The 118,509-nt window shown below is 49.7% G+C and overlaps 2 protein-coding genes across 3 annotated transcripts; both read left to right on the forward strand.

The window, feature by feature from the left end:
* Window positions 1-22,662: 22,662 nt before the first annotated feature.
* Window positions 22,663-82,218, forward strand: RASSF1 (Ras association domain family member 1). 2 transcript variants are annotated; one of them, XM_040358752.1, is made up of 6 exons: window positions 22,663-23,128; window positions 45,816-45,940; window positions 70,127-70,237; window positions 73,212-73,506; window positions 77,821-77,936; window positions 81,498-82,218. In XM_040358752.1, exons 1-6 carry the CDS (start codon window positions 22,807-22,809, stop codon window positions 81,642-81,644), a joined length of 1,116 nt encoding a protein of 371 aa, XP_040214686.1. In that variant the 5' UTR covers window positions 22,663-22,806; the 3' UTR covers window positions 81,645-82,218. The 2 variants fall into 2 exon arrangements, with proteins under 2 accessions (XP_040214686.1, XP_040214685.1); XM_040358751.1 differs by lacking the exons at window positions 22,663-23,128; window positions 45,816-45,940 and adding an exon at window positions 59,039-59,415.
* A 5,188-nt stretch (window positions 82,219-87,406) lies between these two features.
* TUSC2 (tumor suppressor 2, mitochondrial calcium regulator) lies at window positions 87,407-111,316 on the forward strand. Its single transcript, XM_040358753.1, has 3 exons — window positions 87,407-87,678; window positions 96,580-96,700; window positions 110,455-111,316. Exons 1-3 carry the CDS (start codon window positions 87,536-87,538, stop codon window positions 110,518-110,520), a joined length of 330 nt encoding a protein of 109 aa, XP_040214687.1. The 5' UTR covers window positions 87,407-87,535; the 3' UTR covers window positions 110,521-111,316.
* Window positions 111,317-118,509: the final 7,193 nt, after the last annotated feature.

Below are 118,509 nucleotides of genomic sequence, written 5' to 3' on the forward strand. Positions count from 1 at the left end.
TTAACGTGTTAAAATGATTTTTAAATTTAAATGTTTAATTTTTATAAATCTGCAGCTTTTACTAATACATATGTGTGGTGAGCCTGTCATAATAGTGCCCCATTGTTGGTATCATTGGGGGGGAATTGGGCTCCATCATTGGTGTCATTAGGGCCACATTGTTGGCACCAATGGTAGAAATTGCGCCCCATCGTTGGTATCATTGGGAGGAATAAAGCCCCCCACTGTTTGTGTCAGTGGGAGAAATGGTGCCCCGTTGTTGATGTCAGTTGGCAGGATAGTGTCTCACATCAATGGGAGGGATATGCTTCAAGGGCCAGATATAGGCAAGCGAAGGGCCAGATCCGGCCCCCGGGCCGCAGTTTGGAGACCACTGCTATATAGTATAAGGGCCAGTGGCGGCTGGTGCTCAAAATTTTTGGGGGGGCGCAAACAAGCTGAAAAAAAAAACATCAATTGCAGCCACTGTGCCATCAAACGCAGTCACTGTACCCATCAATTGCTGCCAGTTTAACCCCATCAAATGCTGCCAGTGTGCCGATCAATTGTCGCTACTGTGCCCCATCAAATGCTGCCAGTGTGCCCATCAATTGGCGCTACTGTGCCCAATCAGATGCTGCCAGTGTGCCGATCAATTTCGGCTACTGTGCCCCATCAAATGCTGCCAGTGTGCCCATCAATTGGCGCTACTGTGCCCCATCAGATGCTGCCAGTGTGCCCATCAATTGCCGCTACTGTGCCCAATCAGATGCTGCCAGTGTGCCCATCAATTGGGGCTACTGTGCCCAATCAGATGCTGCCAGTGTGTCGATCAATTTCCACTACTGTGCCCCATCAAATGCTGCCAGTGTGCCCATCAATTGGCGCTACTGTGCCCCATCAGATGCTGCCAGTGTGCCCATCAATTGCCGCTACTGTGCCCAATCAGATGCTGCCAGTGTGCCCATCAATTGCTGCTACTGTGCCCAATCAAATGCTGCCTGCACTTACCTGTCTGGCAGAGGGTCAGCGGCCGGTCTTCTGCACGTCCTCCATGTCTTCTTCCGCCCTCTCCCAGGTGTCCAATCACAGCGCCTGACGTTTCAGCCAATCAGGTGGCCGGCAACAGACCCGGCAACCTGAATGGCTGAGAGGCGGATTCAGCGTTACCAAAGCGAATTCCTTCGCTTTGCCAACACACAGCTGAGTGATCAGCGAACACCCAGCATGGCGCCAGCTGTTCACATTTTGTGGCGCCTATTAGAGCCTACGGCTCCAATCAGGCGCTTCCAAAAAAACACCCCCCGCCGCTGTAATTCAGGTGCCCCGCGGCGACCATAGATAGATTCATGCAATGCATGAATCTATCTATGATGGTAGAGCGGTGCCAGGAGAGAGGGGGCGGTGCCCATGCGCCCTTTATGGATGCACCGCCACTGATAAGGGCTAAGAAGGGTGCAGAGGCAAAACAAAAAGGTCCGACCCGATTCTAGATCGATCGACTTTACATTGGTGGTCCACGGGTTATATGCCCAGCATACTAGACTGGTCCTCCCCACAGAGGTCCTCACCCCGGCCATGGACATTGTTGTCACCTCGTTGTTGGTTTGTGGCTTTGTATCTACAGACATGGGACACCTTTGTCTACCCGACAACCCGAGGGGAAGGTCGGTGCTGCTGAGCAGCAGAGGTGGATTCTGGGAATGTTTTATTCACTATGATAAATGAGGCTCAGCGTCTGTAACCTGCGAAGGTGGCGTGGTAATCGCTATATGTGGTTTCCTGCAACCGACAGTTATTCGCAGAGCGGGAGGATGTGGCGGCCGCAGTGACGCTCACAGAGATAGCAGCCGGGGGGATCGCACATGACTCACACAAGCTGCACTCCGTATCGCAGTGATCTGCCACCTCTGGATGAGCAATATAACAATTGCAGGTGACTGTGGTGCAAAACACAGCAGGCCCGGACTGGCCATAGGGCATACCAGGCAAATGCCCGGTGGGCCACAGTGGCCCGTGGGCCGCAGGTCATGTCTCTATAATGTAGGGGGGTCTGTATTGTAGAGGGGGTCTGTAATGTAGGGGGGTCTGTAATGTAGGGAGGGGGTCTGTACTGCAGGGAGGGGGGTCTGCACTGTAGGGAGGGGGTCTGTACCGTAGGGAGGGGGTCTGTACTGTAGGGAGGTCTGTGTAACATTTATGGGGGTCCAGAACTTTTAGGGGGGTGTCTGTGTAACAAACTGTGGGGTGCTGTGTAATGTAAAAGGGTCCAGAGGTGCGGTGCTATGTAATGTAAAAGGGTCCAGAGGTGCAGGGTGATGTGTAATGTAAAAGGGTCCAGAGGTGCAGGGTGCTGTGTAATGTAAAAGGGTCCAGAGGTACAAGGTGCTATGTAATGTAAAGGGGTCCAGAGGTGCAGGGTGCTGTGTAATGTAAAAGGGCCCAAAGGTGCAGGGTGCTGTGTAATGTAAAAGGGCCCAGAGGTGCAGGGTGCTGTGTAATGTAAAAGGGCCCAGAGGTGCAGGGTGCTGTGTAATGTAAAAGGGCCCAGAGGTGCAGGGTGCTGTGTAATGTAAAAGGGCCCAGAGGTGCAGGGTGCTGTGTAATGTACAGGGGTCCCGAGGTGCAGGGTGCTGTGTAATGTAAATGGGTGGCCATTTCAATTGGTCACCAATGGAAGGGGGTTGTTTTTTTCCACTGACCACCAATACAAGAGACTGTCCCTTTACCTTGACCTCCCATGTAAGCGGGTTGCTCTTTTCCATTGACCACTAATGCATGCGGTGGCCTTTTCCACCAATGTATGATTGCATTACAATTTTTACTATTGGCTTTTCTGGTCATTTCACTTATATCTACAATTTACTAATCACACTAATTTACTGAGATAAAATTATAATGTTTTTTTTTATTTTTTATATATGGGGCTCCTGGAGACCTGGGGCCAGATTCACAAAGGACTTACGACGGCGTATCTCCATGTACACCGTCGTAAGTCCGAATGTGCGCCGTCGTATCTTTGCGACTGATTCATAGAATCAGATATGCCTCACTGTTGCCAAGATACGAGCGGCGTAAGTCTCCTACGCCGTCGTATCTTGGGGTGCATATTTACGCTGGCCGCTAGGGGCGCTTCCGTATATTTCCGTGTCCAATATACAAATGAGCTAGATACGCCGATTCAGAAATGTACTTGCGCCCGTCGGATTTAGCTACGTCATTTACGTAAGGCGTCGGTCCGGCGTAACTTTACCCCTCATAAAGCAGGGGTAAGTCATGTTAGGTATGGACGTCGGAAACGTCGGAACAGCGTCGTATTTTACGTCGTTTGCGTAAGTCGTACGTGAATGGGGCTGGGCGTAGGTTACGTTCACGTCGACTAAGCATTGAGCCGGCGTAACTTAGGGAGAAAATTTGACGTGATACTGAGCATGCGCGTGCATGCGCCGTTCGTTAGGCGCGTCATTTACGTGGGGTCGCGATTCATTTCCATACAACACGCCCCCTACCAGCCTACTTTGAATTACGCGGACTTACGCCGGCCAATTTACGCTTTGTGAATACTGCACTTGCCTGTCTAAGTTGCAGCGGCGTAGCGTAAATAGGATACGCTACGCCCGCACAAAGATGCGCCCAGATACGTGAATCTGGCCCCTGAAGATTATATAAAGGGTTAGTCTCGGTGGGAAGGTTGGGAAAGGCCGATCGACGTTGTCTACTCTCAGACAAGCGCTGTTTGGGTTATGAATGGTTTTTGAATTAGCGCAGTTTCTGGTGGACTGACCCCTCTTATCCGGGTCACCTGGCAGAGTAGCCGAGACAGGATCATTTACTGAGATGAGAAGTGAGATATATAGAAGAATAGCGAGTGGGCAGATTATATTCTCCGGCCTCCATTGTCTCCAACATACCAGGCTGGAAAGTCAGCTCAGCTGGCAGGTGATTGGAAGGGATGTCGGCCCCATAACATTATAAGTGTCCGGAAACTGAATTCAAAGAGGAGGAAACGGGGAGGTGGAAATCCCAGAGGGACCAGACGGGGGCCAGGGGGCACCCGAGCAACATTTCCTGAAGATCACATAGGCAGCATCTGATGGGTGGCATCTCAAGGGAGGCCATTGGAGGTCAGATCTAAAGATGTGTGGGGGGGGGGCTTTTTCTGTAGATTCACACCCAACCCACAATTTGCTTTTGAAACTGGCTTGTACCCCCCCCCCCCCACAAACACGGAATTATTACCTCCCAGCCAACCCGAAAGCCCTTTTTATTGATGACATGTTACAACAGAACTGCCATGTAACCAGAGACTGCTATGTTACCCCACTCTCTCTCTCTCTCTCTCTCACCCCCTCTCTCTCACCCCCTCTCTCTTTCTCTAAATCCCCCCTCATTCCTCTCTCCCACTCTCGCTCACCCCCTCTCTCCCTTCTCCCTCTCTTTTCCTTCTCCCTCTCTGCCCCCCTCCCTCTCTCTCTCTTTTTCCCTCTCTCACACCCTCTCTTTCTCACCCCCTCTCTCCCTTCTCCATCTCTATCCCCTCTCTCTCACCCCCTCTCTTTCTAAATCCCATTCTCTCTGTCGACCCCCCTCTCAACCCCCTCTCGCCTCTCCTCCCTTCTCTCTCACCCCCTCGTTCTCTCCTCTCTCTCGCCCCTCTTTCTCTTTCCCCTCTCTCGCCCCCTCTTTCTCTCCCACCTCTCTCCCTTCTCCCTCTTTCTCATCCCCTCTCTCCCTCCTTCTTACCCCCCTCTCCCTCTCTTTCTCACCCCCTCTTTCTCTCCCCCTTCTCTCTCATCCCCCTCTCACCCCCTTTCTCCCTTAACCCCCTCACCCCCTCTCATATGTTGTGAGAAGGATTTCTCATTCCCTTGGGGGATCTCCTAACTACGGCCCTCCAGCTGTTGGGGAACTACATGTCCCATGAGGCATCGTTAACCTTTGACACTCACAGACATGATTGGGCACAATGGGAATTGTAGTTCCTGAACAACTGGAGAGCCGAAGTTTGGAGACCCCCGCCGGGCGGCCTTAGACTATGGCACTGTAATAGAGATTCTCATGTTACATCAGAAGTCTGCCATGTTACCCGAGACTGCTATGTCACATCCTCTGAGACAGCTGTCACATGACCTGAGACTGCTACTCTGTAGTAGAGACTCTCCTGTTACATCAAAGAGCTGCCTTGTTACCTGAGATCCTGCTTTGTGTCAGAGACTGCTACAGTTCTACCTCACTGAGCACTGAGCCCCCCCGCACTCTCTGCACTACATTGCTGGTATCTGACCCCCTGCCGTCCAGTTTGTCTCTCATTTGTGCCCTGTGTGTGTCGGCAAGGCTGCTTAGTGCCCCTATTAGAAACCCATGTGACAGGGTGACAACGCAGGAGCACAATCAGGGCACAGGGACAGAGTGTTGTCACCCTATAACAGGAAAGAAGTGTCTGAATAGGAACTCCCATGTCAGGATCACCGGGGGGGGGGTGAAAGCTGCAAATTTAGAAAGATTCGGAATAACTTTGGATGCGCCCCTTGCACTAGCGCCATCCAGTGTACCCTCCATCTCTCTCTCACCCCCTTTCTCTCACCCCCTCTCTCTCTCTCACCCTCTCTCTTTCTCTAAAAATCCCCCTTCTTTCCTCTCGCCCACTCTCTCTCACCCCCCCCTCTCTCCCTTCTCCCTCTCTTTTCCTTCTCCCTATCTGCCCCTCCTCTCCCCCCCTCTCTCTCCCTCTCTCTTACCTCCTCTCTTTATAAATCCCCTTCTCTCTATTACCCCCTCTCAACTCCCTCTCTCTCACCCCGTTGTTCTCTCCCCCTCTCTCTCACCCCCTCTCTCCCTTCTCCCTCTCTCTCATCCCCCCTGCCTTCTCCCTCCCTCTCATCCCCTCTCTCCCTCTCTTTCTCACCCCATCTCTCCCTCTCTCTTACCTCCTCTCTTTATAAATCCCCTTCTCTCTGTTACCCCCCTCTCAACTCCCTCTCCCTCTCACCCCTTCGTTCTCTCCCCCTCTCTCTCACCCCCTCTCTCCCTTCTCCCTCTCTCTCATCCCCTCTTTCCCTTCTCTCTCCCTCCCTCTCACCCTTCTCCCTCTCTCTAACCCTCTCCCTTCTCCCTTTCTCACCCCCCCTCTCTCCCTTCTCCCTCTCTCTTACCTCCTCTCTTTCTAAATCCCCTTCTCTCTGTCACCCTCTCTCAACTCCCTCTCTCTCACCCCATCGTTCTCTCCCCCTATTTCTCACCCCTCTCTCCCTTCTCCCTCCTTCTCACCCCCCCTCTCATCCCTTTGCCTTATCCCTCCCTCTCTCCCTCTCTTTCTCACCCCCTTTCTCTCACCCCCCTCTTCCCCCCTCTCTCACCCCCTTTCTCCCTCCATTTCACCCCCTCTCCCTTCTCCCTCTCTCTCACCCCCTCTCTCTCACCCCCTCTTTCCCTTCTCTCTCCCTCCCTCTCACCCCCTCTCATCCACTCTCTCCCTTCTCCCTCTCTCTCTCTCACCCTCCCCTCTCTTTCTCACCCACCCTTTCTTCCTCTCACCCCCCTCCCTATGACCTGCTCTGCCACAAGATGTAAAATGTATTAAAACATTAAAACATTTTTATTTGTTTTCTATTCATAAAGATTGTATTAAAGGTTTCAACAAACAGTACAGAAATCTCAACAGAAAAATAGCTGCGGCCCCCGACTGGAGTACAAGCTCGTGTACATACAAAAGACACATGGGTAGATTCAGGTAGGGGCGCTCTAATTTGCGGCGGCGTAGCCTAGCGTGTTTACACTACGCCGCCTTAAGTAAGAGAGGCAAGTACATGATTCTCAAGGCACTTACCTTCTTACTTAGGGCGCCGTAGTGTAAACGCGCCGGGCGTAAGGGCGCCTAATTCAAATGGGTGGGAGGGGGGCGTGTTTAATGGCAATGAGGCTTGACCTCACGTTTTTGACGTTTCTTGGCTACTGCGCATGCGCCGGGCGCCTACATTTCCCAGTGCGCATTGCGGCTAAGTACGCCGTACAGGCCTATTGATTTTGACGTGGATGTAAACGACGTAAATTCCGATTCGCGGACGACTTACGCAAACGACGTAAAAATTTCGAATTTTGCGGCGGGAACGGCCGCCATACTTGACATTACTATTCCACTAGAGCCTAGCTCTAACTTTACATGGCCTATCTCTTACGTAAACTGCGTAAAAGTACTGCGTTGGCCGGGCGTACGTTCGTGAATCGGCGTATCCCCTCATTTACATATTCTACGCCAACCGCAATGGAAGCGCCACCTAGTGGCCATCCAAAATATTGCAATCTAAGATAGGACGGCACAAGCCATGGTATCTTAGATATGTTTAAGCGTATCTCTGTTTGAGCATACGCTTAAACATAAGTCGGCGTAGATTCTGAGTTAGGTCGGCTTATCTACTGATAAGCCGGCCTAACTCTTTGTGAATCTACCTAATAATCCCTAATTTAGGCTTAAATTTTTTTTGAATACATTTCAAAATGTTTGTTTACATTTTTTTTAAAGAGAGTATGTATGCGTGTATATCCAGTATATATATATATATATATATATATATATATATATATATATATATATATATATATATATATATATACCCACACATACCGACACGTATGAAAGTTTGCGTTTTGGCGTACACACCCTAATGCAATAGTCTGCGCACACCAATGTTCACATGTTAAAGCTTCTATGAGATTTCTGTAATTCGTTTTAAATTAATTTATATATATATTTTAATTTTTTTTATGGTTGAACTGGATGGACTTGTGTCTTTTTTCAACCTGACTAACTATGTAACTATGTAACTATGAATGGAGCGGCAAGTCGAAGGAATGCGATTTAGAAGTCAGGAACACAACGTGTCTCTTTTCAGAGCGCTGTCCTCAGGCAGCGAGGTGTGTAATGAGTCCGGGGGTGAACCCGGGCCACGAGCTCTGCGGCTGGACAATCAGGTTGGAGGAAATTTTTGGCATAAAAGAAATATTTTCATGATCCTCTGGTGTGTAATCTGAATCTCAGGGCTCCTTCCCGCGTAGATTTTACCTTCCTGGGAAGAAGAGATGATAGAAAACACATTTTATCTCCTCGGCGGCTCCCTCCCTCTTTATCTGGACGCTGAGCCTGCTGACGTCGCCGCCGTTCTCCTCATTTTCCATCTCACCAAGCACTTTCCCCAACACAACTTTGGTCAGATCACCCCTGGCGGGCGCGTCCCCCCCCCCCCCGGCCCAGTTTTGGTTTTCCTTTGTCCTGACTTGGCAAATGAGATTCCGAGAGTTGTCGTCACTCCATCCTCCTGGAGAACGCGCAGCTGTTGGGATTCCACGCCGCCGGGATCCCCGTTCTGGGCCAAAAATCCTAAAAAGTCAGTCAAAGCAAGTCTTACACTTCTCCCTCCTGCTTCTTCTGGATTTGATACTTTGTCACAAGCTGAGGGCTAGAACTTAGGGCTAGATTCACGTAGAATGGCGTTTCTTTGTGCGGGCGTAACGTATCCTATTTACGTTACGCCTCCGCAACTTTTACAGGCAAGTGCCGTATTCTCAAAAAAAAGTTGCGGCGGCGTAGCGTAAATAGGCCGGCGTAAGCCCGCCTAATTCAAATTGTGAAGAGGTGGGCGTGTGTTATGTAAAACAGGCTTGACCCGACGTGATTGACGTTTTTCCCGAACGGCGCATGCGCCGTCCGTGGAATTTCCCAGTGTGCATTGCTCCAAAGTACGCCGCAAGGACGTCATTGGTTTCGACGTGAACGTAAATGACGTCCAGCCCCATTCACGGACGACTTACGCAAACGATGTAACTTTTTCAAATTTCGACGCCGGAACGACGGCCATACTTAACATTTGTACGCCGCACTTACGCCACCTTATAGCAGGGGTAACTATACGCTGGGAAAAGCCCAACGTAAATGGCATATCCGTACTGCGTCGGCCGGGCGTACGTTTGTGAATTTGCGTATCTAGCTGATTTACATATTTTTACGCGTAAATCAGCGTACGCGCCCCTAGCGGCCAGCATAAATATGCAGTTACGATCCGACGGCGTAAGAGACTTACGCCTGTCGGATCTAATAGAAATCTATGCGTAACTGATTCTAAGAATCAGGCGCATAGATACGACCGGCCGGACGCAGAGATACGACGGCGTATCTGGAGATACACCGTCGTATCCCCTCTAAGAATCTGGCCCTAAATATTCTGATCAATTACAACCATATGTTGCAAATTTATATTTTCTGGATAAATAAAGAATACAGTGGAACCTCGGTTTATGAGTAATGCGGTTAACAAGCAACTTTTTTTTTTTTTTCATTAATCCTGCGAGTGTTGCCTTGCAAAACAAGCAGAATTCAAGCTAATGGGATGTGCAGTACCGCATTTGGCCAGAGGTGGGGGGGGGGGGGGCGCCGGTGACACTCGGAACTGTTTGTGTACTGTACATGCATAACCATCATTGAGTAAATCACATGTTGAATTAAACTTCCAATGGAGTAAGTCATCTGTACTGATTTCCTCTACGCGTTTCGTGAGACATGGACTCGCTTCCTCAGGAGAGGTACACATGGATATTTAAAGAGAAAGACAATGTAATCCATAATTACTACCATAAAAAAAGCAAACATCAGAAAGCATCATATCAATCCACCAGCATTATAGAAATGATGCAGAGACATGGTAGTGAAAGCAAAGTGCAAAGCACTTGAACCATGTGAACCCGTGGGTGATTCCGCCCAGGCCGAATTGCCGATCCATACTTAGAAGATCTGCCAATCTCATACAACTTGTTTAACGACTGTACATGTGTGAAGTTTTACTAAATCAATCAAACCGAGAAAGTAATCTGTACTGATTCTCTCTACGCGTTTCGTGAGACATGGACTCGCTTCATCAGGAGAGGTACACATGGATATCTAAAGATAAAGACAACGGGCCAGATTCAGAAAACACTTACGCTGGCGTATCTACAGATACGCAGCGTAAGTGTAGAGATGCGCCGTCGTATCTATGCGCCTTATTCACAATACTAGATACGCCTGAAATATGGCTTCTTCCGACCGACGTAAGTCTTAGTACGCCGTCGTAACTTGGGTGCATATTTACGCTGACCGCAAGGGGCGCTTCCGGCGATTTACGCGTCGAATATACAAAAGACCTATATACGCCGATTCACGAACGTACTTGCGCCCGTCGTATTAAGCTACGCCGTTTACGTAAGGCTTACGTCCGGCGTAAGTTTACCCCTCATAAAGCAGGAGTAAGTCATGTTAAGGTATGGACGTCGGAACAGCCGTCGATGTTTACGTCGTTTACGTTTTTTTATATCAATGCACCAGTGTTGGTTTGAGTGCCTCCCGTTCCCTTCCCCCTCCCCCTTCCTTTTTTTTTTCTCAATAACATCTTTATAGATCCATGTGTCCCCTTCCTGAGGAAGCGAGTCCATATCTTGCGAAACCCGTAGAGAGAATCGGTACAGATTACTTACTCCATTGAAAGTTTAATTCAACATATAGAGTGAGGAGGATCCGAGTGATTCTAAGACGATACGCACCTCATCCCAATGGCAATTGGTAAAAATAGAGGAGGAAGGTGGGATTGTAGCGCTGCTAAGGACAGTATAGTCAAGATGAACAATTTTTATATAAAAAATATAGGCCCGGATTCACGTAGAATCGCGTATTTCTTTGTGCGGGCGTAACGTATCCTATTTACGTTACGCCTCCGCAACTTTTGCAGGCAAGTGCCGTATTCTCAAACCAAAGTTGCGGCGGCGTAGCGCAAATAGGCCGGCGTAAGCCCGCCTAATTCAAATGTGGTAGATGTGGGCGTGTGTTATGTAAATTTTATGTGACCCCACGTAAATGACGCTTTTTACGAAACGGCGCATGCGCCGTCCGTGAAAGTATCCCAGTGCGCATGCTCCAAATTAACCCGCAAGAAGGCAATGCTTTCGACGTGAACGTAAATGACGCCCAGCCCTATTCGCGAACGACTTACGCAAACGACGTCAAATTTTCAAAAGTCGACGCGGGAACGACGTCCATACTTAACATTGGTACGCCTCATTTAGCAGGGGTAACTTTACGCCGGGAAAAGCCTAACGTAAACGGCGTATCTGTACTGCGTCGGCCGGGCGTACGTTTGTGAATTCGCGTATCTAGCTGATTTACATATTTCTAGGCGTAAATCAGCGTACACGCCCCTAGCGGCCAGCGTAAATATGCAGTTAAGATACGACGGCGTAAGAGACTTACGCCGTTTGGATCTAATACAAATCTATGCGTAACTGATTCTAAGAATCAGGCGCCAAGATACGACGGCTCGGACTCAGAGTTACGACGGCGTAACTCGTTTGAGAATCCGGGCCATAATTTTTATTACGATGACATACACATATAGGCCCGGATTCACATACCATTTACGGCGGCGTATCTACAGATACCCCGCCGTAATTTAAAAACTGCGCCGTCGTATCCTTACGCCGATTCTCAAAGGCAGATACGCTTAAAAAATAGGCTTCCTCCGCCGACGTAACTTGCATACGCCGGCGTATAATTGTGTGCAATTTTACGCTGGCCGCTAGGGGCGCTTCCGTAGATTTCCGCGTAGAATATGCAAATGACCTAGATAGGCCGATTCAGAAACGTACGTGCGCCCGGCGCATTTTTTTACGCCGTTTACGTAAGCCTTTTTCCGGCGTAAGGTTACCCCTGCTCTATGAGGCGTACGCAATGTTAAGTATGGACGTCGGGCCAGCGTTGAATTTTCCGTCGATTACGTCGTTTGCGTAAGTCGCGAATAGGGCTGTGCGTAAGTTCTGTGAGAGGTCGGGGACAGAAGAAGGAGGACGGCAGAGACATCGGGGACAGAAGAAGGAGGACGGCAGAGAAGTCGGGGACAGAAGGAGGAGGACGGCGGAGAAGTCGGGGACAGAAGAAGGAGGACGGCAGAGAAGTCGGGGACAGAAGAAGGAGGACGGCAGAGAAGTCGGGGACAGAAGAAGGAGGACGGCGGAGAAGTCGAGGACAGAAGAAGGAGGACGGCGGAGAAGTCGGGGACAGAAGAAGAAAGACGGCAGAGAAGTCGAGGACAGAAGAAGGAGGACGGCAGAGAAGTCGGGGACAGAAGAAGGAGGACGGCAGAGAAGTCGGGGACAGAAGAAGGAGGACGGCGGAGAAGTCGAGGACAGAAGAAGGAGGACGGCGGAGAAGTCGAGGACAGAAGAAGGAGGACGGCGGAGAAGTCGAGGACAGAAGAAGAAGGACGGCGGAGAAGTCGGGGACAGAAGAAGGAGGACGGCGGAGAAGTCGAGGACAGAAGAAGGAGGACGGCGGAGAAGTCGGGGACAGAAGAAGGAGGACGGCAGAGAAGTCGGGGACAGAAGAAGGAGGACGGCAGAGAAGTCGAGGACAGAAGAAGGAGGACGGCAGAGAAGTCGGGGACAGAAGAAGGAGGACGGCAGAGAAGTGGAGGACAGAAGAAGGAGGACGGCAGAGAAGTCGAGGACAGAAGAAGGAGGACGGCAGAGAAGTCGGGGACAGAAGAAGGAGGACAGCAGAAAAGTGGAGGACAGAAGAAGGAGGACGGCAGAGAAGTCGGGGACAGAAGAAGGAGGACGGCAGAGAAGTCGAGGACAGAAGAAGGAGGACGGCAGAGAAGTCGGGGACAGAAGAAGGAGGACGGCGGAGAAGTAGGGGACAGAAGAAGGAGGACGGCGGAGAAGTCGAGGACAGAAGAAGGAGGACAGCAGAGAAGTCGGGGACAGAAGAAGGAGGACGGCGGAGAAGTCGGGGACAGAAGAAGGAGGACGGCGGAGAAGTCGGGGACAGAAGAAGGAGGACGGCAGAGAAGTCGGGGACAGAAGAAGGAGGACGGCGGAGAAGTCGGGGACAGAAGAAGGAGGACGGCGGAGAAGTCGAGGACAGAAGAAGGAGGACGGCGGAGAAGTCGGGGACAGAAGAAGGAGGACAGCAGAGAAGTCGAGGACAGAAGAAGGAGGACGGCGGAGAAGTCGAGGACAGAAGAAGGAGGACGGCGGAGAAGTCGGGGACAGAAGAAGGAGGACGGCGGAGAAGTCGAGGACAGAAGAAGGAGGACGGCGGAGAAGTCGGGGACAGAAGAAGGAGGACGGCGGAGAAGTCGGGGACAGAAGAAGGAGGACGGCGGAGAAGTCGGGGACAGAAGAAGGAGGACGGCGGAGAAGTCGGGGACAGAAGAAGGAGGACGGCGGAGAAGTCGAGGACAGAAGAAGGAGGACGGCGGAGAAGTCGGGGACAGAAGAAGGAGGACGGCGGAGAAGTCGGGGACAGAAGAAGGAGGACGGCGGAGAAGTCGAGGACAGAAGAAGGAGGACAGCAGAGAAGTCGAGGACAGAAGAAGGAGGACGGCGGAGAAGTCGGGGACAGAAGAAGGAGGACGGCGGAGAAGTCGGGGACAGAAGAAGGAGGTAGGCAGAGAAGTCGGGGACAGAAGAAGGAGGACGGCGGAGAAGTCGGGGACAGAAGAAGGAGGACGGCAGAGAAGTCGGGGACAGAAGAAGGAGGACGGCAGAGAAGTCGGGGACAGAAGAAGGAGGACGGCAGAGAAGTCGGGGACAGAAGAAGGAGGACGGCAGAGAAGTCGGGGACAGAAGAAGGAGGACGGCGGAGAAGTCGAGGACAGAAGAAGGAGGACGGCGGAGAAGTCGGGGACAGAAGAAGGAGGACGGCGGAGAAGTCGAGGACAGAAGAAGGAGGACGGCGGAGAAGTCGGGGACAGAAGAAGGAGGACGGCGGAGAAGTCGGGGACAGAAGAAGGAGGACGGCGGAGAAGTCGGGGACAGAAGAAGGAGGACGGCAGAGAAGTGGAGGACAGAAGAAGGAGGACGGCAGAGAAGTCGGGGACAGAAGAAATAGGATGGCAGAGAAGTCGAGGACAGAAGAAGGAGGACGGCAGAGAAGTCGGGGACAGAAGAAGGAGGACGGCGGAGAAGTCGGGGACAGAAGAAGGAGGACGGCAGAGAAGTGGAGGACAGAAGAAGGAGGACGGCAGAGAAGTCGGGGACAGAAGAAGGAGGACAGCAGAAAAGTGGAGGACAGAAGAAGGAGGACGGCAGAGAAGTCGGGGACAGAAGAAGGAGGACGGCAGAGAAGTCGAGGACAGAAGAAGGAGGACGGCGGAGAAGTCGGGGACAGAAGAAGGAGGACGGCGGAGAAGTCGGGGACAGAAGAAGGAGGACGGCGGAGAAGTAGGGGACAGAAGAAGGAGGACGGCGGAGAAGTCGAGGACAGAAGAAGGAGGACGGCGGAGAAGTCGGGGACAGAAGAAGGAGGACGGCGGAGAAGTCGAGGACAGAAGAAGGAGGACGGCGGAGAAGTCGGGGACAGAAGAAGGAGGACGGCGGAGAAGTCGGGGACAGAAGAAGGAGGACGGCAGAGAAGTCGGGGACAGAAGAAGGAGGACGGCGGAGAAGTCGGGGACAGAAGAAGGAGGACGGCGGAGAAGTCGGGGACAGAAGAAGGAGGACGGCGGAGAAGTCGGGGACAGAAGAAGGAGGACGGCGGAGAAGTCGAGGACAGAAGAAGGAGGACGGCGGAGAAGTCGGGGACAGAAGAAGGAGGACGGCGGAGAAGTCGGGGACAGAAGAAGGAGGACGGCGGAGAAGTCGGGGACAGAAGAAGGAGGACGGCAGAGAAGTCGGGGACAGAAGAAGGAGGACGGCAGAGAAGTCGGGGAGAGAAAAGGGAGGATGGCAGAGAAGTCGGGGACAGAAGGAGGAGGACGTCGGAGAAATCGAGGACAGAAGAAGGAGGACGGCAGAGAAGTCGGGGACAGAAGAAGGAGGACAGCAGAGAAGTCGGGGACAGAAGAAGGAGGACGGCGGAGAAGTCGGGGACAGAAGAAGGAGGACGGCGGAGAAGTCGGGGACAGAAGAAGGAGGACGGCAGAGAAGTCGGGGACAGAAGAAGGAGGACGGCAGAGAAGTCGGGGAGAGAAAAGGGAGGATGGCAGAGAAGTCGGGGACAGAAGAAGGAGGACGGCAGAGAAGTCGGGGACAGAAGAAGGAGGACGGCAGAGAAGTCGGGGACAGAAGAAGGAGGACGGCAGAGAAGTCGGGGACAGAAGAAAGAGGACGGCGGAGAAGTCGGGGACAGAAGAAAGAGGACGGCGGAGAAGTCGGGGACAGAAGAAGGAGGATGGCAGAGAAGTCGGGGACAGAAGAAGGAGTACGGCGGAGAAGTCGGAGACAGAAGAAAGAGGACGGCAGAGAAGTCGGGGACAGAAGAAGGAGGACGGCAGAGAAGTCGGGGACAGAAGAAGGAGGACGGCAGAGAAGTCGGGGACAGAAGAAGGAGGACGGCAGAGAAGTCGGGGACAGAAGAAGGAGGACGGCAGAGAAGTCGGGGACAGAAGAAGGAGGACGGCGGAGAAGTCGAGGACAGAAGAAGAAGGACGGCAGAGAAGTCGGGGACAGAAGAAGGAGGACGGCAGGGAAGTCGAGGACAGAAGAAGAAGGACGGCAGAGAAGTCGGGGACAGAAGAAGGAGGACGGCAGAGAAGTGGAGGACAGAAGAAGGAGGACGGCGGAGAAGTGGAGGACAGAAGAAGGAGGACGGCAGAGAAGTGGAGGACAGAAGAAGGAGGACGGCGGAGAAGTCGAGGACAGAAGAAGGAGGACGGCAGAGAAGTCGGGGACAGAAGAAGGAGGACGGCAGAGAAGTCGAGGACAGAAGAAGGAGGACGGCAGAGAAGTCGGGGACAGAAGAAGGAGGACGGCAGAGAAGTCGAGGACAGAAGAAGGAGGACGGCAGAGAAGTCGAGGACAGAAGAAGGAGGACGGCAGAGAAGTCGAGGACAGAAGAAGGAGGACGGCAGAGAAGTCGGGGACAGAAGAAGGAGGACGGCAGAGAAGTCGGGGACAGAAGAAGGAGGACGGCGGAGAAGTCGGGGACAGAAGAAGGAGGACGGCGGAGAAGTCGGGGACAGAAGGAGGACGGCGGAGAAGTCGGGGACAGAAGAAGGAGGACGGCAGAGAAGTCGGGGACAGAAGAAGGAGGACGGCGGAGAAGTCGAGGACAGAAGAAGGAGGACGGCAGAGAAGTCGGGGACAGAAGAAGGAGGACGGCAGAGAAGTCGAGGACAGAAGAAGGAGGACGGCAGAGAAGTCGGGGACAGAAGAAGGAGGACGGCAGAGAAGTCGGGGACAGAAGAAGAAGGATGGCAGAGAAGTTGAGGACAGAAGAAGGAGGACGGCAGAGAAGTCGGGGACAGAAGAAGAAGGATGGCAGAGAAGTCGAGGACAGAAGAAAGAGGACGGCAGAGAAGTCGGGACAGAAGAAGGAGGACGGCAGAGAAGTCGGGGACAGAAGAAGGAGGACGGCGGAGAAGTCGAGGACAGAAGAAGGAGGACGGCAGAGAAGTCGAGGACAGAAGAAGGAGGACGGCAGAGAAGTCGGGGACAGAAGAAGGAGGACGGCGGAGAAGTCGGGGACAGAAGAAGAAGGACGGCAGAGAAGTCGGGGACAGAAGAAGGAGGACGGCGGAGAAGTCGGGGACAGAAGAAGAAGGACGGCAGAGAAGTCGAGGACAGAAGAAGGAGGACGGCGGAGAAGTCGAGGACAGAAGAAGGAGGACGGCAGAGAAGTCGGGGACAGAAGAAGGAGGACGGCAGAGAAGTCGGGGACAGAAGAAGGAGGACGGCAGAGAAGTCGGGGACAGAAGAAGAAGGATGGCAGAGAAGTTGAGGACAGAAGAAGGAGGACGGCAGAGAAGTCGGGACAGAAGAAGGAGGACAGCAGAGAAGTCGGGGACAGAAGAAGGAGGACGGCGGAGAAGTCGAGGACAGAAGAAGGAGGACGGCAGAGAAGTCGAGGACAGAAGAAGGAGGACGGCAGAGAAGTTGAGGACAGAAGATAGAGGACGGCGGAGAAGTCGAGGACAGAAGAAGGAGGACGGCGGAGAAGTCGAGGACAGAAGAAGGAGGACGGCAGAGAAGTTGAGGACAGAAGATAGAGGACGGCGGAGAAGTCGAGGACAGAAGAAGGAGGACGGCGGAGAAGTCGAGGACAGAAGAAGGAGGACGGCGGAGAAGTCGAGGACAGAAGAAGGAGGACGGCAGAGAAGTCGGGGACAGAAGAAGAAGGATGGCAGAGAAGTCGAGGACAGAAGAAGGAGGACGGCGGAGAAGTCGGGGACAGAAGAAGGAGGACGGCGGAGAAGTGGAGGACAGAAGAAGGAGGACGGCGGAGAAGTCGAGGACAGAAGAAGGAGGACGGCGGAGAAGTCGGGGACAGAAGAAGGAGGACGGCAGAGAAGTCGAGGACAGAAGAAGGAGGACGGCAGAGAAGTCAAGGACAGAAGAAGGAGGACGGCAGAGAAGTCGAGGACAGAAGAAGGAGGAGGACGGCAGAGAAGTCGAGGACAGAAGAAGGAGGACGGCAGAGAAGTCGGGGACAGAAGAAGGAGGACGGCGGAGAAGTCGAGGACAGAAGAAGGAGGACGGCAGAGAAGTCGGGGAGAGAAGAAGGAGGACGGCGGAGAAGTCGAGGACAGAAGAAGGAGGACGGCAGAGAAGTCGAGGACAGAAGAAGGAGGACGGCAGAGAAGTCGGGACAGAAGAAGGAGGACGGCAGAGAAGTCGGGGACAGAAGAAGGAGGACGGCAGAGAAGTCGGGGACAGAAGAAGGAGGACGGCAGAGAAGTCGGGGACAGAAGAAGAAGGAGGACGGCAGAGAAGTGGAGGACAGAAGAAGGAGGACGGCGGAGAAGTTGAGGACAGAAGAAGGAGGACGGCGGAGAAGTGGAGGACAGAAGAAGGAGGACGGCGGAGAAGTCGGGGACAGAAGAAGGAGGACGGCGGAGAAGTGGAGGACAGAAGAAGGAGGACGGCGGAGAAGTCGGGGACAGAAGAAGGAGGACGGCGGAGAAGTGGAGGACAGAAGAAGGAGGACGGCGGAGAAGTCGGGGACAGAAGAAGGAGGACGGCAGAGAAGTCGGGGACAGAAGAAGGAGGACGGCGGAGAAGTGGAGGACAGAAGGAGGACGGCGGAGAAGTCGGGGACAGAAGAAGGAGGACGGCAAAGAAGTCGAGGACAGAAGAAGGAGGACGGCGGAGAAGTGGAGGACAGAAGAAAGAGGACGGCAGAGAAGTCAGGGACAGAAGAAGGAGGACGGCGGAGAAGTTGAGGACAGAAGAAGGAGGATGGCAGAGAAGTCGGGGACAGAAGAAAGAGGACGGCAGAGAAGTCGGGGACAGAAGAAGGAGGACGGCAGAGAAGTCGAGGACAGAAGAAGGAGGACGGCGGAGAAGTCGGGGACAGAAGAAGGAGGACGGCAAAGAAGTCGAGGACAGAAGAAGGAGGACGGCGGAGAAGTCGAGGACAGAAGATAGAGGACGGCGGAGAAGTCGGGGACAGAAGAAGAAGGATGGCAGAGAAGTCGAGGACAGAAGAAGGAGGACGGCGGAGAAGTCGGGGACAGAAGAAAGAGGACGGCGGAGAAGTCGGGGACAGAAGAAGGAGGACGGCGGAGAAGTCGAGGACAGAAGAAGGAGGACGGCGGAGAAGTCGGGGACAGAAGGAGGAGGACGGCGGAGAAGTCGAGGACAGAAGAAGGAGGACGGCGGAGAAGTCGAGGACAGAAGAAGGAGGACGGCAGAGAAGTCGAGGACAGAAGAAGGAGGACGGCAGAGAAGTCGGGGACAGAAGGAGGAGGACGGCAGAGAAGTCGGGGACAGAAGAAGGAGGACGGCAGAGAAGTCGAGGACAGAAGAAGGAGGACGGCGGAGAAGTCGGGGACAGAAGAAGGAGGACGGCAGAGAAGTCGGGGACAGAAGAAGGAGGACGGCAGAGAAGTCGAGGACAGAAGAAGGAGGACGGCGGAGAAGTGGAGGACAGAAGAAGGAGGACGGCGGAGAAGTCGAGGACAGAAGAAGGAGGACGGCGGAGAAGTCGGGACAGAAGAAGGAGGACGGCAGAGAAGTCGGGGACAGAAGAAGGAGGACGGCGGAGAAGTCGAGGACAGAAGAAGGAGGACGGCAGAGAAGTGGAGGACAGAAGAAGGAGGACGGCGGAGAAGTCGAGGACAGAAGAAGGGGGACGGCAGAGAAGTCGAGGACAGAAGAAGGAGGACGGCGGAGAAGTGGAGGACAGAAGAAGGAGGACGGCGGAGAAGTCGGGGACAGAAGAAGGAGGACGGCGGAGAAGTCGAGGACAGAAGAAGGAGGACGGCAGAGAAGTGGAGGACAGAAGAAGGAGGACGGCGGAGAAGTGGAGGACAGAAGAAGGAGGACGGCGGAGAAGTCGGGGACAGAAGAAGGAGGACGGCGGAGAAGTGGAGGACAGAAGAAGGAGGACGGCGGAGAAGTCGGGGACAGAAGAAGGAGGACGGCGGAGAAGTGGAGGACAGAAGAAGGAGGACGGCGGAGAAGTCGGGGACAGAAGAAGGAGGACGGCAGAGAAGTCGGGGACAGAAGAAGGAGGACGGCGGAGAAGTGGAGGACAGAAGGAGGACGGCGGAGAAGTCGGGGACAGAAGAAAGAGGACGGCAGAGAAGTCAGGGACAGAAGAAGGAGGACGGCGGAGAAGTCGGGGACAGAAGAAAGAGGACGGCAGAGAAGTCGGGGACAGAAGAAGGAGGACGGCGGAGAAGTCGGGGACAGAAGAAGGAGGACGGCAGAGAAGTCGAGGACAGAAGAAGGAGGACGGCGGAGAAGTCGGGGACAGAAGAAGGAGGACGGCAGAGAAGTCGAGGACAGAAGAAGGAGGACGGCGGAGAAGTCGAGGACAGAAGAAGGAGGACGGCGGAGAAGTCGGGGACAGAAGAAGGAGGACGGCAGAGAAGTGGAGGACAGAAGAAGGAGGACGGCGGAGAAGTCGGGGACAGAAGAAAGAGGACGGCGGAGAAGTCGAGGACAGAAGAAGGAGGACGGCAGAGAAGTCGAGGACAGAAGAAGGAGGACGGCAGAGAAGTCGAGGACAGAAGAAGGAGGACGGCAGAAAAGTGGAGGACAGAAGAAGGAGGACGGCAGAGAAGTCGGGGACAGAAGAAGGAGGACGGCAGAGAAGTCGAGGACAGAAGAAGGAGGACGGCAGAGAAGTCGGGGACAGAAGAAGGAGGACGGCGGAGAAGTCGAGGACAGAAGAAGGAGGACGGCGGAGAAGTCGGGGACAGAAGGAGGAGGACGGCAGAGAAGTCGGGGACAGAAGAAGGAGAACGGCAGAGAAGTCGAGGACAGAAGAAGGAGGACGGCAGAGAAGTCGGGGACAGAAGAAGGAGGACAGCAGAGAAGTGGAGGACAGAAGAAGGAGGACGGCAGAGAAGTCGGGGACAGAAGAAGGAGGACGGCGGAGAAGTCGGGGACAGAAGAAGGAGGACGGCAGAGAAGTCGAGGACAGAAGAAGGAGGACGGCGGAGAAGTCGGGGACAGAAGAAGGAGGACGGCAGAGAAGTCGGGGACAGAAGAAGGAGGACGGCAGAGAAGTCGAGGACGGAAGGAGGACGGCAGAGAAGTCGAGGACAGGAGAAGGAGGACGGCAGAGATGTCGAGGACAGGAGAAGGAGGACGGCAGAGAAGTCGAGGACAGAAGAAGGAGGACGGCGGAGAAGTCGAGGACAGAAGAAGGAAGACGGCGGAGAAGTCGAGGACAGAAGAAGAAGGAGGACGGCAGAGAAGTCGAGGACAGAAGAAAGAGGACGGCAGAGAAGTCGAGGACAGAAGAAGGAGGACGGCAGAGAAGTCGAGGACAGAAGAAGGAGGACGGCAGGGAAGTCGGGGACAGAAGAAGGAGGACGGCGGAGAAGTCGAGGACAGAAGAAGGAGGACAGTGGAGAAGTTGAGGACAGGAGAAGGAGGATGGCGGAGAAGTCGAGGACAGAAGAAGGAGGACGGTGGAGAAGTTGAGGACAGGAGAAGGAGGACGGCGGAGAAGTCGAGGACAGAAGAAGGAGGACGGCAGAGAAGTCGGGGACAGAAGAAGGAGGACGGCAGAGAAGTCGAGGACAGAAGAAGGAGGACGGCGGAGAAGTTGAGGACAGAAGGAGGAGGACGGCAGAGACGTCGAGGACAGAAGAAGGAGGACGGCGGAGAAGTCGGGGACAGAAGAAGGAGGACGGCAGAGAAGTCGGGGACAGAAGAAGGAGGACGGCGGAGAAGTCGAGGACAGAAGGAGGAGGACGGCGGAGAAGTTGAGGACAGAAGGAGGAGGACGGCAGAGAAGTCGGGGACAGAAGAAGGAGGACGGCAGAGAAGTCGGGGACAGAAGAAGGAGGACGGCGGAGAAGTCGAGGACAGAAGAAGGAGGACGGCAGAGAAGTGGAGGACAGAAGAAGGAGGACGGCGGAGAAGTCGAGGACGGCAGAGAAGTCGAGGACAGAAGAAGGAGGACGGCGGAGAAGTCGAGGACAGAAGAAGGAGGACGGCAGAGAAGTCGGGGACAGAAGAAGGAGGACGGCGGAGAAGTCGACGACAGAAGAAGGAGGACGGCGGAGAAGTCGAGGACAGAAGAAGGAGGACGGCGGAGAAGTCGAGGACAGAAGAAGGAGGACGGCGGAGAAGTCGAGGACAGAAGAAGGAGAACGGCAGTGAAGTTGGGGACAGAAGAAGGAGGATGGCAGAGACGTCGGGGACAGAAGAAGGAGGACGGCAGAGAAGTTGGGGACAGAAGAAGGAGGACGGCGGAGAAGTCGGGGACAGAAGAGGGAGGATGGCAGAGAAGTTGAGGACAGAAGAAGGAGGATGGCGGAGAAGTCGGGGACAGAAGAAGGAGGACAGCAGAGAAGTCGGGGACAGAAGAAGGAGGACAGCAGAGAAGTCGGGGACAGAAGAAGGAGGACGGCGGAGAAGTGGAGGACAGAAGAAGGAGGACGGCGGAGAAGTGGAGGACAGAAGAGGGAGGATGGCAGAGAAGTGGAGGACAGAAGAAGGAGGACGGCGGAGAAGTCGGGGACAGAAGAAGGAGGACAGCAGAGAAGTCGGGGACAGAAGAAGGAGGACGGCGGAGAAGTGGAGGACAGAAGAAGGAGGACGGCAGAGAAGTCGGGGACAGAAGAAGGAGGACGGCGGAGAAGTGGAGGACAGAAGAAGGAGGACGGCGGAGAAGTCGGGGACAGAAGAAGGAGGACGGCGGAGAAGTCGAGGACAGAAGAAGGAGGACGGCGGAGACGTCGAGGACAGAAGAAGGAGGACGACGGCGGAGAAGTCGGGGACAGAAGAAGGAGGACGGCGGAGAAGTCGAGGACAGAAGAAGGAGGACGGCAGAGAAGTCGGGGACAGAAGAAGGAGGACGGCAGAGAAGTCGGGGACAGAAGAAGGAGGACGGCAGAGAAGTCGGGGACAGAAGAAGGAGGACGGCGGAGAAGTCAAGGACAGAAGAAGGAGGACGGCAGAGACGTCGGGGACAGAAGAAGGACGGCGGAGAAGTGGAGGACAGAAGAAGGAAGACGGCGGAGAAGTGGAGGACAGAAGAAGGAGGACGGCGAATTCTTGCTGTCAGTTTTCTCGTGTGTCAGCGGCCGGGATACACCCACCGATGAAAAGGCCACAAGAAGCCGGCGCACACAAAGGGGCAGTCACCGCCGGACGGGCTCACAGAAAGTTTCCTGGTGACAACCGAAGAAGAGAGAAAGAAGAGAAGAGGAGTGACGGAAGACGAGAGGGAGGAAGGAAGCCAAAATCTGAAAAAGAAGGAGGGGGGAGGACAGTCATTTGCAGCACGAGAGAGGAAAGAGCGGCACAGAAGAGGCTGCGGAGGACAAGAGTTCAGAGGTCAGCAATTCCCCGTCCCGCCGCCGCCGCCGTGACCACATCGCCCCCCCCTCCCCCTCTGCCCCTGGGATGTGGTCACAAGGCTCTCCCTTTGAAATGATTGAACTGAAAACTTTGGACCCCTGCGACGGACTGGACCTGACCCGCAGCCCCAAAGCGGGTCACCGGCTGGAGAGGACCAACGCGGTGCGGATCCCCCCCGGCAGAGCCCCCGCCATCCTGCAGAGGAGTCTACGGAGGAGAGGGGGCGCCGGGCCGGGGGACAGCCTCCCCGCGGGGAAGGTGGGCGAGGGGCACTACTTCCAGCCCACCTCCCACACGCAGTACACCTGGTGCGACCTGTGCGGAGAATTCATCTGGGGCATCTACCGCAAGAGCCTGCGCTGCACCTGTGAGTACCAACCCGCCGGACGCTTCACGTAGGACTAACGTGTTTTAAGTCACACGGGTCCGGCTGCGATTTGCGGTCCGGGGTCCGCTGGGGGGGGGGCTAATTTAATGCAGATAAGGCACCAAGTGGGTTTAATTACCACCTTAATCAGCCACAGAACCCGTGTAACTCATACGTGTTCGGGTTTAAAGGGGTGAGGTGGCAACCCTACGCTGCCCCAGACATGTGTGGGCCGGCTCCATTGAAAGCAACGCCCGGTTCACATGTTTGGCGATTCTGATGCGGTTAAAAATACGCATCCGATTCCTATATAGGTTGAACCGAGTCTAAGGAAGGCTTATAACTTTTTAATTTTAGCATCTGTGCCCCCCTTAGGGGGATTTTCCGTCACTTCCTGTCCCATAGCCAATCAGTTCATGTCCTGACAAGATGCACACTCAGGGCTGTCTTAATGAGAGGGCACACCTGGGCACTGCCCAGGGGCCCCAGCTGCATGGGGAGCCCCTGCACATTTCCCAAAGCAGCTGGTCCTTGAGCCCACACTGTCCTGAAATTGGGGGCCCCCATGATGGCACTGAGAGTGATAGATACACAGGGGAGGCAGTCTGCCTCCTACCTACATAATGTCTGTTTATCTGCACTGTCATCATTGTAGGGGCCCCAGAGCATTACTTTGCCCAGGGGCCCATGATGCTATTAAACTAGCCCTGGGCACGCTGATAGGAGGAGTGAACAGAAGTGGCAAAGAGATGACCTCATCACTGTGCTGCTTCTCCTTTCACTGTCCAATCACAAGGCTGGGGGCTCGTCCGGGACAACCTGGCCTCGTAGGAAATGGGTTGAATAATGCTGGTGGCCATCAGACTGAGGACATCTAGTGGCAGAAAAATAAGTACTGCAGGGGAATTCTCTTGTTGCAAATGCTGTTTTTTTAATTTTTTATTTGATCTTTTAATGAGCTATTCATTTTTATCTTGTAATTTTTGCTTTAAGTTTTGGGGGCAATAAGGTTATCCCACTCCGTAGGGCAACTTCATGTGTAATCCATTGGTGAGGTTGTTACTTGTTAGGAATGGTGATTGGCTGAGCCGGATAACTGCATGTAATGATTCGCTATAACTTTTCATTTTAGCATCTGTGTCCCCTTAGGGTGAATTTTCTGTCACTTCCGTCCAATATCCAAAACAGGAAGTGGGAGGAAATCCCTCTAACATGAGTTGTCCCCAGAACTAGTTGTCCCCAGGACTTATCATCACCGGTGGCTTCCCCTACTCGGGGGCAGCCTACGGTTTTCCTGCTCTTCACCAGTCACCACGGCGAAAACGACGGCGGCGGCGGCTTCCGTTTCCTCCCTCGTTCTCGGCAGCCAATCAGTCTTCTCTTTTCAGGCCAATCCGAAAACGGGTCTCACATCCGCTTCCGATTGGCCGGATTGAGGATCAGTGTTTCAACAGCGAATGTTCATTGACTGTTGTAACACCCCGTGGGGGGGGGGGACCAGTTCACACCATAGAAACACAATCCGGATGCGTTCCAGATGCTTTTTCGCATGTGCATTTTTGAAGCGTTTTTGATGCAGTCCAGTGCGTTTTTGATGCGTTTTTGATGCAGTCCAGTGCGTTTTTGGTAAGTTTTTGATGCAGTCCAGTGCATTTTTGATGCGTTTTTGATGCAGTCCAGTGCGTTTTTTACCCCTCTTTTTCCTTAGTCTTAAGGGCCAGTTCACACCATAGACTCACCAGTCAGGATGCGTTTCAGGTGCTTTTTTGCATGTGCGTTTTTGAAGCGTTTTTGATGCGTTCCAGTGCGTTTTTGGCAAGTTTTTTTTATGCAGTCCAGTGCTTTTTTCCACCCACTTTTTTCTTAACCTTATGGGGCAGTTCACACCATAGAAACGCTTTTTTGCATGCAAGGTTTTTGAAGCGTTCCCGTGCATTTTTGGTAAGTTTTTGATGCAGTCCAGTGCGTTTTTGATGCGTTTTTGATGCAGTCCAGTGCGTTTTTGGCAAGTTTTTGATGCAGTCCAGTGCCTTTTTGATGCGTTTTTGATGCGTTTTTTACCCCTCTTTTTTCTTAAACTTATGGGCCAGTTCACACCATAGAAAAGTAAACCTGAAGCGTTCCAGGTGCTTTTTTGCATGAGCATTTTTTATGCGTTTTTGGTACATGTTTAATGCAGTGCGGTGCATTTTTTCACCCCTCTTTTTTTATTAACCTTAGAGAAGGAAAAGTGTGTTCCGGTGCGTTTTTGGTGCGTTTAGGAGCTTTCCGGTGCGTTCCGGTGCGTTTTTTGATGGGTTTTACAGCGTTCCAGTGCAGATAAAATGCAGCATGTTCTACTTTTTTTTTCTGGCACTGAAACTGCAGGCACTGGTGTGAACTCTGCCATTGAAAACCATATAACCAAGTTTCCATGCGTTCTTGATGCAGAAAAAAAACGCACTGGACTGCATGTGGTGTGAACTGGCCCTAAATAAGGACATGTGCATTCCAGTGCATTTTTAGGGCATTTAGGTGCGTTCCAGTGCATTTTGGGGCGTTTAGGTGCATTACAGTGCATTTTTTGGGGCATTTAGGTGCATTCCAGTGCATTTTTGATGCGTTTTACAGCGTTCCAGTACAGTCCAGTGCAGGAAAAATGCAGCATGTTCTACTCTTTTTTTTATTTTTTTTCTGGAACTGGAACGCACTGGAACTGGAACACACTGGGACTGCAGGCACTGGTGTGAACTCTGCCATTGAAAACCATATAACCTACTTCTCATGCGTTTTTGATGCAGAAAAAAAACGCACTGGCCTGCATGTGGTGTGAACTGGCCCTTTAAAGAATATGACTGTAATTTATCGCATCTCTGTGAGCTCTTGACTTGGCAACAAATGTCTTCAATTCTGCGATTTGGGATTGCCGCCGATCCTGCCCTCGATCCCGAATCACTGCAAAACGTGCAATGCGCGGGGGGGCAGCTCATAAAATGAATGCGACGCGCGTGAAATCGCATGCTCATCCGAAATCACTACGCCAAAGTGTGAACGCAGCCTGGAGGAGTGGGGTGAGGAAGTGACAGCCTTGCATTTGAGGGCGCCAGGAGCTGCCTGTGAATCGCACAGGAGCGCTGTACCGCTCCCGTTTGCTCCCCGTGCAGTTCTGCGTAGTGTGCGATTTCATCCCCATTCGCTTCGAACGGGCTGAAATCGCACCGCACCAAAAGTAGTGCCTGCGCTACTTTTTTTTTAAACGTGTGGCAACTGCATTGCAATGCGATCCAGTGCAGGCAGACGCAATGCGTTTATGACGTGCGTTTGGGGGGGTGGTCAACTTGAACTGCGGCAGATAGCAATCGAATTGTAATGCGGGAAGCTGCGCGGGAACGCAAGTCTCTCTCACACGTGCGAACGGGCCCTAAATGCAGGGCTGGAGTGCGAGAGGAAGAAGCAACACAAAGAGCCAATCAGTTCATGTCCTTACAAGAGGCACGCTGATAGGAGGAGTAAACAGAGTGACAAGGAGATGAGCTCATCGCTGTGCTGCTTCTCCTTTCACTGTCCAGTCACAGGCTGGGGGCTCGTCCGGGACAACCTGGCCTCAGTGGGTTGAGTAATGCTGGTGGCCATCAGACTGAGGACATCTAGTGGCAGGAAATAAATACTGCAGGGAAATTCTCTTTTATTTTATCTTTTAATGAGCCGTTGATTTGTATCTTGTCATTTTTGCTTTAAGTTTTGGGGATCCTCCCATCCCCCGTAGGGTAACATAACGCGTAATCCACTGATGAGGTTGTTGGAGATGGTGATTGGCTGAGCCGCATGACGTTCTCCCATTCTACTCTATGTGATGATTCTCTATAATGTTCTGTATGACAGTCAGCTGAATACCACGAGCAGAACATGCATGGGTGTCATGTGACCAGCAGAGGGCAATCCGGGGCTTCACTACCGATACAATGCCCAACCAATCACAGCAGGCGGTGCGGTGTCAGGTGACTGCAGGGTACCCCACCCAGTGCCTTACAATTCTCATATATGTTTCTAGATTGTTACTTTACCATCAGAAAAAGGACGGGGACGCGCCTGATTTAAATTGTAGACGCCCCCTAGCCGCGGAATTTCAATTCCGCCGGGGGATTTACGATACGCCGCCGCAAGTTTTGAGGTAAGTGCTTTCTGAATACAGCACTAGCCTCTCAAACTTGCGCCGGCGGATCGTAAATCAGATCTAAAGATCCGCTAACCTATCTGAATCTATCCCAGTATCCCACAAAAGTAAGTACACCCCTCCCATTTGTGTAATTCTTTTCTTCTTTTCATCTTTTCATGTGACAACACTGAAGAAATTACACTTTGTATCTACAATGTTGTGTAGTGAGTGTACAGCTTGTATAACGGGGTAAATCTGCCGTCCCCTCAAAATAACTCAACACACAGCCATTAATGTCTAAACTGCTGGCAACAAAAGTGAGTACACCCCTAAATGAAAATCTCCAAATTGGCCAATTTCCCCCCCAAAATGGCGTTTGAATAACTGCTGCACAAATACCGTGTGACATAAAATCAGTGCAGCATATCAGTGGCCATCAGTGCCGCCTATCAGTACACCTTATCAGTGCAGCTTTTCAGTGCTGCCTCATCAGTGCCCATCAGTGCAGCCTCATCAATGCCCATCAGTGCAGCCTCATCGGTGCCCATCAGTGTAGCCTCATCCGTGCCCATCAGTGTAGCATTGTCAGTGTCCATTAGTGAAGCTTATCAGTGTCTGTTATTTTTTATTTACATTTTTATTATTATTTATTGCAATACATTTTTTTTATCAGCCCTGTTGGGGGGCTTTAGTGAGATATCAGGGGTCTTAATCAGTGCAACCTCATCAGTGCAGCCTCATCGGTGCCCATCAGTGTAGCCTCATCAGTGCCCATCAGTGCAGCCTCATTAGTGCCCATCAGTGCAGCCTCATCAGTGCCACCTTATCAGTGCAGCCTCATCAGTGTCCATTAGTGAAGCTTATCAGTGTCTGTTTTTTTTATTTTTATTATTTTTTACAATTTTTTATTATTTATCTTAACAGACCCCTGATATGTCCCCCTTGAGAGAGAGTAAGAGACTGAGGATAGAAATTCCCCAGTCCCTTTCATAAACAGAGAAATTGTAATCACAGGAGGTTACAATGTTTCAGTTATGTGAATGGACACAGTCAGTGATCACTCACTCTGTTTTTACAAAAAGGAAGGAGGAGGACATGGAGAGGGACAGCAGAACGGAGGGGAACACGGAGGAAGACTGGAGGGGGACAGCAGCAGAACAGAGGGGGACACAGAGGAAGAACGTGTAACTCCCCCACACACCGATCACCGCTGACTATCCAGGTATGGGGTGAAGCATTGGGAGCATACCCCCTGAGTACTCGGGCAAATGCTCGGTATCGGGAGTCGGGACAACCCTAAAAGTATCCATGGATAACAATTGGGGTGCAGAGAGGAATCACCTTTGTCTGATTGGCCGAGGTCAGAAATGTTTCCAGCGACGCATTTTTAAAAAATGACCGTTGGCAGCCAAAGGCCAATAAGATTCAACCGCAAAGCAGTGACAGATTCTGATTGGCTGTCAGGATTTAGCACAGACGACACTGTGAAGAGGACATGCGGCGCGATGACTCTCAGCGGGAAGATGTGATCATCGCATTATAAAATCCTGTCTATAGGAAATAAACTCACCACACGTTGCGCAATGCAGCGCCATACATCCGTTCCCATCGCCCATCACCCTTTCACAGCTGTGAAGATAACATTGATATAAAAAATATGGAATGTCACATGTCTATAAATCATCAGTCCGTGTTTATTTACCACCCCCCTCCCCCCGTCTCAGTGCTGCGGATCTCCTGCAGCCTCTGTCAGCCACTTCCCGCCTATAAGCCCTTCGCTCCACCTTCAGCTGCTCATCATCGCTGCGGACCGACGTCCTGAGGGTGACGATCGCGGACCGTGGCTGAGCAATGTGTCGGGACAGAGCGTTGTCACCCTATAAACACAAAGCACTGTTATACAGGGACCTGGCCCCGCCCATTTTTAGACACTTAAAAAAAACAAAAATCTGTATTTTATGCCAGGAAATTATTTAGAACAAACCTTCTATATATTGTAAAGGCTGGAAGAATGGACAGCCGCACTTCCAAAAAAAACCCCTTAGGTTGTCTTTATTTAAAAAAAAAAAATGGCAAATGCACTACAAAGTACAGCAAAACAGGTAGCCTACGCGTTTCACACAGTGCTTAAAGCGGGAGTTCACCCATTTGTAAAAAAAAAAAATTTCTCCCCTTAGCTTCCTGCTCGTTCGGTCTAGGGGAATCGGCTATTTGTATTAAAATATGAGCAGTACTTACCCGTTTTCGAGATGCATCTTCTTCCGTCGCTTCCGGGTATGGGTCTTCGGGAGCGGGCGTTCCTTCTTGATTGACAGGCTTCCGACGGTCGCATCCATCGCGTCACTAGTAGCCGAAAGAAGCCGAACGTCGGTGCGGCTCTATACTGCGCCTGCGCACCGACGTTCAGCTTCTTTCCGAAAATCGTGACGCGATGGATGCGACTGTCGGAAGCCTCTCGGAAGCCTGTCAATCAAGAAGGAACGCCCATTCCCGCAGCCCATACCCGGAAGCGACGGAGAGGATGCGTCTCGTAAACGGGTAAGTACGGATCATATTTTAAAATAAATAGCCGATTCCCCTAGAGAAAACGAGCATCCATCTAAGGGGGAAAAGTGCCCTCTAAGGGTGAACCCCCGCTTTAATCATGGCTATATATATATTTTTTTAGCAGAGACCCTAGAGAATAAAATGGCGATCGTTGCAATATTTTTATGTCACACAGTCACATTATTTATTTATTTGTTTATTATTCATGTCACATTAGCGCAGCGGTTTTTACCTCACTTGTGTGGTGCGAACACCGTTTACATATAACGTACGTATGTGTTCGCGTCTGCGCCGCGCAGTGAGTGAGTGAGTCAGTAACTTGTATAGCGCTACAAATGCAAATTAAATCGCATTTGTGCTTTAATTTTTATTATTATTTTATTTTTTTTTAAATTTAAATTTTTTACATTTTATTTATTTATTTATTTTCTATTTTTTTTTATTATTAATTTTACACTGTCTCTTTAATTTTATTTATTTTTTTATACTGTCCCTTTATTTTTTTCTATTTTTTTCCCCACTGTCTCTTTATGTTTTTCTATTATTATTATTATTTTTTACACTGTCTCTTTATTTATTTTTTTTATTAATAGAGAGATCTGGTGTCTATAACCCCCCAAATCTCTCCTCTACCTTTGAAAGCAAAAGATCAAAAAGAAAAAAAAGAAAAGGAAACTTGACTCCAATGATGGGACACTATTCCTCCCACTGACACCAATGATGGGACACTATTCCTCCCACTGATACCAATGATGGGACACTATTCCTCACTGACACCAATGATGGGACACTATTCCTCCCACTGACACCAATGAAGGGACACTATTCCTCCCACTGACACCAATGATGGGACACTATTCCTCCCACTGACACCAATGATGGGACACTATTCCTCCCACTGATACCAATGATGGGACACTACTCCCCCCACTGACACCAATGATGGGACACTATTCCTCCCACTGACACCAATGATGGGACACTATTCCTCCCACTGACACCAATGAAGGGACACTATTCCTCCCACTGACACCGATGATGGGACACTATTCCTCCCACTGACACCAATGATGGGACACTATTCCTCCTACTGACACCAATGATGGGACACTATTCCTCCTACTGACACCAATGAATGAATGAATGAATGAAAAACGTATAAAGCGCGGCGCATGCGAACTGAATCGCTTCTGGGCGCTAGTTGTTCGTGTCTCATGACATCAGAAGAGCAGAGTTTTGATCTGTCTTCTGAAAGTCAGGTGGTTTTCCTCCAACCGAATGCTGGTTGGTAAAGCGTTCCATAGTCTCGGACCCTGAAAAGCAAACCTTCTTTCTCCTTTGGACTTGTATTTGGTTTTTGGTACCCTGACCAGATTTTGGTCGGTGGATCGCAAAACGCGATTCGAATTGTGAGGTTCTATCTTGTCGCAAAGATATTGCGGAGCCTTCCCATGGATGCACTTATGCGTCAGGCAGAGTGCTTTAAATGCAATTCTGTCTTTTACTGGCAGCCAGTGAAGGGTTCTCAGTGAAGGTGAGATTGATTCCCATGTCCTTTTCCCAGTCACCAGTCTGGCGGCCGTATTCTGTACGACTTGCAGACGGGAGATTTGGTACTTTGGGAGTCCGAGGTACAGGGCGTTAGCATAGTCCAGTCTGGAATTTACGATTGTTCCCACCACGACTGCTACGTCTTCTTTGGGGATAAATGGGAAAAGTCTGCGTAGTAGGCGCAACAGATGGTGCGCTCCGCTGACTACTGACCCTATTTGTGCGTCCATTGTCATGTAGGTGTCGAAGATGACCCCGAGACTTTTGACTTTGGAGCTAGGGGAGATGATTTGGCCCAGAATGGGCGGGGGTGTCCAGGTTGTTGCCAGTTGACTCTTTCGGCTGGCCTGAAACATAAGGAGTTCTGTTTTGGAACTGTTGAGTTTAAGATAACTCTATCGAAGAGAGACATTTCTCTAATCTGAGATGATGATCCTTTTTGTTGCAGATGCGAAAATACAATTGCGTATCGTCTGCATAAGAGTGATAAAGTAGCTCTTGGCTACTGATAATATCAAAGAGAGGGCGAATGATGGGGCACTATTCCTCCCACTGACACCAATGATGGGACACTATTCCCCCCACTGACACCAATGATGGGACACTATTCCTCCCACTGACACCAATGATGGGGCACTTTTCCTCCCACTGACACCAATGATGGGACACTTATCCTCCCACTGACACCAATGATGGGACACTATTCCCCCCACTGATACCAATGATGGGACACTATTTCTCCCACTGACACCAATGATGGGACACTATTCCTCCCACTGACACCAATGATGGGACACTATTCCTCCCACTGATACCAATGATGGGACACTATTCCTCACACTGATACCAATGATGGGGCACTATTCCCCCCACTGACACCAATGATGGGGCACTATTCCCTCCACTGATACCAATGATGGGACACTATTCCTCCCACTGACACCAATGAAGGGACACTATTCCTCACACTGATACCAATGATGGGGCACTATTCCCCCCACTGACACCAATGATGGGGCACTATTCCCTCCACTGACACCAATGATGGGACACTATTCCCCCCACTGATACCAATGATGGGACACTATTCCTCCCACTGACACCAATGATGGGACACTATTTGCCCCACTGACACCAATGATGGGGCTCTATTCCTCCTCTTTCTGACTACAGGTGCATTTTATACCTCCACAGGCCTTAGTCCGGCCCCCCTGAAGTCTGAAGTAAACTGGCCCCTTGTTTTTAAAGTCTTTGGAAAAACCTGATATAAGGGACACAAAACTAATTTTTCAGGCGAGATGCTGCCACCTAATGGCTGATAATTAGTATTACAAATATCAAAGCTGCAGAGAATAATAACGTGTGTTCAGTCAGTTGACGTATTAAATTATTATTATTATTATTATTATTATTATTATTATTATGTTGTTTGCATGAAAGTAAATATTTTAATGCATACAGGAAAAAAATATATATATGTATACAATAGATAAAGAAGCATTAGAAATCATTCTGGGGTGTATTATCCTGGGATCATCAATCTCATGTAATAGAGGGAACTCCAGTCCTGCAGACTATCGCACATTTTGGTTACATTTCAGAACGGAACGCCTCCCATTTGTAGACATAATATTTATGTTTAGGAACACGGTGTTTACCTGAATTCTTTTATTTTGATGAATTCTTAATGTGTCCTTCCAACTTCTACAAGTCCACCGCCCCATATTTCCAATACTACACTTCATATACATATTTGTAAATACTTTCTATAGGGGGTATCATCCACTTCAATGTCGGCACTTCCCCTCCCTGATGAGGCAGCACTGATAGGAGACACTGATATGATTGAGTGAATGTTGGGTGACAGTTGAGTGAATCTTGGGTGACAGTTGAGGGAATCTTGGGTGACAGTTGAGTGAATCTTGGGTGGCAGTTGAGTGAATCTTGGGTGGCAGTTGAGTGAATCTTGGGTGACAGTTGAGTGAATCTTGGGTGGCAGTTGAGGGAATCTTGGGTGGCAGTTGACTGAATCTTGGGTGACAGTTGAGTGAAATGTTGGGTGGCAGTTGAGTGAATCTTGGGTGACAGTTGAGTAAATCTTGGGTGGCAGTTGAGTGAATCTTGGGTGACAGTTGAGTGAATCTTGAGTGTCAGTTGAGTGAATCTTGAGTGTCAGTTGAGTGAATCTTGGGTGACAGTTGAGTGAATCTTGTGTGACAGTTGAGTGAATCTTGGGTGGCAGTTGAGTGAATCTTGGGTGACAGTTGAGTGAATCTTGGGTGACAGTTGAGTGAATCTTGGGTGACAGTTGAGTGAATCTTGGGTGACAGTTGAGTGAATCTTGGGTGACAGTTGAGTGAATCTTGGGTGACAGTTGAGTGAAATGTTGGGTGACAGTTGAGTGAATCTTGGGTGACAGTTGAGTGAATCTTGAGTGTCAGTTGAGTGAATCTTGGGTGACAGTTGAGTGAATCTTGGGTGGCAGTTGAGTGAATCTTGGGTGACAGTTGAGTGAATCTTGGGTGGCAGTTGAGTGAATCTTGGGTGACATTTGAGTGAATCTTGGGTGACAGCTGAGTGAATCTTGGGTGGCAATTTTGTGAATCTTGGGTGGCAGTTGAGTGAATCTTGGGTGACAGTTGAGTGAATCTTGGGTGACAGTTGAGTGAATCATGGGTGACAGTTGAGTGAATCTTGGGTGGCAGTTGAGTGAATCATGGGTGACAGTTGAGTGAATCTTGGGTGGCAGTTGAGTGAATCTTGGGTGACAGTTGAGGGAATCTTGGGTGACAGTTGAGTGAATCTTGGGTGGCAGTTGAGTGAATCTTGGGTGGCAGTTGAGTGAATCTTGGGTGACAGTTGAGTGAATCTTGGGTGGCAGTTGAGGGAATCTTGGGTGGCAGTTGACTGAATCTTGGGTGACAGTTGAGTGAAATGTTGGGTGGCAGTTGAGTGAATCTTGGGTGACAGTTGAGTAAATCTTGGGTGGCAGTTGAGTGAATCTTGGGTGACAGTTGAGTGAATCTTGAGTGTCAGTTGAGTGAATCTTGAGTGTCAGTTGAGTGAATCTTGGGTGACAGTTGAGTGAATCTTGTGTGACAGTTGAGTGAATCTTGGGTGGCAGTTGAGTGAATCTTGGGTGACAGTTGAGTGAATCTTGGGTGACAGTTGAGTGAATCTTGGGTGACAGTTGAGTGAATCTTGGGTGACAGTTGAGTGAATCTTGGGTGACAGTTGAGTGAATCTTGGGTGACAGTTGAGTGAAATGTTGGGTGACAGTTGAGTGAATCTTGGGTGACAGTTGAGTGAATCTTGAGTGTCAGTTGAGTGAATCTTGGGTGACAGTTGAGTGAATCTTGGGTGGCAGTTGAGTGAATCTTGGGTGACAGTTGAGTGAATCTTGGGTGGCAGTTGAGTGAATCTTGGGTGACATTTGAGTGAATCTTGGGTGACAGCTGAGTGAATCTTGGGTGGCAATTTTGTGAATCTTGGGTGGCAGTTGAGTGAATCTTGGGTGACAGTTGAGTGAATCTTGGGTGACAGTTGAGTGAATCATGGGTGACAGTTGAGTGAATCTTGGGTGGCAGTTGAGTGAATCTTGGGTGACAGTTGAGTGAATCTTGGGTGGCAGTTGAGTGAATCTTGGGTGACAGTTGAGGGAATCTTGGGTGACAGTTGAGTGAATCTTGGGTGGCAGTTGAGTGAATCTTGGGTGGCAGTTGAGTGAATCTCGGGTGGCAGTTGAGTGAATCTTGGGTGGCAGTTGAGTGAATCTTGGGTGGCAGTTGAGTGAATCTTGGGTGACAGTTGAGTGAAATGTTGGGTGACAGTTGAGTGAATCTTGGGTGGCAGTTGAGTGAATCTTGGGTGACAGTTGAGTGAATCTTGGGTGACAGTTGAGTGAATCCTGGGTGGCAGTTGAGTGAATCTTGAGTGTCAGTTGAGTGAATCTTGGGTGACAGTTGAGTGAATCTTGTGTGACAGTTGAGTGAATCTTGGGTGGCAGTTGAGTGAATCTTGGGTGACAGTTGAGTGAATCTTGGGTGACAGTTGAGTGAATCTTGGGTGGCAGTTGAGGGAATCTTGGGTGGCAGTTGACTGAATCTTGGGTGACAGTTGAGTGAAATGTTGGGTGGCAGTTGAGTGAATCTTGGGTGACAGTTGAGTAAATCTTGGGTGGCAGTTGAGTGAATCTTGGGTGACAGTTGAGTGAATCTTGAGTGTCAGTTGAGTGAATCTTGAGTGTCAGTTGAGTGAATCTTGGGTGACAGTTGAGTGAATCTTGTGTGACAGTTGAGTGAATCTTGGGTGGCAGTTGAGTGAATCTTGGGTGACAGTTGAGTGAATCTTGGGTGACAGTTGAGTGAATCTTGGGTGACAGTTGAGTGAATCTTGGGTGACAGTTGAGTGAATCTTGGGTGACAGTTGAGTGAATCTTGGGTGACAGTTGAGTGAAATGTTGGGTGACAGTTGAGTGAATCTTGGGTGACAGTTGAGTGAATCTTGAGTGTCAGTTGAGTGAATCTTGGGTGACAGTTGAGTGAATCTTGGGTGGCAGTTGAGTGAATCTTGGGTGACAGTTGAGTGAATCTTGGGTGGCAGTTGAGTGAATCTTGGGTGACAGTTGAGTGAATCTTGGGTGACAGCTGAGTGAATCTTGGGTGGCAATTTTGTGAATCTTGGGTGGCAGTTGAGTGAATCTTGGGTGACAGTTGAGTGAATCTTGGGTGACAGTTGAGTGAATCATGGGTGACAGTTGAGTGAATCTTGGGTGGCAGTTGAGTGAATCATGGGTGACAGTTGAGTGAATCTTGGGTGGCAGTTGAGTGAATCTTGGGTGACAGTTGAGGGAATCTTGGGTGACAGTTGAGTGAATCTTGGGTGGCAGTTGAGTGAATCTTGGGTGGCAGTTGAGTGAATCTCGGGTGGCAGTTGAGTGAATCTTGGGTGGCAGTTGAGTGAATCTTGGGTGGCAGTTGAGTGAATCTTGGGTGACAGTTGAGTGAAATGTTGGGTGACAGTTGAGTGAATCTTGGGTGGCAGTTGAGTGAATCTTGGGTGACAGTTGAGTGAATCTTGGGTGACAGTTGAGTGAATCCTGGGTGGCAGTTGAGTGAATCTTGGGTGAAAACATTGATAATTAGACCCCTAAAGGAGTTGTAAAGTAAAAAAATGTTTCACCTTAATGCAATCTATGCATTAAGGTGAAAAAACATCGGATGATGCCCCCTCCCCCCCCAGCCCCCGTTATACCTACCTGACCCCTTGAAAGTCCCTCGCTTGGTCCCAAGATCCTCTTCGCCGCTCAGCCCGGCCGCTGATTGGCTAGAGCGGATAGATTAAGAGCAGCGCAGCCATCGGCTGGCGCTGCTGTCAATCACATCCAGTGACGCGGCGCGCCGAGGGGCGGGGCCGAGTGATACGGTGAGCGGCTATGGCCGCTCGCTGTATCACTGGAGCGCGCCCGCAATTGCTCACCACCATGTGAGCGCTCGCATGACTGTGGTCAGCACTTGCGGGGAGGACCAGAGACAGCCGCCGAGGGACCCCAGAAGAGGAGGATCGGGGCCACTCTGTGCAAAACGTACTGCGCAGTGGAGGTAAGTATCACATGTTTGTTATTTTAAAGGAAAAAATAAAAATTCCTTTACTAACCCTTTCCCATTCCCTGAGTACAAATACAGAGACCACCAGGTGGCGCCATGTTGGGATCGCCGCGCCCGCTCTGCGTGTTCACCATGGGGGGGGGGGGGGCGGTGTGCGGGTTCCAGGTCTCCAGCAGCTGCATCTGTATCAGGGATTAGTCAGGGTGACTTACCCTTCTGTACATTCCTGTGCGCTGCATCACATCCGTCCGTCCAGAACCCCCACCGAAGATTTCCACCCGATCCGCTCAGCAATCATTCCCAGTGACTACAATCCGCCCCCCCCCCCCATGTGTAATGAGCAGAGCGGGGGGGGGCCCTTCCTGAGTCTGAGGAAGACATTCATTTAAAGTGGAACTCCAGACAAAACTTTTTTAAAGCGGAGTTCCACCCTATTTTACAAATTCTTTGCATTCGTTTTTACACTGCCCCTTTAAATACATTTGGGATGTTTTATTTTTGTCTTTTAAAAACTCACGTTTTTATCTGTGAGTCTCTTATTCCCCCGCCGCATCCAGCGCTGCTATGCCTCCTGGGATATGTGTCTCTTCAATCCCAGGAGGCTGGGCTGAACATCGCAGCCGTGGATGAACATCTCGGGGGGCGGGAGGGAGGGAGGGCAGTGCCGCCCATAGAGGTGGTGTCCTTCCTCTTCTCCCTCTCCAACTCCTCCCCCGTCCTAGCTCCTCCACTCGTCCTAGCTCCGCCCCCGTCCTAGCTCCTCCACCCGTCCGTCACCGCCGCCCCTGTCCTCCTCCCTCCACCACCCGCCCACCTGCCATCTGTCTCCGATGCACGGAGATACAGATCATCAGGCAGAGAGAGCGAGTCTCACTCTGTCTGATAGATCTGTATGTGAGAGCACCGAGCATAGTACAGCCCCGCCTCCCTGTACAGCCCCGCCTCCCTGTACAGCCCCGCCTCCCTGTACAGCCCCGCCTCCCTGTACATTGCAACAGAGCTCTGCACTGTGTGTTACAGTTCTAGTGCAGGGAGGCGGGGCTGTACTATGATCACTGTACTCACATACAGATCTACACAGACCGAGACGTGCTCTGTATGCCTGATCATCTGTACCTCCCCCCACTCTGCACATAATGTCACCGCACCGTCACCGCACCGTCACCGCACCGTCACCGCACCGTCACCGCACCGTCACCGCACCGTCACCGCACCGTCACCGCACCGCACCGTCACCGCACTAACATCACCGCACCGTCACCGCACTGTCACCGCACTAACATCACCGCACTGTCACCGCACCGCACCGTCACCGCACCGTCACCGCACTGTCACCGCACTAACATCACCGCACTGTCACCGCACCGCACCGTCACCGCACTAACATCACCGCACCGTCACCGCACTGTCACCGGACTAACATCACCGCACTGTCACCGCACCGCACCGTCACCGCACTAACATCACCGCACCGTCACCGCACTGTCACCGCACTAACATCACCGCACTGTCACCGCACCGCACCGTCACCGCACCGTCACCGCACTGTCACCGCACTAACATCACCGCACTGTCACCGCACCGCACCGTCACCGCACTAACATCACCGCACCGTCACCGCACTGTCACCGGACTAACATCACCGCACTGTCACCGCACCGCACCGTCACCGCACTAACATCACCGCACCGTCACCGCACTGTCACCGCACTAACATCACCGCACTGTCACCGCACCGTCACCGCACCGTCACCGCACTGTCACCGCACCGCACCGTCACCGCACTAACATCACCGCACCGTCACCGCACTGTCACCGCACTAACATCACCGCACTGTCACCGCACCGTCACCGCACCGTCACCGCACTGTCACCGCACCGCACCGTCACCGCACTAACATCACCGCACCGTCACCGCACCGTCACCGCACTGTCACCGCACTAACATCACCGCACTGTCACCGCACCGTCACCGCACCGTCACCGCACTGTCACCGCACCGCACCGTCACCGCACTAACATCACCGCACCGTCACCGCACCGTCACCGCACTAACATCACCGCACCGTCACCGCACTGTCACCGCACTAACATCACCGCACTGTCACCGCACTGTCACCGCACCGTCACCGCACCGTCACCGCACTGTCACCGCACCGCACCGTCACCGCACTGTCACCGCACTAACATCACCGCACTGTCACCGCACCGTCACCGCACTGTCACCGCACTAACATCACCGCACTGTCACCGCACTAACATCACTGCACTGTCACCGCACTAACATCACAGCACTAACATCACCGCACTAACATCACCGCACTAACATCACAGCACTAATGTCACCGCACTAACATCACCGCACTAACGTCACCGCACTAACATCACCGCACTAACATCACCGCACTAACATCACAGCACTAACATCACAGCACTAATGTCACCGCACTAACATCACCACCGCACTAACATCACCGCACTAATGTCACCGCACTAATGTCACCGCACTAACGTCACAGCACTAACATCACAGCACTAATGTCACCGCACTAACATCACCACCGCACTAACATCACCGCACTAACATCACAGCACTAACATCACAGCACTAATGTCACCGCACTAACATCACCACCGCACTAACATCACCGCACTAACATCACCGCACTAACATCACCGCACTAACATCACCGCACTAACATCGCAGCACTAACATCGCAGCACTAACATCACAGCACTAACATCACCGCACTAACATCACAGCACTAATGTCACCGCACTAATGTCACCACCGCACTAACATCGCAGCACTAACATCGCAGCACTAACATCGCAGCACTAACATCACCGCACTAACATCACAGCACTAATGTCACCGCACTAATGTCACCGCACTAATGTCACAGCACTAACATCACCGCACTAACATCACCGCACTAACGTCACCGCACTAACATCACAGCACTAACATCACAGCACTAATGTCACCGCACTAATGTCACCGCACTAATGTCACAGCACTAACATCACAGCACTAACATCACAGCACTAATGTCACCGCACTAATGTCACCGCACTAACATCACCGCACTAACATCACAGCACTAATGTCACCGCACTAATGTCACCACCGCACTAACATCGCAGCACTAACATCGCAGCACTAACATCGCAGCACTAACATCACCGCACTAACATCACAGCACTAATGTCACCGCACTAATGTCACCGCACTAACATCACCGCACTAATGTCACAGCACTAACATCACAGCACTAACATCACAGCACTAATGTCACCGCACTAATGTCACCGCACTAACATCACCGCACTAATGTCACAGCACTAACATCACAGCACTAACATCACCGCACTAACATCACCGCACCATCACAGCACTAACATCACAGCACTAACATCACAGCACTAATGTCACCGCACTAACATCACAGCACTAACATCACAGCACTAACGTCACCGCACTAATGTCACCGCACTAACGTCACCGCACTAATGTCACCGCACTAACATCACCGCACTAACATCACCGCACTAACATCGCAGCACTAACATCGCAGCACTAACATCGCAGCACTAACATCGCAGCACTAACATCGCAGCACTAACATCACCGCACTAACATCACCGCACTAACATCGCAGCACTAACATCGCAGCACTAACATCGCAGCACTAACATCATCACCGCACTAACAAAATGAATTTATTGACAGTGCACATGTCTGGTATATGTATACACACCACATATATAACAAGAGATATATATCATCTTGTTATGTAGATATATCTGCACAGGAACAAATTATTTATTATATTTACTGGTTCCTGGAAGGAGGGGGGGAGGGGAGGAGAGGTTTGCATAGATAAGGGGCGGTAACTTCCTCTGACACTCCCGTTGCTATTGAAAACTGATCTGAAACCATTACACTGCTTCTACAGCACTGAGCATGTGCGAGGCTGAAATCCAGGAAGTCATACAGTCTGGCTTCATGATGCCCACACTTAAGATGGCCCCAGTCAATTTCTATTTTATAAAGTATCTAAATGCTGTAACAACCTAACAAAACGGACCTTAGTTTACAGACTAACTTTACTAGAATACATTCAGCTTGTGTATTACAGGGGTATTTATATTTAAAAAGTTTTTTTTTTTCAATTTGTGGCCGGAACTCCGCTTTAAGCCCCCAAATCACAAAATATTGTTTGGCCTTCAGGCCCCTGCAGACACTAATCTGTGTTTATCACCCTGTTGTATTGATTTTTAGCAGTCTCGCGTAATATGTCTGAAGTCTCTGACCATCTCCTGTACTGTGTCTGCAGTCTCTGACCATCTCCTGTACAATGTCTGCAGTCTCTAAACATCTCCTGTACTGTGTCTGCAGTCTCTGACCATCTCCTGTACTGTCTGCAGTCTCTGATCATCTCCTGTATCATGTCTGCAGTCTCTGACCATCTCCTGTAGTATGTCTGCAGTCTCTGACCATCTCCTGTATCATGTCTGCAGTCTCTGACCATCTCCTGTACTGTGTTTGCAGTCTCTGACCATCTCCTGTAGTATGTCTGCAGTCTCTGATCCTCTCCTGTACTATGTCTGCAGTCTCTAAACATCTCCTGTACTGTGTCTGCAGTCTCTGACCATCTCCTGTACTGTCTGCAGTCTCTGATCATCTCCTGTATCATGTCTGCAGTCTCTGACCATCTCCTGTAGTATGTCTGCAGTCTCTGACCATCTCCTGTATCATGTCTGCAGTCTCTGACCATCTCCTGTACTGTGTTTGCAGTCTCTGACCATCTCCTGTATCATGTCTGCAGTCTCTGATCATCTCCTGTACTATGTCTGCAGTCTCTGACCATCTCCTGTATCATGTCTGCAGTCTCTGACCATCTCCTGTATCATGTCTGCAGTCTCTGACCATCTCCTGTACTGTGTTTGCAGTCTCTGACCTTCTCCTGTAGTATGTCTGCAGTCTCTGATCATCTCCTGTACTATGTCTGCAGTCTCTGACCATCTCCTGTAGTATGTCTGCAGTCTCTGACCATCTCCTGTAGCATGTCTGCAGTCTCTGACCTTCTCCTGTGGGGGTGTGAGGATATTGGGTTTCTGGTGGTTAATGCCTAATTGTATTTATTTATTGTTTTGGGCGGTGAAGCAGAAAACTTCTCTCTGATGTATTGGCATTGAATCCGGTGAGGGGGGAGGGGAGAGGGGGGGTCAGTTCCATCACACGGCCTCAGCTGGTAATTAGAAGACCTCATTATTCTCCAATCAGCTGATAATGGCCCATTGTACACCATCAATGTCCACACTGTGCGCATGATTCTAATTACTGGAGGGAACTCCGACCTCGGAGTGTGAACCGTGCGATCAGACGCGGCGTGAGAGCCTGAGACCCCCGACACGAGTTCCTCCATTATCCACCCCAAATACCCACCTTACACCCCCAAATACCCACCTTATACCCCCAAATACCCACATTACACCCCCAAATACCAACCTTATACCCCCAATATCCCACCTTATACCCCCAATATCCCCACTGTACTCCACAAATACCCACCTTATCCACCCCAAATACCCACCTTATACCCCCAATATCTCCACTGTACTCCACAAATACCCACCTTACACCCCCAATATCTCCACTGTACTCCACAAATACCCACCTTATACCCCCAATATCTCCACTGTACTCCACAAATACCCACCTTACACCCCCAATATCTCCACTAAACTCCCCAAATACCCACCTTATACCCCCAAATACCCACCTTATACCCCCAAATACCCACCTTATACCCCCAATATCTCGCCTCTACTCCCCAAATACCCACCTTATACCCCCAATATCTCCACTATACTCCCCAAATACCCACCTTATACCCCCAATATCTCCACTGTACTCCCCAAATACCCCCAATATCTCCACTATACTCCCCAAATACCCACCTTATACCCCCAATATCTCCACTGTACTCCCCAAATACCCCCAATATCTCCACTATACTCCCCAAATACCCACCTTATACCCCCAATATCTCCACTGTACTCCCCAAATACCCACCTTATACCCCCAATATCTCCACTGTACTCCCCAAATACCCCCAATTTCTCCACTGTACTCCCCAAATACCCACCTTACACCCCCAATATCTCCACTATACTCCCCAAATACCCACCTTATACCCCAATATCTCCACTGTACTCCCCAAATACCCCCAATATCTCCACTATACTCCCCAAATACCCACCTTATACCCCCAATATCTCCACTGTACTCCCCAAATACCCCCAATATCTCCACTATACTCCCCAAATACCCACCTTATACCCCCAATATCTCCACTGTACTCCCCAAATACCCCCAATATCTCCACTATACTCCCCAAATACCCACCTTATACCCCCAATATCTCCACTGTACTCCACAAATACCCACCTTACACCCCCAATATCTCCACTATACTCCCCAAATACCTACCTTATACCCCCAATATCTCCACTGTACTCCCCAAATACCCCCAATATCTCCACTATACTCCCCAAATACCCACCTTATACCCCCAATATCTCCACTGTACTCCCCAAATACCGACCTTACACCCCCAATATCTCCACTGTACTCCCCAAATACCCACCTTATACCCCCAATATCTCCACTGTACTCCCCAAATACCCCCAATTTCTCCACTGTACTCCCCAAATACCCACCTTATACCCCCAATATCTCCACTGTACTCCCCAAATACCCACCTTATACCCCCAATATCTCCACTGTACTCCACAAATACCCACCTTATACCCCCAATATCTCCACTGTACTCCACAAATACCCACCTTACACCCCCAATATCTCCACTATACTCCCCAAATACCCACCTTCTACCCCCAATATCTCCACTATACTCCCCAAATACCCACCTTATATCCCCAATATCTCCACTGTACTCCACAAATACCCACCTTATACCCCCAATATCTCCACTGACTGTGCTCCCCAAATACCCACCTTACACCCCCAATATCTCCACTGTACTCCACAAATACCCACCTTATACCCCCAATATCTCCACTGACTGTGCTCCCCAAATACCCACCTTACACCCCCAATATCTCCACTGTACTCCCCAAATATCTATCCACCTTACACCCCCAATATCTCTACTCTGCTGAATTTATAGAATATCAAACTGGACTTTTATCCTGCAGAAATCGGAGGTACAGCCAGAGCTTTCAACATATTGAGGGTCCTAGATTTTTAATACTCCATTAATTATTAATAGATTATTAATACCCGATCAATTATTAATACTGACATCTGCCAGTGTTACCGCTGACCCAGGCAATGTGAGTAGTCTGTGAACACCGCACCATTACACCTACTAGAGATTGTTGAAATCCTCTTCCAAACCATGGCCAGCAATATGTAGTTGACACAAGGTCACCAGAGCCACAGGAGCCACTGGGGTCACTCGATACACAGGAGACACAGGAGTCACAGGAGACACAGGGGTCACTGGAGACACACAGGGGTCACTGGAGACACAGAGTCACTGGGGTCACTAGAGAGACATGAGGTACTTGAGACACAGGGGTCACTGGAGACACAGGGGGAACTGGAGACACAGGGGTCACTGGAGACACAGGGGGCACTGGAGACACAGAGTCACTGGGGTCACTAGAGAGACATGAGGTACTTGAGACACAGGGGTCACTGGAGACACAGGGGTCACTGGAGACACAGGGGGAACTGGAGACACAGGGGGCACTGGAGACACAGGGGGGCACTGGAGACACAGAGTCACTGGGGTCACTAGAGAGACATGAGGCACTTGAGACACAGGGGGCACTTGAGACACAGGGGGCACTGGAGACACAGGGGGAACTGGAGACACAGGGGGGCACTGGAGACACAGGGGGCACTGGAGACACAGGGGGAACTGGAGACACAGGGGGAACTGGAGACACAGGGGGAACTGGAGACACAGGGGGGCACTGGAGACACAGGGGGCACTGGAGACATAGGGGGGCACTGGAGACACAGGGGGAACTGGAGACACAGGGGGCACTGGAGACACAGGGGGCACTGGAGACATAGGGGGCACTGGAGACACAGGGGGCACTGGAAACACAGGGTCGCTGGAGACACAGGAGTTACAGGGGTAACGGGAGACACAAAAGTCACAGGGGTAACTGGAGACAGAGGGCCACTAGGTCAATGAAGACACAGGAGTGCAGGGGTGTCCGGAGTGCACAGGGGTTAGAGTCACTGAGGGCATAGAGGATTCAGCTTAGGAGTAGCAACATGTTGCTTGAATGCAGAGTTGAGGGCTGATTCCCCAGTTGAAGCCAGTGCAAAGGTGTTCAGTAGGGGTGAGGTCAGGACTCTGTACAGGACACTCGAGTTCCTCCACACCAAACTGGTCATCCATGTCTTTATGGAGATGGCTTTGTACACCGGGGACAGTCATGGTGGAACAGAAAATGGTCTTCACCAAACTGTTACCACAAGGTTGGAGGAGCACAATTGTCTACAATGTCTTTGTATGACGGACGAGTGTAAGGACCCTTCACTGGAGACCCCTGAACTCCATCATTGGGGGGGGGGGGGGTTACATACCTGAGGCCATATAGTATATTAGTAATTTGTGCCCCCCCCCCCCCATTTACTTCTCTCCATCCAACACTCCCTATCATGTGTATATATATATATATATATATATATATATATATATATATATATATATATGTAATAAGAAGGTTACCGTTTGGCAATTTTCCTGGCTTCACCCCTCCCCCACAATCTCTAACACTCTCTTGTCTCTTTCAGACTGCAACTTCACCTGCCACTACCGATGCCGGGCCCTCATCCGCCTGGACTGCAGCCAAGGGGGGGATTCTGAGGCCGACGAAGACTCGATACAAGATACGGCCTGGGAGAAAGACACTAATGTGGTAAGAGAGAGACGGGTACCGCCATGATGCGCCTTCTATTGCATGGCATGGTTGAGTTGAGTTGAGAGGTATCTTAATATAGCGCAGTCTCACCCCTAAGGGTCCCGACGCGCATAGCAGAGTTCCTGGGAAAAGAAGCAGCACAGAGGGTCAGAAAGGGTGGACGAGAGAGCGGCTACGCAGGGAAGGCGTGAAAAGCCAAGTCTTCAGTAACCCGCGGAATAGTAGGGTCCTCCTGGTGGGGTCAGCTTAGTGTAACCCCCGTTCTTCTGAACTTCCTCTTGTGATCTAAAGCAGGGGTCATCAAACTACGGCCCAGGGGCCAAATCAGGCCTCTGGTGGGGACTCTGATGAGGGCCCCATATAAGGGAGAGCTCTTATGTAAGGGGGGACTCTTAATATTGCGTCCACCAACACCGGTGCTGAGGGTTATTATTGCATCCATTGACACCGGTGCTGAGGGTTATTATTGTGTCAACCGACACCAGTGTTGGGGTTATTGCGTCCACTGACACCAGTGCTGAGGTTATTATTACATCCACCAACACCAGTGCCACAATTCTATCACAGTAAAATCGCATCGCATTTGGGGCGCCATGTAGAATAAATGGCACCCAAACTCTCCTGCGTTTTTGCACCGATTGCCACACAATTTGAAATTATGGGCAGAATCGCGATGATTCGGCCAGCCACAATTCCAAATAATTACGTGTGAATGGGGCCTAATGCATTTTCCCTTCTGTATCAAATTTTAAAGTTACAATGTTGCAGTCTGATCTCTGGAGGGGGGGGGACTGGGGAAAGTCTTTCTCCTGCCTGCAGCAGACTGATGACCTCACCTCAGCCTAGGCAATGTCACTGAGTGGAGTTCAAAGTGGAGCTTGTCTGGATCCCGTTGCTGTATATTGCGACTCGTCAGGAATTTATTCACGAAGACTGGGAACGTTCTGACAGATCTACTTTTCATATTTAAAAAAAAAACAAAAAACAAAACAAAAGGCGATTGGCTCTCTTAGAATCGTCCTCCTATTCAGCCTGACGGTGACAAAAGACGAGTCCAGCTTGGGGCGGATCACATAACGAACCTTTTGTGTACAATCATGACATGGGGGGGAGGGTGTTCAGCCTCGGGGGCTACTCTAACGTGCGTCACGATGAATATTTATCAATGAGAACAAACGCCGGAGGGGAAACGGCAATCTGAGATGAAAAACCGACGAGGTTATAAGGGATACGGATAGCAGCTAGTGGCCCCACAATCGCTGTGTGTAATAATATTAGCGGAGTTACAAACACTTTATACTGTATATAGGAAGTGATGTGTAGAATCAGAGCGATCGATCGGAACGTTTCCACCAGATACAGACAGTTACTGACTAATCTGATTCATAATATCCATCTCATGTTACTGTATCCTGTAGATAAGATGTAGATCATCGATGTATCTCTGACGTCCATATGTAGATCGTCGATGTATCTGTGATGTCCATAGATATAAAAAGAGGACTTGTCCCATGCTGCACAGAGGCTTTTCCCTATTCTGCTCCTGCATGAGCCATGGAAAAAAGAGGACCTGTCCCATGGTGAAGAAAGGGAAATCCATATGCTGCTCCTGCATGAGCCATGCAAAAAAGAGGACCTGTCCCATGCTGCACAGAGGCTTTTCCCTATTCTGGTAATGCATGAGCCATGGAAAAAAGAGGACCTGTCCCATGGAAGAAGAAAGGGAAATCCATATGCTGCTCCTGCATGAGCCATGCAAAAAAGAGGACCTGTCTCATGCTGCACAGAGGCTTTTCCCTATTCTGCTCCTGCATGAGCCATGGAAAAAGAGGACCTGTCCCATGGTGAAGAAAGGGAAATCCATATGCTGCTCCTGCATGAGCCATGCAAAAAAGAGGACCTGTCCCATGGTGAAGAAAGGGAAATCCATATGCTGCTCCTGCATGAGCCATGCAAAAAATAGGACCTGTCCCACGCTGCAAATAGTGATTTCTCTGCTGTGCTCCTGCATGGACCTGCCACATGCTGCGGAAAGAGAGTTGCCTATCCTGCTTTTGCATGAGCCAATGAACAAAGAGGACCTGTCCCATGCTGAAGAGGCTGTTTTCTCTGTTCTGCTCCTGCATAAGCCATGGAGAAAAAAAGAACCTGTCCCATGCTCCAGAAAGGGATTTCCTTACTGTGCTCCTGCACAAGTAATAGAAAGAAGAGGAACTGTCCCATGCTGCACAGAGGCTTTTCCCTATTCTGCTCCTGCATGAGCCATAGAAAAAAGAGGACCTGTCCCGCCCAGAAGCGATTCAGTTCGCATGCACCGCGCTTTATAAGTTTTTCATTCATTCATTCATTCATATTGCAGAGTACAGATTCCTGTACTCTGCTCCTGCATGAGTCATGGCAAAAAAAAAGAGGACCTGTCCCATGCTGCAGAAGAAGATTTCCCTATCCTGCATGAGCCAATGAAAAAAGAGGACCTGTCTTATGCTGCACAGAGGGTTTTTTCTATTCTGCTCCTGTATGAATCATGGAAAAAGAGGACCTGTCCCATTGTGAAGAAAGAGAAATCCATATGCTGCTATTGCATGAGCCAAAGAAAAAAAAGAGGACCTGTCCCATGCTGCACAGAGGCATTTCCCTATCATGCTCCTCCATGAGCCATAGAAAAAGAGGACCTGTCCCATGCTGCAGAAAGAGATTTCACTATCCTGCTCCTGCATAAACCATGAAAAAAAGAGGACCTGTCCCATGCTGCAAATAGTGATTTCTCTGCTCTGCTCCTGCATGACCTATGAAAAAAAGAGGACCTGTCCCATGTTGCAGAAAGGGATTTTTTTACTCTGCTCCTAAGCAATCAATGGGAAAGAAGAGGACCTGTTCCATGCTGAACAAAGGGACTTCCCTATTTTGCTCTGGATTAGCCATGGAAAAATAAAAGAGTACCTGTCCCATGTTTCAGAGAGGGGTTTTCCTACTCTGCTCCTGCATGAGCCATGGCAAAAAAAGAGGACCTGTCCCATGCTGCAGAAAGAGATTTCACTATCCTGCTCCTGCATGAGCCAATGGAAAAAGAGGACCTGTCCCATGCTGCACAGAGGGTTTTCTCTATTCTGCTCCTGCATAAACCATGAAAAAAGAGGACCTGTCCCATGCTGCAAATATTGATTTCTCTGCTCTGCTCCTGCATGGACCTGCCCCATGCTGCGGACAGAGGGTTTTCCCTATTCTGCTCCTGCATGAATCATGAAAAAAAGAGGACCTGTCCCATGCTGCAGAAGGAGATTTCCCTATACTGTTCCTGCATGAGCCATGGAATTCTGCAGATGAGAAAAAGGGGTTCCCAAATGATCAGGTGACAGAGAGAGAGAAGAGGGGCGGATGGAGCTCTATACAGCAATGTCTGGACCTCTAAGGGACGATAAAATCTGATTCTGAAGTGCAGATAAAGAGAGACTTTACGTTTCCAGGGACAAATCCTTTGACATGGGGTCCTGTCCTCAGAAGTCTGAATTTTGGGTTTCCTCTCTCCTGTGCTGCTCATAGTTCCTCCTCTGTCTTTATGGCTCCTATAAACCGATGAATAATCACAGATGGTTCCTGGAAGTGATTTCCAGACGCCGGCGCTGTCATAAAGAGCCCCCCTGCCAGGCGGTATAATGGAGGCCAGCTTCTATATAAACCTTCACTGTGACTGACAGGCTGAGACTTGTAGTTCTTCAGCAACTGCTGTTCGCAAGAACCCCATATAGATTTTGAGCAGATCTATACATTGCGCCAATGTGCTGTAATCAGGACTACAACTCCCAGCATGCACTGTCAGCCACAAGAGCACCACATAGGGTGTCTGCAGATCTATACACTGTGCCAAAGAGCTGTAGTCTGGACTACAACTCCCAGCATGCACTCTCAGCCACAAGGGGGGAGATTCAGATAGAGATACAAAGGCGTATCTCCTGATACGCCGTCGTATCTCTGAGTTCCGTCGATCGGATCTATGCGGCTGATTCAGAGAATCAGGTTCCGTATAGATCTCCCTAAGATCCGCCAGGTGTAAGTGACTTACACCATCGGATCTTAGGCTGCATTCTCCCACTGGCCGCTAGGTGGCGTTTCGTTTTTTACACGCGACGCATATGCAAATGAGGATTTCCGCCGATTCAGAAACAAACGCCCGCCCGTCGCTTTTTTTTTTACGTTGTTTGCGTTCGGCTTTTTCCGGTGGATAGTTACCCCTGCTATATGCCGCGTATCCTATGTCAAGTATGGCCGTCGTTCCCGTGCCGAGTTTTGAATTTTTATGTAATTTGCGTAAGTCGATTCAGAATACGGCCGGACGCAAGTTACGCTCACGTCAAAACCAATGACGTCCTAGTGACGTCATTTGGAGCAATGCACGCTGGGAAATTTAGCCGGCGGCGCATGCACAGTTAAATCGGCGCGGGGACGCGCCTGATTTAAATAGTACACTCCCCCTAGCCGCGGAATTTGAATTCCGCCGGGGGATTTACGATACGCCGCTGCATGTTTTGGGGTAAGTGCTTTCTGAATACAGCACTAGCCTCTAAAACTTGCGCCGGCGGATCGTAAATCAGATAGATTACGCGGATCTAAAGATCCGCTGATCTATCTGAATCTACCCCACGGGCTCCAGATAGGTGTGCGCGGATCTATACACTGTGTAAGTGTGCTGCAACCTGGACTACAACTCCCAGCAAGCTCTCCAGCCCCATATAGAGCATGTGCTCAATTATACACTGAGTCAGTGTGCTGCATCCTGGATTAGAACTCTCAGCATGCACTGTCAGCCACAAGAGCACCACATAGGGCAGTGATGGCGAACCTTGGCACCCCAGATGTTTTGGAACTGCATTTCCCAGGATGCTCATGCACTCTACAGTGAAGTTGAGCATCATGGGAAATGTAGTTCCAAAACATCTGGGGTGCCGAGGTTCGCCATCACTGACATAGGGTGTCTGCAGATCTATACACTGTGCCAAAGAGCTGTAGCATGGACTACAACTCCCAGCATGCACTCTTAGCCACAAGGGCTCCAGATAGGTGTGTGCAGATCTATACACTGTGTAAGTGTGCTGCAACCTGGACTACAACTCCCAGCAAGCTCTCCAGCCCCATATAGAGCATGTGCTCAATTATACACTGAGTCAGTGTGCTGCATCCTGGATTAGAACTCTCAGCATGCACTGCCTACCGCAGGAGTCCCATATAGAGTGTCTGCAGATCTATACACTGTGCCAAAGTGCTGTAGCCTGGACTACAACTCTCAGCATGCACCGCCAGCCACAGGAGCCCCATGTAGGATGCATGCAGACCTATGTGGGCTGCAACTCCCAGCATGCGCTGCCAGCCATAGGATCCCCGCATAGGTGTGTGCAGAGCTATACACTGTGTAAGTGTGCTGCAACCTGGACTACAACTCCCAGCAAGCTCTGCCAGCCACAGAAGCCCCATATACAGTATGTACACTGCATCACTGTGCTGAAACCTGGATCAGAACTCTCAGCATGCACTGCCAGCCACAGGGGCCCCATATAGTTTGCAGATCTACAGACTGCGTCAGTGTGTTGCAACCTGGATTACAACTCTCACTATGCATTGCCAGCCACAGGGGCCTAATATTATTATTATTTAGGTACTTATATAGCGCCGTCAATTTACGCAGCGCTTTACATATACAATGTACATTCACATCGGTCCCTACCCTCAAGGAGCTTACAATCTAAGGTCCCTAACTCACATTCATATACTAGAGGACAATTTTAGGCAGAAGCCAATTAACATACCAGCATGTCTTTGGAGTGTGGGAGGAAACCGGAGTACCCCGGAGGAAACCCACACAGGGAGAACATGCAAACTCCAGGCAGGTAGCGTCGTGGTCGGGATTCGAACCAGCAACCCTTTTTACTGCTAGGCGAGAGTACTACTCACTACACCACTATAGATAGAGGCCCAGATTCAGGTACATTTGCGCTTTATTTGCGGAGGCACAGGGCAACGATTTTGCCCTGCGCCCCCGCAAATATTTTGCGCTGCCCTCGATTCACGGAGCAGTAGCTCCGTAAATTGCGAGGGCGCGCCGGCAAAATTGCCCGGCGTAAGCGCGCACAATGTAAATGATCCCGCCGGGGGCGGGAATCATTTAAATTAGGCGCGCTCCCGCGCCGAGCGTAGAGCGCATGCTCCGTCGGGAAACTTTTCCGACGTGCATTGCGGCAAATGACGTCGCAAGGACGTCATTTGCTTCAAAGTGAACGTGAATGGCGTCCAGCGCCATTCACGATTCACTTACGCAAACGACGTAGATTTTAAATATCGCGACGCGGGAACGTGGGTATCCTATAGCATTGGCTGCGCCTGCTATTAGGATGTGTAACCTTACGCGAAACCCGACGTACGCAAACTACGTAATTTGCGTACGCAGGGCTCGCGCAACGTTGTGAATCGGTGTTAGTATGCAATTTGCATGCTATACACAGATCACAATGGGAGCGCCCCCTAGCAGCCAACGCAAGAATGCAGCCTAAAATCTGCGTGGCATAAGAGCCTTATGCCACGCAGATTTTAGGCTGCAGTCGGCGTAGCGATGTTCCTGAATCAGGAGCATTCGCTACGCCGGACCAAGTAAGCAATTGCGCTGTGTAACCTATGGTTACACAGGCGCAATTGCTTCTTGAATCTGGCCCAGTGTGCAGATCTATACACTGCGCCAGTGTCCTCCAGCCTGGACTACAACTCCCAGCATGTACTGCCAACTGCAGGAGCTCCGTATAATGAGTGTACAGATCTATACACTGCACTGACACCAATAGACAGTTAATATCATAGGATTCCCAGAGCACTATGGGTTGGCTAACCGAAACAGAAGCCTGCTTTTTAAAATCGACTGCACTGGCTCATCCAATTCTTTATGTAAATCCCACCTTGAGCTACTGATCTCTATACCCAACACATGATGCAAAGAGAGAGAGCAATGAGAGCGCCACCTGCTGGCTGAATAAAATACAGCATGACAGTCATACAATGTTTCAGATTTACCTAACAAAAAAAGGAAGAAAAAAACAATTTCATCATTTTTTTTATTTTAGGCCTGATAATGAAAAATAAAAGAAAAAACATGTAAATAAATAACCGTACACTGCCCTAATTGTCTGTTACGGTTGTTCACACACAATGGGCTAGATTCAGGTAGGGGGACACAAGTTTGTGCGGGCGTAGCGTATCCTATTTACGCTACGCCTCCGCAACTTAGACGGGCAAGTGCAGTATTCACAAAGCACTTGCTCCGTAAGTTGCGGCGGCGTAGTGTAAATCTGCCGGCGTAAGCGCGCCAAATTCAAATTGTCAAGAGGTGGGCGTGTTTTATGAAAAATAAAACATGACCCCACGTAAATGACGTTTCCCACGAACGCCGCATGCGCCGGCCGTGAACGTATCTCAGTGCGCATGCTCCTCATCACGTCGCAAATAGTCAATGCTTTCGACGTGAACGTAATTTACGCAAAGCCCTATTCGCGAACGACTTACGCAAACGTCGTCAAATTTTCAAAATTTGACGCGGGAACGACGTCCATACTTAAAGCGGGGGTTCTCCCTATTTCCCTTTTTCCTAGCATCTTATTCAGCATAGTAGCGTGAGCTACAGTATGCCTTTATATATTTTTTTGGCGCCGTACTCACTGTGTAATCGCCTACGAAAGTTTCCGGGGAATGGGCGTTCCTATTCAGAGGGCTCGTGATTGACGGCCGGCTATGGCGCGTCACGTTTCATGGAAATAGCCGAAATAGGTGTTTGCTCTTCACGGCGCCTGCGCAGTCAGCTCCGATGTCTGTGCGCAGGCGCCGTAAAGCGCCGGGAAGAGCCGAGACCTACTCCGGCTATTTTCGTGAAGCGTGACGCGCCATAGCCGGCCGTCAATCACGAGCCCTCTGAATAGGAACGCCCATTCCCCGCGGGGAGTCTGGAACTTTACTACGAGATATAACAGTGAGTACGGCGCCAAAAAAAAAATATAAAGGCATACTGTAGCTTGCGCTACTATGCTGAATGACATGGTAGAATGTTGTTTTTAGGGTGAAACACCGCTTTAACATTGGCTATGCCTCATATAGCAGGAGTAACCTTACGCCTGAAAAAGCCTTACGCAAACAACGTCAAAAAATCCGCCGGGCGCGCGTACGTTTCTGAATCGGCGTATCCAGCTCATTTGCATATTCTACGCTGAAATCGACGGCAGCGCCACCTAGCGGCCAGCGTAAATATGCACCCTAAGATACGACGGCGTAGGAGACTTACGCCAGTCGGATCGTAGCCTAATTTCGGCGTATCTTGCTTTCTGAATACAGAAAGAAGATACGCCGGCGCAGATTTGAATTTACGTGGCGTATCAATACGCCGGCGTAAATTCTTTCTGAATCTAGCCCTATGCATTTAAACCAACATTTATTATCTCCCCGCAATTCATGTTACTGATATCTGAAGAAACATTAGAGGTCCCTCACTAAACTTGGAGCCGCGCTCACCATATGGCGATAAAATATATATATTCCCAGCAGAGCCCCCCCCCCCCCCCATATGGGGCCTGTATACTGGCCTGTAATATAATTAGGAGATGCAGATTACATTACAACTATGATGCGGAGGGGTGATGACCTGCAGACAGAGAACAGAGCCAGGAACTATTAAATGCAGGATGTTCACACATCTGCACAATGGACACCCCCCCCCCACCCCCTCCCCCTCCCCGGGGATATGGGGACATGTGACCCTGAGTCATCACCACAATTTAATAAATATAGCGTACAATGAGATATAGACTGCGTGACCCGAGCAGAACTAATCCGTAACATCCAGATAAATGTATATTTAGAGAAGAGTCGCCCACTGTCCTCCATAACCATCCTGGGGCTGGAAGATCTGTCCCTGGAAATGTCCCGACTGGAAGATCTGTCCCTGGAAATGTCCCGGCTGGAAGATCTGTCCCTGGAAATGTCCAGACTGGAAGATCCATCCCTGGAAATGTCCCGGCTGGAAGATCCATCCCTGGAAATGTCCAGACTGGAAGATCTGTCCCTAGAAATTTCCCAAATGGAAGATCTGTCCCTGGAAATGTCCAGATTGGAAGATCTGTCCCTGGAAATGTCCCGGCTGGAAGATCCATCCCTGGAAATGTCCCGGCTGGGTTGCATCGTCTTTTACTGTCTCTATATACTGTATCCTAGAGCTGCACGTTTAGGCCCGGATTCACATACATCGGCGCATATTTATGCCGCCGTAGCGTATCTCTTTTACGCTACGCCGGCGCATCCCAGTGCATCCCAGTGCGCATGCTCAGAATCCCCCCGGTATTGAAGGGGTTACATTTGATTGAAGCAAAAAAGTCTTATTTTATTGCCATCGTGGTTGATAACCTAATGTTCAGGGGATGTGAATCTTTAAAATAAAAAAGTTCTTCAGAATCGTGATTCTCATTTTATCCAGAATCGTGATTCTCGTTTTATCCAGAATCGTGATTCTCATTCTATCCAGAATCGTGATTCTCATTTTATCCAGAATCGTGATTCTCATTTTATCCAGAATCGTGATTTTCATTTTATCCAGAATCGTGATTCTCATTCTATCCAGAATCGTGATTCTCCTTTTATCCAGAATCGTGATATTGGGCCATATTCTCCTAGATTTCCCGCGGGCGGCGCATAAGCCACTTACACTCCGCCGCCCCAACCTACAGGAGCAAGTGCTGTATTCCCCAAACACTTGCTCCGTAGTTTGGGACGGCGGAGTGTAAATGGCCCGGCGTAGCTACGCGTATCTCCAAGGGGGCGGCTTCTATTTAAATTAAGCGCGCCCCCGATTCTAACGAACTGCGCATGCGCCGGGCTTAAAATAGCCCAGTGCGCATGCTCCAGTTCTCGGCGTAAAACGTCAATGACGCCGACGTGTGCGTCATTGACGTAAAGTCGTATTCAAGAACGACTTAGGGAAACGACGTAGCCGACGGAAAAACACGACGAGGACCCGACGCCATACTTAACATGGCCTACGTGGGACTTGCGTAAACTTACCCCTCATATAGCAGGGGTAAGTTTACGCTTACGCAAACGACGTTAGCGACGGTTACGCAACGCGTATTCGTTCGGGAATCGGCGTATCAGGCTCATTTGCATAAACAAATGAGACCTGAACGTAAACGCCATCTAGCGGCGGCCGGCGTAATTACATTTAAGATCCGACAGTGTAAGTGACTTACAGATGGCGGATCTTAAGTGTATCTATGCGAAAATTATTCTAGGAATCAGTCGCATAGATACACGGGCCAAAAAAGAGAGATACGATGGAGTATCCTGAGATACTCCATCGTAACTATACTCAGAATATGGCCCTCTCATTTTATCCAGAATCGTCATTCTCATTTTATCCAGAATCGTCATTCTCATTTTATCCAGAATCGTCATTCTCATTTTATCCAGAATCGTCATTCTCATTTTATCCAGAATCGTGCAGCTCTACTGTATTTACAGTAATGCATCTTTGTACATTTTCTGTTTCTTTTTTTACTCACTCATCGTGAAAAATGAAACAGAAGTAATGAGATCTGGAAATTTCCGTGACGCAGAAAGCGTATGATGCAGGATATGTAATCATTGGCATTTAAAGTGTAAAACCCCCGGAATAAAAATGACATATAATGCATCTTATCAGTCCTGAGATGTGGCGGCTGCAATGTGATCAGTACATTGGCTTTGGCTCGGTACATTTAGCATTTCTGCCTTGCAGCGCTGGGGTCTTTGGTTTCAATTCCAGGTAGGACCCCCATCTGCATGGAGTTTGCATGTTCTCGCTGTGCAGGTGTGGGTTTCCTCCAATGACATGCTGGTAGTTTAATCGGCTCCTGTCTAAAATTTCCCTACATCCCAGATGTCCCCCCAGCACTCTGACCCCTCTACACCCTAGATATCCCCCCAGCACTCTGGGAGCTACAAGCATTCAGGAAGATGTCCTGTTATATAATGCAAGATGACGTTATTACCACATTTACCAGTCAAGGAAGCCATGATGGTCTTTGCCAGGAAGTCAGCAATGCGCCACAACTTGGCCCTGCCCACTCCGTCTCCTGATTGGCTCACTGGCTGTGATTGACAGCAGTGGAAGCCAATGGCTCCCACTGCTGCCAAAAGCCAATTAGAAACGCAAGGAGGTGGGTGAGGAGGCTCAGGTAAGTATTAGGGGGGACTGCTGAACACAGAAGGTTTTTTGCCTACATGCATAGAATGCATGAAGGTAAAAAAAAACATGTGCCTTTCCAACCACTTTAACCTCTTGGTCCAGGGATGGACTGGCCATCGGGACTACCGGGAGATTCCCGGTGGGCCGATGGCTCAGTGGGCCTGTCGGAGGTCCACGGCGATCTACCCGTCAAACGCCGACAGCTGGCGCCTGACGGGTAGATCGAGATTTAGCGAGCATGCAGAGAAGCGCAGGAAGCGTGTGCAATATGTTCTCTCTCCTGTGACGGCACTCACGCTGCTCCCCGGCGGCCCCATCTCTATCCCCATTTGCTTGTGACATCATCTGGGATGGACGAGAAGAGAGGAGGGGCCGCCGGGAAGCCAATGGAGTGCCGTGACAGGAGAGAGAACATATTACACACGCTTGCTGCGCTACTCTGCATGCTGGCTGGTAAACGATGTGCACCATAATGTGCCCTGTGCCCTAATGTGCTATGTGCCCCATGCCCTGATGTGCCCTGTGCCCTGATGTCCCCCGTGCCCTGATGTGCCATGTGTCCTGATGTGCCATGTGCCCTGTACCCTGATGTGCTGAGCTCTGTACCGTGCCCTGATGTGCTGTGCCCTGGGCCGGACTGGATGAAGTCCAGGGCCACATTTTTGTCCCAGTCCAGCCCTGCCGACAGCATACGAAAATGTGGCTTCTGTGGGCTTTGGCACAGAGCGGCCGCGCATTCGTATGCAATATTGCAAAACCACAGCTGTGCTGAGAGCGCGTGCCCGCGCACTCCTGGCACAGTTACCGGCGGCTAACGCAAAGCTCCCGATTGCTGCTTGTGATCGGGAACTTTCCGAATATGTGACCACCATGGTTGGCGGTCACATGATCATAAACCCTGCCCCGCCTCGTGGCATCTGAAACCCCTTAAAGGGCTGGGAGGCGCGGGCACCAAGGGGTTAATTGCACCCCCATGCATCTGCTAATACGTGCCAAAACACATGTTGGCACAGCACCATGCGATTCGGTGCGGAGCGGTTTTGCAAAAGGACTTGTTTTGCGCGTTTCTCGCAGCCCATTGAAATGACAGGACTTCCGTACGAACACGCGCTCCATCGCATTTGCACGGTGTGAATGGAGCCTAAAAAAAACAAAAGCAATATACAATGTAAGAGAAGACCATTATCGGGGTTTAGGCTAGGTTCACACTTATGCAGGTTGCGGTTGATGCGTTTTTACGGTGCATTTTCCGGTGCGGTTTTCCTTTTTTCACACGCTTTTTTGATGCATTGTTAATGCGTTTTTGATGTGTTTTGCATTTTATGGATTTGTCAATGTTGCTAGGGGGAGGTGTGTGCCGTCATGCAAGAATCGCACCAAAAACGCACTAAAGACAAACGTACATGCATTTTTCATGCTTTTTTTTATGCGTTTCCGTCAAAGTAAAAAAAAAAAAATCTGCTGCGGGCAAAAAAGTCCCTGACCCTTTCCAAAAATAGTACCTGTTGAAAATGCACAGATGTGAACGTGTTCCATAGGAAATCATGTTAAATGGACCGTGGTGCGTTTTTTTTTTAAAACGCATTGCAAAATGCATAGGTGTGAACCTAGCCCAAGCTCGGTTGCAGAGTTTTGCGAAACGTCTGGGAACAATGTAGCCTTTGCATCATTTGTATTTTATCAAAGCGAATTTGCGGAGGAACTGGGCGCACATGGCTGCAAATTAGCAGAAGTGAATGTTCTTAGGCACCCCTCCCCCTGCAGTGCACACGCTGCTGAAATCCCTATGACAGGATGTGGGTGTGGAGCGGTTGGAGGGGGGGGGGGGGATGAAGTCATCGTTTTACCCCTCCCGTCCTTCCCTTTCCTCCTTCCCAATCACAGAGGAGATTACACAGTCTGTATACATTCAACTTCAGAGTTGGAGAAGATCAGGCAGGCTCTCTGCAAGGCACAGATTGCACCCAGGAAAAAAAGGGCTGACGCGCGCGCACACGTTCGGTCAGCGACAAGACCTTAGTAGGAGCCGAGTACAGAGAGGCATCGCCAGATTTTGTTGACTTAAAACGACATGATGGGTAAAGGCGACAAGGACACCCTGTCTTTCGAAAAGACCTGGAACAGCACGACGAGCAGCGGCTACTGCAGCCAGGAGGAGTCCGACCCGGAATTGGAGCTCTTCTACACCGCCAAGACCTCGATCCTGCCCCGGAGGTCCCCCACAAAGACACAGGTCAGGCTTTGCGCTGGGCAAGGGATGGGGGAAGGGAGGAGGCTGGTGGGATAAAGTTAGCTCAACCCCGTGTTCTTATATATGATTGATAAAAATATCCATAGCTTGGTGTTGATAAAGTGACCAAATACACCCAAGCTCAACCAAATGCACACGGAATCCTACAAACTCAACCAAATACACCCCAAATCCTACAAAACTGAATACACCTCAGATCCTACAGACCCAACCAAAGACACTCCGAACCCTACAAACTCAACTGAACCCTACAAACTCAACTGAACCCTACAAACTCAACTGAACCCTACAAACCCAACCGATTACACCCAAAATTCGATAAACCAAATGCACCCTAAATCCTCCAAACTTAACCGAATACACTACAAACCCTACAAACTCAAGCAAATACACTCTGAACCCTACAAACTCAACCAAATACAGCCCAAATCCTACAAACTCAAACAAATACACCCCAAATCCTGCAAAACTCAATACAACTCAGATCCTACAGACCCAACCAAAGACACTCCGAACCCTACAAACTCAACTGAACCCTACAAACTCAACTGAACCCTACAAACTCAACTGAACTCTACAAACCCAACCGATTACACCCAAAATTCGATAAACCAAATGCACCCTAAATCCTCCAAACTTAACCGAATACACTACGAACCCTACAAACTCATGCAAATACACTCTGAACCCTACAAACTCAACCAAATACAGCCCAAATCCTACAAACTCAAACAAATACACCCCAAATACTACAAACTGAATACACCTCAGATCCTACAGACCCAACCAAAGACACTCCGAACCCTACAAACTCAACTGAACCCTACAAACCCAACTGATTACCCCCAAAATTCTACAAACCGAATGCACCCTAAATCCTCCAAACTTAACCGAATACACTATGAACCCTACAAACATAACTGAACCCTACAAATTCAACCAAATACTCCCCAAATCCTACAAACTGAATACACCCCATATCCTACAAACCCAACCGAATACACTCCGAACCCAACAAACTCAACTGAACCCTACAAACCCAACTGATTACACCCAAAATTCTACAAACCGAATGCCCCCTAAATCCTCCAAACTTAACTGTATACACTACGAACCCTACAAACTCAACTGAATCCTCCAAACTCAACCAAATACACCCCAAATCCTACAAACTCAACCAAATACACTCCGAACCCTACAAACTCAACTGAACCCTACAAACTCAGCTGAATACACACCAAATCCTACAAACGAAAAATACCCCCAAATCCTACATACGTAACCGAATACAATCTGAACCCTAAAAACTCAACCTAATTCTACAAACTCAACTGAATACACCCGAAATCCTACAAACTTAACCAAATAAACACCGAACCCTACAAACTTAACTCAACCTTACAAACTCAACTGAATACATCCTGAATCCTCCAAGCGCAACTGAATACACCGTAAATCCTCTAGATGCAGTCTAATATACACCCCAAATCCTAGAAACTAACTCAACCAAATACATCCACAACCCTACAAGCTCAATTGAACCCTCCAAACCCAACTGAATACATCCCACAACCCTACAAACTCAACCGAATACAGCTCAAATCTTACAAGCTCAACTGAATCCTACAAACTCAACCAAATACACCCCAAATCCTACAAACTCAAATGAATACACTAAAGATCCTACAAACCCAACCCAAAAATCCCAAAACTCGACTTGAATGCACCCTAAATCCTACAAACTCGAAACATTCCCTGCGTTATAAAGGTATAGACGGGGGCCAGGAGAAACTGAAAACAAATACTATAGAATCAGAAAGAAATATTAGAAATAATCATGACGCCCCTGGAATGGCATTGCCCTTTGGCATCTGCCTAGTTTGCCTATACTGTATAAAAGCCGGTTGCAGTGCATGATGCCGTCTGCCATGTTGGCTATAAATGGCTGCACATGTCTTCCCAAACTTTGCTCGGTGAGCTTCTGTCTGCGCACTTAAAGAGGAAATGTCGTAATCGATTGAACGTCGCTGTTGGAAATGTGGGGTCGGTGTATCATGGGCAGTGGAAGGGCCGGGGGGGGGGGGGGGCAGCCAGAAACCTCAGAGTTATTTTGCAATGTGCAATGTGTCAGCTCTGGAACACTGCAGGGTTGGGTGGACGTAACGCCTTCCATTATGGGGAGATGTGACTTCATCAACGGTGACTAATTACTAATCATTTCTCATTAAGCAAATCTCCGGGCTGTGATTGGAGGGCTCCGGTCAGCCGACCAGTTCAAAGCCGCTTATGAACTCCATAAGTACCTGTGTCTATTCATCATAAATGATGACATCTCGAAGTCTCCTCCAGTTTTCTCGTATTCTGTGTCGTTCGGTTCGTCTCGTGGGAGCCACAAAATTGGGGCAATCAACTTTTTATTTTATTTTATATATTTTTAGGAGGGTGCAGCACTGAAATTGTTCAGTCACTTTAACAATCTACCACTATGATTAGGATGATTTATCCCGTCTAACTTTATCCTCTCCACACTTTTGTTCAAATTGTTGCTATAATGTTTCTTTTTGTTGCCATTTGTATAATATCAGGATGCATCGACCACTGAAACATCTGCACTGTGCTGCCTGCTGTGTTTTCCTATTTTATAAATAAAGAATGCAAAAATAAACACATAAATAAAAAAGTTTTTACATTAAAAGGAAAAACTGTAGCAATTTGTATAAATGTTTATTTGCATTTAAAGCAGAAAAAAAAGTGACAAAGTGAAGATGAAAGATTATGGAGGTCTGCGCGTCCTTTTTTGGGGCTCATTTCCATTTTGGACACTGGGCTCCATTCAGAGAACCAGACCGCATGAGGTGTGTAGCTGTCAGGACACATTTTGCCTAAATGTCGCATGCGATCTTGATTTGAAATGCTCAGTAAATACCGCATGAAAAGTCCTTAAACTCAATTTACAGAAGGAAATTAATAAATGCATGCGGTAAATAAGTAGTGGTCCCAGCATGGGGTAGTTAGGGAACTGGTAGATGCCGGAAAAACTGTAGCAATTTGTATAAATGATGATTTGCATTTAAAGCATATAAAAAAAAAAAGTAAAGATGAAAGAGTGACAAAGTGAAGATAAAAGAGTATGGAGGTCTGAGCGTCCCGCACATGCTGTTTACTGGTTGGTAAGGACACCGGCGGCCGCCTGCTCCTTAACAACCATGTTATTTACAGTACTGATTGTTGAGGACGCCATCGGCCACCCACTCCTTAGCAACCATGCCGTTACTGGTTGTTAAGGACGCCAGCGGCCACCCACTTCTCAACAACCATGTTGTTTACTGTTTGTTAAGGACGCTGGCGTCCGCCCGCTCTTCAACAACCATGTTGTTTTCTGATTCTTAAGCACGCCATTGGCCGCCCGCTCCTTAACCATGTTGTTTACTGGTTGTTAAGGACACCGGCAGCTGCCCACTCCTTAACAACCATGTTGTTTACTGGCTGCTAAGGATGCCAGCGGCCGCCAGGCTATTCAACAACCATGCTGTTAACTGACTCTAAAGGATGCCATCAGCTGCCCACTCCTTAACAACCATGTTGTTTACTGGTTGTTAAGGAGTGGGCGGCTGATGGCGTCCTTAAGAATCAGTAAACAACATGGTTGTTAAGGAGTGGGCGGCTGATGGCGTCCTTAACAACCATGTTGTTTACTGGTTGTTAAGGACACTGTCGGCCGCCGCTCTTCAACAACCATGTTTACTGATTCTTAAGGACACCATCGGTCGCTCGCTCTTCAACAACCATGTCGTTTACTGATTCTTAAGGAATGGGCGGCTGATGGCGTCCTTAACAACCATGTTGTTTAATGGTTGTTAAGGACACCGGCAGCCGGCCACTCCTTAACAACCATGTTGTTTGATGGTTAAGGACGCCAGTGGCCGCCCACTCCTCAACAACCATGTTGTTTACTGATTCTTAAGGACACCATCGGCCGCTCGCTCTTCAACAACCATGTTGTTTACTGATTCTTAAGGATGCCATCAGCCGCCCACTCCTTAACAACCATGTTGTTTAATGGTTGTTAAGGACACCGGCAGCCGGCCACTCCTTAACAACCATGTTGTTTGCTGGTTAAGGACGCCAGTGGTCACCCAATTCTCAACAACCATAAGGATGCCAGTGGCCGCCCACTCCTCAACAACCATGTTGTTTACTGATTCTTAAGGACGCCGTCGGCCGCCTGCTCCTTAACAACCCATGTTGTTTACTGTTTGTTAAGCATGCTGGCAGATGCCCGCTCCTTAACAACCAGCTATTTACACTGTATGTTAAGGACACTGGCTGCCACCGGCGGTAAATTACTGCAGGCTTTCACTACTAAAATACTGCATGACTTCATAAAACAGCGCATGCGCTATTTTAGTCACATAAATTTTTTTAGCGATTGTCAAAAAATCATTAGAAAACGCTGTGTGGTACCTTACTGTATACTCGGATGTGGTAAGATTGTGAATGGAGCCCAATTTCCTGCATGTAAAACTAGCACGATTCACCAAAAATTTGGTACGATTGTTCCCAATGGGGCACGTCAGACATTGGTCGGCAGTTATGTATTGGTACATCTGAAGCTCACCACACACATTACAATCTGATTGTACAGCTTGGATCCATCAAAGGGGCTGGATTTACTAAAGGCAGATAGACTGTGCGTTTTGCAAGTGCAGTTGCTTCAGAGCTTAGTAAACGAGAGAAGGCTCTGCTTACTTCCATTATCCAATTACGTGCAAGCAAAATTCATTTTTCTTTTTTGTCCTTGTGTGTGATTGGGTATTCTTTGCAAAGTGAAGCTTCATCTCATCTACTAAGCTCTGGGGCAACTGCACAGTCTATTTGCCATGTATGAAGTGCAAGAGCCTTCCTGATCTGATACGAATTGATTGGGTATTGATTAGAGGTGCACCGAAATGGAAATTTCAGAACCAAAACGAAACCGAAATAAAAAAAATTACTTTTCTTTTTTTTTTTTATAATTGTATGTTAAAACACCACCCCCACCCCCTGCCACCATCACCTCCTGCCAGGTCTTGCCGCCATCACCTCCTGCTCTTGCCACCACCTCCTGCACCCACCGCCCCCACCTCCTGCCACAATCGGCTCTTGCCACCATCACCTCCTGCTATCATTACCTCACCCACCTCCTGCCACGGTGCCACCATCACCTCATGCCCCCACCACCTCCTGCCACCACCAGCTTCTTTATTACCTTAAAGCTGGGCTGTGCTGGACATGGCTGGGCTCTGTGCTGTGCTGGGCTCTGTGCTGGGCTCTGTGCTGTGCTCTGTGCTGTGCTCTGTGCTGGGCTCTGTGCTGTGCTGGGCTTTGTGCAGTGCTGGGCTCTGCTGGACTGGACTGTCACTGCTCCGTCCTCTGCCTATGGCGAGTGCACTGCACAAGCCAACGAGTGTCACTGCCAAAGTGTCCCTCCTGAGTCCTCCTGACTCGATCGGCTATTCAAAAATGGCACCGGGTGGCGCCATTACGTATCTGCTTATGCGCCGCCCGGCCGAGCGGATACAAACTTTCCCGAGCCCGAAGCCAGCCGGGCTCGGAGAAGCTTGTATCCGCTCGGCCGGGCGGCGCATAAGCAGATAGGTAATGGCACCACCCGGCGCAATTTTTGAATAGCCGATCGAGTAAGGAGGACTCAGGAGGCAATGACGCTTGTTGGCTCGTGCAGAGGACGGAGCCGTGACAGCCCAGCGACCTTTTTTTTTACGGCCACCCGATGCCCATATCGGCAATTTTAAAGCTGTTTCGGGCATGTCGCCAAAACAGCTGTTTTCGGCCGATATGTATCGGCACCGATATATCGGTGCATCCCTAGTATTAATATAGCTTAGGTTGGTCCTCATATTACTTTGTTTTAGTGATGTTGATTGTACAGTCGGATTGTAGCATGTATGGATAACAGAAGGGTTTCTATTCATTGTATGATGCTGCACAAAAAAAAAAAAAGCAGAAGTCCCTCCAACAGACAAAAAAGAGAACAAAGTCATTCTAAAACGCAAAAAAAAAAAAAAAGAGAACTTCCACACAAAAGAAAATGCAAATGCAAAGATGGGTGTATTCTTATCAATGTGTCTTCTGTACACAGGAGGGTTTACTTATCCCAAACGTATAGATCCTGATAAAGAAACATCTGGTTTGGAAAATGTGCAACTTTAATAAAGTTGAAAGACCACTATAGGAAAATCTTTTATTCTGGTACTTGTGTGGGGTTCACACCTCCTCACTTTTCAATCCGGGCCAAGCTGGCCGGCACAAATGACTATTATATAATGTTACCCAGGGGGACTTCCAATGGTCACCCTTTATCCATATGGTGTATTTTATTATTCCAGGTATTTATATAGTGCCAACAGTATACACATCATTTTACATACTGTACAGTAACATTTACTATTGCGCATGCGCGATCACACTGGTCCCTGCTGTCTTCTGGGACCTGTATGTCTCCCAGAAGACAGCTGGGGGGGGGACTAGGCGCCGGACGTGGCATAGGTCCCGCAGTCACCGCGGTGATCTATGCCCGGAAGTGGGTGAAAATACCTGTATTACACAGTTATTACAGAGTTATCTGCCCCCCCCCATTGTAAGCTCCTTGAACCCCCCCCCCATTCACACTACGAAAGCGCGTTGGTGTGCAACCTATTCATCTCAATGGGCTGCCCTGTGTGCAACAAACACCTCAAAGAAGCTCAAATATTCACATGAAAAATGTTGTGTCTTGTTTGCCCCGTTTGCGGTGCCGTTAACAACGATCGGAACCACAAACGCGACACCCGTTATGTGAAATTGTGTGATTTTGGGCGCAGAAATACACAAATGTGAACCCAGGCTGAGGGCAGGAACTGATGCGAATGTGCAATATATGTGAAATTGGCAGCGCTATACAAATAGCTTCAATAAATGTAATATTTTATCCGGAGTTCCGCTTTAACTTGGCCAATAAAATGACTCACTTAGGGACGTATTTATAATGCAGTGAATGTAACTTCCAGTAAACATTCGGTGGTGGTGAACAAATCGCTGTCATTAAAAAACACATGGACCTGGAAGATCCACCTGGAAGAATGGGTGACCCCCGGTACTGGGATGGTGCAGGAATAGCCCCGGCTCCTGTATGCAGAGCTCTAATGAGGGGTACAAGGAGCCAACACACACACACACAGATCTATATATAGACGGCGGGACCCGGGCGTGTTCTCCGTTTCCTTCCGAAGGGTTTTCCGGAGTCTGCGCTTCCCAGGACTTCATTTATTCCAACTCAGCCAAACTTTGTGCCGGGCTGGAAAGAATGAGGGGCTTTCCGGCTAAAAAAGAGCCAACGCAGCTTCCCACCCCCCCATCCCCCTCCCCTTCCCCTGCCTTGCTCTACACAGACTGATGCAATACTCAGCAAGAGGGGGAAGGATGGAAGAGGAGGAGGGGGGGGGGATGTGACCAGAAAACCTTCCAGGCAGATCCTGCATACATACAGGCTGCTACTCAGAGTTCTTTATTAGCAAATTTAATTGCATTTAAAAAAAAATAATTCCACTTGCAGAAATAAATTGACGAAGGTCTTGGGGCTCATTCACATTTGCGCGGTGCAGCGCTGCTCACAGATCTGCTGTTTTTTTTTTGTTTTTTTGGCGCGGTGTAGCCCGTCCTCAGACAACCATTCAGGGGCAATGCCTGTAGTCCTGAGTCTATGCAGCAAAGGCCTCGTCAGCAACATTTATGCGAGAATACATTCCTGACATGTCACGGTTTACAGCAACAGGATCGTTGTGCGGAAAAGCTTCAACTTTTATCATTAAAAAAAAATGTCCTTGAGCTCCAGTCGGTGACTTTGCCTAGGCTGAGATGATGTCATCGGTCTGCTGCAGGCAGGAGGAAGCATTTCCCCAGCAAAGGCCTCGTCAGCAACATCTCTGCGAGAATACATTCCCGACATGTCACGATTTACAGCAACAGGATCGTTGTGCAGAAAAGCTTCAACTTTTATCATTAAAAAGCCGTCCTTGAGCTTCAGTCGGTGACTTTGCCTAGGCTGAGATGATGTCATCGGTCTGCTGCAGGCGGGAGGAAGCATTTCCCCAGCAAAGGCCTCGTCAGCAACATCTCTGCGAGAATACATTCCCGACATGTCACGATTTACAGCAACAGGATCGTTGTGCAGAAAAGCTTCAACTTTTATCATTAAAAAAAATGTCCTTGAGCTCCAGTCGGTGACTTTGCCTAGGCTGTGGTGATGTCATCGGTCTGCTGCCGGCAGAAGGAAGCATTTCCCCAGTCTCTCCTTCCCCAGTGACCAAACTGTGCATTGTAACTTTGTAGAAGGAGGAGGAAATATTTCCTCAGTCTCCCCTCCCCCACAGTGATCAGACTGTAAATTGTAACTTTGTAGAAGCAGGAGGAGGCATTTCCTCAGTCTCCCCCCCCCCCCCAGTGATCAGACGGTACATTGTAACTTTGTAGAAGCAAGAGGAAGCATTTCCTCAGTCCCCCCCTAGTGATCAAGAGGTACATTGTAACTTTGTTGAAGGAGGAGGAGGCATTTCCTTAGTCCCCCCCCTAGTGATCAAGAGGTACATTGTAACTTTGTTGAAGGAGGAGGAGGCATTTCCTTAGTCTCCCCCCCCCCCTAGTGATCAGACGGTACATTGTAACTTTGTAGAAGGAGGAGGAGGCATTTCCTTAGTCTCCCCCCCTAGTGATCAAGAGGTACATTGTAACTTTGTAGAAGGAGGAGACATTTCCTTAGTCTCTCCCCCCCCCCCCTAGTGATCAGATGGCACATTGTAACTTTGTAGAAGGAGGAGGAGGCATTTCCTCAGTCTCCCCTCCCCCCAAAAAACTTGCGACAAAACACACGTCGCCAAAGGCACCCGGCCCTGTGCCAACGTTTTGTACGTGAGCTTCTTTGGCGCTTTTGTCGCACATCGGGGATCCCATTCAAGTGAATGGACTGTCATATGCGTGACGCAGAGAAATGCATGACTAAAAAAAAAAGTGTGTGTGAGTGAGCGTCCCCCCTACACCTAATGTGAATGGGGCGTTAACAGCAACCCTGCATGTGCGTGCGTTTTTTGGTGCGAGAACGCGTGCGAATTATACGTAGTCCCGCACCCGCCTAGCTATGACTAAGCACTAGTTTCTCGTTGCTAAACGCGTCAGGGGTCAGGTTTTATTTTATTTTGCTGTGACTTGTAGTGCTCTCCTTCTTTTAATTAAGGCTACAGTTTGTTCGGCCGTCCGAGACAATTTCTGTTCCCGCCTAGATGTGGTGAACCGCGGCTAAATATGTATCGTAGAAACTCAAAGCCGACATTTCAGGATTCTCTTCTCTATTTTTTTTTTGCTTTACATCAATCAACCTAAACCTACGCAGAGAAGCCTATAAAAAGAAGTGGGCACGCCGACTCCTGCGTCGGTGCGGGGCGCGGCCCCCCCGGGGTGGTTTAGAAGGAATGAGGAGTGTAGAATCTTCACCTTTTAGAAGGAATGAGGAGTGTAGAATCTTCACCTTTTCACTGCGACGGAATGTTTAGAGGAAAAACGCGTTTCGTACGATTTCCAGCCGGTAGAACCGGTTCATGTCATGGATGACCGAGCGAGTATTCGAAAGTACACAATTCTCAGAAGTTTATTTTTAAACTGCAAAATAAAAATAAAAAAAATGAATATAATGGGGTAGATTCAAAGAGCAATTGCGTCTGCGTAACCATAGTTACGCAGCGCAATTGCTTACCTGCGCCGGCGTTACGAATGCTCCTGATTCAGGAACCTCGTTACGCCGACTGCAGCCTAAGATATGCGCGGCATAAGGCTCCTTATGCCGTCATATCTTAGGCTGCATTCTTACGCAGGCCGCTAGGTGGCGTTCCCGTTGTGGTCAGCGTATAGTATGCAAATTGCATACTATCGCTGATTAACAAACCCTACGCGAGCCCTGCGTACGCAGTTTACGTCGGTTTTTGCGTAAGGCTGCCCCTGCTATTAGCAGGGGCAGCCAATGCTACGTATACCCGTCGTTCCCGCGTCGCGAAATTTGAAATTTACGTTGTTTGCGTAAGTGAATCGTGAATGGCGCTGGACGCCATTCACGTTCACTTTGAAGCAAATGATGTCCTTGCCACATCATTTACCGCAATGCATGTCGGGAAAGTTTCCCCGACGGAGCATGCGCACTACGCTCGGCGCGGAAACGCGCCTAACTTAAATGATCCACGCCCCCTACGGGATCATTTAAAAATTGCTCGCGCTTACGCCGGGCATTTTGCCGGAGCGCCCACGCAATTTACGGAGCTACTGCTCCGTGAATCGAGTGTAAGCGCAGATAATTTGCGGGGGCGCAGGGCAAAAACGGTGCCCTGCGCCTACGTAAAAACTGCGCAAATCTTACTGAATCTACCCCAATAAGATGGGGCCAAGATGACTGTAGAGGAACTACATCCCCCAGCGTGTCATGGCAGCCAATGGGGATCTGTACATAACTGATGTGCGATCGGAATGTGCGAACCGAATTCCAAACGCACGGAACGTTCCTCCAAAAAAAAATGGGGCGCCGGATTTATTTTCTAGGCGGGGAGATTTTTTGGCTGGTGTGATAAAGGTGAACTCCGACCCCCAATCTGATCATTCCTCTCTTATTCCTTTCCAGGATGAGAAGCCGGAGAAACAAATCCCGGCACCGGAGCTGAGCCAGAAGGAGACGGAGCAGAAGATCAAAGAATATAACTCTAAGATGAAGAGCAATCTCTTCATGAGTATGGTAAGTAATGATTCTCTTCTGAATAGATCTCACATATACCGTAGTGGTGTACAGAGATCACTGAGCCAGTCACATCCGTCTCTGTACCACAGGAGCTTACACTCTAATGTCCCTTCCCCCCACAGTCACATCAATCTCTGTACAGAGGAGCTTACACTCTAATGTCCCCTCCCCCCACATCACATCAGTCTCTGTACAGAGGAGCTTACACTCTAATGTCCCTTCCCCCCACAGTCACATCAATCTCTGTACAGAGGAGCTTACACTCTAATGTCCCCTCCCCCCCACATCACATCAGTCTCTGTACAGAGGAGCTTACACTCTAATGTCCCCTCCTCCCACAGTCACATCAGTCTCTGTACAGAGGAGCTTACACTCTAATGTCCCCTCCCCCCACAGTCACATCAGTCTCTATACAGAGGAGCTTACACTCTAATGTCCCCTCCCCCCACATCACATCAGTCTCTGTACAGAGGAGCTTACACTCTAATGTCCCCTCCCCCACAGTCACATCACATCAGTCTCTGTACAGAGGAGCTTACACTCTAATGTCCCCTCCCCCCCACAGTCACATCAGTCTCTGTACAGAGGAGCTTACACTCTAATATCCCCTCCCCCCCACACAGTCACATCAGTCTCTGTACAGAGGAGCTTACACTCTAATGTCCCCTCCCCCCCACATCACATCAGTCTCTGTACAGAGGAGCTTACACTCTAATGTCCCCCCTCCTCCCACAGTCACATCAGTCTCTGTACAGAGGAGCTTACACTCTAATGTCCCCTCCCCCCCCACATCACATCAGTCTCTGTACAGAGGAGCTTACACTCTAATGTCCCTCCCCCCACAGTCACATTAGTCCCTGTACCAAAGGAGCTTACACTCTAATGCCCCCTCCTCCCACAGTCACATCAGTCTCTGTACAGAGGAGCTTACACTCTAATGCCCCCCCCCCCACATCACATCAGTCTCTGTACAGAGGAGCTTACACTCTAATGTCCCCCCCCCACAGTCACATCAGTCTCTGTACAGAGGAGCTTACACTCTAATGTCCCCTCCCCCCCCACATCACATCAGTCTCTGTACAGAGGAGCTTACACTCTAATGCCCCTCCCCCCACTGTCACATCAGTCTCTGTACAGAGGAGCTTACACTCTAATGTCCCCTCCCCCCCACAGTCACATCAGTCTCTGTACAGAGGAGCTTACACTCTAATGTCCCCTCCCCCACAGTCACACACTATTATTATTATACATTTCTATAGCTCTGACATATACCGCGGTGCTGTACAGAGAACACCAAGCCCAGGACGGGTTTGTGCCGTGTAATCGGTATTTGCCGCACAATACGGCGCCTCGGCACGCACTTTGGTATCTACTATATGGAGATAATATTACAGAAACGTATGTGACAGGTGACACCACAAACAGGGTGACAATGACGGATGACACCAGCTGCTTGAAGAATCAAGCGGAACAAAACAAAGAGCAACATCTGCGCCGAGAGCGTCCCGACATTTGCACTCGGCGTCCAAACACAGGCAGACGTCGCATGGCGACCGCTTATACAGAGCAATACACACCACTGACTGGACAAGAGACCCGTGGCTGCATAATGGGGGCACCAGGGGGAGCCACAGGAAAAGTCCGCAGCAGAACATACATCGGCACTGAATCCAGGACCCCAGTGCTGCGAGCTCTTCTGGTACAGAGACTGATGTGACTGTGGGGGGAGGGGACATTAAAGTGTAAGCTCCTCTGGTACAGAGACTGATGTGACTGAGGGGGGGAGGGGGGGGACATTAGAGTGTAAGCTCCTCTGTACAGAGACTGATGTGACTGTGGGGGGAGGGGACATTAAAGTGTAAGCTCCTCTGTACAGAGACTGATGTGACTGTGGGGGGAGGGGACATTAAAGTGTAAGCTCCTCTGTACAGAGACTGATGTGACTGAGGGGGGGAGGGGGGGACATTAGAGTGTAAGCTCCTCTGTACAGAGACTGATGTGACTGTGGGGGGAGGGGACATTAAAGTGTAAGCTCCTCTGGTACAGAGACTGATGTGACTGAGGGGGGGGGGGGGACATTAGAGTGTAAGCTCCTCTGTATAGAGACTGATGTGACTGTGGGGGAGGGGACATTAGAGTGTAAGCTCCTCTGTACAGAGACTGATGTGACTGTGGGGGGGGGGACATTAGAGTGTAAGCTCCTCTGTACAGAGACTGATGTGACTGTGGGGGAGGGGACATTAGAGTGTAAGCTCTTCTAGTACAGGGACTGATGTGACTGTGGGGGGAGGGGACAATTCAAATGAGGATGAGGGGGGCGTGTTTTATGTAAATGGATGGTGACCCGACGTGATTGACGTTTTTTACGAACGGCGCATGCGCCGTCCGTGTACATATCCCAGTGTGCATTGCTCCAAAGTAAGCCGCAAGGACGTATTGGTTTCGACGTGAACGTAAATGGCGTCCAGCGCCATTCACGGACGACTTACGCAAACGACGTAAAATTTTGAAATTGCGACGCGGGAACGACGGCCACACTTAACATTGAGTAAGCCACCTAGTTTATCTTTACGCCGCGTATCTCTTACGGAAACAACGTAAAATCACTACGACGGGCAAGCGTACGTTCGTGAATCCGCATAACTAGTCATTTGCATATTCAAAGCCGACCGCAATGGAAGCGCCACCTAGTGGTCAGCGTAGATATTGCACCCTGAGATACAACGGCGCTGGCCGTCGTATCTTAGGCATGTTTAAGTGTATCTCAGTTTGAGAATACACTTAAACATACGACGGGCTTAGATTCGGACTTACGTCGGCGTATCTGCTGATACGCCGGCGTAATTCTATGTGAATCTGGCCCCATATGCGTGTAAAGGCCGGCGTCCCAATACTTTTGGTAATATAGTGTACATTAATATTCTTCTTCTACATATTTTACTGACTTCCCTCCTCTATCTTCCCCTCTCAGAACAAAGATGGCTCCTACACCGGCTTCATCAAGGTTCAGCTGAAACTGGTCCGCCCGGTGTCCGTCCCCCCCGCCAAGAAGCCGACCGGCGCCCGGGAACGGAGGGGGTCGGCCAACTCCCAGCAGGTGAAACGCAGGACCTCCTTCTACCTCCCCAAAGACGCCTCGAAGCACCTCCACCTCAGCTCCCGCACCCCGGCCAGCGAGGTCATCCAGGCGCTCCTGCGCAAGTTCACCGTTCTCGACAACCCGCGGAAGTTTGCGCTGTTCCAGCGGACGGAGCAGGAGGGGCAAGGTGAGCCAGAGTCAACTTTCACTAGGCTCGGTCTACCAACCATGGCGGGGGGGGCATCATGTGACTTCCAGGTCTGCCCCTTGTACTAACTGCCATTCTTGCGCAGCTGGAAGATGAAGGGAATCACACAATGCAATGTGACTCGAAATGGCCATTTGCCCTATAACATTCGCTATTGTCTTCCTGCTTCTCCTTCTGGCCTATCCCGGCTCAGGAAGCGGGTCCTGAGACGCAGGGGAAGCCGAGGGGGAGGGAGGAGATGCAGGGAAGCCGAGGAGGAGGAGGAGATGCAGGGGAAGCCGAGGAGGAGGAGGGAGGAGATGCAGGGAAGACGAGGAGGGAGGAGATGCAGGGAAGCCGAGGAGGAGGGAGGAGGAAGGAGATGCGGGGAAGCCGAGGAGGAGGGAGGAGGGAGGAGATGCGGGGAAGCCGAGGAGAAGGAAGGATATGCAGGGGAAGCTGAGGAGGAGGAGGGAGGAGATGCGGGGAAGCCGAGGAGGAGGGAGGAGATGCGGGGAAGCCGAGGAGGAGGAGGGAGGAGATGCAGGGAAGCTGAGGAGAAGGGAGGATATGCAGGGAAGCCGAGAAGGAGATGCGGGGAAGCCGATGAGGAGGAGGGAGGATACGCGGGGAAGCTGAGGAGGAGGAAGGAGGAGAATGCGGGGAAGCCGAGGAGGAGGAGGGATATGCAGGGGAAGCCGAAGGAGGAGGGAGGAGGAAGGAGATGCGGGGAAGCCGAGAAGGAGGGAGGAGATGCGGGAAAGCCGAGGAGGAGGAGGGAGGATATGCGGGGAAGCCGAGGAGGAGGGAGGAGATGCGGGGAAGCCGAGGAGGAGGAGGGAGGAGATGCGGGGAAGCCAAGGAGGAGGAGTGAGGAGATGCGGGGAAGCCAAGGAGGAGGAGGGAGGAGATGCGGGGAAGCCGAGGAGGAGGTGGAGGGAGTAGATGCGGGGAAGCTGAGGAGGAGGGAGGAGATGCGGGGAAGCCAAGGAGGAGGGAGGAGATGCGGGGAAGCCGAGGAGGAGGAGGGAGGAGATGCGGGGAAGCCGAGGAGGAGGAGGAGGGAGTAGATGCGGGGAAGTGGAGGGGGAGGAGGGAGTAGATGCGGGGAAGTGGAGGGGGAGGAGAGAGTAGATGCAGGGAAGTGGAGGAGGAGGAGAGAGTAGATGCAGGGAAGTGGAGGAGGAGGAGAGAGTAGATGCGGGGAAGTGGAGGAGGAGAGAGTAGATGCAGGGAAGCCGAGGAGGAGGGAGGAGATGCGGGGAAGCCGAGGAGGAGGAGGGAGTAGATGCGGGGAAGCCGAGGAGGAGGGAGGAGATGCGGGGAAGCCGAGGAGGAGGGAGGAGATGCGGGGAAGCCGAGGAGGAGGAGGGAGTAGATGCGGGGAAGTGGAGGGGGAGGAGAGAGTAGATGCAGGGAAGTGGAGGAGGAGGAGAGAGTAGATGCGGGGAAGTGGAGGAGGAGAGAGTAGATGCGGGGAAGCCGAGGAGGAGGGAGGAGATGCGGGGAAGCCGAGGAGGAGGGAGGAGATGCGGGGAAGCCGAGGAGGAGGAGGAGATGCAGGGGAAGCTGAGGAGGAGGAGGAGGAGGAGGAAGGAGATGCGGGGAAGCCGAGGAGGAGGAGGAGGAGGAAGGAGATGCGGGGAAGCCGAGGAGGAGGGAGGAGATGTGGGGAAGCCGAGGAGGAGGGAGGATATGCAGGGGAAGCCGAGGAGGAGGGAGGATATGCAGGGGAAGCCGAGGGGGAGAGAGGAGGAAGGAGATGCGGGGAAGCCAAGGAGGAGGAGGGAGGAGGGAGGAGATGCATGGGGAAACGGGGAGGAGGTGGGAGGAGACTCAGGGGAAGCTGAAGAGTAGGAGGAGGGAGGAGGAAGCCCGCGACCTATATGGGGTAAGTATGGGAACTGATTGACCGATCATCTGATCGGTGGGGGGTCGGGGGGCATTGCACGGATAGCCGCCCGCCCCCAAAAAATATACCACCAGCCGCCAATGTAAGATTTCTCCTGTATTCCTGTTGTGGTGACAACTATCATCTTGGATTTCCCATCACTTCCTGTCCTTGTGACACCAGGACCCGTAGGGGGGCTGAACCTGCCCGGTGGTGACAAAAACGTCAAAAAGCAAAGAAAAAAAAAAGACTCCAGACACATTTAGACACAAATGTATTCATGTTCATTCGCACTTCACGGATGATCCGTACACAGAAGAGAAGAACTTCTCTGTGATGTCATCATCTATAGAAGAACCAGCCGGATGTCTGTCACTTAAATAGAAAGACGTTCCGCGCCGCGCACAGCGGGGGGTGGGGAGGTGGGTGGCGGATTCCAATCTCTTTGATTTTTTTGAGAAAAGAAATACAATGTAACTATTTATAACTCCTTTTATTTGTGTTTATTTTAGTCGTTCCTTTCAGTGCGTCTTAATAGCATCATGGGCCCCTGGGCAAAGTAATGCTCTGGGGCCCCACCAGCTTGCCCCCAATTTACACACTTACGTTCAAGAAATAAAGTATAAATAGTTGATAGACTTAAACATTCATATTCATTAGAACTTTCAATAAAATCGATTTTACAAAAGGAAAATATTCCATAAATCAAAGACTAGTCAACACAAAAGGCACAGTACAGGGGGGGGGGGGTCAGGAGGGCACAGTACAGGAGAGTCAGGAGGGCACAACACTGGGATCAGGAGGGCACAGTACAGGGGGGTCAGGAGGGCACAGTACAGGAGAGTCAGGAGGGCACAACACTGGGATCAGGAGGGCACAGTACAGGGGATGTCAGGAGAGCACAACACTGGGATCAGGAGGGCACACTACAGGGGGGGGGGGGTCAGGAGGGCACAACACTGGGATCAGAAGGGCAAAGTACAGGGGGGGGGTCAGGAGGGCACAGTACAGGTGATGTCAGGAGGGCACAACACTGGGATCAGGAGGGCACACTACAGGGGGGTCAGGAGGGCACAACACTGGGATCAGGAGGGCACAGTACAGGGGGGTCAGGAGGGCACAGTACAGGGGATGTCAGGAGGGCACAACACTGGGATCAGGAGAGCACACTACAGGGGGGGTCAGAAGGGCACAACACTGGGATCAGGTGGGCACAGTACAGGGGGGGTCAGGAGGGCACAACACTGGGTTTAGGAGGGCACAGTACAGGGGGGGTCAGGAGGGAACAACCCTGGGATCAGGAGGGCACAGTACAGGGGGGGGGGGGTCAGGAGGGCACAACACTGGGATCAGGAAGGCACAGTACAGGTGGGGGGGGGTCAGGAGGGCACAACCCTGGGATCATGAGGGCACAGTACAGGGGGGGTCAGGAGGGCACAACACTGGGATCGGGAGGGCACAACACTGGGATCAGGAGGGCACAGTATAGGTTCTGGGACGTTTCCCGGGACACGACCATATCGGGACAGTTTAGTAAAAAGCGTGACTGTCCCAGAAAATCCGTGACAGTTGGCAAGTATGATGTAATGCAAGATTATTGTGGGGGCCCCCCATGTACCTGGGGCCCCTGGGCAGTGCCCAGGAGTGCCCTTGGATTAAGATGGTCCTGCCAACAGCTAAAGGAAGGAGCTCGCATGGCAGGATGACAACTCTGCTGCTGAGAGATGAGACTGTGCAGAGGATCCTGGAAGAGGAGAAATCTAAACACTCTCCATAGAAGTTTATATAATAAAAGGTCACTTCTTTCCAGAGCGTTCTCTGTCTGCACCGGGGGGGGGGGGGGGGGGGGGGGGATCGCTGAGGAATACATTAGATTTCACGCCTACTAAAAGAGGAATTGTTTAGAGGAAACCACAAAGGGGTCTCCTTATAAAAAAAAGAATTTGCATAGCCATCTCTCCAGTACATTTTGTTTCATGCAAATGAGCAAAAAAAAAAAGTTCTTTAGGATATTTTCTCTTTTTCCTGTTATAGGCAGTAGTAAAATATCACCACTAGATGGAGCTGAGGAGCATAAGACATACATATGTCTCTGTGACAAGAGATACAATGTAATCATGTACCAACTAGAGAAGTGCATGATGGGAAAATGTTTTAATTTTAATTTTATTAAAGCGGAGCTCCGCCCAAAAGGGGAAGTTACACTTGTTTTTACCCTTCCCCCTCCATTGGGGGGGGGGGAGCAAGTACTTGGTTTTGACAGGTACCCCCACTCCTAGTTCCAACTCAAATCGCTGCAGTGAAATGAGATCAAAGTTTCCATTCCCCCCCCCCCCTAAGACCTTAAAATGTAAAATATATATATATATGTAAAAAAAGTTAATAATGAAATAAAAAATAAAAAAATGTTTGTCTCCCCGCAGTCTCCCAGAAGAAATTATCGGATGACGAGGAGCCGCTGAAGCTGCGTCTGCTGGCCGGACCGTGCGACAAATCTCTGAGCTTTGTGCTGAAGGAGAACGAGACCGGAGAAGTCAATGTGAGTTCCTTCTCTGCGCTTTGCCGTGATGTCACCGCCATCCGTTCCCTCTGGGTAGTCTCACTTCTCGTTCTGCAGCTCTGCAGGCCGAGCAAAAGGGGAACAACAAAGGGAAGCAACCAAAATATCACTTCTCAGAATACTGACGTCTGACCGGCGGCTGCTGGTTACTGGTCAGTAGGGTGACCATGTGTCCCGGATTTTGCAGGTCTGTCCCGGGCACCTATATTCCAGGACAATACAGTGTCCCGGAATGAAACTGACACAGCCACTCCCCAAGCCAAACTAATGCCCCCAAAAAAGGCCGCCATATCACCGCTTTACCTACTGACAGTACTTGTCCTGGCCGGGAATGCCTAAAGGAGCACAGTCCCCGCCCCCTGCCTGTGATTGGAGAAATCATCAATCCCGCCTCTTGTGTCCAATCACTGTGCTGTTATTCGTTACAGCACAAGCTAATTTTTGGGAAGGGGGGGGGGGGTGTCCCTGAATGGTAGTTTGTAAATGTGGTCACCCTACTGGTCAGTGATCACCGCTTCCTGTCTCCTGAAATATTTAACTCCTCCCTCTAGAGCTCCCCTTTCTCCTCCCTCCAGCGTTCCCCTTCTCCTCCTCCCTCCAGAGCTCCTCTTCTCTTCCCTCCAGCCTTCCCCTTCTCCTCCCTCCAGAGCTCCCCTTCTCCTTCCTCCAGATCTCCCCTTCTCCTCCTCCAGAGCTCCCCTTCTCCTGCCTCCAGAGCTTCCCTTCTCCTCCCTCCAGAGCTTCCCTTTTCCTCCCTCCAGAGCTCCCCTTCTCCTCCCTCCAGCCTTCCCCTTCTCCTACCTCCAGCCTTCCATTCCTCCTCCCTCCAGAGCTCCCCTTCTCCTCCCTCCAGAGCTCCCCTTCTCCTCCCTCCAGAGCTCCCCTTCTCCTCCCTCCAGCCTTCCCCCTTCTCCTCCTCCTCCTCCCTCCAGAGCTCCCCTTCTCCTCCCTCCAGCCTTCCCCCTTCTCCTCCTCCTCCTCCCTCCAGAGCTTCCCTTCTCCTCCCTCCAGAGCTTCCCTTTTCCTCCCTCCAGAGCTCCCCTTCTCCTCCCTCCAGCCTTCCCCTTCTCCTACCTCCAGCCTTCCATTCCTCCTCCCTCCAGAGCTCCCCTTCTCCTCCCTCCAGAGCTCCCCTTCTCCTCCCTCCAGAGCTCCCCTTCTCCTCCCTCCAGCCTTCCCCCTTCTCCTCCTCCTCCTCCCTCCAGTGCTCCCCTTCTCCTCCCTCTAGAGCTCCCTTTCTCCTCCCTCCAGAGCTCCCCTTCTCCTCCTCCCTCCAGAGCTCCCCTTCTCCTCCCTCCAGAGCTCCCCTTCTCCTCCTCCCTCCAGAGCTCCCCTTCTCCTCCCTCTAGAGCTCCCCTTCTCCTCCCTCCAGAGCTCCCCTTCTCCTCCTCCCTCCAGAGCTCCCCTTCTCCTCCTCCCTCCAGAGCTCCCCTTCTCCTCCTCCCTCCAGAGCTCCCCTTCTCCTCCTCCCTCCAGAGCTCCCCTTCTCCTCCCTCCAGAGCTCCCCTTCTCCTCCCTCTAGAGCTCCCCTTCTCCTCCCTCCAGAGCTCCCCTTCTCCTCCCTCCAGAGCTCCCCTTCTCCTCCCTCTAGAGCTCCCCTTCTCCTCCCTCCAGAGCTCCCCTTCTCCTCCCTCTAGAGCTCCCCTTCTCCTCCCTCCAGAGCTCCCCTTCTCCTCCCTCCAGCCTTCCCCCTTCTCCTCCTCCCTCCAGAGCTCCCCTTCTCCTTCTCCCTCCAGAGCTCCCCTTCTCCTCCCTCCAGAGCTCCCCTTCTCCTCCTCCCTCCAGAGCTCCCCTTCTCCTCCTCCCTCCAGAGCTCCCCTTCTCCTCCCTCCAGAGCTCCCCTTCTCCTCCCTCTAGAGCTCCCCTTCTCCTCCCTCCAGAGCTCCCCTTCTCCTCCCTCTAGAGCTCCCCTTCTCCTCCCTCCAGAGCTCCCCTTCTCCTCCCTCTAGAGCTCCCCTTCTCCTCCCTCCAGAGCTCCCCTTCTCCTCCCTCCAGCCTTCCCCCTTCTCCTCCTCCCTCCAGAGCTCCCCTTCTCCTTCTCCCTCCAGAGCTCCCCTTCTCCTCCTCCCTCCAGAGCTCCCCTTCTCCTCCTCCCTCCAGAGCTCCCCTTCTCCTGCCTCCAGAGCTTCCCTTCTCCTCCCTCCAGAGCTTCCCTTCTCCCTCCAGAGCTCCCCTTCTCCTCCCTCCAGCCTTCCCCTTCTCCTCCCTCTGGCCTCCCCTTTTACTCCTCCAGGCCTCCCCTTCTCCTCCCTCCCTGCCTCCCCTTCTCCTCCTTCTTGGCCTCCCCTTCACCACCCTCCAGGCCTACCCTTCTCCTCCCTCTGGCCTCCCCTTCTCCTCCCTCCAAGCCTCCCCTTCTCCTCCCTCCAGCCTTCCTCTTCTCCTCCCTCCAGCCTTCCTCTTCTTCTCCTCCTCCCTCCAGAGCTCCCCTTCTCCTTCCTCCAGAGCTCCCCTTCTCCTCCCTCCAGGCCTCCCCTTCTCCTCCCTCAGGCCTCCCCTTCACCTCCCTCCAGGCCTCCCCTTCTCCTCCCTCTTGCCTCCCCTTCACCTCCCTCCAGAGCTCCCCTTCACCCGGGGCCCTGGGGGATCTCCGGGCCCCTGGGGACAATAAAAAAAAAGAAAATTGGCCCTTTAATAAAAAATAAAATAAAAAAATATTAAAAAAATATATTTTTTTTAAATAAAAAATAAATAAAAAAAGGGGGGGTTGCCATTTTGGCCCCTGGGGACCTCCGGACCCCTAAAAAAAAGGGGGTTGCCATCCGGGCCCCTGGGGACCTCCGGGCCCCTTACAGGTGTACTGCCTGTAACCCCCTGATGGCGGCCCTGAGTGTAGCAATATGGTTACATTTAATGAAGGGACAACATTTAGCAACTTATTGCTACACTTAGAGGCGCCTCTCTTCTCTTTTATACCCTGTAAAAAAAATGCTTTGATATACAAGTGCTTTGGATTACAAGCATGTTTCTGGAACGAATTATACTCGCAAACCAAGGTTTTACTGGAGATTAAAGTACCACATTTTGTCCACTAGATGGCGCTGAGGAGCATAAGAGATCCATTTGTCTTTGTAGCGAATAGTCACATTCATTTGCTACTTCCCTCTAGCGTTCTCTTAAATTGTTACATTGTATCTCTTGCTACAAAAATGTATTTCATGTGTTCTTCAGCTCCATCTACTGGTCATAATGTGGTATTTTCCTACTGCCCATAATAAAATTACATCTATTCAGAAGCAGGGCTGTCTTAATGAGAGGGCACACCTAGGGCCCCAGATGCATGGGGGGCCCCTGCACTATCCCCAAAGCAGCTGGACCTTGAGCCCACAGTGCCCCAAAATTGGGGGCCCCATGATGGTACTGAGAGTGATAGATACACAGGGGAGGCAGTCTGCCTCCTACCTACTTGATGTCTGTTTACCTGCACTGTCATTGTAGGGGCCCCAGAGCATTACTTTTCCCAGGGGCCCGTGATGCTATTAAGACGGCCCTGTTCAGAAGAGAAAACCGCTTCTTTAACCGACCTTTTGTCTCTTGCAGTGGGACGCTTTCAGCATGCCGGAGCTGCAGAACTTCCTGCGCATCCTGCAGCGGGAGGAGGAGGAGCACATGCGCCAGATCGTCCAGCGCTACACCCGCTGCCGCCAACAGATGCAGGAGGCCCTGACCGAGCGCCCCCCCGGCTGACGAACCCGAGCACCCGCCCAGGGAAAAAAATATAAAAGGAGCGTGTGAAGACTGCGAGACTGAATCCCGAAGACGCAAAAACGCGGTGTGACTGAGTCTGAATGTGGGGGAAGGTGCGCGTGCCCCGGCCCAACGGGCATCCGATCGCCCCCCCCTGGGGGGGCGTATGTGAGTGAGCGGAAGAGAGCGAGAGTGTCTGCATGGGACACACGAGAAGATGTCACAGTGAGAGCAGCCAGAGAGTGACACTACACTGACTTATATGTTCCACGGCTGCAGAGTTCAGGTACAACTCAGGACTGCTCCATTTCTGAGGGGAAATGCGACGGCCTGGATGTACGGGAGCGGGAGCTGGTCCAACTCTGGTCTGCTGGCACCAGATGCGGGAACAAGGCGGACATGTAGAGGGGGGGGCGATGTAATGTCACCCCCAGGTCCTGCACCGCTGGGGTTCACGTGGGGACACAGCTGCCTGTCAGCACTTTATATGTTGTCTTTGTCTTTTATATGGTCGTTATGTTGCACTTGATATGTGATGTTTGTAAGAATAAAGATGAACTGCTCAGGCCTGACAGTGAAATATTTCTCTATGGGGGGGAGGGGTCCAAATTCTACCAAAATCCATCCAACGCATTTCTGGTTTCGTTTTGCATGAAGTGTTTTATTACTGCCCATAGGGCATACCGGGCATATGCCCAGTGGGCCGTGGCGCGCCGCGGGCCGCATGTCAAGTCTCCCCCCAGTGTAACATGCAGAGGGTCCAGAACTGTTAGGGGGGTGTCTGTGTAACAAACTGTGGGGGGCTGTGTAATGTAAAGGGGCCCAGAGGTGCGGGGGCTGTGTAATGCAAAGGGGCCCAGAGGTGCAGGGTGCTGTGTAATGTAAAGGGGTCCAGAGGTGCTAGGTGCTGTGTAATGTAAAGGGGCCCAGAGGTGCGGGGTGCTGTGTAATGTAAAGGGGTCCAGTGATGCAGGGTGCTGTGTAATGTAAAGGGGCCCAGAGGTGCGGGGTGCTGTGTAATGTAAAGGGGCCCAGAGGTGCAGGGTGCTGTGTAATGTAAAGGGGCCCAGAGGTGCAGGGTGCTGTGTAATGTAAAGGGGCCCAGAGGTGCAGGGTGCTGTGTAATGTAAAGGGGCCCAGAGGTGCAGGGTGCTGTGTAATGTAAAGGGGCCCAGAGGTGCGGGGTGCTGTGTAATGTAAAGGGGCCCAGAGGTGCAGGGTGCTGTGTAATGTAAAGGGATCCAGAGGTGCAGGGTGCTGTGTAATGTAAATGGATCCAGAGGTAAGACATGTAATGCAGACACCGGCGCTGTAAGAATCCTGTCTACAGCCCTGGCCGGAAGCGATGCAAAGACGTGGTGAAGCTCCGCCCTACACGTTTCGTCTCTCTGACGTCACCTGGAGTGTTGGAGTGACGAAACGCGTAGGGCGGAGCTTCACCACGTCTTTGCATCATTTTTCCCCCCCAATTCAGGAAGTGAGAATTATCCTAGAAAGAGGATCTCCATCTAAAGATTTCCCCCTCTGTTCATGTTCTGGCGACACCTGTGAAATCTTGGGTATCCCATCACTTCCTGTCCAGGAGACACAAAACGGGAAGTGAGATGAAATCTCTCCAAAGTGAGAATTATCCCAGAACGAGTGTCTTCATCTGAAGATTTCCCCTCTGTTCCTGTTCTGGCGACACCTGTAAAATATTGGACACCCCATCACTTCCTGTCCCAGAGACACAACAGGAAGTGAGATGAAATCCCTCCGAAGTGAGAATCATCTCAGAACTAGTGTCTCCATTGGAGGATTTCCCCTCTGTCCCTGTTTTGGTGACAACTGTAAAAATATTGGGTTTCTTGGTGATACATCTTTTTTTAATGGGGGGGGGGGGGGGGGGGGCAAACAATACACCCACAGACCATTCCCCCCCCCCCCCCGGTCGGTCGGGTGATATCAACGGGGGATGGGCTGTTGGTGCATAAACCCCCCCCCCCCAAAAAAAAATATACCACCAGCCGCCACTGCTTTTTTCTGTGATGATGTCATATGACCATGCACGGCCAATGTGGTGAAATTTGGCAGCGATCGGTTGGTCAGTCGGGTCACCCGCACCTCTCTGCATCTTCCGCGGTGCGTCTCCTCCCTCCTCCTCCTAGGTGGCCAATAGGAACGCTTCTCCTCTCGGCCAATTGGGTGATGCTTCCTGATTGGGCCAGGAGGAGAATCAAGAAGATAATAGTGAACATTAATTCGCTATTGTCACACAACTGGGTGGGCTCGGGGGCACAGTGCTCTGCGCCCCGAGCCCACCCTTTTTTTAAGCCAATCAGAGCCTCGAGCTGTAATCATGTGCTTCAAAAAAGAAAAGTCCCCCATTGGAATCCATGCGTCCGGTGCCCCACATGTAGATTAGGGGCCGGACGCATAGATAGGGAGGCGGCACCCCTGCGCCCTGCATTACGGGGCCGCACACTGGTGAAAAGTTCTATACGTTGATGCTCTTTGGGCTCATGACCTATGAGGATCTTCCCGTGATGACAGAACAAGAACCTGCCAATAACCCTGGACTGGGCTCCATGGAGGATGGGCTGAGCGAAGGGGGGGGGGGAAGCTGGATGACCAATCACAGCGTGCATTCCGCCGCCAACGGACGCACATCAAAGCTGAAAGAGAAGAAGAGGAGAGCAGTGACAATCCAGCTGTCACCTCCAATCATTCAGGGATCATAGAGACCCCATACAAGACCCTAGGGGCCCCGATTATGCTGCTGAGAACCTACAAAAGAAAAAGAAAGGAGTCAAAGGAAATGTATTGACAGTCACACACACCATCGGGGGGGGGGGGGGATCAAATGTTATAAGGCTACTTTCTCTCCGGGTGGAATGTGTGAATCAGGATGGAACCGCAGTACCACATTATGGTCACTAGATGGCGCTGATGATCATATGTAATAAATACTGATTTACTATGGACTTCAACTCCATCTAGTGGCCATAATGTGGTATTTTCCACACATTCAACCTGGAGAGAAAAAAAGCCTAATAACACCTGATTTTGCCCCCCCCCCCCCAGGAAAAATATAAATGCAGTTTCCCCAGTGAAGAATCGGGGCCCCTGAAGACCTTTGCTCATGTCACTGTACAATATGGAGGATTGGGGCCCCCTGGAGATCCTTGTTTATAGATTGGGGCCCCCAAAGATCCTTGCTCATGTCAGTGTATAATATGGCAGATTGGGGCCCCTGGAGATCCTTGCTCATGTGAGGATAGAATATGGTGGCGCCAATCCCCCAGGGATCCTTGCTCAGGTCAGTGTACAATATGGCAGGTTGGGGCCCCTAAAGATCCTTGCTCATGTCAGTGAAAAATATGGTGGCCCCCTGAGGATCCTTGTTCATGTCAGTGAGATCCTCGCTCAGGTCAGTGTATAATATGGTGGATTGGAGCCCCCGGAGATCCTTGTTTATAGATTGGGGCCCCCGGAGATCCTCGCTCAGGTCAGTGTACAATATGGAGGATTGGGGCCCCCGGAGATCCTCGCTTAGGTCAGTGTACAATATGGAGGATTGGGGCCCCCGGAGATCCTCGCTCAGGTCAGTGTATAATATGGTGGATTGGGGCCCCCGGAGATCCTTGTTTATAGATTGGGGCCCCCGGAGATCCTCGCTCAGGTCAGTGTACAATATGGAGGATTGGGGCCCCCGGAGATCCTCGCTTAGGTCAGTGTACAATATGGAGGATTGGGGCCCCCGGAGATCCTTGTTTATAGATTGGGGCCCCCGGAGATCCTCGCTCAGGTCAGTGTACAATATGGAGGATTGGGGCCCCCGGAGATCCTCGCTCAGGTCAGTGTACAATATAGGGGATTGGGGCCCCCGGAGATCCTCGCTCAGGTCAGTGTACAATATGGAGGATTGGGGCCCCCGGAGATCCTTGTTTATAGATTGGGGCCCCCGGAGATCCTCGCTCAGGTCAGTGTAAAATATGGCAGATTGGGGCCCCCCGGAGATCCTCGCTCAGGTCAGTGTACAATATAGGGGATTGGGGCCCCCGGAGATCCTTGTTTATAGATTGGGGCCCCCGGAGATCCTCGCTCAAGTCAGTGTACAATATGGGGGATTGGGGCCCCCGGAGATCCTCGCTCAGGTCAGTGTAAAATATGGCAGATTGGGGCCCCCCGGAGATCCTCGCTCAGGTCAGTGTACAATATAGGGGATTGGGGCCCCCGGAGATCCTTGTTTATAGATTGGGGCCCCCGGAGATCCTCGCTCAAGTCAGTGTACAATATGGGGGATTGGGGCCCCCCGGAGATCCTCGCTCAGGTCAGTGTACAATATGGGGGATTGGGGCCCCCCGGAGATCCTCGCTCAGGTCAGTGTACAATATGGTGGATTGGGGCCCCCGGAGATCCTTGTTTATAGATTGGGGCCCCCCGGAGATCCTCGCTCAGGTCAGTGTACAATATGGTGGATTGGGGCCCCCGGAGATCCTCGCTCAGGTCAGTGTACAATATGGAGAATTGGGGCCCCCGGAGATCCTTGTTTATAGATTGGGGCCCCCCGGAGATCCTCGCTCAGGTCAGTGTACAATATGGGGGGTTGGGGCCCCCGGAGATCCTCGCTCAGGTCAGTGTACAATATGGTGGATTGGGGCCCCCGGAGATCCTTGTTTATAGATTGTGGCCCCCCGGAGATCCTCGCTCAGGTCAGTGTACAATATGGCGGAATGGGGCCCCCGGAGATCCTCGCTCAGGTCAGTGTACAATAGGGCAGATTGGGGCCCCCGGAGATCCTCGCTCCTCCTTCCAGTCACTTGGTATACATCGCCCCCTAGTGGAATCTTCCTATTCTAACCCCCTAGAGGGCTTCTTACCCGGCTCTTCCCAATCTTCTGGACACTGGGGACACCTGTTCTTCTGACACCTAAAAACAGAATCCATCTCACTTCCTGTTGTGTCACTGAGACAGGAAACATAGCTAAATCTCCCCATTAGGGAAACCTATTTTGCTGACACCCAAAAGGGAGAATTCATTCTATGTCCTGTTGTGTCACCGAGGCAGGAAGTGAAGGCAAATCTCCCCAACGGGGACACCTGTTTTTCTGACACCTAAAAACAGAATTGATCTAACACGCTGTTGTGTCACTGAGGCAGGAAGTGACGGGGGAAACTAAAATGTTACAGTTGTCACTGGAACAGGAAGTGAAGGGAAATCTCCCCCAGTGGGGACATCTGTTTTGCTGACAGATAAGAGGAGAATTCATCTAACTTCCTGACGTGTCACTGAGACAGGAAGTGATGGGGAAAATGAAAACATTACAATTGTCACTTAAACAGGAAGTGAAAGGAAATCTCCCCAGTTGCGACACCTGTTTTGCTGACAATAATGAGGAAAATAATCTCACTTCCTGTTGTGTCACTGAGACAGGAAGTAAAGAAAATCGCCCCAATGGGGGGCACTTGTGTTGCTGACACCTAAGAAGAGAATTTATCTAATATCCGGTTGTCTATCCTTTCCCCCCATAGATATATATATATAATGGCGGACTGTATATAAATCCATTGGGCTCCTCCCCTCTCCCATTCTCCGCACCTCGCGCTCTCCCGGGACGGTCGTGACGTCAGAGGCCCTCCCAGCCAATAGCGTTCCTGAGAGGCGCCCCTGCAATGTATCAGCACATGAGATCCACGAGAGGTCATCCTCGCGCTCCACGCCTCGCTCTGACACTTAGCCCCGCCCCCTGCTCCTGGCACTGATTGGCTGCGGGTCACGTGATCCCGCTGTCCTGGCCGCGGAAGTGACGCAAGGGAGGCAGCGGAGCGGAGTGACAGGAGACCGGCGGCGGCGGGGGGGAGATCCCGGGAGGAGGAGGAGGGGGCGGCGACTCCCGGAGAGACCCGATATGGGAGGCAGCGCATCCAGAGCCCGGGGACTGTGGCCCTTTTCATCCTCCTATCAGGGGCCCGAGAGCCCCGCCACCTGCGACGAGCAGCAGAGTGTGGCCCGAGTCCGCCAAGCGACGCCCTTCATCTTCACCCGCCGGAGGTGAGTGACCCGAGGAGATCCCCCCCACCCCCCTGATACATTGTATCCATAGACCCTCCCCCCATACATTGTATCCATAGATCCCCCCCATACATTGTATCCATAGATCCCCCCCATAACATTGTATCCATAGGTCCCCCCCCATACATTGTATCCATAGATCCCCCCCCCGATACATTGTATCCATAGATCCCCCCCGATACATTGTATCCATAGATCCCCCCCATCCCCCCCTAACATTGTATCCATAGATCCCCCCCATACATTGTATCCATAGATCCCCCCCCCATACATTGTATCCATAGATCCCCCCCCATACATTGTATCCATAGATCCCCCCCCCATACATTGTATCCATAGATCCCCCCCCCATACATTGTATCCATAGATCCCCCCCTGATACATTGTATCCATAGATCCCCCCCATCCCCCCTAACATTGTATCCATAGATCCCCCCCCCCATACATTGTATCCATAGATCCCCCCCCATACATTGTATCCATAGATCCCCCCCCATACATTGTATCCATAGATCCCCCCCCATACATTGTATCCATAGATCCCCCCCCATACATTGTATCCATAGATCCCCCCCGATACATTGTATCCATAGATCCCCCCCCATACATTGTATCCATAGACCCCCCCCCCATAACATTGTATCCATAGATCCCCCCCCCATAACATTGTATCCATAGATCCCCCCCCCCCCCCATACATTGTATCCATAGATCCCCCCCCCCCCCATACATTGTATCCATAGATCCCCCCCCCCCATACATTGTATCCATAGATCCCCCCCCCCCCATACATTGTATCCATAGATCCCCCCCCCATACATTGTATCCATAGACCCCCCCCCCATACATTGTATCCACAGACCCCCCCCCCATACATTGTATCCATAGATCCCCCCCCCATACATTGTATCCATAGATCCCCCCCCCATACATTGTATCCATAGATCCCCCCCCCATACATTGTATCCATAGATCCCCCCCCCATAACATTGTATCCATAGGTCCCCCCCATACATTGTATCCATAGATCCCCCCATCCCCCCTAACATTGTATCCATAGAAACCCCCCCCCTAACATTGTATCCATAGATCCCCCCTGATACATAGACCCCCCTGATACATTGTATCCATAGACCCCCCCATCCCCCTCCCTGATACATTGTATCCATAGACCCCCCCATACATTGTATCCATAGATCCCCCCCCCTAACATTGTATCCATAGATCCCCCCTGATACATAGACCCCCCCTGATACATTGTATCCATAGATCCACCCACCCCCCCTAACATTGTATCCATAGATCCCCCCTGATACATAGACCCCCCCCTGATACATTGTATCCATAGATCCACCCACCCCCCCTAACATTGTATCCATAGATCCCCCCTGATACATAGACCCCCCCCTGATACATTGTATCCATAGATCCACCCACCCCCCCTAACATTGTATCCATAGATCCCCCCTGATACATTGTATCCATAGATCCCCCCCTGATACATTGTATCCATAGATCCCCCCCATACATTGTATCCATAGATCCCCCCCTAACATTGTATCCATAGATCCCCCCCCTAACATTGTATCCATAGATCCCCCCCCTAACATTGTATCCATAGATCCCCCCCCTAACATTGTATCCATAGATCCCCCCCCTGATACATTGTATCCATAGATCCCCCCCCTAACATTGTATCCATAGATCCCCCCCCCTGATACATTGTATCCATAGACCCCCCCTGATACATTGTATCCATAGACCCCCCCTGATACATTGTATCCATAGACCCCCCCCTGATACATTGCATCCATAGATCCCCCCTGATACATTGCATCCATAGATCCCCCCCTGATACATTGTATCCATAGATCCCCCCCACCTGATACACTGTATCCATAGATCCCCCCACCTGATACACTGTATCCATAGACCCCCCTGATACATTGTATCCATAGATCCCCCCCCATACATTGTATTCATAGATCCCCCCCTGATACATTGTATTCATAGATCCCCCCCATACATTGTATCCATAGACCCCCCCCCCTGATACATTGTATCCATAGACCCCCCCCCCCCCTGATACATTGTATCCATAGACCCCCCCCCTGATACATTGTATCCATAGACCCCCCCCTGATACATTGTATCCATAGATCCCCCCCTGATACATTGTATCCATAGATCTCTGCCCCCCCCTTGTACTCGTACATTGGATCCCTGCCCCCCCCTTTGCCCCCCCCTCACCTTTGCCAGCATAGACATATCATGGAGAATATAAAGGAAGGAGATGGAACTCCCTGAGGTGGGCGGGGACAGAGCCGGGGACCAGGGCGGGGACATCTCACATCAAGTGACTCCTCTGAGGACCCGTCATGATGGAAGCTCCAGAGCCGTCCTCTCCGTCCTTCTCCGTTATTCGCTGAGTCATTGATCTCTGGCAGAACCGGAGGATGGAAGGGGTGTCAGGACATCCGATATATCTGAGATCCTTCCAGGTTCATCGACCCCTCCCCCCCCAACAAATGGGGCCACTGACACCAATGATGGGACACTATTCCCCCCCCACTGACACCAATGATGGGACACTATTCCTTCCACTGACACCAATGATGGGGCACTATTCCTCCCACTGACACCAATGATGGGGCACTATTCCCCTCCCACTGACACCAATGATGGGACACTATTCCCCTCCCACTGACACCAATGATGGGACACTATTCCCCTCCCACTGACACCAATGATGGGACACTATTCCCCCCCCACTGACACCAATGATGGGACACTATTCCCCTCCCACTGACACCAATGATGGGACACTATTCCTTCCACTGACACCAATGATGGGGCACTATTCCTCCCACTGACACCAATGATGGGACACTATTCCTCCCACTGACACCAATGATGGGTCACTATTTCTCCCACTGACACCAATGATGGGACACAATTTCTCCCACTGACACCAATGATGGGACACTATTCCTCCCACTGACACCAATGATGGGACACTATTCCTCCCACTGACACCAATGATGGGACACTATTCCTCCCACTGACACCAATGATGGGACACTATTCCTCCCACTGACACCAATGATGGGACACTATTTCTCCCACTGACACCAATGATGGGACACAATTTCTCCCACTGACACCAATGATGGGACACTATTCCTCTCACTGACGCCAATGATGGGACACTATTCCTCCCACTGACACCAATGATGGGACACTATTCCTCCCACTGACACCAATGATGGGACACTATTCCTCCCACTGACACCAATGATGGGACACTATTCCTCCCACTGACACCAATGATGGGACACTATTCCTCCCACTGACACCAATGATGGGACACTATTCCTCCCAATGACACCAATGATGGGACACTATTCCTCCCACTGACACCAATGATGGGACACTATTCCTCCCACTGACACCAATGATGGGGCACTATTCCTCCCACTGAGACCAATGATGGGGCACTATTCCTCCCACTGACACCAATGATGGGACACTATTCCTCCCACTGACACCAATGATGGGGCACTATTCCTCCCACTGACACCAATGATGGGGCACTATTCCTCCCACTGACACCAATGATGGGACACTATTCCTCTCACTGACGCCAATGATGGGACACTATTCCTCCCACTGACACCAATGATGGGACACAATTTCTCCCACTGACACCAATGATGGGACACTATTCCTCCCACTGATACTAATGATGGGACACTATTCCTCCCACTGATAACAATGATGGGACACTATTCCTCCCACTGACGCCAATGATGGGACACTATTCCTCCCACTGACACCAATGATGGGACACAATTTCTCCCACTGACACCAATGATGGGACACTATTCCTCCCACTGACACCAATGATGGGACACAATTTCTCCCACTGACACCAATGATGGGACACTATTCCTCCCACTGACACCAATGATGGGACACAATTTCTCCCCCGGGTCATACAAGTCTGTAGTGATGGATCTCATATCTCAGTCCTGACCCATTCCCTGTAAATGATTCCCTGTCCATATGGTGGATGGGGTTTTGTAGTCCCGGGGGAGGGGTGAGGAGGATGGGGGGGGGGGTGAGGAGGATTGTGGGGGAGGGGTGAGGAGGATTGTGGGGGGGGGAGGGGTTCTCAGCTGAGCTCGGATCTCACATCTGATGTCCTTATCGGATCTCTGGAGGAAACTGAACTCTGCCGGTTTCACCTTCCAGCTGCCGCTCTCCTCGTTGATCATTAACTTCACAGACAGGTAAAGTCCGCGTTCCAGAAGAAGGCGCCCCGTTGTCTGCGTTTTATATCGGAGCTTCAATGACTTCCGCCGTGCCGGAGGAACAAAGGTCTCCCGACTCCTCCGATGACAACTACAGAGCAAGCGTCAGTCGCTGGATAAATGATCCATAGGAGTGATGAGCTTAGAGAAGCTCCAGCTCTGGCAGAACTACAAATCCCATCACCCCTCGTGCTTCTGGGAGTCTTGCTTGTGGTTCTAAGTCTTGCAATGTCTCCTGGGTTTTGTAGTGCTTGCAAGATGGCCAAATATTGCCCCCCATTGCTTAAGCCCCTCCCCCTGGTCGTACCTATCCCCCTTTATCCTCATTTATTATCCGACTGCTCCCCCCTGCTCATTACATAAGACCTGAACCCCATCTCCCAATCACACAGGAATCAATCTATTTACAAATAGTGTCCCATCATTGGTATCAGTGGGAGGAATTTGCGCAAGCTGAACTCAATTTCACCGTATGTTTTCTAATAGATGAATTCCTGTATCGTCAGCTCCATCTAGTGGCCAAAATGCAATATGTAATTTCTGAAGGAGAAAATATACTGCATTCTAACCACTAGATGGAGCCGACGATGCATTTAATTTAACCCCTTGACCACTGGGCACGAAAACCCCCTTAATCACAGACCAATTTTCAGCTTTCGGTGCTCTCACAATTTGAATGACAATTACTCAGTCATACAACACTGTACCCGTCTGAAATTGATGTCCTTTTTTCCCCACAAATAGAGCTTTCTTTTGGTGGTATTTGATCACCTCCTGGGTTTTTTATTTTTTGCGCTATAAAAGAAGAAAAACTGAAAATTCTGTAAAAAATAAATTCTAGTTTATGTGATATTAGCGGGTTATTTCTCACACACAGCATATGCATACTACAAATTACACCCCAAAACACATTCTGCTATTCCTCCCGAGTATGGCGATACCACATGTGTGAGACTTTTACACAGCGTGGCCACATACAGAGGCCCAACATGCAGGGAGCACCTTCACATGTGTGAGACTTTTACACAGCGTGGCCACATACAGAGGCCCAACATGCAGGGAGCACCTTCACATGTGTGAGACTTTTACACAGCGTGGCCACATACAGAGGCCCAACATGCAGGGAGCACCTTCACATGTGTGAGACTTTTACACAGCGTGGCCACATACAGAGGCCCAACATGCAGGGAGCACCTTCACATGTGTGAGACTTTTACACAGCGTGGCCACATACAGAGGCCCAACATGCAGGGAGCACCTTCACATGTGTGAGACTTTTACACAGCGTGGCCACATACAGAGGCCCAACATGCAGGGAGCACCTTCACATGTGTGAGACTTTTACACAGCGTGGCCACATACAGAGGCCCAACATGCAGGGAGCACCATCAGGCGTTCTGGAACACCCAGACCAATTCTGACATTCCTCTCCTACATGGAAAAATCATCATTTATTTGCTAGAAAATTACATAGAACCCCAAAACATTATATATGCTTTTTTTTTTTCAAAGACCCTAGAGAATACAATGGCGGTTGTTGCAACTTTTTATCTTGCACGGTATTTTCACAGCAATTTTTTGAACGCGTGTTTTAAAAAAAAAAAAAAACTGTTTGTGCTTAAAAAAACAAACAAAAAACAGTAAAGTTAGCCCAATGTTTTTGCATAGTATGAAAGATGAACGCCGAGTAAATAGATACCCAACATGTCACCCTTCAAAATTGCACACGCTAGTGGAATGGCGCCAAACTTCGCTACTTAAAAATCCCCATAGGTGACGTATTGCAGGGAATTGGAGTATTGAGGGCATTGCAGAGTATTGCGCAGGGATGGATGGCTGGATCTGTGACTGCATTTGTCACAGATCCAGCCCACAGTGCTGCTGCTGCCCCCCCCTCCTCTCACCGGCGAGCGCCGGTGATCGCGTGTGCGCGCCCGCGCGGGTCTGATTCTCCGGGAGGACGTATATTGACGCCCTCCCAGAGTAAGGGAACCGCCTTGTAGCCGTATTTCGGCTATAGGGCGGTTACGAAGTGGTTAATGAATAGATTATCATCATCATCATATCATCATCATCATCTCCATCTAGTGGCCAAGATGCCTAATACAGTATATTCTCATTGATGTATTTCAGGAATTGGATATTTGCATTTTGGCCACTAGATGGAGATGATGATGATCTATTAAAAGCGGAGGTCCACCCTAAAAAAAAATGCATAAAAAGGCTCAAAAAAAATATTTTTCTTTTATTTTTTTTATTCTTCTGGGTTTTTTTTGGAGCCTTTTTTTAATATATATATATATATAATTTTTTAGGGGGTACCTCCGCTTTTAATATATTATCATCATCTCCATCTAGTGACCAAAATACCTCTATGAGAATATTTTACGCATTTTGGCCACTAGATGGAGCTGATAATCTAGTAATTAAATGAAATGCATCGTCGGCTCCATCTAGTGGTTAAAATGCGGTATATTTTCACCTTCAGAAATAGCATATTGCATTTTTGGCCACTAGATGGAGCCGATGATACAGGAATTGATCTATTAGAAAACATACGGTGGTCCGTAAAATTGCATAAAAGGGCTCCAAAAAAGAAAAAAAAAACTATTTTACTTACCAGAAATGGCAGTTGCTAGGCAGATCTTCCTAATCTGCCACTACCTATTCTGCGATAGTCTTCTGGCGTTGTCTTCTGGGACCCGTGCGTGTCCCAGAAGACAGCTGCCCGGTCATAAAGCGCGACGAGCGCATGGGCAGTGAAGCCGCTGCCTGTTTCCCTTATTGAGGAAGGTGGTGCCGGGACATGATCCGAAGGACGGATCGGCCTCGGGTGGCCGACATTGTGGGCTCCCAGGACGGGTATATGTCCTTATTAAAAGTCAGCAGCTACAGTGTTTGTAGCTGCTGACCCGGTCCGCAGCTCCGTGGCCGCGTGACCCGCGGACCCGATCGCCGCTGGAGTCCCACGATCGGTCCCCGGAGCTGAAGAACGGGGAGAGCTGTATGTAAACACACCTTCCCCGTTCTTCACTGTGGCGGCTGCATCGATCGTGTTTCTCTGATATAGGGAAACACGATCAATGACGTCACACGTCCAGCCCCGCCCCCTACAGTTAGAAACACAGATGAGGTCACACTTAACCCCTTCAGCGCCCCCTAGTGGTTAACTCCCAAACTGCAATTGTCATTTTCACAGTAATCAGTGCATTTTTATAGCATTTTTTGCTGTGAAAATGACAATGGTCCCAAAAATGTGTCAAAATTGTCCGATGTGTCCGCCGTAATGTCGCAGTCACGAAAAAAAACCGCTGATCGCCGCCATTAGTAGTAAAAAAAAATAATTAATAAAAATGCAATAAAACTATCCCCTATTTTGTGAACGCTATAAATTGTGTGCAAACCAGTCGATAAACGCTTATTGCAATTTTTCTTTCTTTTTTTTTTTTTTTTTTACCAAAAATAGGTAGAAGAATACGTATCGGCCTAAACTGAGGAAAACATTTTTTTATATATTTTTAGGGGATATTTATTATAGCGCAAAGTAAAAAATGTTGCATTTTTTTCAAAATTGTCGCTCTATTTTTGTTTATAGCCTAAAAAATAAAAACCGCAGAGGTGATCAAATACCACCAAAAGAAAGCTATTTGTGGGGGAAAAAAGGACGCCAATTTTGTTTGGGAGCCACGTCGCACGACCGCGCAATTGTCTGTTAAAGCGACGCAGTGCCGAATTGTAAAAACCCCTTGGGTCATTTAGCAGCATATTGGTCCGGTCCTTAAGTGGTTAATGAAATGAAATACATTGTCGGTTCCATCTCCATCATCCGGCTCCATCATAAACCCCAGAGGTGATCAAATACCACAAAAAACTCTATTTGTGGGGAAAATGATAAAAATGTTGTATAGGTTCAGTGTTACATGACTGCGCAATTCTCATTCAAAATGTGAGATCGCTGAAGATTGTTCTGGGCGGGAAGGGGGTGAATGTGCCCCGGGTATTGAAGTGGCTAAAGTCCAGTTATACCTCCTGGAGGTATTTCAGAAATTGATGTTGCCGTTTGCAGTCACTAGATGGCGCTGATGGTGCTTGTATTAATCTAACAAAACTGTATCCTCAGCTCCATCTAGTGGACAAAATGCAGAATGCCGTCTCATTGCGGTATTCGTTTTGGCCACTAGATGGAGCCGATGATTTATTATTATTTTTATTATACAGGATTTATATAGCGCCAACAGTTTGCGCAGCGCTTTACATTTAACATCAGGGCAGACAGTACAGTAACAATTCAATACAGGAGGGATCAGAGGGCTCGTCGGAGCTTACAGTCTAGAAGGGAGGGTCATCTGTTAGGAAACATACATTTTATTAAAATTACAGGAACATTTTTGACATTTGTGCGACAAATGTTTTAAAAATGGACCCTTTTGTGACTTTTTTTTTTTTTTCCTGCCGAGGCTTCAGTCCGTGTCTCCTATAAAATCCTGTATATCCCGCATGTTCTCTGGTCTCTTGTGTACTCACCGCCCCGCTCTCTCTCTCTCTCTCTCTCTCTCTCTCTCTGTAGCTCCATGTTCTTCGATGAGGACGGCGATTTGGCGCACGAATTCTACGAGGAAACAATCGTGACAAAAAATGGCCGCAAGCGGGCGAAACTCAAACGCATCCAGAAGAACCTGCGACCACAGGTAACGGCCGCCGTCCTGGCAGGAGGACACAAGCGCAGGGAGATTTGTAATTGTGGACAGCGAAGGGTTAGCACCTCGGTCAGGTTTTACTGCTGTCTGTGTGCCCCGTTGCGTTTTCCCTTCTTCACTTCCTGTTTGGTCGCTGGGGCAGGAAGTAAGGAAGGGGGCGGAGTCCTACATAATTTTCATGAAAAGAGCAATTAAACCCTCCCTCCGGCCCCCTTCAGTCTTGCACAGTTGTAGCGGCTCCTCTCCTGGACTGAAACTGCTTCCTCTGATTTCACCGCACACTGTGAGCTTCTCATAATGTGCTTTAGAATCTGCAGCAAGTCAGAGCCACGCCCCATTTCCCGGCTGGAGGACGTCACTGTTTCCACCCTTTTTAACCTCTTCCGTTCCGTAGGACATCGTATGACGTCCTGGACTTCATTGGGGGATATCTGAATGATGGGTGCAGCTACAGGCATCATTCAGATATCTTTCTTTTCAAGCGGTGATTCTGCGCGCCATATGAACGATCATAGCGGCGGTTCCGCTGCTTGACCGTTCTTATAGGGGGCAGGAGGGGATGTTCCCCACCCCCTCTCCCCCGCCGCTTCTCTGCGCTCTCCCATGCCATCGGAGGCCCGGAGAACAAATCGGCTGTCGCCGGATGAAGAGCATAGAGATTTGAGGTGACCAGATGGTCATCAGTCATCTCTATGATTGTCGGAGGCCCGGGCGTGACATCATAACGTCCTGGAAGTAAACAAACCCGCGATTGCGGGTGAAAGCATGAGATCGGTGGATTTATTTTTCACGATCTCATGCTTTTTAGCCTGGAGGAGAGATGTGAGGTCTTATTGACCCCCCCGCATCTCTTCATAAAGAGGACCTGTCACCCACTGATTCCTATTACAAGGGGTGTTTACATTCCTTGTAATAGGAATAAAAGTGATAAAAAAAAATGTAAAAATAAATAAATTAAGTAAAATAAGAAAAAAAATGGATACATAGATATCTCTAAAAAAAAATTAATTTTTTTTTAAATTAAAACGCCCCTGTCCCCGGTAGCTCACGCTCGGAAGCGAATGTGCACGCAAATCCCACCCAAATATGTAAACGCCGTTTAAATCACACATGTGAGGTATCGCCGCGTGCGTTGGAGCGAGAGCAATAATTCTAGCCCCAGACCTCCTCTGGAACTCTAAACTGGTAACCTGTAAAAAAAAAAAAAAAACTAAAGCGTCGCCTATGGAGATTTTTAAGTACCAAAGTTTAGCGCCATTCCACAAGTGTGCGCAATTTTAAAGCGTGACATGTTTGGTATCTATTTACTCGGCGTAACATCATCTTTCACATTATACAAAAAAATTGGGCTAACCTTACTGTTTTGTTTTTTTAATTCACGAAACAGTTTTTCTCTAGTCGTCTTCCAGGACAGCCTCTTGAGACCTTGGGCTCCTCCCTCCGGGACAGGAAACACGTACACCCTTTTCTTTAAAGGGCGGTCCTCTAGATCTCCTCCTCAGTTATTGTGTTTCCTGCCAGAAGGGAAGGAGCACGTTTTTTCTAGGGACTTTTAAAAAAAGCTGGATTCCCTCTCTGCCTGGTACCCCTCTGCTCCTGCTAGGAAGAGAAAGGTCACCGTTTCCACTGCTGTCTAAAGCTCAGAGAGAGTGGGAACCCTTGATGACGGCATCCCCCCCCCGCAGTACCCAGTACCTGTTGCGTTGCTTAACTGAACCAGCGTTGGCGGCAGCCAGGCGTTGGCGGTCTTCTTCACAGGGCGATGTGGAGACTTGCAGCGCGGTACATCAGCGATGGCGGCGGCGAGAGACGTTGGCTGTGCCATGCCGCTCTGCACTGCAGATCCCCTTCCGGAGCGGCGCTGAGGGGCGGGACGGATGCGTTCCACTAGGCGGAAGTGCGTCACCGGAACGGCGTCATCAAGGGGCGCCGTCGGAACCTGGTCCCATTCGACTTAGGCGCGGCAGTGGAAGGAAGGCACACGGAGCGGTGTGTTCCAAACGCAGCCGGGCTGTTCAAGGGCACAGGACCGATGGAGGAAGCGAGGCAGGCTACAGACTCCGGGTCCACCGGCTCCGGCGTCTCCCAGGTAAGGGGGGCTAGGCTGACTCTGCACTTACCTTGGGGGACATGGTCTAAATTTATCTCAGGACCTTCTTTTTTCCCTCCCTGGGCAGGGCCTGTGGTGGAGGGATCCCCAGCACTTTTCTTTCTGACGCACGGTGTGTTGTATAGGGGGTATTGTTTTTTTATACGGAAAAGTTATCTAAACAACTTATTTGGTGTTTGTGTTTTGATTTTTAGGTCAAAACTCAAGACAAAACGCCAGCACAAGCCCCTAAAAGAAAGTGCGCTGTATGTGGGGAAAAATTGGGTTCCAGCTGGAAAAAGCCTCTATGTGTAGAGTGCATCTCCGGTCTGGTTAAAGATGACTCTATGGCTGAATGCCAAAAAGTCTTATCATCTGTAAAAGATGAACTAGCATCCACTTTCAAATCCTTCCGGGGTATGATGGATAGGATGCAGATGCCATCCCCGGTACATAGGACCCCTAGTGCCCCGTCCTTGGCAACTCAGGTTGAAAGGGATGAGCATGAGGAGGAGGAAGCAGGAGGGTCCACTCGGTCCCAGGCTTCCTCCCAGGTAGATTCAGCTTCTGGCTCTGAGCTTGAAGAAGAAGACTCTTCCAGGGGGACTAGATATAGACTGTCTCTAGAAGATGTGGGAGACTTGCTTAAAGCAATATATGAAACCCTAGAGATCCGAGAGGAACAGGTCCAGCTATCTAAGCACGACCAACTATATCAAGGTAGTGCTGTAAAGACCAGGTGTTTTCCTGTTCATAAATCGTTGGTGGAAACGATCTTATTGGAGTGGGAGCAACCAGAAAAAAGACCTTTTTTTGCAGGGAACCTAAAGCGTAGATTTCCTTTTGAGGAAGATACAACGCTCCCATGGAACAAAGTTCCAAAGCTGGATGCACCTCTGGCCAGGGTATCAAAAAGAACTGACCTGGCCTTCGATGACCTTGGATCACTTAAAGATCCGATGGATAAAAGGGGTGACATCATTTTAAAAAGGGCATGGGATGCTTCCACTATTGCACTTAAACCAGCGTTGGCGGCTACCTGCGTAGCCAGGAACCTGGAGTGTTGGCTAAATCAACTCCAGGCGCATATCACTGCTGGTACATCCAGGCAGCAGATCTTAAAGTCTTTCCCGTTGCTCTTGAAGGCGGCTGGCTTCCTAGCCGATGCTTCTTCGGAATCGGTGAAACTGGCAGCCAGATCCGCAGCGTTAGTCAACGCAGCCAGAAGGTCGGTCTGGTTAAAGACATGGACTGGTGACGCCGCATCAAAGCTAAAACTCTGCGGCTTACCCTTTTCTGGCGATCACTTATTTGGTCCGGGTCTCCAGGAGGCACTAGAAAGGACACAAGATAAAAAGAAAGCCTTCCCGGAAAGAAAAAAGAAAGAAGGAAATAAACGCTTTTTTCGAGGGTTTAGGCAAAACCAGAAAGACCGGGATTCACATCCTAAAAAACACTGGTCGGGCCAAAAGGGACGTGGAAGAGGAGGAATCTTGTTTAACCCTCCTCAGGTTCCCCCCAAAACCCAGTGACACTCAGGTCCCTGTGGGAGGAAGACTGGGGGAGTTCCTCTCACAATGGACAGAATTCACAGTCAGTCCGTTTGTACACGACCTCATAGAAAACGGCTACAGGCTGGAATTTTCAGCTCCCCCCACCCCAATATTTTTGGTCACTCAACCTCCCAGAGACCGGGAGAAAGCAGAGGCCCTGGGTCTCCTTTTAGGGGACCTGTTGGATCAGAGGGTTATGTCGGAAATTCCCCAGGAGGAGGAAGGTCAGGGGGTGTATTCACATGTCTTCGTGGTGAAAAAGCCCTCAGGAAAGTACAGACTGATTTTAAACCTTCGTCCCCTCAACAAGTGGGTCCGGTACAAACGGTTCAGAATGGAATCGATATTTTCAGTCACCAGTCTGATCTTCCCAAAGTGTTATATGGCCACCGTGGACTTACGGGACGCATATTTACACATTCCGATCCGTCAGGAATGCCAAAAATTCCTGCGTCTAGCGGTAAGACTGGGTTCTGCTACCAAACATCTGCAATTCAGGGCCCTCCCCTTTGGCCTGTCTTCCTCGCCAAGGATTTTTACCAAAGTCCTAGCAGAAGCCCTGGCACCACTGAGACTCCAAGGAGTAACAATAGTGCCTTACCTAGACGATCTGTTGTTCATAGCCCAGTCTGGTCATCAGTTAGAGAGCGACCTGAAGGTAGCCCTGGCTTTCCTGCGTTCCCTGGGTTGGCTGGTCAACGAAGAAAAATCGCAGATGATACCATCACAGGAGGTGATGTACCTGGGATACAGAATATCCTCAGTAGAAAAGAAGATTTTCCTTCCCCAGGAAAAAATTCTCAAACTGGATCAGGCGGTTGCTTTTCTCCAGACGAATCAGGAGATCAGCATAAGGCAAGTTATGCGAGTTCTGGGTCTGATGTCGGCCTGTTTTCCGGCGGTACCCTGGGCCAGATTTCATTCGCGTCCTCTCCAGGCACATATGCTCAAACTTTGGAGTGGCAGGAAGGAGGATTTGGACCTCACAATACCTATCCCAAAGAGCATTCAAAGAAACCTATGGTGGTGGAGAGCCAGAGAAAACCTGGACAAGGGTCTTCTCTGGGATCCGCCAGTGGCTCTGGTAATGACCACCGATGCCAGCAGGGGGGGTTGGGGAGCCCACCTGGGAGAAGTTTGGACCCAGGGTCAGTGGTCGTCCTCGGAGGTTTTTCGGTCATCAAACCAAAAAGAACTGTTAGCCGTTCTAAAAGCCATTCAGGGCTTCAAGTGCTATCTAGTGGGTCAGCATCTACAAATCAGGACGGACAACGCTGCCACAGTAGCTTATATAAACAAGCAAGGAGGCACAAGGAGCCCAGCCCTCCAGGCAACAGCTACACAGATCTTGATCTGGGCAGAGAAAAATCTGGTACACCTTTCAGCTGTCCACTTAAAGGGCTCACTGAATACCCTGGCAGATTTCCTCAGCAGACAGGTAGTATGTCAGGACGAGTGGTCTCTAGACCAGGAGACTTTCTACCAGATAGTCTCACTCTGGGGACTACCAGAGGTGGACCTGTTCGCAGCAAAGGAGAACAGGAAGGTTACAACATATTTTCTCCAGTCGCCTTTCAGGACAACCTTGGAGAGAGCGCAGCTCCGCCTCTTCATTAGGAAACACATGCTACTCTTTAAAAGCCCTCCTCTTCCACCATGGCCTCAGTTATTGTGTTTCCTCCGCCATGGTGGAAGCGCATGCTTGTGGACCAGGGGTGCTGCGCTCTTTCCAAGGTTGGAGGGGTAAGCCTTACCTTTTCTGTTTGGTGTGCAGTGGCCATCCCAGGCTCCCCTAAGGGTGGGGGGAGTCCTCCGGAGTCTCCAGCCTCTCCCTGCTCAGTGGAGTGAAGGCTCTACAGGAAGCGGCGCTGAGTGCCCAGGGGTCCGCTGTTTTGGCTCAGGTGGCCGGGCGGCTCACTACCGCATTGGCGGTGTTTATTTTTGAAACGCCGCATGACGGTCCCGGGTCCTGGCGGGCGGGTGACGTCATGCACAGCAGCGTTCTTTCCTGTAGAGGCGTGGTGACACGTGGTCCACGTCGCCTAGTAACGCAGAGGTCAGGGGACAGGCCTAAGAGCGGCGTCTTCCGGTTCCGGCCGTCTTTGATGACGCGCGGGCCCGGGAAAGATTTAAAAATCATTCAGTCCCGGCTGTGTTTCTCTCGGCGATGGAAGAACCTACAGCCATGGCGGAGACAGGCGCCTCAGACGCTGCTCAGGTCCAGGTAGGGGGGTACAGCGGTGCCTCTATCCTTACTATTGGGCTTATATGGTTGTTTGTTATTTGTCCTCCTTAAGGAGCCTGTACTGCAGGGTCAGAGGTAACTTCTCTCGGTCCCTGACAGTTGCACTGGGTGGTGTTTGATTAGCTGTGGATCTTTCTATCACATCTTCCTTTTAAAGTGGTGGCGGTTTTTTCCTTGTTTGTAAAAAACCTATTGTTTCTCCAATGGTAAAATACCCTCTTTTGTGTTTTAGGAGAAACAAAAAACTAAAAAGCCACCAACTCAAAGGAAATGTCCTTCCTGCAAAAACCCTCTCAGAGATTCATGGCAGAAGGCAATGTGTAAATCTTGTATTAAGGATTTAGTGGAAGAAGAGACATCCCAGCAATATAAAATGTTATTTTCTTCAGTGCAAGAACTTGCAAGTTCTTTGAATTCGGTCAAATCTATGTTGGTTCAGACTCCAGCAGTGCAAGCTGAACCCCAACATTTACCACCCAGCCCAAAAGCTTCCACCTCGAGGTCAGAGGTTGTGGATTCAGGGGATGAAGGGACAAGTACTCTTCGCTCACTCAGGGATTCAGATGAGGAGGAAGAGGAAGGAGAGTACAGAAACTCCAGATATAAAGTCTCTCTAGATGAAGTAGATGACCTTCTTGAAGCAATTTATACTACACTTGATATTCAAGAAGAGGAGGTACAATTATCTCTTCATGACAAAATGTACCAGGGTCTGGATGCCTCCAAACACAAGGTTTTTCCAGTTCATAAAGTAGTATCAGATACTATAAGAAAAGAGTGGAAAGATCCAGAAAGGGGCCCCTTCTTTTCTAAAAGTCTAAGGAAAAGATTTCCCTTTGAAGATAAAGACTCTGAAGCCTGGAATAAAAAGCCAAAAGTTGATGCTGCTTTTTCCCAGGTGTCTCGACGCACGGATCTTGCGTTCGAAGACATGGGGATACTAAAAGATCCCATGGACAAAAGAGCGGACTCCCTGTTAAAGAAAGCCTGGGACTCTACTTCTCTTAGTCTAAAACCTGCAATGGCCTCCACAGTGGTGGCAAGAAACTTGGAGTGTTGGGTGGAAAAGCTGATGAACCATGTTGAAGCTGGTACACCAAGGAAGGATATCTTGGAATCCTTTCCATTGATTCTAAAATCAATCAGGTACATGGCTGATGCGTCAGCTGAGTCAATTAAGTTGTCAGCTAGATCCTCTGCCCTGGTGAACTCAGCCAGACGTGCAGTATGGCTGAAAACCTGGACAGGGGACACAGCCTCTAAAGTCAAACTCTGCGGGTTACCCTTCTCAGGGGACTTACTGTTTGGACCAGATCTTGAAAAGATTCTGGATAGAACAGCCGACAAAAAGAAGGCTTTCCCGGCTAAGAAACAACCTATTAAAAAGAATTTTCGTTCTTTTCCACAAACCTCCAAAAAAGAAGAAAACAAAAAGCGCTGGTTTCCTCAAAGAGGTAGAGGAAGAGGAGGTATCCTCTTTAAGTCGCCCCAGGATCAGTCATCAAAAGACAAGTGACAATCTGACTCCTGTGGGGGGAAGACTGTCCATTTTCTCTTCTCAGTGGAGCCTTCTGACCAAGAGCCCCTTTGTGAAAAACATAGTTACACAAGGATACAGTCTGGAGTTTTCAGAGTGCCCTCCTTGCAGGTTTTATGTGACAACCCTACCAAGGGATCTGGAAAAAGCTTCCGCAATGATGAACCTTCTAAAGGATCTGATCCAACAGGAAGTTATTGTCCAAGTCCCAAAAGATCAGGAGGGAAGAGGGTTTTACTCCCACATATTCTTAGTAAAAAAGCCTTCAGGCAAATATCGCCTAATTTTGAACTTGAAGATCCTGAACAAAACTATAAGGTACAAGCACTTCCGGATGGACACCATTTATTCCATCACAAAGTTGTTAACACCAGAGTGCTTCATGGCCTCTCTGGATCTAAGGGATGCGTATCTACACGTGCCAATAGCGCAGGCCTCACAAAAGTTTCTACGCTTGGCAATAAACTTGGGAACTTCAATATGGCACCTCCAATTCAGAGCTCTGCCGTTCGGCCTCTCATCCTCACCAAGGATCTTTACAAAAGTGATGGCGGAAGCCTTGGAGCCTCTGAAACTGAGAGGGGTCTCAGTTGTTCCTTATCTGGACGACCTCTTATTCTTTGCAGGTTCAAGGGATCAGCTGGTTTCAGATCTCCAGACGTCCCAGGCTCATCTCGAGAGCCTGGGGTGGATATTGAATCTAGAAAAATCAAACCTAGACCCCTCACAGAAAATGAGGTTCCTCGGTTACACCATCAATTCAGTTCTGCAGAAGGTGTTTCTCCCTCAAGAAAAAGTAGAAAAGGTAGTTTCTGCAGTGAGCCAGATTCAAACGAATCTCCCAGTGTCAGTACGTTCTGCCATGGCAGTCCTAGGTCAACTTACGGCCTCGATTCCTGCCATTCAATGGGCAAGGCTTCATTCCAGACCCCTACAGAGGAACATCCTACAAGAGTGGTCTCACCAGGAGTCACTGGAGAAAACCTTCTCTCTATCATCAAAGGTAAAGCGGTCCCTCTGGTGGTGGAGAGATCCTTCCAATCTCACAAAAGGTCTCTCATGGGTCCTTCCCTCGGACAAACGTCTGACAACGGACGCAAGTTCGTGGGGATGGGGAGCCCACTTGGATGGACAGACCGCACAAGGGTCATGGACCAAAGTGGAGGCAAGGAGGTCTTCGAATTGGCGAGAACTAAAAGCCATTTTTATGGGTCTCCTGGCTTTTCAACAGATGCTGAAGGGTTGTCATGTTCAAATTTTGTCGGACAACACTACAGCAGTGGCCTATGTGACCAGACAAGGCGGGACCAGGAGCCAGGGATTGATGGAGCTGGCCAATCAGTTACTGACTTGGGCGGAGAGAAATGTGGCCTCTTTGTCAGCAATCCACCTAAAAGGATCCCAAAACCTGCTGGCAGATCTTCTCAGCAGAAAGAAAGTAATAGAAGCAGAATGGAGTCTAAGTCAGGAGATTTTCAACATGGTCTCCAAGGAATGGGGACATCCTCAAGTAGACCTTTTTGCCAGTCAGCAAAACACGAAAGTTCAAAACTTCTTTTCTCTCCACAGAGAAGACCAGGCGATAGGCATAGATGCTCTAGCCCATCCCTGGGATTACCATCTGTGCTACGCCTTCCCCCCCTTTCCTTTAATTCCATTGGTCTTAAGGAAATTCAGAGAAGAGAAAACAGACCTAATTCTGATTGCTCCCTTTTGGCCAAAGAGGCCTTGGTTCGCAACCATACTGAACCTGGCCGCAAAACCTCCATGGAAGTTGCCTCCCAAGAAGGACCTTCTAACACAGGGATCTGTGTGTCACCCAGAAACAGACAGGTTACATCTAAGCGCTTGGTTTCTGAGGAAGACATTTTGAAAAATAAAGGCTTGTCGGACAAGGTTGTAAAAACTCTTCTGTCCAGTAGGAAGGAGGTAACAAGATCAATTTATCTTAAAGTGTGGAAGAAGTATAACTCATGGTGTTCTTCCAAGACCTTTCAAACTAAGACTGTGGTCTCAGTGCTAGAATTTCTCCATGAAGGAATGGAAAAAGGACTTGCAGCCAGTACCTTAAAGACACAGGTAGCGGCTCTTTCTGTTTACTTAGAAAAAACTCTGTCCAGAGAACCTTTAATTTCCAGGTTTTTTAGGGCACTAGCTCGAAATAGGCCAGTGATCCTCAAAAGTTTTCCCAGTTGGGACTTATCGGTTGTACTACAAGGTTTGACGGGAGTTCCGTTCGAACCATTGGAGAATATTTCTTTGAAAAACTTAATCCTCAAAACAGTTTTTTTGGTGGCTATTACGTCAGCAAGACGAATCAGTGAGCTCCAAGCTCTGGCCATCACTGAACCCTTCTTAAGAATTTTTCCAGACCGAGTGATCCTTCAAACGGATCCTTCGTTTCTTCCGAAAGTATCATCAAAATTTCACCGGTCACAGGAAATAGTGTTACCCACTTTTGCTTCAAACCCTTCTAATGCTGGAGAAGAAGCGTTCCATACACTAGACGTGAAAAGGTGTCTTTTACAGTTTCTTTCAGTCACCAGAGATTTCAGAAAGTCAAATGCTCTCTTTGTAGCTTTCTCAGGTCCCCGCAAGGGGGAAAAAGCATCCAAAAGTACTTTAGCCAGATGGCTTAAACTTGCTATTTCAGAAGCCTATAAAGCCAAAGGAGTCGTGCCTCCCTCAGGTATTGTGGCACACTCAACAAGGTCAACTGCAGTCTCCTGGGCCGAAAGAGCCGGCGCTACACCTGAGCAGATCTGCAAGGCCGCCACTTGGAGCAACTTCTCAACGTTCCTAAGGCACTACAGGTTGGATCTATTGTCTGCCGCAGACCAAGCCTTTGGCAGGAAGGTTCTGCAAGCAGTAGTCCCACCCTAGGGTAAGTTACTTGTTTATCCTCTCCAAGGTTGTCCTGAAAGGCGACTGGAGAAAGACTTAGTTAGACTTACCGGTGACGGTATTTCTAAGAGCCTTTCAGGACAACCGCTGTTACCCTCCCTAAATGTTAAAGTAATAAGTTATAAAATCTATCATGGTGTTGTGGTTTTCTGTGCTATGTCTTCCAGAGAGTCGGACCACAATAACTGAGGCCATGGTGGAAGAGGAGGGCTTTTAAAGAGTAGCATGTGTTTCCTAATGAAGAGGCGGAGCTGCGCTCTCTCCAAGGTTGTCCTGAAAGGCTCTTAGAAATACCGTCACCGGTAAGTCTAACTAAGTCTTTTCCATTCACCCACAAGACAAAGCGAAGGGGATAGATGCCTTCTCACATCCTTGGCATTTCAGCCTGGCATACGCATTCCCTCCAGTGAGGTTGATTCCCAGGGTAATTCAAAAATTTCTCAGGGAACCAGCGGATCTGATTCTGATCACGCCTTTCTGGCCCAAGAGGCCATGGTTCGCCAGCCTGTGGAGGCTGGCCCTGTATCCACCTTGGACACTTCCAGAAAAAGTAGATCTACTATCTATAGGCCCAGTTCTTCATCCTCAGATAAAGAACCTGAAACTAACTGCATGGTTTCTGAAGAGCAACTATTGAAAGCACTGGGTTTTTCGGACAAAGTGGTCACGACTCTCTTAGGGTGTCGCAAACCTGTAACTAGAGCGATATACTCTAAGGTGTGGAAAAAGTTCAATTCCTGGAAAATACAGCAAGGAATGGTTCATTCTGACATCACAGTAGTGCTAGAATTTTTGCAGGCAGGTGCGGACTTAGGCTTATCAGTCAGCACTCTCAAAGTACAGGCGGCTGCCTTAAGTATTTTTTTGGATGTACCTCTCCAACAGGATCGCTTCGTCAAAAACTTTTTTAAAAGTCTGACAAGATCTATTCCAACTAGGATTAGAGCCTGTCCCTCTTGGGATCTGTCCTTGGTACTAAAGGCTCTTACTAACAAACCTTTTGAACCGCTGGAAGAGTCTTCTCTGAAACATGTTACCCTTAAAACAGTTTTTCTAGTGGCCATAGCCTCAGCCAGGAGAGTCAGCGATCTTCAGGCCCTCTCTATTAGGGAGCCCTTCCTATCTGTATTTGACGATAGGATAGTTCTTAGGACGGATCCTAGCTTCCTACCCAAGGTAGCCTCTACCTTTCATAGGACACAGGACATTGTCCTACCAACCCTGCTTTCCTCTTCAGAAGATGATGAAGGGGAATTTTTGTCCTTTTTGGATGTTAAAAGAAGTCTTTTATTTTACTTAGAAGTCACAAAAGAATTTAGATTATGTGACTCACTTTTTGTTAACTTCTCAGGTGCCCGCAAGGGTCACAGAACATCAAAATCCTCTATTGCCAGATGGCTCAGGATGTTGATTGTAGAAGCATATACGTTAGGGGGTAGGGAACCACCTACAGTTAAAGCACATTCTACTCGGGCAGTGGCGGTTTCCTGGGCAGAAAGAGCAGGAGCGTCCCCGGAAGAGATCTGTAAGGCGGCAGCCTGGACATCTTACTCAACCTTTGCAAGACACTACCGGTTGGACCTGCTGTCAGACAAGGATCAGGCCTTCGGACGAAGGGTCCTCCAGACAGTAGTCCCACCCTAAAAAAAAACAGTAAGTTCTTGCTTGTCATCTCAAGAGGCTGTCCTGGAAGACGACTAGAGAAAAACCGGAGTTAGGCTTACCGGTAACTCTGTTTCTAGGAGTCTTCCAGGACAGCCGGAGTTTTTTCCCACCCGGTGTCTGTTAAGGGACTGTAATTGTGGTGAAGATATAAAATGATCTAACGATGTGTTAGTTGACTATGTCTTTCAGGATCTTCTGGTGTTTCTCGGGTAAACTGAGGAGGAGATCTAGAGGACCGCCCTTTAAAGAAAAGGGTGTACGTGTTTCCTGTCCCGGAGGGAGGAGCCCAAGGTCTCAAGAGGCTGTCCTGGAAGACTCCTAGAAACAGAGTTACCGGTAAGCCTAACTCCGGTTTTTTTTCCCCAAAAAAAGGCGTTTGAAAAATTATTGCGCAAATACCGTGCGAAATAAAAAGTTGCAATGACCGCCACTTTATTCCCTAGGTTGCTAAAAAAAAAAAAAAAAAAATGTGTGTGTGTGTGTGTGTGTGTGTATGTATGTATATATATATATATATATATATATATATATATATATATATATATATATATATATATATATATATATATATTAGTTTTTATTTATTTTTTTTGCTAGAAAATTACTCAGAACCCCCAAACATATTTTTTTATATGTTTGGGGGTTCTGAGTAATTTTGTAGCAAAAACATTATGATTTTTTTTCGCTCTAAACAGGTTACCAGTTTAGAGTTACAGAGGAGGTCTAGGGCTAGAATTATTGCTCTCGCTCCAACGCACGCGGCGATACCTCACATGTGTGGTTTGAACGGCGTTTACATATGTGGGTGGGACTTGCGTGCACATTCTCTTCTTAGCGTGAGCGATGGGCGTTTTTCTTTTTTTTTTTTTCAAGAGATATATATCTATGTATCCTCTTTTTTTTTTATTTTTTTAACTTTTTTTTTTATCACTTTTATTCCTATTACAAGGAATGTAAACATTCCTTGTCAGAATAGACGCGGTATGGAAGTGGTTAATCATTGGATGTCAGTTCTTCATGTGGGCGGTACTTGTGTAAATACAGCCTGCCTATGACACACCCACTCCTCCCAGATGACACTCGCTCATCAAGGCATTTTGATATTTGCATAACCCCTCCCACTTCTTGTATCGGGACTCTCAAGAGAGAAGTACAGGATTCCAGTGATGACATCATTGGGACTATAAAATAAGGTGCGTCATGAAAAACGCATAAGGAGGGAGAAATGAAGACAAATTATAAGCCGATTAAGCTTTGTGTTTAATATCCATGGTGATAATCACGGTTAGCAGACACTACAAATGTGGCAAAACGCGTAGGTTTGGGGCATTTATCGCGCATAGGGCAGCCTGCTTAAGTGAATGGGTTGCCCTATGCAAGACGCGCGTTTCCGTGTGAAAAATGCGTGTTTGCACAGCGCTCAGGTGTGAATGGAATGTGCTTGGGAAGAGTGTGGTGTTTTTTTTTTTTTTTTCGGCAGCTGGGAGGAGAGGTGTAAGGGTTAAAAAAATAAAATTAAAAATGTATACAAAAACTGATCTCATCAAAGTCTCATAGGAATCGCTTCTTATCTGATGCTGATGTGACTTTTGTGAGTAAAGTGTATTGAAGTTGCAAGCAAGTTGCATTAGTGTGAATTGAGCCTGAATGTCATTGGATGCTGCTGAAGATTATAACTCCAGATCCATGGATCTGATTGGTTGTCAGAATCTCGGTCCTCTAACTCTCCTCACTCTCCTCCCTCCCCCACAGGGCACCATCAAGTTAGACCACCCGTGCATCCATGTGGACTTCCCCGTCGTACTCTGCGAGGTCTGACACTGGCTACCACCCTCGCCTGCCACGCTGCAACCCTCCTCTACCAACATCCGCCCCCCCTCCCGCGCCGTGCTCCCGGGACAGGGAGCCAGAGGAGAGTCATGAGGGAGGGACACACAGACCACCGCCTCCCCCCCAGGTAAAGACTTGCAAACTGTGTGACGTTGAGGTACAACAGACGCCATATTGGACGGAATCGCTGCCGATGTGGATATTTATTTCCTGTGTTTGGAATCGGTCGCCTGACTACATCCTGACCTTTCCTCCTCTGCTTTAATATTTCCCTTCTTAAACATGGCTGCCTAGAGAGGAGGCGAGAGCTCCGCCCATCTTGTTCGGTTGTGGTCCCCCCCACTAGGGGGTGGATGTTTTGTGTCCAGACTCGCAGTGTATTTATATTCGATTTTTGGCATTCAACTCTCGTCTTAGTCGGTATTATCTACACAGTGTGACTAGTGACCGCGGCGGACCGCGCTGTCGATGGACGATATTGCACGTCTGTGGGATGAAGACGGATCCTCGATACAATCACAAGTGGATGTGATTTCTCGTGTAGCAGAGTGTCCCATCATCGTACCTTTATTTATTTCATGTATGTTTTAGTTTGTGTTCTATAATCCTGAGCTGTGAAAAGCCCCCTTCCCCCATCATCTCCCAGCCTCCTTCACTCTGCACTGCCCCCCCGTACCCCACACCTGTCAGACTGTATATCATGCTCTACCCAAACAGTAGAGGGAGCTGGAGATGTCAGGGGCTCGGAGGAACTCTCCCCAATAAAGAGTATGTTTGTAACAAGGACTTGGTGTGTTCTGTGGGTTGTGAGAAGCTAGCTGTGGGAGAATTGCTGTGGGGGGTGAGAAGCTAGCTGTGGGTGGTGGGAGGCAAGCTGTGGGTGATGGCAGGCGGGCTGTGGGAGGATTGCGGTGGGAGGCGAGCTGTGGGTGATGGCAGGCGGGCGGTGGGAGGATTGCTGTGGGCGGTGGGAGGATTGCTGTGGGTGGTGGGAGGATTGCGGTGGGAGTCGAGCTGTGGGTGATGGCAGGCGGGCTGTGGGAGGATTGCTGCGGGCGGTGGGAGGCGAGCTGTGGGTGGCAAGCTGCAATGGGAGGTGGGCTGTGGGAGGTGAGCTGTGGGTGATGGGGAGGTATGCTGTGGGCGGTAGAAGACAGGCTGTGGGTGATGGGAGGCGAGCTGTGGGTGGTGGGAGGCGAGCTGTGGGTGGTGAGAAGCGGGCTGTGGGTGGCGAGCTGTGGGCGGTACATGACAGGCTGTGGGTGGTGAGCTGTGGGTGATGGGAGGCGAGCTGTGGGTGGTGAGAAGCGGGCTGTGAGTAATGCAAGGCGTGATGGGAGGCAGGCTGTGGGTGATGGGAGGCAGGCTGTGGGCGGTAGAAGACAGGCTGTGGCTGGTGAGCTGTGGGTGATGGGAGGCAAGCTGTGGGTGGTGGAAGGATTGCGGTGGGAGGCGAGCTGTGGGTGATGGGGAGGATTGCTGTGGGCGGTAGAAGACGGGCTGTGGGTGGTGAGCTGTGGGTGATGGGAGGCGAGCTGTGGGTGGTGGGAGGATTGCTGTGGGTGGTGAGAAGCGGGCGGTAGATGATAGGCTGTGGGTGGTGAGCTATGGGAGGCGAGCTGTGGGAGGATTGCTGTGGGAGGCGGGCTGTGGGCGATGGGAGGCGGCTGTGGGCGATGGGAGGCGGGCTGTGGGTGGCGGGAGGTGAGAAGCGGCCCGTGGGAGTCAGTAAACGGCAACTCTGAAGCCTGGATTTTCCACCTGCTGGTCACACGTCTGAATGCGCTCTGAGGCTTTTTGGCCCCCCCCCCCCTCGCATGTTCCCACAGTTGAGTTCTGTATTGTCCAGAGACCTATAGGAGGGGTAGTTATTAAACAGACGTATTTTGTGTTGGCCTGATTGGAGGGGGGCATTACAGTAAGTGGCCCGGATCCCAGAAAGGAGCTCTGGGGAGTTGAGGGATTCCCACAACAAAGTCGATCCTTTTATTGGGAAATCCGATCATTCAATATGGAACTGCAGTTTTCTCCTTCCAGATGTGGGAGTCATTTATTCCCCCCCCCCCCGGACACCTCTGTGGAATGGGGGGAACTACAGAGGGTGGGGCTTGGTAGGCAAAGGGTGGGGTGAAGGTTTCAGTTTTGGTCGGGGGTTCCCCTTTAATAACCTGATCCGGTTCTGCACTTCTCTCTCTCTCTGTAATTCCTGAGTTGCGGGACAAACAGGACGTAACGCGCCCGGCGTGTCTGACGGAGATAATCGCATGCGCTGTCGGTGTTCTCAGGAACTCTGTCCTCACCCCACCCGGAGCCAGGAAATCCTTCCCGAAACATTCCGAAGTCAGCAGATCCCTCGTCTCACTCCTCCCGCTGTAGGCGCTGTGAGACGAAACACGCGGAGCCGGAGTGCAGAGAGGGGGGGGGGGAGTCCGGCGCGTTCTGCTGATCTGTGCAATTTTTTATTTTTCCATTTTCTGAAATGAAAGATTCTGACAGTGAAGAGAGTGAGAGACGACATGAAAACCTCTCTGGGAATCAATGATCTCTACCGCACAGCGTGTCCTGTACAGCCAGTCCTGAGATTTACACAGCTCTGCCACAAAGCACAGCCCTGTCTGGAGACCTGACTTTCTCCTGTAGCCTGGTCACCTCCACTGGGCTCCAGATCTCCTGAGAATAGCAGTCAGAAGCTGACGCGTCTTAGATCCCCCCACACTGCGCATATCTGGCTATGAGACTAGACACAGGAGTGCCTAGGCACCCTCACATACCAGGAAGAGCGCTGCTTTTTTATTCTTTTGACCTCCATTGTACCAAATGGCGTCCTTCCTTTTTCTGACCACAAGAGGGCGCAGCTGCCTCCAGAATCGGCAAGTGCATTGTACAGATGAGGAATCAATGCAATCAGTCGTGTGCGACGAGCCGATGAATGAGCAGCGATGGGCGATCGATCCCCATGGAATCCGCTCTCGTGATGTGGAAATGCGGCCGCGTATCGGGACAACGACCTCGTCCTCCAAAACCATCGCTATTCAGGAGCCAATCGGAGGATTTCATTCAGAATTGTTTTTGTAGATTTCAGCCGCCATAAAACGGGAAACTTTGATTGGCCGAGTCACCGGGCGGCGGAGGTCACATGTCACATGTTTAGCATGGAATCCCTTCGCTGAGACGATTTTGTGGGGGGGTTTGCACGTTTAACCAGTTCCACCCCCGACCAATTCTGACTTTTTTTTTTTTTTTTTTTAAATCATTTCTTTACTGTTTTTTTTTTACACTTTCCTTTTTAATTTTTTTTGATCACTTTAATCCCTATAACAAGACATGTAATATAAATAAGAGGTGACAGGTCCTCTTTATGGAGATCTCATGTAATAGAAATAAGAGGTGACAGGTCCTCTTTATGGAGATCTCATGTAATAGAAATAAGAGATGACAGGTCCTCTTTATGGAGATCTCATGTAATAGAAATAAGAGATGACAGGTCCTCTTTATGGAGAGATCTCATGTAATAGAAATAAGAGATGACAGGCCCTCTTTATGGGGATCTCATGTAATAGAAATAAGAGATGACAGGTCCTCTTTATGGAGATCTCATGTAATAGAAATAAGAGATGACAGGTCCTCTTTATGGAGATCTCATGTAATAGAAATAAGAGATGACAGGTCCTCTTTATGGAGAGATCTCATGTAATAGGAATCAGGGATGACAGATCCTCTTTATGGAGATCTCATGTAATAGAAATAAGAGGCGACAGGTCCTCTTTATGGAGAGATCTCATGTAATAGAAATAAGAGATGACAGGTCCTCTTTATGGAGATCATGTAATATAAATAAGAGGTGACAGGTCCTCTTTATGGAGATCTCATGTAATAGAAATAAGAGATGACAGGTCCTCTTTATGGAGAGATCTCATGTAATAGAAATAAGAGATGACAGGTCCTCTTTATGGAGATCTCATGTAATAGAAATAAGAGGTGACAGGTCCTCTTTATGGAGATCTCATGTAATAGAAATACGAGATGACAGGTCCTCTTTATGGAGAGATCTCATGTAATAGAAATAAGAGGTGACAGGTCCTCTTTATGGAGATCTCATGTAATAGAAATAAGAGATGACAGGTCCTCTTTATGGAGAGATCTCATGTAATAGAAATAAGAGATGACAGGTCCTCTTTATGGGGATCTCATGTAATATAAATAAGAGGTGACAGGTCCTCTTTATGGAGATCTCATGTAATAGAAATAAGAGGTGACAGGTCCTCTTTATGGAGATCTCATGTAATAGAAATAAGAGATGACAGGTCCTCTTTATGGAGATCTCATGTAATAGAAATACGAGGTGACAGGTCCTCTTTATGGAGATCATGTAATAGAAATAAGAGGTGACAGGTCCTCTTTATGGAGATCTCATGTAATAGAAATAAGAGGTGACAGGTCCTCTTTATGGAGATCTCATGTAATAGAAATAAGAGATGACAGGTCCTCTTTATGGATCTCATGTAATAGAAATAAGAGATGACAGGTCCTCTTTATGGATCTCATGTAATAGAAATAAGAGGTGACAGGTCCTCTTTATGGAGAGATCTCATGTAATAGAAATAAGAGGTGACAGGTCCTCTTTATGGATCTCATGTAATAGAAATAAGTGGTGACAGGTCCTCTTTATGGAGATCTCATGTAATAGAAATAAGAGGTGACATGTCCTCTTTATGGAGATCTCATGTAATAGAAATAATAGATGACAGGTCCTCTTTATGGAGATCATGTAATAGAAATAAGAGGTGACAGGTCCTCTTTATGGAGATCTCATGTAATAGAAATAAGAGATGACAGGTCCTCTTTATGGAGAGATCTCATGTAATAGAAATAAGAGGTGACAGGTCCTCTTTATGGAGATCTCATGTAATAGAAATAAGAGATGACAGGTCCTCTTTATGGAGATCATGTAATAGAAATAAGAGGTGACAGGTCCTCTTTATGGAGATCTCATGTAATAGAAATAAGAGATGACAGGTCCTCTTTATGGAGATCATGTAATAGAAATAAGAGGTGACAGGTCCTCTTTATGGAGATCTCATGTAATAGAAATAAGAGATGACAGGTCCTCTTTATGGAGATCTCATGTAATAGAAATAAGTGGTGACAGGTCCTCTTTATGGGGATCTCATGTAATAGAAATAAGAGATGACAGGTCCTCTTTATGGATCTCATGTAATAGAAATAAGTGGTGACAGGTCCTCTTTATGGAGATCTCATGTAATAGAAATAAGAGATGACAGGTCCTCTTTATGGAGAGATCTCATGTAATAGAAATAAGAGATGACAGGTCCTCTTTATGGAGATCTCATGTAATAGAAATAAGAGATGACAGGTCCTCTTTATGGGGATCTCATGTAATAGAAATAAGAGATGACAGGTCCTCTTTATGGAGATCTCATGTAATAGAAATAAGAGATGACAGGTCCTCTTTATGGAGATCTCATGTAATAGAAATAAGAGATGACAGGTCCTCTTTATGGGGATCTCATGTAATAGAAATAAGAGATGACAGGTCCTCTTTATGGAGATCTCATGTAATAGAAATAAGAGGTGACGGGTCCTCTTTATGGAGATCATGTAATAGAAATAAGAGGTGACAGGTCCTCTTTATGGAGATCTCATGTAATAGAAATAAGAGATGACAGGTCCTCTTTATGGAGATCTCATGTAATAGAAATAGGAGATGACAGGTCCTCTTTATGGAGAGATCTCATGTAATAGAAATAAGAGGTGACAGGTCCTCTTTATGGAGAGATCTCATGTAATAGAAATAAGAGGTGACAGGTCCTCTTTATGGAGAGATCTCATGTAATTGAAATAAGAGGTGACAGGTCCTCTTTATGGAGATCTCATGTAATAGAAATAAGAGATGACAGGTCCTCTTTATGGAGATCTCATGTAATAGAAATAAGAGATGACAGGTCCTCTTTATGGAGAGATCTCATGTAATAGAAATAAGTGGTGACAGGTCCTCTTTATGGAGAGATCTCATGTAATAGAAATAAGAGGTGACAGGTCCTCTTTATGGAGAGATCTCATGTAATAGAAATAAGAGATGACAGGTCCTCTTTATGGAGATCTCATGTAATAGAAATAAGAGATGACAGGTCCTCTTTATGGAGAGATCTCATGTAATAGAAATAAGAGGTGACAGGTCCTCTTTATGGAGATCTCATGTAATAGAAATAAGAGGTGACAGGTCCTCTTTATGGAGATCTCATGTAATAGAAATAAGTGGTGACAGGTCCTCTTTATGGAGATCTCATGTAATAGAAATAAGAGATGACAGGTCCTCTTTATGGAGATCATGTAATAGAAATAAGAGATGACAGGTCCTCTTTATGGGGATCTCATGTAATAGAAATAAGAGATGACAGGTCCTTTTTATGGAGATCTCATGTAATAGAAATAAGAGATGACAGGTCCTCTTTATGGAGAGATCTCATGTAATAGAAATAAGAGATGACAGGTCCTCTTTATGGATCTCATGTAATAGAAATAAGAGATGACAGGTCCTCTTTATGGAGATCTCATGTAATAGAAATAAGAGGTGACAGGTCCTCTTTATGGATCTCATGTAATAGAAATAAGAGATGACAGGTCCTTTTTATGGAGAGATCTCATGTAATAGAAATAAGAGGTGACAGGTCCTCTTTATGGAGATCTCATGTAATAGAAATAAGAGATGACAGGTCCTCTTTATGGAGATCTCATGTAATAGAAATAAGAGGTGACAGGTCCTCTTTATGGGGATCTCATGTAATAGAAATAAGAGGTGACAGGTCCTCTTTATGGAGATCTCATGTAATAGAAATAAGAGATGACAGGTCCTCTTTATGGAGATCTCATGTAATAGAAATAAGAGATGACAGGTCCTCTTTATGGATCTCATGTAATAGAAATAAGAGGTGACAGGTCCTCTTTATGGAGATCTCATGTAATAGAAATAAGAGATGACAGGTCCTTTTTATGGAGATCTCATGTAATAGAAATAAGAGATGACAGGTCCTCTTTATGGAGATCTCATGTAATAGAAATAAGAGGTGACAGGTCCTCTTTATGGAGATCTCATGTAATAGAAATAAGAGATGACAGGTCCTCTTTATGGGGATCTCATGTAATAGAAATAAGAGATGACAGGTCCTCTTTATGGAGATCTCATGTAATAGAAATAAGAGGTGACAGGTCCTCTTTATGGATCTCATGTAATAGAAATAAGAGATGACAGGTCCTTTTTATGGAGAGATCTCATGTAATAGAAATAAGAGGTGACAGGTCCTCTTTATGGAGATCTCATGTAATAGAAATAAGAGATGACAGGTCCTCTTTATGGAGATCTCATGTAATAGAAATAAGAGGTGACAGGTCCTCTTTATGGGGATCTCATGTAATAGAAATAAGAGGTGACAGGTCCTCTTTATGGAGATCTCATGTAATAGAAATAAGAGATGACAGGTCCTCTTTATGGAGATCTCATGTAATAGAAATAAGAGATGACAGGTCCTCTTTATGGATCTCATGTAATAGAAATAAGAGGTGACAGGTCCTCTTTATGGAGATCTCATGTAATAGAAATAAGAGATGACAGGTCCTCTTTATGGAGATCTCATGTAATAGAAATAAGAGGTGACAGGTCCTCTTTATGGAGATCTCATGTAATAGAAATAAGAGATGACAGGTCCTCTTTATGGGGATCTCATGTAATAGAAATAAGAGATGACAGGTCCTCTTTATGGAGATCTCATGTAATAGAAATAAGAGATGACAGGTCCTCTTTGTGAGTGTAAATGCTGACTCCCCTGTATACGGAGGACGCGGTGTACGGGGGGGGGGGTTGTGTCGGGTTATCTGGAGGTTCTTCTACAACACGTTTCCTGGAGGGACGCGGTGTGCTGACCCTCTACTGACGCTACTGCTGACCCCGGAGGATATCCT

This window comes from Rana temporaria, chromosome 7, assembly GCF_905171775.1.
Source record: "Rana temporaria chromosome 7, aRanTem1.1, whole genome shotgun sequence".
NCBI lineage: Eukaryota > Metazoa > Chordata > Amphibia > Anura > Ranidae > Rana > Rana temporaria.

What these genes read in the sequence shown, in the direction of transcription:
- RASSF1 (XM_040358752.1), top strand. Translation starts at nt 22,807, where the DNA reads ATGTGGTCACAAGGCTCTCCCTTTGAAATGATTGAACTGAAAACTTTG. An exon ending in GCAATCTCTTCATGAGTATG is followed by an intron (nt 70,238 to 73,211) that starts GTAAGTAATGAT and finishes TTCCCCTCTCAG; the next exon opens with AACAAAGATGGCTCCTACAC. An exon ending in ACGAGACCGGAGAAGTCAAT is followed by an intron (nt 77,937 to 81,497) that starts GTGAGTTCCTTC and finishes TGTCTCTTGCAG; the next exon opens with TGGGACGCTTTCAGCATGCC.
- TUSC2 (XM_040358753.1), top strand. Translation starts at nt 87,536, where the DNA reads ATGGGAGGCAGCGCATCCAGAGCCCGGGGACTGTGGCCCTTTTCATCC. An exon ending in TTCATCTTCACCCGCCGGAG is followed by an intron (nt 87,679 to 96,579) that starts GTGAGTGACCCG and finishes CTCTCTCTGTAG; the next exon opens with CTCCATGTTCTTCGATGAGG. An exon ending in AGAAGAACCTGCGACCACAG is followed by an intron (nt 96,701 to 110,454) that starts GTAACGGCCGCC and finishes CCTCCCCCACAG; the next exon opens with GGCACCATCAAGTTAGACCA.